This window comes from Euleptes europaea, chromosome 1 (genome assembly GCF_029931775.1).
Source record: "Euleptes europaea isolate rEulEur1 chromosome 1, rEulEur1.hap1, whole genome shotgun sequence".
Taxonomy (NCBI): Eukaryota; Metazoa; Chordata; class Lepidosauria; order Squamata; family Sphaerodactylidae; genus Euleptes; species Euleptes europaea.
In genome coordinates this window covers 163,565,029-163,708,809 of record NC_079312.1, presented here as the reverse complement: position 1 = coordinate 163,708,809, position 143,781 = coordinate 163,565,029, and the positions used below count along the sequence as shown (strand labels likewise).

The following is a 143,781-nucleotide window of genomic DNA, read 5'->3' as shown; positions in this document are numbered from 1 at the left end:
GGAGAAAGAGGACAGTCGCTTCCTGAAGCCCCCACCTAATTGAGGGAGAAAGTTTTGGGCCCTCCAGCCCCTTCTTCCCAATCAATTTTTCTGTTCTCCAGGGAAAGATGATGAATTGTTCATTTCAGCAACAAGTACAAAGGGGAGGCTTTAGTTTCTCCAGCTGCCGAATCCAGTGACCTCCGAGGAGACCCCCGCCTCCGTTTCTGATTGGTGGGACCATTTCAAGAGTTGCTCAATGGTTGGGAAACTTGGCTTGTTGTAAAGCAGAAGTAGGAGATAAGAAAGGAGGGAGGGAAAAAAGTGCATGTCTGTGATTTGGGAGCAAAACCACCAACCACATAGAATCATAGAGTTGGAAGGGGCCATACAGGCCATCTAGTCCAACCCCCTGCTTAATGCAGGATCAGTCTAGAGCATCCCTAGCAAATGCCTCTCCAGCCTCTGTTTAAAGACTGCCAGTGAGGGGGAGCTCACCACCTCCCTAGATAGCTGGTTCCACTGTCGAACAACTCTTACTGTAAAAAAAATTTTCCCCTAATATTCAGCCGGTACCTTTACCATTCGTGCCACTTACGCCATCCAGGGTGGCACAGATGCCAGCAGGGGGACCTGGACGCCATTCTCCTGGTGCTGCCACTTGCCGGCATGCTGGGGGGGCAGAGCTGCCGGTAGGCAGCTTCCTGACTCCTTGTGCCCCGGGTACGCCGACGAAGAGAACAATGTTGCTGGCGCAGACTCACTGTTTTCAGTGGGGCATAATGACCCATTTAAAAGTTTAAAAAACTTTCAAAAGGCTTTTTAAAGCCTTTTGGCAGTTGGGGAACGATTTTGGAGGCACCGCGGCAGCACCTTGGCCATGCTGTCCAGACTGCCAAAGAGCTCAGGAATGGGCTGTCAATGGATTATCACTTACAGCAGGTACTCTTCTTTGGGCCTTGTGTGTCACAGGTTTGTGGAAATCCATTCTAGAATTGCTTCTGTCCCAATAAAACAGGTTCTGAGTCCTCCAGTATACCTCCAACAAGTTTAGTAGCATTGCTAGATAGTCCAGGAATAGCTATACTGTATTCAGCACTAAGCTACCACTGAAGAAAGTGTTCCCCAGAAAATGGTACAACCTGAAGGTCAAAATAGATGAGAAAGTGGGACATTCGTAGCTGGGTCTGCCGGAGGTGTCTTAATGATAGACAGGAGCCACGTGGACATCTGGTTCAGCTTTGGCCTGTAGGGGGAAGGGGGGTGTAATATTTTCCCCATCTGCCATTTTCCTGACCTCAATTGGCCCCTGAGAGTTCTTATGTAGAAGCCCCAAAACATTACCTGTTTTCCTTCCTCCCATGGGGAGCAGACTGAGGTCAGGAAGATGACACAAAAGGATCAACCCCCTTATCCTGCCCCTTCCCCAGCAATATCCTAATCCAAATTAGAGAGGCCCATGGCTGCTATTTACTTATTAAAAGGGAAAAAACCTGCAGGGAATCTGTTTCACATCTTGTTAAGCCCTGTTATTGACCATATTTGTGTGGACAAGACTCTGAATGGTTTCAAGAGAAGTTACTTCCAAGTAAGGCTGCAGTCATAAGAATACAGAAAGAAGCCCTGCTGAAATACCTAGGACTTGTGCACAGTTAGAATGGTGTAATAATTGGGTTTTAGGGTTGCCAACTCCAGTTTGGGAAATTCCTGGAGAGTTTGAGGGTTGATCCTGAGGAGGGTAGAGTTTGGGGAGGGGAGGGACTTCAGCAGGATATAATGCCACAGAGTCCACCCTCCACAGTAGTCATTTTCTGATTTCTGAGCTTTGTAGTCCGGGATCAGTTGTAACTCTGGAAGATCTCCAGGGCCAGCAACCCTAGATTAGGATTGTTATCACAGCAATGTTTCAAGTTAAGAAAAGGTAGTCACTTTTATTAAAATTTACCCAAATAAACACAAAACAGCATGCCCTTTTTTCAGGACTCAGCTGTACTAACTGTTTCTAGCCCATCTCCTTGCAGTGATAAGCCTGTGTTAGGGACGCTTGTCAGATGTTCTCTAATAAGAAATTTTGTTTGTTTTATTTTTCTGTAGTCTATATCTCCTCCCCTTCCATCTCTGTTCTGTGCTATAAATAAACTTTTTAAAATTGGACTGTCATGTGATGTTGTTGCTGACCCCCCCCCAAGGAGAATCAAACCGGTTTGCAATCACCTTCCCTTCCTCTCCCCACCACAGATACCCTGTGAGGTAGGTGAGGCTGAGAGAGTTTGGAAAGAACTGTGACTGGCTCAAGGTCACCCAGCAGGCTTCCTGTGGAGGAGTGGGGAATCGAACCCAGTTCTCCAGATTAGAGTCCACCACTCTTCCATGCCATTCTTCCTGTTTCTGCCTATGTAATTTCTGTTAAAAGGACAGGGTGTTGGTTGTTTTGTTGGCAACCTTAACAGCACAGCATGGAACTGCAACATTTGCTTCGTAGGCACATCCTGATGCATTGGGAGAGGGGGTGACGAACTGCAGGAACTTCCAGGAAAAAGAAATGGGAACTTCCTGAACTCAAATATGTCAGAGGTTGCTTCGCTTCAGACGAACACTATGGCTGGCCCCTTCTTTGAGCCGATTCTGTTCAATTTGTTGTGATCCTGCGCTCAGTTACGTTGAGCGGACTAAGGATGATGCTTTTAGGGTTTAATTTCTGTGGTCACTGCTTGAGGCGAGTGGTTTGAAGCGAGCGATAATTGCCAAAGAGGAATTATGATAGTCTGCTCTGCTGATGTGTCCTTCAAGCGTGGGGGGGGGGAGTCACAACAGCCCTTTCCGGGGGGGGGTTGTACCTGCTGTGCCTGTTAAAAGGTGTTTGTGAATTTTTTTGGGGGGGGGATGAGATCAACAGAGAGAGAGAGAGAGAGAGAGACTGACACATATCACAGGAAATCAGAACAGAGTGATGCTGCTCTAAGGAAGGATAGCGGCCTCACGTATCTCATGCTTTTACAGGTGTCTTAGGACCACTTCACACATTGTATATTTAGGTGCCCAGCTGTGGAAGGATGTAGCAAATGTGTTTGCAAACACATGGATCGAAGGTTGCTGGCTGACCCGGGCAGGGCTGCTTCCACAGAGAGATTATTCTCATTGTAGCTCTCATTGCCCCTGTGAAGGCATTCGGCGTGGCAACAGAAACACTACATGATGGAAGTTCTTCCTGCACTTTCCTTGCCTCAGCCATTCCCTCTCCTGTCTGGCCACTGGAGGGCCTTTCAAGAAAACGGTAGTAGCTAGATTGCTACAGCATTACAACATTATAACCATCTATTGCAACAATATATTATTGCCAAACTTTGTTTTTTTTCTTTAAAAAAAAACATGGCGGCCCTTTTCATTATGTAGTTATAAGGAGAAATGTTGACCTTGTACCTTTCCCTTATAACACTACGATGAAAAGGGATAACGGGTTACTTTTTTAAAGAAACAAAAGCTGGGCAGCTAGTACATTATTGCAATAGAGTCTGCAGTCTTAGTTATTACTGATTTTTTTTAAAGCCTGAAAAAATCCCTGTGGTGCGAGTGGAGAGAAATAGCAGTTATGGGGACTGAGGTGAGGAAAATGATGCTGATGTGGGTAGAACTTGCAAAAATGTACTTCTTCCCAGCTACACGACATCTAAAGGCAGTTTGATTGAGATCTTTTTGAAAAAGATCACGCCAACCAGGTTTAGGAAAGATCTCAGCAAAATGAGGAGGGGAGGACAGAAGTGAGACAAACAGAAGATGACATCGTACGGATGCTCCCCAAAACAGCTCAGCTGTAAGGGATCCATGAACAGATGAAGCTTTAAACAGATGGAGATAAACATTCTCACCTGCTAAGGGTGGGAGATCAAGCTGCTGTTGAAAGTGCAGTGTGTGTGTGAGGGGGGGGGGGATCCAGTAAAAAAAAAAAAGGTTGACAACCCCAAACAACAGAAAACACAACTACTGAATAGAGGAAATGCAACAAAGCAAACAGCAATAAATTATCTTAGTTTATCCCTGTTCACGTATAGCTGTATGCTATCCTTCCTCCAGAGAGATCAGAAGTGCTTTAGCCTTACAACAACCCTTTGAGTTAGGCCAAACAAAAACATAGTGATTATGCTGGCTACCTCTTGCAAATTCCGATCCAGAACCCCATAGGATGACAATCACTTGAATTGGCTTCGGTAATTTTGGTCACATTATGAGAAGACAAGAGTCACTGGAAAAGACAATCATGCTAGGAAAAATTGAAGGCAGCAGGAAAAGAGGAAGACCCAATGTGAGATGGATTGACTCTATAAAGGAAGCCAGGGCCCTCAATTTGCAAGATCTGAGCAAGGCTGTTAAGGATAGGATGTTTTGGAGGAGATTGATTCATAGGGTTGCCATGAGTCGGAAGCGATTTGATGGCACTTAACACACACACACAATTGGATACCAGGGCTAATTTCCATGGTAATGATCGAGCCTTAAAATTTTGTCTGCCTTGCAAATACTATATAAGGCACATGCGGTTTTCAGAGCCAACACCTGCTGACACCTCCTGCCCCTTTGCTTCTCGAGATTGAGTTAAATTCCACAAACTCTCATGTCACCTGCTTCCTCTCGACTTGTTTCCCTGGCTCCGTAATATCCCAAGCCCTTCCCTCTTGCTTCTCCCCCCCTCCCCTGTTAATATTTTATAAAGTGGAACTTATGAAAAATTCAAATTGACTCTGGGAATCGTCTTGCTCCATTTAGCAAGGTGACGGCATGTCTGGCTCCCCTCCCAGGCCCAGGCGAACGAGGGGCTTTTTGGCATCCTGGCTTGGCCCTCGCTCACGTGCGTTCCTTGGCCGTGGCGATTGGTGGGCACCCTGAGTTGTTGGGAAGACTTTTGCCAGGCTGTTGCGAGGCAAAAGCGGTGGGGGGAGTGGGGGCCCAGATGGCCAGGGTGGTCTCTCGAGCTGTGCATTTCTTGCTGGACAAGACGCAAGGAGAACGCCACTATTCTCGGAGGCTCCTGTTTTCATCTGCTAAGTGCTTCACGGTTCTTAGCTCATATATCCTCTCAGAGATTCAACCGAGGGAGATCTGCCCAGCGCCCTTAGTAGGAGCAGACTAAAATACAGGACAGGGCTAGATGGAACTGAAGCTCTGCTGAGGTATATACTTCAGTAGCGACCACTGGGTGGCTTCTACAATTGCAGGTGCCTCTAAGAAAAAATGGAGTAGTGTAATATTGTTATGTGGAATTATCAGCCTTTGGGATATAGTAGCTAGAGCAGTGGTTCCCAAATTTTGGGGGCCACCGCCCCCTTGGTTCCACAAACTTAACCCCAGCATCCCCTGCCCTATCCAACAACACAGTTGAAGGGCCCCACCTCTAGTGCCCCCCTGCTGCCCCCTTGCCTCTTAGTGCCCCCCTAGGTAATCCCACCGCCCCCCCAGGGGGTGGTACTGCCCACTTTGGGAACCACTGAGTGTCAAACTAGGATCAGGCAGCCCTGGATTCAGTTCCCCGCTTTTCCATGAACAGAGGTGTGCAGGCTCAGGAAAAAAAACCTGGAAAATTCAGCAAAATAATGTGGTGTTTTAATCCCAAAGGACGTTCTCCCCCAATTTCAATTTCCCCCAAAAACAGGGACATTTTGGGAAGTATGGGGTAAAAAAATACCTTATGAAATACTCCTAATGATAGTCAATACTCTGATTATTTATAAATGTACAGAGCGATCAGGTATCTTGACACTCCCAAGAAGATTCCAGTTCCTCAGGGTTGCCAACTGTGGCTTCCTGGGGGATTTGGTCAAAGGTGAGCTCCTCCAACGCTTCCCATTTCAGTGAGATCACTTCCACCCACCAAAACTCAAATTTCAAATTTAAATTTTCTGCCTCATATCACTCAAACCTCCGCCCCAAAAACCCTCTCAAAATTGTCTTCAGGTTTTTCTGAGTGTTAAGGAGAAAAATGCAGTCCAAAGACCCATAGGAAGACACCAGCCAAGAACAGTCCTGTTGACCTCTCTGTCCCCAACCAGTCTCTAGGCAATAGGGCCTTTACAGGCGATTAATAGGCTAGCGCAGGGATGGGGAACGTCCGGCCCGGGGGCTGGAAATGGCCCGCGAGGACATTTTCAGTGGCCCTCGGGAGCTCCAGGGCCCTGCCATAGAAACACGGCACAGCAGGGCGGCTTCAGGAGCAGTTTCGGGGAGGGCCCTGGAGCTCCCGAGGGCCACTGAAAATGTTAATCAGCGAGTGGAGGGAGAAAGACGCTTCCCCCAAGGCTGCCCCTACAGCCGCGGAGTGCAGGAACCCCGCAGCACACTTAAAAAACCCCTCTCACCGCCTCAGCTGTTGAACGGCAAGAGGGGTTTTTTAAGAGTTTGAAAATGTTATAAAAAATACTGTTCGCACTTTATATATATTCCCATCGATGTGTTAAGAGTTTGAAAACGTTATAAAAAATACTGTTCGCACTTTGTTTGGCCCCTTTAGCTGTGAAGACTTCTTCCAACCATTTATAAGCCGTGGTATCCAAAAACCCTTTTAAAGCGATGTTTTTTACAACATTTTCAAACTCTTAATACATCGCTGGGAATACAAAGTGCGGTAACCCCTTGTGTTACGTGGTGTGGTGGTTAGGAGTGGTGGACTCTACTCTGGAGAACCGAGTTTGATTCCCCACTCCCCCACATAAGTGGCGGACTCTAATCTGGTGAGCCGGGTTGGTTTCCCCACTCCTCCACATGAAGCCTGCTGGGTGACCTTGGGCTAATCACAGTTCTCTTTGAGCTATCTCAGCCTCACCTACCTCACAAGGTGTCTGTTGTAGGGAGAGGAAGGGAAGGAAACTGTAAGACAGGTTGATTCTTCTTAAAAGGTGGAGAAACTCAGCATATAAAAACCAACTCTTCTTCTTCTATCTTGTTTTTTTTATTGATATCTAGAAGATGGTTTTTATCTCTCTCTTTTTGCAGGCTGTTTTAAAATCCTGGGGGGTTGGTGGGTTTGTAAATAAACAAACAAAGAAGGCATCTTTTGAACTGCCCATGGATTTTTGTACAGAAATCAATTGCATAGGTCTAACAAAGACGGTACAGTCAATAACATCACTTACAGATTTTGCCCATTCCTTGCCTAGCTTGCTGGAAAGAGGGGAGAGAGCTTTATTTGAGCGCATAGTGAATCCTTACATGCCTCTTCCATCTGCCCATAATCCCTTTAGCTGCTAATCGCCTTTGAAATGGTGGAGGAGTAGAGCAAGTCTGGGACCCCAAATGCACCAATGACTCAAAGCAGTCTACTCACAATTCATCCCTGGTGCACTACTGTGCATGAAATAAAAACACTCTATTCATGTCACCCACTCTTGGCCCTACAAACAGCAACTCCACAAATTTATGAACATTACAGTGGTTAGGCAGATAAGCCTCTTCCTAGAAAAAGAATCCACAGGATCATTGCAATCTTGGGCGGCATCAACAGAAGTATAGTGTCCAGATCACTCGAAGTGATGCTTTACTCTGCTCTGGTTAGACCTCACCTAGAGTATTGTGTTCAGTTCTGGGGCCCGCAATTTAAGAAAGATGTAGACAAGCTGGAATGTGTCCAGAGGGCAACAAAGATAGTGAGGGGTCTGGAGACCAAGTCCTATGAGGAAAGGTTGAAGGAGCTGGGTATGTTTAGCCTGAAGAGGAGAAGACTGAGAGGCGATATGATAACCATCTTCAAGTACTTGAAGGGGGCTGTCATATAGAGGAGGATGCAGAGTTGTTTTCTGTTGCCCCAGAAGGTCGGACCAGAACCAACGGGTTGAAGTTAAATCAAAAGAGTTTCCATCTAGACATTAGGAAGAATTTTCTAACAGTTAGAGCAGTTCCTCAGTGGAACAGGCTTCCTGGGGAGGTGATAAGCTCTTCTTCCCTGGAGGTTTTTAAGAAGAGGTTAGATGGCCGTCTGTCAGCAATGCTGATTCTATGACCTTAAGCAGATGATGAGAGGGAGGGCATCTTGGCCATCTTCTGGGCATGGAGCAGGGGTCACTGGGGGTGTGAGGGGGAGGTAGTTGTTTATTTCCTGCATTGTGCAGAGGGTTGGACTAGATGACCCTTGTGGTCCCTTCCAACTCTATGATTCTATGATTTGCATTCCAAAAACAAATGGGAAACAGTGGCTGGGATATACCTGTCACTGATACAGTCTGAGGGCTGGAAGACATGGCTTAACAGGTAATTTCCAAATGGTTAAGTAGGCTTTTTTGACTTTCCAATCTAATTGAAACATGTGAGGGTATCCCCAAAATTCAAGCCAAAAACTACACATGTGAGACTTGTACAAAATGAGTTAGACTCCGGTGTTAGGTGTTCAGGTGCCGGAAATGTATTGATCCCCATGGTGCAGTGGTTAAGCCAGCATGGTGTAGTGGTTAACAGTGGCGGACTCTAACCTGGAGAATCAGGTTTGATTTTCCCGCTCCTCCACATGAAGCCAGCTGGGTGACCTTGGGCTATTCACAGTTCTCTCCGAACTCTCTCAGTCCCACCTACCTCACAAGGTGCCTGTTGTGGGGTGGGGAGGTGATTGTAAGCCACTTTGAGACTCCCTATGGTAGAGAATAGCAGGGTATAAAAACCAACTCTTCTTCTTTCTCCTCTAAACAGCTCTGTGAGGTAGGTTCAGCTGAGAGGGAGAGTGACTGTAGGGTTGCCAACCTCCAGGTACTCGCTGGAGATCTCCTGCTATTACACCTGATCTCCAGCCGATAGAGATCAGTTCACCTGGAGAAAATGGCAGCTTTGGCAATTGGAGTCTATGGCACTGAAGTCCCTCCTCTCCCCAAACCTCACCCTCCTCAGTCTCTGTCCCAATAATCTCCAGGTATTTCCCAACCAGGAGCTGGCAACCCTAAGTGAGGGGCCTGAGACTTTGAGAAAGGAGAAGAATGAAGTTTTACAGGAGCTACTGTGAAAGTCCAGTGCTGCATATTCCAAAGGAAATTGATTATGGAGAAGTTCTGTCCTAATGAATCATTTCAGCTCATTGGTTTATATAGTTGTAGGGTTGCTCTTCTCCCTTTCTAGCATCACCCCTGGGGATTAAAAAGCCTGACAACAGAGAAGTATTGGTTTCCCCACTCCTACTCAAGACGCCAGCTGGGTGACCTTGGGCTAGTCACAGTTCTCTTTGAACTCTCTCAGCCCCACCTACATCACAAGGTGTCTGTTGTGGGGAGAGGAAAAGAAGGAGATTGTAAGCCGGTTTGATTCTCCATAAAAGGTAAAGAAAGTCAGCATAAAAAAACCAGCTCTTCTTCCATGACATTCAAGAAGGGTTGCCAGGTCCCTCTTCGCCACTGGCGGGAGGTTTTTGGGGCGGAGCCTGAGGAGGGCGGGGTTTGGGGAGGGGAGGGACTTCAGTGCCATAGAGTCCAATGGCCAAGGGGGCCGTTTTCTCCAGGGGAACTGATCTCTATCGGCTGGAGATCAGTGGTAATAGCAGGCGATCTCCAGTTACTACCTGTGTGGAGAAAATTTCCCTTCCCCTTCCCTTGGTTCTTTTACATTGGAATCTCTCTGCCTTCTGCTCACCAAAGCAAAGCCCAGAGAATGTGATAGAAACACAGACCATAGACTTGGGACCAATCCACACACAAGCATATAACAGTAAAGCACAGTGGGTAGCCGTGTTAGTCTGTTTGCAGTAGTCAAAAAGAGCAAGAGTCCAGTAGCACCTTAAAGACTAACAAAAATATTTTCTGGTAGGGTATGAGCTTTCGTGAGCCACAGCTCACGAAGACATGGCTTAACAGGTAATTTCTTCATGAAGAAGTGAGCTGTGGCTCACGAAAGCTCATACCCTACCAGAAAATATTTTTGTTAGTCTTTAAGGTGCTACTGGACTCTTGCCCTTTTTGACAACAGTAAAGCAGATAGATTTATTTGAACTTACCAAGAGTTGCAAGGCAAAGAGAAGAATAATACTTGACAGATGTAACAAAACCCCACACTCAATTTGACAGACAAACAAACAACCGAGCCGCTCTGGGTCATTCCAGAGAAAGACGAAGATGGCAACCACAAGTGGAAAGCCTGATCTCTTCCCCCAGAATGACAAAGAGCTGGTCAAGTTTGACTTCTTTTGTAGGCTAAATGGTGAGAAAAGGGTCTCAGCCTGACCCCTCCCTTTCACATTGTTCAGGAGATGGGCTTTTTTCACAAATCATGGCTAAGTAATGTTTTGTTCCAAATTGGTTACTCCGTTTCAGAGTCTCTGATACTGTTTGTTCTGTCTGTCTGTGTAGATCAGTGGTTCCCAACCTTTTTTTGACCAGGGACCACTAGGACTTTTTTGTTCGGTGCAGGGACCCCAGGGTTCAAAATAAAAATTCTGAGAATTTGAAAATAAACTTTAATCATAACTGTTAGTTAAACATTAAGCTTAGAATAATATTTGAATATATATTTTTATAATAGAGAACTTTTAATTGAAAATATTAATTTATTATGGGTTTATAACTTTGTTTCGCGGACCTTAATTTAGTTCTCGCGGACCCCTGGGGGTCCACGGACCCCTGGTTGGGAACCAGTGGTGTAGATAAACAATTTCCTTCATTCGCAAGCAGAAAATCTTGCTGCCTGTTCAAATGGCCTTCCTATCCTTGACCATGCTTTCAGACACTTAATGTCACCCTCGAAGGTCAGAGGCCCAGTTGAGAGCTGGGGTCAGTTGTCTTTAGAAAAGCCATAGTCAGGCTTTCTAAGCTATAGGTTATAAGGTATATATGTGTGTGTGTGTGGTTCTTCTTAAACCAAATATTTTAAATTCTTACCGCAACCTGGAGGTTGGCAACCCGACATTCAAGGCTGCGACTATCTGGGGTTGACATGCCGCGTTGGCCAAATGCAAAGGAAGACACGGCTCTTGAAGCTTTAACAGCAGGATAAAATAGTGGGATTTCGGAACAAAACCCGTACCTGCCCTGTCCTCCTTTTGCATGTGGTCATCCCCTGCTCCTCCCTGGCCACCAGACTCTTCACCTTAGAGAATCGCAGGGTCACCTCCTCCTCCTCCCTTACCCTTAAGCCCAGCTGCCCTCCTTTCTTTCTCTCCCTGCGTACCCCCTACTGTGGAGTCAGCGATTAATATTAGTGTTGACTTCATGCTCAGGGCTGCTCTCTCGCATCTGTTGCTATGGCAGCCCGGCGGCCCTCCCCGCCTCCCTGTTTCTCGCACCTCCCCTCTTGTATTTGTTACCCACGTGATTGTCAGGAAGAGCCGGGCTTGGAAACCAGCCTCCTGTTTGGGATTTAGGAGGAGACGCTGGCTCCACCTTCAGCCTTCTCCAGCTCGGTGGGCCGAGGCCTCCTGCTGCAGACCCTTTTGTACAGTGCAAAAAAAAAACCCCAAAACAACCCATCTCATTTTTATCACCCTTGTTTTTCCTGGCCAGGTTTCAGTTCACGAGCCCTTGCATAGGCGGAGGAGGACATTTCTGGGATTCCCTCCTCAAAATAACGTATCAAACATGCCTGCTGGTATATTCAGGTTACTTATTGCCTCTCCCGCCCCCAAAATAATTTTTTAAAAAAGATTTACCACAGGGTAGCGGTCCCGACTTCCAAGATTGTTGGGGGTGTTGTGCCTAGGGTTGCCAACCTCCTGGTGACACCTGGAAATCTTCTGTTTTTACAATTGGTCTCCAGATGACCAAAATTGGTTCCCCTGGAGAAAATGACTGCTTTGGAGGCTTGCCAGGTCCCTCTTTGCCACTGGCGGGATGTTTTTTTGGGGCGGAGCCTGAAGAGAGCAGGGTTTGGGGAGGGGGGGACTTCAATGCCATAGAGTCCAATTGCCAAAGCGGCCATTTTCTCCAGGTGAACTGATCTCTATTGGCTGGAGATCAGTAGTATTAGCTGGAGATCTCCAGCTAGTTCCTGGAGGTTTGCAACACTGCTGGGAGGCGAAGATCCGTGTGTGGCGCTGCAGTGATGTGCCATGGACGTGACGTCACTTCCGGGTTTACCCCAGAAGCACCGGCATCGCACAGGATACTCTAGAGCACTGGTTCCCAACCAGGGGTCCGTGGACCCCCAGGGGTCCGCGAGAACTAAATTAAGGTCTGCGAAACAAAGTTATAAACCCATAATAAATTAATATTTTCAATTAAAAGTTCTCTATTATAAAAATATATATTCAAATATTATTCTAAGTTTAATGTTTAACTGACAGTTATTATTAAAGTTTATTTTCAAATTCTCAGAATTTTTATTTTGAACCTTGGGGTCCCTGCACCGAACAAAAAAGTCCTAGTGGTCCCTGGTCAAAAAAAGGTTGGGAACCACTGCTCTAGAGCATTCCTCCAAAAAGACGGGAGTGCTAGAGCATCACCAGACCCTTCTCAACTGGCCTACTTCCACCCGCCAGCCAGCTGAGGGGCGGCAGGCAGCCTGGTGAGTTGGTGGGCAATTGGGAACCGTATTGGGAAGTGCCACATTTTGTGCAGAAGAAAAGCTGCTGTAGCTGATGAAATGTCTGTCTTCTAGAAACAGGTATAAGAGCTTGGGCCCCCTGACTGTAGTTACCAGCTGCTCAGAAGGGAAAATGCCTTGCCCCTTTAATAGAGGAACAGGACTTTTTTTTTTTTAAGTTAGCAAGGGATGCATGCAAGTTGCAAACGCCTCATTACCGTCCCCCACCACACACACCCTATCATATTCTAGGGTAGGGGGTGGTGCAGTGGAAGTCCGTAAAAAATGACTTCACCAGGAAACCAGGAAAAACCGTGCAGCTGAGACCTTAATGGGAGCAGCTCAGGTTCCCCACCCCGAGGGTCTACAGGGAAAGCCCTTCTGGGGGTGTTGGGAAGGTGACACAAGCTTGCATACATAGACAAAGGCTCCCTGCCTCCCGCCCTGCCCCCACCATGATGATTCATAGCCAAAGGTTTAAGTAGCACAATCATCCCGGCTCCTGACCCCCCTGGGGAAAGTGCCGCTTTTTGGGCAAAAGGATGAAGTCACCTCCTAGATGTGATCACACAACTGACCTTCAGGCCCAAGCTTCCTTTTAAAGGGGAAGCATCATGCATGGGCTGCTCAGGCCTAGAGGAAAATGTCCTGCCAGGGTGGTATAGTGGTCAAGAGCCGTGGTTTGGAGTGGTGGAGTCTGATCTGGAGACCACATGAGCGGCAGCAGCTAATCTGGTGAACTGGATTTGTTTCCCCACTCCGCCACACGAAGTCAAATGGGTGACCTTGGGCAAGTCACAGCTCTATTAGAGCTCTCTTAGCCCCACCTACCTCACAGGGTGTCTGTTGTGGGGAGGGGGAGGGAAAGTGATTGTAAGCCAGTTTGAGTCTCCCTTATGTGGTAGAGAAAGTCGGCATATAAAAACCAACTCTTCTTCTTCTGCTGCTGCTGCTCAATGTGTGGAAATGGGCAGTTGAAGACCTGTTGAATAATGTCCCATGAAGCCTGTATTAAAGGGCATGAGAGTTTTTAGGGTTGCCAGGTTCCCCTGGCTCCTTGACAGGGGATTAGATGGGGTGAGGGTTGCCAGCACCAGGCTGAGAAACTCCTGGAGATTTGGGGATGGAGCCTGGTGAGGTCAGGGACCTCAGTGGGGTACAATGCCATAGAGTCTACCCTTCAAAGCATCCATGTTCTCCAGGAGAATTGATCTCTGTAGTCTGGAGATGAGCTGTAATTTGGAGAGATCCCCAGGCCCCACCTGGAGGCCGGCATCGCTAACAGCTTCCCCCAGGTCTGTTGGCAACTCTAGATATACCCAACCTGACCAGCTGTTAACCTGAGCTAACCAGGGTTATCTCCCTTTTTGTATTAGAATGTTCATTGATTTTTGAAGATGTCTATGTACTTTTAAACTATTTCTTCATCTTGTGAAGGCTAACTGATGGTCAACAAAAATGAACCCTCCATATCCTTATTACAGCTAAAAGACTCCTATTACAACACATGGAAAAGCCCAATGTGATTAACCTCCAAGCCATGAAAGGCTTTACCTGCCCATTTCCACACATTTAAGCTTTTAGTCTCAGTAAGCTTTAGTTAAAGGGACAGGACATTATTCTCCAGGCCTGTTGCCAGCTCTGCCCCTTTGACATCTCCTATCGTGAGTGAGGAAGAACCTAAAGCAAGAAACTTCATTATGTTTCTTCATTTCCTCCTGTATTTCTCTGACAAGCTGACAAAATACTTTCCCATCCCTGGTATCCCATACTGTACTTTTGTTCTACTGGGTAGATGAGTACAAATGGACTTGGTTAGATATAGGAGAGAGGCTACAGAAAGAGCAGTTTGTATCCTGTAACTTAGTGGTGGAGGACATGATTTCATTGCAGAAGGTCCTGGGTTCAATCCCCAGTATCTCCATTTCAGAGTTCTCAATAGGGATAAGCTGATAATGGCCACTTCTAGACTTCGTTTGGACTTCGTATGTTTTTACAGTCGTTGGTTTCTAGTTATCTCATTTGCATGCCTGCCACCATGAGCCCATTCCTGAAGGGGGGCAAGCTCCTTTGGAGCTGGCATGACCTCATTTGGAATAAGGTGGCACCTACGCCGGCGCGGGAGCAAACACACCGGCATCTGGGCATCACCAGCCCTCACAGCTATGCTGGCAGGGCTCTCCTGGAAGGGAAAGCCTGTGCCGGTGTGGGGGAAAGGGCATTCCCCGGGGGTGGATCTGCCTTTAGGCAGCTTCCACAGCCCTTTCACCCCAGGAACTCCCCCTTGAGCAACAGCGGGGCTGCGCCACCTTTTTCGGTGGCATATCCCCGTTGTAGGCAGTGGGTTTCCCCCCTTTTTTTGATTCCTGAACATCTCTTTTTGCCTCCGCGGTGGCCGGGAAGCCTCTGAGGAGGCGGTGCGGCTGGGCTGCTCCCGGCCGCCACAAATCTGTCCCCCCTTCAGGATTGGGCTGCCCGGCTTCTTTTACCCCATTTATATGCAAATGATGTAAAATGTATGAAAAAAAATTAACTGCAAGGAAACAAAAGGGCAGAAAAACAAATACTTGTGGATTTAATTTCTCACGTGGGAGAAGCACAGTCAACATGGAGAGCCCTAAACTATGTGTACTGTGATATCAAAGGTGGATTCAAACAGTGTCACATGGAGGGCACTTTAAAAATGCAGCCGTTTTGATGCGTTTGCCATATGTGCGTGCCGTAGTGCCACAGAAGCGCAGAATATGACGTAAGGTGAAAAAAAATGGCTTCCTGAGAACCTCTGCTTTTACTTTTAAAAAGCAAGTTTCTAGTCCCTAGGGCTGCAAGGGTAAGCTTGAAAGTAATACTTCGTGAAATCTCAGAAGCAAAAGGGATGGCTAAATGTAATTTCCAGTGGTGCCTTTCACCTCTCCCAGCTCAAATAAAAAGCGCCCAGCAGAAAGGAAGGCAGTGCAAAGTAACAGGAATTATGGATGGATGCCAATTTTGCATAATTAATACAAACTGCAGAATTGAGCTTTTCTTGATATATGGATTGGATTGCCTTAATGCAAAATATTAACCTTTATCATAGAATGGTTTGCCTGAAGAGGTCAGGAGGGCCTCTTCCTGGTTTTCTGCAAGCTATGCAAAACTGAATTATTCAAGAGGGCTTTTCTGCACAGGTGATAGGTCTATACTGTAACAAAATGGTTCATAAAAATACTTGGGTAAAGGGTTAGGAATTGTGGTGTGCAGCTCATGCTGCCTGTTGCTGTAAATAGGATCCTACTACTTACTTACTTATGTAATTTTTGCATTGTTGAATGCATCATGTTAATACTTATGCTTTGCTTCAGTTCTGTTTTCAGATTTCTGGTTGGTTCCTGATTTCTACGATCCAAATCCTATTGCATTGTTCATTGAATGTCCCATCCTGTGGATTGAACTCACTTACTCTGTGTAATCTGCTTTGAGTCCCAGGGAGAAAGGCAGACCATAAATAATGTTAAGGAAATAAATAAATGTATGCACAGCCCTGCCTAGAAACCATAGCATGAAATAATAGAAGACAGCCAATATTACCAAAAGCAATAACCCGATTATTCTCAGGAAAAAGGGGGGGAAACTTTGCACGCAGTCCAAATTTCCATCTAATAAAGTACAACCTTCATAGGTGTCATGCTGCCACCTCCTTCACTTTGCTTAGAGAGCCAGCATGGTGTAGTGGTTAGGAGTGGTTGGACTCTAATCTGGAGAACCAGGTTTGATTCCCCACTCCTCCACATGAGTGGCAGACTCTAATCTTTTGCATCACCACAGATTGAAACACCTAAAAAAATCCTTTGGAGTCTACAAAATGGAACATTGTATGTGTGTGTTAAGTGCCGTCAAATCGCTTCCGACTCATGGCGACCCTATGAATGAAAGTCCTCCAAAATGTCCTATCTTTGACAGCTTTGCTCAGGTCTTGCAAATTGAGGGCCGTAGCTTCCTTTATTGAGTCAGTCCATCTCTTGTTGGGTCTTCCTCTTTTCCTGCTGCCCTCAACATTTCCTAGCATGACTGTCTTTTCCAGTGACTCTTGTCGTCTCATGATGTGACCAAAGTATGATAGCCTCAGTTCAGTCATTTTCGCTTCAAGGGTCAGTTCAGGCTTGCATTTGCATTGGATGAAGTCGGCGGTGACACACAGAACTTATGCTTCGATAAACTTATTCGTCTTTAAGGTGCCACAACGCTGCACTTTGGTTTTGTTGCAGCAGACCCACGTGGCTGTCCTGCTGGGAATTTGTAACTTTGATTCATCATTCATTGTTATGGCAGAAGTGTTGACTTTTGAAATGGTGCAGATTTCCATTGCTGTGCTTCAAATATTGAGAAACTTTGCCGTGGTGATCCTGCTGACACTGAGTCCTGCAGTGTCCCAATGGCACACAGAAATATCAGACCCAACCTGACTGCCCTTTCTTAATAGCAGCCCCTTGGACAGCTACTGAAACACATGCTGCTAATGACGTTGGATGCAGAGGGAACATTTTGGGAACAATTTCCCCCTTCCCCCCACTGGCTGCTCTAGCCCCAGTCCAGCCTTGCATACCTGCCCAGTATACAATATACAGACAACAGTGTACAGACAAATGAAATTAAGCAGAAATGGTGTTTAAAATCTTTGCTGTGTGTGTTTGAAAGCAAAGGCTGGTCCAAGAGCAGGCAAAGTACCTTGGAAGCCAGCTGACTTGCAGAGAGAAAGTGGTCCCAGCCAGCAACACATTGCCCAGAGTGAAGCAAGGCAGCGGGTCTGAGAGTCTGGTCATTTATGCATGGGTACTTTCACTCACGTTCGCCCCCCCGTCTGTCTCGGTTGTCCCTTGGAGTTATGCATGAGTTTTCCCTCCATTAGATATGACCTCGCTGCCAGCCCTCACAAATCCCAGGACTTCTCGTTCCTCTGTTAACCTGATTGTTCCCTCTCCCCTGAGCTCAGTCTGGGTGAAATTCCCATGCATAAGGCAAAGTGCGGGACACACAAGCTTAGTTTTACTCACAGCCAATTACAAAGCAGCGTGTAAAGAGGAGGGGATTTAAATGCTTCCTGCTTCCTGGGAGCTCTTTCTGAGCAGAAGAAAGGCTTTTTAAAACTGAGGCTTGGATTTCTCCCCCCCTCTTCTTTTCAGATTGCTCCGTTTTTGTTTTATGTTCTTAAAATGCTTTTGTATGCGGCAATTGGGTTTTGAGGGGGGACTTTTCTCTCACTACAGCCAATTACAAAGCAGCATTTCAAGGGGCAGGGATTCAAATACTTCCTGGTTTGAGCTTGGAGACTGTTGGTGCGTAGATCCACAACAGGAAAGTGTGGGTCCAGTGAGCAACTCACCTCAGGTAAAACTCCCATGCATAAACAACCTCTGTCTGCCTGCCCCTAACCCCAGATTGGCCTTCTACTGTCAACTGGTTTCCAAGATTAGATGATAGTGTAAAATATCTTAGTGTGAATTGCTGGTAGTTCTTTTCTTTGACCCGCAGCCCTGGTGGCAGCAGAGAGCCGGGGCCAGTGCCTGACCAACAGAGCTCTTGAGCTTCACAGTACCTGATGAATACTAGGAGGTTTTCATTACAATGCTAGGGATGGGTGGGAATGCATTGCGGTCACCACAAATGAGTCTATAAAACAATCGATTGCAGGGCAATGATATAGGGGCAAGCAAGCTAGCTTACATCATTTTGAAATGCTTTTTTAAAAAAAACGTGTGTGCATTTGTGTACATCCTTCAAAGAACAACATTTAAGGACAGTTTCAAAATTACTCCAAAGATAAAATCAGCTGTTCAGATTAATGACTAATCAGTATATTGACAATACGATTAAAAAATATAAAAGCACTAGAAATGAATTAATGAAAATGCATTGGGGGGGGGCAGCAGGTGTCCATATTCACCTAAGACAACATCAGCCAATTGCCACAAGGTGGCAACGCTGTGGGGGGGGGGGTTTGGCACAGACACTCCCCCTTTCCTGTATTTTCATGGGTAGGTATTATTCATGGGTGAAGAGTAAACCATATCTTCTCCGACCCCTCTCTGACCAAACAAGAGATTACTGGTGGGTTTACAATGCCACAAATAACGCTTGACCCAACTCGAATCAGAGAAGTGTGAGGCGAAAGAGGGTCAGACCACGGAGATCCTGTGTGTGGGTTAAGTGCCATCAAGTTGCTTCCGACTCATGGCGACCCTATGAATCAAAGTCCTCCAAAATGTCGTATCTTTGACAGTCTTGCTCAGGTCTTGCAAACTGAGGGCTGTGGCTTCCTTTACAGAGTCAATCCATCTCTTGTTGGATCTTCCTCTTTTCCTGCTGCCTTCAACTTTTCCTAGCGTGATTGTCTTTTCCAGTGATTCTTGTCTTCTCATAATGTGACCAAAGTTTGACAGCCTCTGTTTAGTCATTTTAGCTTCTAGGGTCAGTTCAGGCTTGATCCTGCCCATGCATAAATGACCAAAGTCACTCCAACCATCCGGAGAATCAACCACCACATTAGAATACTGAGTGCTGCAGCTAATGTGCTAAAATGTGGGCAAATGTGCTAAAAACTCTCCCCCTCTGCCTGTCCGGTGGCCCTTGATAGATGAATTTGCGCATGCCCGGCAGCCCTGTCTTGTGAGGCTGTTTCTTAGAGGATTGTCCTTTTACATCAGGCCGTAGTGTTTCCTTTTAAATCTCAAGGCACTCTCGTGATGAATAGCCAGACCTGGAGTCTGCCAAGAAAGTAGAGCCACCCCTGATTAATTACCCTTGGCCAGCTTGAGCCAATTTAATTTCATTTCCGTTTGGTGGGACTTTATTGGCCCGACGGAGTAGATGGCTGTTGCTAAAGCTCAAGAGGAAGCCAGATGCCCCAATCATATCTCTGCAAAGGGGCGTGTGAGTGAATGTATGCAACGCACGTGCATGCTATAGAGACAGATCTGGAATAGGACCGCATGCATAGGGCTTATGTTATGCAGAGGCCAGCCCAGGTTTTCCCTCTAAGAGGAACACTCACCAGGGAGATGCAGTCAATCACAGCTACCAGCCAAGTGTCCCCTGTATGATACCCAGGGACTAGTGTGCTTGCTGCCTTTATGCTTTCCATTTGACTCATATGCTTTTTTTAAAAAATCCTACAAACAGTCCATTAATTCTGTTTGTGCATTTCAGATTAGTTTTGCAATGTGTCTGGGGTGGGGGAAGCCCACCACCAATAGGACAAGGTGAAATAGTAAATGCAACCAAGTGTAAGGTTTTTCAAATATGGGGGGGACTAGAGCTTTGAAGTTCATGTTATTGATTGGGGGGCTTGAAATTCAAAGGGTGGCCAGGGCTTCAGGGGTTTGATTGCTGGCTTGCTTGATTCATTTTATTTATTTTATTTATAGCCTGCTTGAAACTCTAGGCAGATTATATGGTTTAAAACACTGCAGTCAAACGGCACAGTAACATGAAATCTCTAATAAACAGTGCAATAGGACTAGGATTCCAAAAATTAGAAACAATACAAACAAGTCTCTAACATGATATGTCAAAAAATGCAAAGAATGGAATTACAGAATTAGAACACAATGCAATAAGAGCAGCAAAATACATGCAATAAACAGGTGAGACATACTAGAAAGAGTGGTATAGATTTCCTTAAATCCAGGCTTTAAAATCTTGAGAGGTGCTTAGTTTAAAGAAGAAGAGGAGTTGATTTTTATATGCTGACTTTCTCTACCACTTAAGAAAGAATCAAACCAGTTTACAATCACCTTCCCTTCCCCACAGCAGACACCCTGTGAGGTAGGTGGGGCTGAGAGAGCTCTTAATAGATCTGTGAGTAGCCCAAGGTCACCCAGCTGGCTTCATGTGGAAGAGTGGGGAAACCAACCCGGTTCACCAGATTAGAGCCCGCCACTCACGTGGAGGAGCGGGGAATCAAACCCGGTTCTACAGATCAGAGTCCACTGCTCCAAACCACTGCTCTTAACCACTACATCACGCTGGCTCTCCATTTGGAATCATGCCTGCCTTTTGACAGAACGGAGTATGGATTATTGTATCATTATTTATGTAAATATTTATACCTCACTTTTCTTCTTATTGGGGACCTAAAGTGGCTTACAAAGTCATTCTCCCCTCCATTTTATCCTCACAAAAATAACAATCACAGCCCTGTGAGGTAGGCTAGGCTGAGAGGGAGTGACTGGCCCAAGGTCACGCAGTGAGCTTCCATGACAGAGTGGGGATTTGAACCCTGGTCTCCCAAATCTGACACTCCAACCAGTATACCGTGTTGTACACAGATTTGAATAATAATATAAATGAGTGTTTGTATAGCTCATTTCAAGTTTTCCCATACATTATTTCACTAATCCTTACACTAAGAAAAAAAAAGTACTCTCAAGGGGCCAGATTCGGCCCGTGAGCCGTATGTTTGACACCTCTGTGTTAGATCATGGCCCACACTTTGGAAATGCCTGAGCCTCAAGAACTTATAGGCTACCCTGATCTCTTTGGAGGAAGGGTGGAATAAAAATGTTCTAAATAACTGCTAAGACATACTAGAGATATTCTTGTATTCAGTTGTGCATACTCCCACCTGCAAACTGAAGGTTTGCCAGCTCAGCGAGAAATAGACCCAATATGACAGACAAAACTACTCCACCTTGTAGGAGGGGGCCGTGGCTCAGTGGTAGAGCATCTGCATGGCAAGCAGAAAGCCCCAGGTTCAATCCCCAGCATTTCCAGTTAAAAGGTGATGTGAAAGACCTCTACCTGAGACCCAGGAGAGCCACTGCCAGTCTGCGTAGACAAGACTGACTTTGATGGACCGAAAGTCTGATTCAGTATAAGGCCCCAGAGGTCCCATGGCCCCAGGAATATACTTTCCCGAGGTAAAAATGACTGCTGGCTGGAGACAGACATGAGGAAGATTCGTAATTCTTGACTGGCCCAGTTTAACCTTGGGCTAGTCACACTCTTTCCGACCCTCCTACCTCACAGGGTGTCTGTGTGAGGAGGGGAAGGTGATTGTAAGCTGGTTTGATTCTTCCTTAAGTGGTAGAGAAAGTTGGCATATAAAAACCAACTCTTCTTCTTCTTAAGCGGGCAGCAGCTCTGGTCAAACTCAACCACCTCCGATACAGTATGTGGGCACAGCTCAAAATTATCCTGGGTGTAGGTCTGAGCCCTAAACACAGGGTGGGGGTGAGGAATGGCTTAGAGCTGGGGAAGCGAGCAGCCTGCATGGCAAGGGAAAGTGGGAGGGGAAACTGAGGCACAGAGCAAGGAAAATCCGGGGCCTCTGCTGGTGGGGGGGCTGTATGGGGATAGAAGTGCCATCTGCGGATGGACGCATAGGTGAGAGAGGATGTTATGGTGGGACTAAGGTAGGGAGTGAGTCATCGCTCACAGCACTGCCTAGGAAAAAGCTGTTCTATTTTGAGTGTGTCCCTTAGCCCCTGGGATCCCTTCCCAGGCAGCTTTGCAGAGGAGGAGAAAGAAAAGAGCAAAGCCCTAGTTACAATACAAAAGTAACACTGCGACCTTGAGCACGCAGCTGCCGTTGAACGAGAGGGACCGACTGTGTGGTGTAGTGGAGCCAGGGTGGTGTAGTGGTTAAGAGCGGCGGTTTAGAGCGCCGGAGTCTGATCTGGAGAACCGGGTTTGATTCCCCACTCCTCCACATCAGCGGCGGAGGCTAATCTGGTGAACTGGACTTGTTTCCCCACTCCTCCACATGAAGCCAGCTGGGTGACTTTGGGCAAGTCACATTCGCTCAGTCCCACCTACCTCACCCCTTGTGGGGAGGGGAGGGGAAGGTGATTGTAAGTCGGTTTGATTCTCCCTTAAGCAGCAGAGAAAGTCGGCATATAAAAACCAACTATTCTTCTTCTTCTTCTTCATCACGCTTAGAATCCTGTTGGGCTCTTTGGACGAGCAGCTCCTCACTGGAGCCAGATCTGGCCTCAAGGAAATGGCCTGCTGACCCCTAGCCCATCTGAACCCCCCCCCATCTGCCATTAAGCCAGCAGGAGCACTGCAGCAGCCTTTGCTCTTTTGAGTAATGGGGAAGGGGAGCATGCGGAATAAAACAGAGCATCCCCTAGGGGGGGGGGAGCAGGGACTTTAATGTTCTGATCTAAACTGGCTGTACTTAGAGGTACCATATGGGCAGAGCAAAGCATGCACAAGGTCTTGGCGTCTTGCTCTGGATAGCGTACTGGCAGTCATCGCTTGAGGCGCTGCAGCGTTTGCAAATGGCAACTGAAATGAAAGCCAAAGGTGCGCCAGTGATTTTTTGCAAAGAATCGGATACCTGGCACAGATTTTGGAGAAATCTTGGTTGTAGTGGAAAGGGCCGTCAAGTCACAGCTGACTTATGGCGACCCCCGTAGGGTTTTCAAGGCAAGAGAGGTTCGGAGGTGGTTTGCCATTGCCTGCCTCCGTGAGGGCTGAGAGAACTGTGACTGGCCCAAGGTCACCCAGCAGGCTTCATGTGAAGGAATGGGGAACCGAACCTGGTTCTCCAGATTAGAGTTTGCCGCTCTTACACCACACTGGCTCTCTTACCTGGCACAGATTTTGGAGAAATCTTAGCATCGTTTAATGAAAAGAGACTAAGGTTTCTAGTCCTCACCATTTTACACAATATATCTCCACCTCAGAAGTCAATACGTAATAGGGTTTGTTCTTCCGTTTTCTTTGTTGATGCCGGTGACTGATGTCTACCAGACTGATTTCTGCCCGTCTCTTTATTGAAGCACTTGTACCTATTTGACTGGTAGTATAATCAGTTTTCTTACTATATTTTTGGTTGTTTAGACAATGAAGATTTTCCGTTCTAAGGATTTTCATGTTAAGAAATAGAAGTCATGGTGTCATCTTGCTTTCACCGCCTTGTCTTCTACCTTTGTAATTCCACACTTTCGTTGTTCGCATTGTTTTCTAACTTTATAATCCTAGATCTGTGGTTCATTGCTTATCTTATGGTGTCTGATTGCAGCATTTCATTTTCTTGAATCTCACTGAGAACGGCAGACTATAAAACAAGTAAATAAATAAATGTTTTAAAACGGGTTTTCCTCTACCATTACCTTTTGTTGATAGGGCTTGCTAGTTGTTTGATCAGAGGGAATCCCAGCTTCCTTTTGCCAGTTTCTGCTCCATTGTGAGGAATTATGTCTCTGCTGTAACCACTCTCATCTACCTGTAATACAGTTTTTCCCCTTTCCTGCTGTCCATTTTAACTAATTGGCCCCGGGGAGGATTTAGTTGCAACTGTTTTTTGCTTTTCCTGTGCTGATCCCCTGGGGAAATTAGTTATCCTCCTTCCTGCTTCTCTATTGCCTCATTGTGTTAAAAAAACCTTCAGGGTTTGTTTTTACATTGGGAAAAAAGCAAGGTTCTAGTCCTCATTAGTATAGCAGTAGCTTGAGATTGTACCAATTTATTTGGTGTGCAGGTCTTTCAGCCTTCATGTATTTAGAGGAGGGGGCTGTGACTCAGTGGTAGAGCCTCTGCTTGGCATGCAGAAGGTCCCAGGTTCAGTCCCCGGCATCTCCAGATAAAGGGTGATGTGAAAGACCTCTACCTGAAACCCTGGAGAGCCGCTGCTGGTCTGAGTAGACAATACTGACTTTGATGGACCAAGGGTATTCAGTATAGGGCAGCTTCATGTGTTCATGTGTTCATTTGCATGCCTGTGTAGAAAGAGTAAGCAATGGATGGGACCATGCTGATCTGCCTTTGGTCATCAGATGTTCAGCATATATCACTGGATGTCTGATACAGGACAGAAGGAAAAGACTGTCAAGCTAGTATGAATACCAATCTCTAGGCACCTGTCATGTTTCAGCGACAGAAAGGAGACAGTGAGGACCAGGGGCAAAGGCTTCATCTGTACAAACATTTGGAAGCATCCAGACCATCTACTGTTCAACTCTTCGTAGGCGCTTCATTCAGCCATTTATGCCTGGGAGGTTTTGCCTTGGATTTGCCACTCTATGGATGCACATTTTCCCCATCCGAATTCTCAAGATTCAAAAATAAGCCCCCTTGCAGAGTTTTGAGAATTCGGATGGGGAAAATGTGCATCGAGAGTGGCAAATCCAAGGCAATCCAAACCTCCCATGGATAAACGGCTGAATGAAGCGCTTGCAAAGAGTCGAAAGGTAGATGGTCTGGATGCTTCCAATTTTTTGCACAGATGAAATCTTTGCCCCTGGTCCTTACTGTCTCCTTTCTGTCGCTGAAACTGATTTTCCAAGTGAAATATGAATCTGGCAGGTTTTATGCATTTTCTTTTGCAAAGGGGAATTCCAACTGCGTTGGGAAGAGCTGCCTCTAGAACAGTGATGGCGAACCTTTTAGAGACCGAGTGCCCAAACTGCAACCGAAAACCCACATATTTATCGCCGAGTGCCAATGCGGCAATTTAACCTGAATACCACCCCCAGAGGGGGCCCAGAGGGAAAGGCTAGGGTTGCCAAGTTCCTCTTCGCCATGAGTGGGAGGTTTTTGGGGTGGTGCCTGAGGAGGGCGGAGTTTGGGAAAGGACTTCAGTGCCATAGAGTCCAATTGCCAAAGTGGCAATTTTTTCCAGGGGAACTGATCTCTATTGGTTGGAGATCACCCGGGGCGGGGCAGAGCCGGAAAGGCCAGCGACTTGGAGGAACTGCGCGTGCCGGCAGAGAGGGCTACAAGTGCCGGAAGTGGCACTCGTGCCATAGGTTCGCCAACACGGCTCTAGAAGAAGTTTTGCCGGGGATTATTTCTCCCCCTGCTTCATTTTTGCCGTCTTAATTGGTACATTGCCAGATTTCATTTCAGCACTGAAGCTAGAATTTCAGCCCTAGAATGCTTCCATGCCAACATGAACTGACAAATGCGCGTGTGTATTTATTTCCATAGGTAGCTCAAGGCAGCGAGCAACATGCTTTTAAAAAGGTGAAACAATAATTAAAACACACACATTAAGAGACAACAGTGACAACCAGGCATGTGACGACACCAACTTTCTACAGGGGTTGGAGAGCTTGAAAAAAAATATCTGGGAAGAAATCCACTGTTTACCATTTGTTAAGCCACGTCTTGGACTTAGACATGTCATGGACTTGAATTCAAATACTAAGGCATTTATTTTTCTAGCATCTTTCAAGCACATCCATTGAGTGGGATCCAGACAGTTTTTTTCTTAGTCTCACCCAATTCCCTTCCCTAATACAACTCCCATCATGCATGCAGATCCTCCTATGATCCCCAGTGTAGCCATTTTGGTGGGGAAAGGGGACTCCATCCTCACTATTTCACCAGTGGAAAATCTAGTTGATCCAGCCCAATACCACACAGCCTAATGACCCAATACAATTTTAAAATTTAATTCTTAATTTTACTTCATTTGTACCTCACCTTTTCTCCCACACCGGGGACCCAAAATGAGCTACATTGTTCTCCTCACAACAACACTGCGAGGTGGGTTAGGTTAAGAGTATGTCACTGGCCTATGGTCACCCAGCACACTTCCATGAATAGAGTTGCCAGGTCCCTCTTCGCACCAGCAGGAGGTTTTTGGGGCAGAGCCTGAGGAGGGCAGGGTTTGGGGAAGGGGCATAGCGTTCAGTGCCATAGCATTCAATGGCCAAAGCAGCCCTTTTCTCCAGGTGAACTGATCTCTATTGGCTGGAGATCAGCTGTAATAACAGGAGATATCGAGCTAGTACCTGGAGGTTGGCAACCCTATCCATGAAAGGTCTTTTGGATCCTCATCCGACAGTCTAATTGCTACACTGAGCTGGTGCAAACAATGTAAACACTGCTTGCAGGTTTGCCTTGGAGCTTGTCAACCAAATTTGCGCTGGAAGCCCCATGTTCAGGACTTAATTCCCAGGCACACAGGGGCCTGATCCTGATCAGGACTGCAGCAACTAGGGAGAGGGGGTTTAAACCTCCCCCATGCCATTTTCTTGAACCAAAAGAGCCCCAGGAAGCTGCTTCTTGCCCAGATGGAGAATCTTACTTGTACAGATGGGCTGCACCCAAGGCTTAAGACCCAGTTTGATTTGTACAATTAAGTCGTAGGCTTCAGATATTATCAAATATGGACCTACAGGAGAGCAATGGGAGAGCCACGTCCAAGTGTAGCATCTCTGTCATGAGAATAAGAATGACAGCTATCAATCTATCCCTTTTTAAAACCCTGCTGTTCCTGCAGGAAGCTCAGGGCAGCCCCATTATGGTGGTCAGCCTCCTGCCCGCCTAGCCATGCTCCCACTGCTGTTTCATGGAGCAGTGGGAGCAAAATGGGGGGGGGGGGCAAATTCGGCATCACTGATGGTGTGACATCACTTCTGGTTTAGGGACCAGAAGTGACATCATGGCATCGTGTGGCACTCTGGGAGTTTCCCAGATCTGTATGGTAAAATCCCTGGTAACCCTAGCAACGTGTTTGTTTCTCCCCACCTCCATCTTATCCTCAGAACAGACCCACGAGGTAGAAAAGAGTGAGAGTCCAGTAGCACCTTAAAGACTAACACAATTTCTGGCAGGGTATGAGCTTTCATGAGTCAGCTCACGTCTTCGGATACCTGAAATATCTGAAGCTGTGACTCATGAAAGCTCACACCCTGCCAGAAATTGTGTTAGTCTTTAAGGTGCTACTGGACTCTTGCTCTTTTCTACTGCTACGGACAGACTAACATGGCTACCCATCGTGATCTATCCCCATGAGGTTGGTCAGTCTGAGAAAAAGTGACTGGCCCAAGATCACCCAGCAAGCTTCATGGCGGAGTGAGGATTCGAACCTGGATCTCCCAAGTTCTCCTCTGGTACATAAACACTACATTTATCTTAAGAGGATTGCTTTTTCCTTAAAAGGAATTTGGTTGCTTCTTTAAGTGGAAAAAAATTCTTAAGAGCTCATTCCTCCAGCTCCCGGCATCACATTTGTTTGGGCTCTTAAAAGAGTTATTATGAGGATGACTAAGATAAAGGTTATAAAATACTTTGCACATTAAAAAAGGGTACCATAAATAAGAAGGGTTAGTCATGTCTGTTAGCTTCATCTGCAGTCTCAATGCTAGTGAATGAGTTGCTGTGAAAGAAAAAGGAGCACAGCTGTTTATGGTTGCCAACTCCAGGCTTGGAAATTCCTGGAGATTTGGAGTAGAGCCTGGGGAGGGATCTCAGTAGAGTATAATGCCACAGAAGCAGCCATTTTCTCCAGCAGCAGAGGTAGGTCCCTCTTTGCAACTGGCGGAAGGTTTTTGGGCCAGGGCCTGAGGAGGGTGGGGTTTGGGGAGGGGAGGGACTTCAATGCAATAGAGTCCAATTGCCAAAGTGGCCATTTTCTCCAGGGGAACTGATAGGGTTGCCAACCTCCAGGTAATAGCAGAAGATCTCCTGCTATTACAACTGATCTCCAGCTGATAGAGATCAGTTCACCTGGAGAAAATGGCAATTGGCAATTGGACTCTATGGCATTGAAGTCCCTCCCCTCCCCAAACCCCGCCCTCTTCAGGCCATGCCCGCAAAACCTCCCACCAATGGCGAACAGGGACCTGGCCACCCTATGAATTGATCTCTATTGGCTAGAGATCAGTTGTAATAGCAGGAGATCTCCAGCTAGTACCTGGAGGTTGGCGACCCTATCCTGCAGTGATCCTCCAATTCTCTGCTCCTCCTGCTTATGGGAGTCCTCCAGGAGCAGCATTTTAGGCTGCCCAGGGAGGGGGGCAAAGCACACTTCCATGCACAGAAGAACACCCCACAAACTTCACTTCACCAGCCCCCCTCCATAGCCTTGCCCTGTGAGCTGTGAAAACACAAGACCTCTTCCCTGTCCTCTGCCTCCCTCCCAGCAATTTTGGAGTCCTCTCCAATGAAAAAATGAGCAGGTTTTCCTCAGGCTTTGTGCTTTGCTGCTACCCCCCCCCCCCACACACACACCTCTACAGAAAACGACAGATTCCCCAAACAAGCGAGGGGATGGGGGGCTGTTCTCCCAAGCCTTCTGCTGCCTGGGCCCCGATCCCGGGCACGTGGCCCCACTGCTCGGCTTCACCTTGCCTCCCGCATTCCACTGCGATGACATCAGCAGCTACCTGCAGCAGAGGCTGAGCCGCCAACGCCGCCCATTGGCTGGAGCCCAGTTGTGCGGGGAGGGGAAGGAGCGGAAAGATTAACTGGAGAGAAGGTTGTGGGGGGGGGGAGAAGAGGAGGAGGAGGAGGAAGGAGGGAAAGGGAGAGAGGAGTTGGAAGAGGCAGGCGGAGAGAGGAGCTGAGACTGCAGCAGGCGAGACTGGCACATGGCTAGGAGCAGCCGCCAGGCAGGAGGGGTATGTGTAGGGGGGTGGGCGTGTGGAAAGGCAAATAGCTTGGTGGGTTGATCCTGGTGAGGGTGCAGAGCTAGAGGGGGAGAGGGGGGGGAGATGGCATGCTTGTCAGGGAGATGGATGCTCCATCTTACGTAGTTCAACTGCTCGATGCCAGGCACGCTGCCTTGAAAGTTCAGTCCCACGGCGCTTCAGTGGGTAAAATGGGCATAGGAGGGCAAGCTGTCATTGGTGCGCTAGCTAGCCAAAGATGGGCAAAGAGATGGTGTTAGAGGCAGGTTGCTGAGGAAAGTGGAGTGGGTAGCTGGGTCTTCCTAGAGAGATCGGTTGGTCATGAGGTCACTGAAGTTCTCTCCCTGGCTTTCTCCCAGCCTATGATCATGTCGGAGGGGAAATAAACAAAAGCACATGGCTCTGTCATGTTAGCTTGGGAGGGGTTGTTTTCTGAGGGAGAGCAGTCAAAAAGTAAACAGAAATCGAGGCTGGCAAGGATTGCAAGTGAGGTTACCGGCGCCTGAGGACCATATCCGAGGATAACCCAAGGGCTGGACTGACTGGAAAAAGCCACAGGTGAGCAGAGCACTCCTATTTTTGCAGAAGAGACAACCCAGGGGCTTAGGGGCAGCATTCCCTGGGTTTGCTTTTCCTGCCAAGTGTCACGGAGAGGTCCCTAGGTTCTTTGAGCAATTAAAACCCACCTGGGGGGCCTGGGCTCCAGTTGCTTTGGGGGAGTGGGGAAGAATCTGGCCTCCAATTTGGAGAAAGTGTCTCTGGGCATAGGGAGATTAGTAACAGGCTCAGTGGGATCTGAGAGGAGGCAAAGTATCCTGGTTCAGGGGGATGGAACACAGGCAGGACGGTGCTGCTGCAGCCGTCTTGTTTGGGGGCTTCCCAGAAGCACCTGGTTGGCCCCTGTGTGAACAGACTGCTGGACTTGATGGACCTTGGTCTGATCCAGCTTGGCCTTTTTTATGTTTTTATGATGGGTGGGCAGGGGAAGGCTCTTGGCTCAGTTCAGATCAGGAAAGAAAACAGCGCAGGACCGGGTGGGGGGGAGTTCTGATTGTCCCACTTGGAAGTGGCTCTGGAGCTAAATATAAGCTTTGGGCCACCTTGGAAGCATCAGAAGTGGCTGGAACTTGTTTAAATTGGTCATGAGAGGGATTAAACTTGAGATTTTCTGACTGTAAAACAGGTGCTCTACCTATGTATGTAGGGTCTGGAGGACACTATCAAAAACAGGGATTGGCAACTGCCAGACCCCTGGCCAAATCTATCCACAGAAATTTGTAGTGGCCTCCCACAAATGAAAAGGAAGAAGCGGGTGCAGAAGAGCAGCATCCATGACATGGCAGCACATGAATACATGAAGCTGCCTTCTACTGAATCAGACCCTTGGTCCATCAAATTCAGTATAGTCTACTCAGACTGGCAGCGGCTCTCCAAGGTCTCAGGCAGAGGTCTTTCACATCACCTACTTGTCTAGTCCCTTTAACTGGAGATGCCGGGGATTGAACCTGGGACCTTCTGAATGCCAAGCAGAGGCTCTACCCGAGCTACGTCCCTTCCCTGCAGACCATGCAGAGGATTTGGCATGAGAATTTGGGGCACCATCACATCTCCCTTGTCAAAAATGGGCAAAACTAGAGTGAAAGTAGACTTCTGTTATATCTTGAGTAACAAGCCCTCTGTGTATCCACACTCACAGATGTACGAGCTTACAAAATGAATCAGGCCTTAGAGAAACCGGCGCTTCCTTTTGGCGGGAGAAGCTGGCTGTGCTCATTGGCTGGCCCTTGTGGCAATCATCTCCTACCTATCAACCCAAAGTAAAGATTTCAAACAATGGCATGCAATGGTGGGGGGAGAGAGAACTAAACATTCCAATGGATACATTTGAAGAATACCTAGAAAATAGAGGGTTTTTTTAAAAAAAACTACTACAGGGAACAGAAATCCACCCTGCAGTCAGAACCAGGTCCATGTGTCAGTAAACAATAGAGAGAAAAACAGAGGTAGCCTCACAGCAGAAAGCCTGTGCTTACTCCAGAGTAGGGGGGTGCATCACAGCACATTGCTGGACTGGGGGGAAAGAGAATACTTAGCCAGAGCATCTAGCCTAGTATGTTCTACCATGGCTGGCTGAAGCTCTCCAGGGTCTCAAGCAGAAATCTGCCCTTGCCCTGATACTGGACTTGCATGGGTTCCTGAGTTTAGACTCCATGCATCACACATGGTAGAAAGGTGTTTTCGGTGGCTGATCGGCCAACGTAGAATTCCCTGTTTGCGTTATCTGAAGAAGTGAGCTGTGGCTCACAAAAGCTCATCTGCTGCCCGAAATGTTGTTAGTCTTTATGGTGCTACTGGACTCTTGCTCTTTTCTACTGTTTGTAAAGGGATTCACCAGAGCACGAGTGCCTTCTGGAAATGTTTGGATATGTCTTACATGGGCAGGGTTTTGATTGGCGTTTTATGCCTTTGGTTTTGTTTTAAAACGTTTTGTTATTCATATTTGGGATGGAGTGAGTTTTGGATCCAAGTGAATGAGCGTAGGCATTCATTGATGGGGATAGAGATAGACACCCCTGAGCATGACATGGAAGAGGTGGGCATGACGGTGATGAACAAAGGGTTTCTTACATCCTTTCCCCAGCCCATCCAGCCTAGTTCCTCCATTGACTGGGGATCTGTTGAGCCATGACAGGGTGTAGAGCAGGGATGTCGAACTCATTTGTTACAAGGGCCAGATATGACATAAATATCCCTTGGTTGGGCAGGGCCATGTGTACCATAACACTGAATGCTAGGTACTGCAGATGACAACTTTATAGAAGACACAAGCAAAGCCAACTAATGATATTATGCTCTACTTAAAATCCAAACATGCTTAAAACAATAAAATTCTTACAGTATTTTATTTTATTTAACGGTCTTTGATAATTGGCACCTTGGGGGGGGTGGGAGGTGGCTGCATTTGCTGGTGAACTCTCCAGTCCAGATCGGGAGCATGGGGGGCGGCTGCCCTGGCTGTCAAGCCTGCCGTGGGCTTGGCATCCCAGATCGGGACCAGGGGGATAGGGCGGGTGGCTACCTTGACTGGCCCACAGGCCGGAAAACAGCTCTCAAGGGGCCAAATCCGGCCCCCGGGTCTTATGTGTGACACCCCTGGTGTAGACCCTCAGCTGTGCTCTTTACAGGCAGCACTGACTGTGCTAATACATGAACACATGAAGCTGCCTTCTACTGAATCAGACCCTGGGTCCATCAAAGTCAGTATTGTCTACTCAGACCGGCAGCAGCTCTCCAGGGTCTCAGGTTAGAGGTCTTTCACATCACCTACTTGCTTGGTCCCTTTAACTGGAGATGCCAGGCATTGAACCTAGGACCTTCTGCCCGCCAAGCAGATGCTCTAGCACTGAGCCGTGTCATGTCATTTGGGGGAAGTGAATTTGGTCCGATGTGGCACTGTCTTTCTAGGGGTGGTGGAAGCACTGTAGAAGAGTCTTGGGGCAGACGGGCTATCTGGCTACAAGGACAGGCTCCTATGACTACAAGTATTGATCATTTCAGAGGGTAGCCTTGTTGGTGTGCAGTAGGTTTTATACCCTAAAACTCCTGTTGGTCTCTAAGGTGCTACTGGACTTAAATCCAACCGTTCTGCAAGTACTGATGATGAATCAGAGAGAATCAAAGAAGCGGGGGACTTTGAAGAGTGATGAAAACAAAAGACCACACTGGTCTCCTGGATTATGGCCCTCTGTCTTGGTCTGTTTGATAATCTCTCCATCCATCTATCCATCTATCTCTTTTCTGTCTCCATCCATCTACCCAGGCCCTTCTCTCTGCTCCATTGACCTATCATGCTGTCCCTTTATCCTGCACTGTGTTCTAGCCATCGGTTCTTAATACAGCTCTTATTATTCTGCTTCTCACCAGGTACATAGGCAGGAGAGGCCCCCAGAGTTCCAGGAAACTCTCAGGGTTTTGAGTGTGTGTGTGTGTGTGTGTGTGTATGTGTGAAGTGCCAGCAAGTCGCTTCTGACTCACGGCGACCCTATCAATCAATGTCCTCCAAAACGTCCTATCTTTAACAGCCTTGCTCAGGTCTTGCAGACTGAGGACCGTGGCTTCCTTTATAGAGTCAATCCATCTCTTGTTGGGTCTTCCTCTTTTCCTGCTGCCTTCAACTTTTCTTAGCATGATTGTCTTTTCCAGCGACTCTTGTCTTCTCATAATGTGACCAAAGTACGATAGCCTCAGTTTAGTCATTTTAGCTTCTAGGGTCAGTTCAGGCTTGATTTGATCTATAACCCTCTGATTTGTGTGTGTGTGTGTGTTTTGGCAGTCCACAGTATCCATAACACTCTCCTCCAACACCACATTTCAAATGAATCTACTTTCTTCCTATCAGGTTTCTTCATGATCCAGCTTTCACACCCATACGTAGTAATAGGGAATACAATGGCATGAATTAACTTGATCTTGGTTGCTGGTTTTGAGTGTACTGCCAGATATTTTCTCTCCCTAGCCAAATACTGTACTGGGCACAGAAAAACCTCTTGGCAGTCCTGTATTTCACCATCCATTCTCTAGACCTGCTGTCTTTCTCTCTGTGTATTGGAATATCCTCTAATTCTTTGAGAATTATATGCATCCATCTGTCTAGAGTCTCTTTCCTACAGTCTTCTGTTCTTTCTCTGTAAAATCTCTTTCTGTCCACAATGCCTGGCTGTCTCTCCTTCAATCTCCTCTCTTTCACTTTTCTGTGGAACTCACAGCATTTGATGTCCCGCTAACCCCAACTGCCCTCATCTTTCCACCCCAAGCTGAATTTCTCTGTACCTGTCTCCCCCCTCGCCCCAATTCTGGAGTCCCTCATAAAGAGTGGGATGGAATGAGAAGAGAGAAAGACCGAACATGGCATTAATAAGTGGCTGATTAAAAGCAAGAGGCCACGACTACGCTCGGGCAAATGAGGTTCCCTAAAAAGGAAAATGGCTTCTCTTCTCTTAGGCAGTGCACTGATCACCTTGCTGAGAATTAGAACAAAAACTGGAGTTGTGTAAGGCCATTTCTGCATGGGAGGTTTTGCCTTGGATTTGCCACTCTCTAGAAGCATATTTGCCCCATCCAAATTCTCAAAAATCAAAAATAAGCCCCCATGCAGAGTTTTGAGAATTCGGATCAGCAAAATGTGCATCTAGAGAGGGGCAAATCCAAGGCAAAACCTCCCATGCATAAATGGCCTAAAGCCCTGGTCCACCTGCCCTTTTTGGCTTCCTGGAAGCAAACAATGGAATGTGGACAGACTGAAGCCAGTCAAAGCAGCAACACCATTTGATTTGCTCCAGCAGCTAAGGGGGACCCTGGGCTTCATTTGCATATACTCCGCTTACCAGCCAACACTAGCCTCTCTGGCAGTGTGTAGCACAGGCATGCTGTAGATGCTTTCAGGTGGGTGTGTCTATGCCTGTGGTAAAAGTGTGAGAGAGGTCATGTGCCGAGGAGCCGTTCCACAAAGACCAGGGACAGATTGGTTTACAAGGGGCTGCTATTTTGATATGTGGGCATAGCCAGGAGCTTGGGATCGGTGCCAACTTTTTGTTATTACTGATACAAATCCAAGCGTTTGTGCCACCTGCTCTCCACACCACCCAGGGATAGATGCAAAGTACTTCTCCCTCTGATTCATGCACTGCCAGCAGAATTGTGGCAGTGCACTCTCATGCACACACCATTGCTTGTGGTTCTGCCAGAGATCTACGGAGAGAATATGTAAGGCTTCTCACCTGAATCGATTTACCTGGCTTTGTCATAGACTTCTCATCTGACCTTGGACAAGCCATGGAGGCTGACTGGTCTTCCGTTCCCCCCGTGATGGGATAATAACCCTGGCTCTGTGGCTCAAGAGAGTAGGACACTGAGGATAAATCAATTAAAAGCCATGACTCACTCCGACCCTAAGGGGATGAAGTGCTGTATAAGAAAATTAAAGATAGAGTGAGAGAATCTTGCCTTGTACTTACAAGCAATGGAAGGGTCATAAGAGGGTTCTGCACATTGCAATAGAACTGAAAGTCTAAGCCCCATGCTTGCAGTCACATGAACACATGAAACTGCTTTATACTGAATCAAACCCTTGGTCCATCTAAGTCAGTATTGTCTACTCAGGCTGGCACCTGCTCTCCAAGATCTCAGGTAGAGGCCTTTCACATCACCTACTTGCCTTAGTCCCTTTAACTGGAGATGCCGGGGATTGAACCTGGGACCTTCTCCATGCCAAGCAGTACCACTGAGCCACAGCCCCTCCCCAAGCTCCCTCCCTCAGTATATCATCTGCATCTTTGAACAACTGATGGTGCCAAAGTTAAAAGCTCTTAAATCTCATTTATTTCAGTAAGAGAGGTAAATTTAAAGCCCGGGTCCCCTCAGTTGCGATGCCACACATGCTATGTGGGGGTAATAATACTGAGCAACCTTACAGGGCTGTTGTAAGACTACTGAAATAAAGTATGAGAAACACTCTGAACTTTCAAAAGTGCTAAATAAGGTCGCACCCCCCACGGCAATTATTTTCCATCTAGCTCTCCTCGCTCCTGTGAATGCAGAGACTCTCATAGCGGCAATGGAGTGTTCACACCATGGTTTCCCCTGTACTTTCCCTGATTAAGCCCCCTCGCTATCTCCCATTCCCCCCACAACACCAGAGGGCTTTTATTTTTTTTTAAAAAACACAGTAATTGCTATAGCATTGTAACACTATAGCAATATAGCAATTCTGTATCGCTATATTGATACATATAAGGTTATAACACTATAGCAATGTAGCAGGGTGTTTTTTTCCCCAAGCCTGACAGCCCTTTGGTAGCTCGTGTGGATGGGGAATGGTGGCCACATGGGTCTGAAGCAATTAAAAGGGCACAGATGTGGGCAGGACCTGCAAAAATGTGCACCTTCCCATCCACACAGCATGCAAAAGTGCATTGATTGTGAGCCAGCATGGTGTAGTGGTTAAGAGTGGTGGTTTGGAGTGGTGGAGTCTGATCTGGAGAACCGGGTTTGATTCCCCACTCCTCCACATGAGTGGCGGAGGCTAATCTGGTGAACTAGACTTGTTTCCCTGCTCCTACACATGAAGCCAGCTGGGTGACTTTGGGCCAGTCACACTCTCTCAGCCCCACCTTCCTCACAGGGTGTCTGTTGCGGGGAGGGGAAAGGAAGGTGATTGTAAGCCGGTTAATTCTCCCTTAAGTGGCAGAGAAAGTTGGCATATAAAAACCAACTCTTCTTCATCTTGCACAAGAGATCATATCACACCAGGTTTGGGAAAGATCAGAGCACAGCAAGAGAAAACCTTCAAAGTGGAAGATTGGGGATAATATGGTGTATATGCTCCAAAGACACCTGCTCCACTTTGGGTGCTAAATGGTAGCAAAACCTCCATGTGGAAGCAACCTAAATGCTAATTTTGTTGTTTTATCTGTTTTATCTGGCATATTAGCTGCAAATAAAATTTATTTATTTATCTAATGTTGTTGTTATTCTCTCCTCACTCCATATCTAAATCAGTTAAAAGTACTCTGGCTGAATTAAGTTCATTGTGGTTAGGCAACTGTTCCAGTAAACTGAACAGAAATGATAGCATTTTAACTAGTGGCATTCTCTCTAGTCTAGACCTTAGAATTGTGTAATTATCAATTTTTATGGGATGAAAAGTTCTGTTTAATTCAATAAGTTTCCTAATTTTGTGTCAACGGGTGTTGATCCAAGAAAACCATTGCCTTGCATATATCTCCCCACACCCCAAAAAAAAGCTGTTTAGAAGCCCTGATCTTTCCTGTACTACAATTGAAAATAATATAAATGCTAGATCCCTTCTATCTGAAGAGTTCTATCTGACCTAAAAACTTCCATTCTGCACCAACTGCAATTGAGCTTAATTAAAAACAAAGAAAAGAATAGTTGGTGCAGCGTGGGCATTTTCTTTCCAAAACAAATTAATAATCCATTCTGGTTTCTCTCTGTGTTGAGCTGACAATGAGCTGTTTTTTTTCTTTCTAATAAGAATTCCTTTCAACTCTTAAACATGCCTTCCTTTACATGTTTGTTCCAATAAATCATATCACCTATAGAGTACCCATTCATATAGTATGGCTAAAGAGCTGAGAATTAATTCTTCATTTTTATACATATGCTATAGCTAGTAAAAAGGTAAAGGTAGTCCCCTGTGCAAGCACTGGGTCATTCCTGACCCGTGGGGTGACATCGCATCCCGATGTTTACTAGGCAGACTGTGTTTATGGGGTGGTTTGCCAGTGCCTTCCGCCGTCGTCTACACTTGACCCCCAGCAAGCAACATCTACGTTAATGTATTTTGTTGGGACAAAAATATGAAGGAATACAACTGTTCTGAGCATTGAAAAAAGAAAAGGATTTTTTTAATATGGAAGGTATACTCTTTTTCTTAAAATATCAGATTTCCCCCCACTGTACATTATTTTCTTGTTGCAAATGTGCGTGGGAATCTAATAAAGAATAACGTGCAACCCCAAAGCTGTTGGGACATTGCACCAGCAGAAGTGGATCCAATAAAAGACATATGATGTCACCTTACATTCCCCCTCCCCTTACTGAAAGCGGATAGTCTGTGTCTAGGATCCTGCATTAAAAGAAGGAGAAGGCAGAGCCAGGATTAGAAGGATAAAAAATTACTGTTTGTCTTCTTCCTTGGCGACCTAGTCTATGCCCTCATGGTCTTTGTTTCTTGTCTAAGCTTGTCTGTTTTTAGCTGTCTTAAGCCGCGGGTAGCAATACAACCTGTCTGAATGCCCCTTTGAAGCTCCGGCTTCAATGGTGCCAAACACAAAGGTTAGGAAATCTTCTCCAGCCTTGAGAAGGCTAAAGACCAGGCGTGAGCACACACACAAAAACACACCTCCCTTCTCTAGGTTAACCCTTCCAGGGACACGAAAAAACACACCTCCCTTCTCTAGGTTAACCCTTCCAGGGACACACAAAAACACACCTCCTCAAGGTTAACCCTTCCAGGGACCCAACCGCCTGCATCTTGTTTGTGCCAGGATTTCTTATTACAAGCGTTATATATCAGTATTCCCTATTACTATGTATGGGTGTGAAAGCTGGACATTGAAGAAAGCTGATAGCAAGAAAGTAGATTCCTTTGAAATGTGGTGTTGGAGAAGAGTGTTACGGATACCGTGGACTGCCAAAAAAACAACAACAAATCAGTGGGTTATAGATCAAATCAAGGCTGAACTGACCCTAGAAGCTAACATGACTAAACTGAGGTTATTGTATTTTGGTCACATTATGAGAAGGCAAGAGTCACTAGAAAAGGCAGTCATGCTAGGAAAATTTGAGGGCAGCAGGAAAAGAGGAAGACCCAACAAGAGATGGATTGAATCAATAAAGGAAGCTACAGCCCTCAATTTGAAAAATCTGAGCAAGGCTGACAAAGATGGGACATTTTGGAGGACATTGATTCATAGGGTGGCCAAGAGTCGGAAGCGACTTGACGGCACTTAACACACACACAGGTGAAAGAAACTTTCCAAACATAGTTCAGAATGAAAGACAAGAAGAATCTCTAGGCAGGTCCGGTTCTGCTGAATGCCCTTGCATCACCTTGTGACTCCACACTGTCCTGTAGCTTTAAGAATGTCTTTGAATGCATTGCCATCTGGCAGTTGAGGGCAAAGAGTGGCCCAGGCAAAAGGAGGGAGAAGGCAGAAGAAAGCAACCCAGCATGGAGGGTCAGTTAAACAAGGGGGGGTTGTTCCTGGTATAGACTTCCTCTTTCCTAGTTTCCTAAAAATGCAAACAAGAAGGTAACTTTCTATTAGGCAAACATCTGTCAGTATAAAAATATGCATGCTTGATGGTTGTACAGAACTCTTCATTGTCGAGAGAAAAAAGGTAGCTGTGAGCTCATTCCTGAGCCCTGCAGTGGCCAGAGACGGCATGGCCACAGCACTGCCATGGTGCCTTCAAGGAGGTTTTGCAGACATTGCAGGATAAAAACGGGCATTTTAAAAATAAAAAATGTAAAAGGGGGGGAAGCCCATAAAGAAAAGCGATGCTGTGCTAGCAAAACCTGGCGCAGCACCACTAAGGCATAAGGGGGTAGTTCCCGGCCTGAAAGGGGTTAGGAGGCTGCCTACCGGCAGCTCCACCCCCGGAACACCCTGAAGGCCTCCCAGGAGGCCGAGCTGGTATCCAAGGGCCACTCTGTGTCAGCAGTCCTGTGGGCCATTGCAAGTGGCACTATGCCAGCATCCATGCCAGTTTGCATGGCACAAGTGGCATGGGTGTCAGCATACGGGGCCGGTCACCTCCTAAGCCAGGGGTGGGGAACGTCAGGCCCGGGGGCCGTTTAAGGCCCGCGGAGTCATTTGGTCTGGCCCTTCGTGGGTCCTGGCAGATCTCTAGCTCAGAAGGATCTAAGGTGCGATCCACCCCCTCCCACGGACAGGAATAGCCTGTATTCAAGGCAGATGTGAGTTTGTTTTGCCAAGAAAAGGAACCCTTTTCCCCCCTTGCAGAAGAGTCATTAGCTGTGGAGCTGCTAGGACCACCCAAGAAACTGTGTTAACCCTTTCCCACCTGGGCCGTGGAGAAACGTATTGGTTGGCTAATTTTTAAGTTGATAATTTTGAATGGCCCACAAATGATGTTATAAGTATCCAAATGGCCCTTGGCAGAAAAAAGGTTCCCCACCCCTGTCCTAAGCCCATTCGTCCCTCTGGTTCAGGAATGGGCTGTAATTCTCCTCCTTCACTTAGGGGGTCTTCATAGTGTTTGCCCTCTTTCCCTGTCATCACAACCATGGAGAACACAAGGCAGTGGTTGAAACCTAAGAAGGGAGTAAGGGTTACTTCTAGTATTAGTTTTCCCTGTTCATATCTTAAAAGACAAGCATAGAGGAGTACAGGCAAAAATGCCTGACACACGCATAATGTCTGAAATGTCTGTTCAGGTACATGGGTACGTCCCTGACCTTCTGCGTATGTTTAAGAGGATGCGAGCTTTTAAACCTGTGCATTCTCTTTGGCCATTTCCAGCTTGCCCCTTTAAGATGTGCATAGGAAGAAAAAGTGTGTTGGAAGCAGTGCCACAGCAAACCCATGGGGAATACTTAGCTAACAAAGAAGGCAGATGGTTTGTCAGTTCAGCACCACGGAGAGAGCCTAAGCCATAGCAAGGCAGAGAATTAACTGCTCTAGACATTTAATAAACTAGCTTTTCAGTCCTGTTGAGTCTGGCGACAGAACCGTTGTAGTGTTAATGTAAGGGAAGGACTAGAGAAGAAAAGACACCCACCCAGCCCCGTGTTTCAGATCACATGATTCCTCAGGAGTTTCTGTATTTTTGATATTTTTTCAGAACACCGAATGTCTATCAGAATAAACAATCAAATGGGCTTGTGTAATGAGTATGCCCGTGTGGTGTAGTGGTTAGGAACAGTGGATTCTAATCTGGAGAGCCGGGTTTGATTCCCCGTTCCTAACATGAGCAGCGGACGCTAATCTGGTGAATCGGGTTGGTTTCCCCACTCCTGCACATGAAGCCAGCTTGGTGACCTTGGGCTGGTCACAGTTTTCTCCGAACTCTTGCAGCCCCACCTACCTCACAAAGTGTCTGTTGTGGGGAAAGGAAGGAATTGTGATTGTAAGCCAGTTTGTTTCTCCTTAAAAGGGAGAGAAAGCCGGCATATACAAACCAACTCCTTCTTCGTCTTCATGAATTGATAATGCTGGTAAAGGAAAAGTTTGAAAACGCCACAGTTTTTTTTACTAAAATCCTTTAAATTTGGGGTGCAATTTATTCTCAACTATAGATAATATCAGACCTTTAAATCTTGCTTTGAGTCTCCCTCCCCCCATGACACTAATGAAATCTGAACTGACCTGGTGATTTTCTGCTAAAGGTGTAAAAAAGGCCATATCCAGTGTTGCCAACAGCTATCCTGAGCGGACTTTTTTGGTTTTGCCATCACGTCACAGCTGACTTATGGCAACCCTGCAAGGATTTCTAGGCAAGAGATGCTCAGAGGTGGTTTGCCGTTGCCTGCCTCCACGTCATGCCCTTGGTATTCCTTGGAGGTCTTCCATGCAAATACTTGCCAGGGTCAAGGCTGAGAGTGTGTGACTGGCCCAAGGTCACCCTGCAAGTTTCCATAGCAGAGTGGGGATTCGAACCTGGGTTTCCCAGGTCCAATCTGGCACCTTAACTACACCACACTAGCTCTCTCCTGAGCAATATTATCTGATCCATTGTGGGGGTCAGGGAGAATCTGGCACCTGGCTGTGCAAACTGCTGCAGTTAAGCCAACTCAGATAATAATGCGGAAGCTTTGAGTAACAGTTATTTAAGCCTGAGTGTTACTTCTAGTAGAGATGCCTGTGTTTTCAAATGGGGGAACGTGATGCACAGTTAAACCAATAGGTGCCCGACAGGTGTTTCAGATCTGCACTGTGCCGTAAGTGTCTTGAACATGCAAATGTCAATATGTCGGAAGGCAAAGGTACCTACAGATGTTAATGGAGTGACTGTGCACATTGCTAAAACAAACCCTTGGCCTTTTAGTTGTGAGGAAATGAAAGGTGAATCCATGTGAATAGTAGGGTTGCCAGGTCCCTCTTCGCTGCCACCGGGAGGTTTTTTGGGGTGCAGCCTGAGGAGGGGCGGGTTTGGGGAGGGGTGGGCCTTCAATACCATAGAGTCCAATTGCTAAAGCGGCCATTTTCTCTGGGTGAACTGATCTCTATCATCTGGAAATCAGTTGTAATAGCAGGAGATCTGCATCTAGTACCTGGAGGTTGGCAACCATAGTGAATAGTCTCTGGTGATAGCTGCTATAAGCCTGTGTGACATATGACCTCAGGTGGCAAGCTGCTTAATAGGAATAATCCATTGTGTGGAGGAACCAAACGTTTACCACACCTCCCTTGAGCAAGTGTGTAGAATATTAACTTTCCCCCCAGTGTCAGAGCAGAGGTCTCATTCTGTACATGCAGCAGAATGAACTGGAAGACTGGACCACACCACTTCAGACTGCAGGTGGGGGCACTAGTTCTGATACTTCTCTGGGGGGGGGGACCTTATTGGAAACTGAAAACTAGCACGTCAAAGAGGGAGGGTTTTAATCCATCCCCTCTGCTTTCTCTGCCAATTTTCTATTTGCAAGGAATTTCCAAATGAGGGATCTGATTCCCCCCACAGCTGCAGTCACAAGTGGTACGGCACATCCTGCTCCCTGAACATGCTATGACATTTTGCTGTATCTGTAGTCCAGGCCTTAGACTTGTCCCTCATGTCATAAAATAAAGGCTCCTCACAGCAGCTTAAATTTGGCCATCAGAAGTTAGACCAAAACAAAGCAAAACTACTGAAGCATGGGTTTTACACAGAGAGATAGTCTTTGGCCCTCAGGTTTTGGGATTCATTCTCAGGGTGGCAAATTGAAATCTCTGGAGAAGCCATCGAGTGGCTCACCATCCTAAGACATCTGCGCATGCCTGCTTATATTAACAGGTGAATTGGAGACTGAAGGCAATAAACTGGCACCAACTAACAACATTTTACATTAGGTACATCATTTCTATGTAACTTTTAAAAATTGCATATCATCCTTCTTCAAAGATTATCACTACATACAGTCACAAATGTCACATGAAGATAGTTTAAGGTGGGCAGTCTATAATAGCAGGACAAAATTCGAGTCGAGTAGCACTTTAGAAACCAACAAAATTTTCCAAGCTATACAATTTTGTGAGTCAAAGCAGACTTTGTCAGATACCCATATTTGACAACATTAGCTTCGACTCACAAAAGCTAATACCCTGGAAAATTTTGTTGGTGTCTAAAGTGTGACTGGAGTCATCAGATATGGATATCCGACAAAGGGAGTTATGACTCATGAAAGCTTATACCCCGGGAAATTGTGTTGGCCTCTAAGGTGCTGCTGAACTCAAACTTTGTAGATGCCACATGGTACAATTCCCAGAGGTATGTGGCAATACCACCAGTGGTACTGCTATTCCATGTGACATCACCAGGCCCCACCCAGTGAATGTCAGGGTTTGAGATGCCGGGGACCTGGCAACCCAAGTTAGATACTCATGTCAACCCTGAACTAAGCCAAGCCATTCTCTTACCTTTGCCCCAACTCTGTAATTCATGGATAGTAATATTGGCCTAATTCCCGTGTGTATGTGTTAAGTGCTGTCAAGTTGCTTCCAACTCATGGCGACCCGATGAATCAACGTCCTCCAAAATGTCCTATCTTTGACAGCCTTGCTCAGGTCTTGCAAACGGAGGGCCGTGGCTTCTTTTATAGAGTCAATCCATCTCTCGTTGGGTCTTCCTCTTTTCCTGTTGCCTTCAAATTTTCCTAGCATGATTTTCTTTTCCAGTGACTTTTGTCTTCTCATAATGTGACAAAGTACGACAGCCTCAGTTCAGTGATTTTATCTTCAAGGGTCAGTTTAGGCTTGATTTGATCTATAACCCACTGGGTTTGTTTGTTTTTGGCAGTGCAGGGTATCCGTAACACACTCCTCCAACACCACATTTCAAAGGCATCTACTTTCTTCGTATCAGCTATCTTCACTGTCCAGCTTTCACACCCATACAGAGGAATAGGGAATACGATGGCATGAATTAACCTGATCTTGGTTGCCAGTGACACATGTTGCTAATTCCCATAGGGTGTATTTATGTATGTATTTTAAAAATGCATCTAGCCTTTCCTTAATGCCTACCAAGGTGATTTCTGTCAGGATTACTGAGATAATCTTCATGTACCATTTGAACAATTGGGGTGGGGGAGTGCTGTATAAATGATAAGGGTAATTATTAAAATCATTTAGCACTTTTGACAAATGTTCAGACCTGTTGTTTAGCGAAAGTCTTGCCGGGCTAGTCTTCCAGCTCTGCATCTGTGTATGACACGTGTAGGAAGTGGAAAATGACATACCTGCAGAGCTTTTGTGATAAGTATTTATTTTCTAATTCTTTATATAGCATGGCTGGTGCCAGAAAGATGGTATACATCCTTTCCCCTGATTGGTCTTTTAGCTCTGCAACAGGCTGGCGGATGTGTCTTTTTTCAAAAGACTAAAGTGGATCTTATCTAGATTTTCTGCTGCAAGAGATAATGGCGATGGCAGTCTTGAGGCATAATACAAATACGGCGCTTTTGAATACGGCGAAGGCCGGGCCTGTATATGGAGCATTCTCTACACACTATAGAAGACTGCCCTTGATCTCCCACAAAAGGTTTTCCCACTGCCAACAAAAACACCTCTCCACAGGCCCTCATCAGGCAGTCTCGACGCACAGATGTTTCAGTCAAAAGATTGCTCTCTTCTGACCTTAAAACAAATACCCTTCTCCCTCTGCTGACTCCTCCCTTCCTCCCTTTCTTCCCTTCCAATTCATTTGAAATTCTCTTCTTCCTGGCTTATGCCTGTCATCCTCTCTTTCACTTTTTGGAAAACTTCCCAAACCTTTTTTTTTTTATTCTTCTTCTTTCGTTGCTGTTTTCATCTTATCGCAACTATACTCAACTATACTGCATCTGCAGTCAGGGTGCAGCATCCAGGATATTTCTGCTGTCCTCATTTCGTGTTAAGAAGAAGAAGAGTTGGTTTTTATTTGCCGACTTCCTCTACCACTTAAGGGAGAATCAAACCGGCTTACAATCACCTTCCCTTCCCCTCCCCACAACGGACACCCTGGGAAGTAGGTGGGGCTGAGAGAGCTCTAAGAGAACTGTGACTATCCCAAGGTCACCCCGCTGGCTTCGTGTGTAGGAGTGGGGAAACAAATCCAGTCCACCAGATTAGCCTCCTCCGCCGCTCATGTGGAGGAGTAGGGAATCAAACCTGGTTCTCCAGAGCAGAGTCCACCACTCCAAACCACCGCTCTTAACCACTACACCACGCTGGCTCTAGCATGTCAGGATGCAAAAAATAGAAAGCCAATGCCAGGTGAACCTTCCACCAAGCGAGACTGAGCAGAGTTCCACTGCGCAGACAGCAGAGGGACCTTTCCCCCCATAGCTAGCGGCTGTGGAAGAAATCATGGAGAATAAGTGAATATTTGCAAGGTAGCATAATTTATACAGGCTGCCAAATTGCAAAAATTTTAACACAGGAAATATTTATTTAGAAAATGTATATGCCACCTCTCCAGAGACCTGCTCGAGCAGCTTGTAAACAACAACACAAACCATTAAAACACAGCTATCAAAAACACAACTATTTAAAAACTGGCTATCGCCATTAAAACAAGCCAGGACAAGTACAGCATAAAATACACACTAAGCAGCCTAAAACGATGTGGACAAAAATGATCCTTGGGCCAGATGCAGATCATAACATGTTTGAAAGATAAAACTCTTTAGTTAAAGCTTGGGTAAAAAGCAATGTTATAGCCAGGCACCTAAAAGGAAGAGCAGGAAGAAGAAGAGTTGGTTTTTTAAGTGCCAACTTTCTCTACCACTTAAGGAAGAATCAAACCGACTAACAATCACCTTCCCTTCCCCTCCCCACAACAGAACACCCTGTGAGATAGGTGGGACTGAGAGAGCTCTTAATAGAACTGTGACTAGCCCAAGGTCACCCAGCTGGCTTCATGTGGCGAAGTGGGGAAACCAACCCTGTTCACCAGATTAGAGTCCACCACTCCCCAAACCACTCCTCCACATGAGCGGCAGAGGCTAATCTGGTGAACTAAATTTGTTTCCCCACTCCTACACATGAAGCCTGCTGGGTGACCTTGGGCTAGTCACAGTTCTCTTCAAACTTGCTCAGTCCCACCTACCTCACTGGGTGTCTGTTGTGGGGAGGGGAAGGGAAGGTGATTGTAAGCTGGCTTGATTCTTCCTTAGGTGGTAGAGAAAGTCAGCATACAAAAACCAACTCTTCTTCTTCTTCTTCTTCTTCTTCTTCCAATTCAGATTTAAAAAAATTAAAAGCAATTCACATAATGAGATTCATGCTTTGGAGAAGGGGCGGGGCTTACAGATGGACCAGCATTCAGTGGGTTTTTATGTCTGCATCTCAATCAATTGAATTCTTAAAATAGGGCTCGCCCTGAGGCTGAGAGAAATGCCGTGAGTTCTCTTTTCTTTGTGATGTCTCTCTTCACCCTAAGACGCTCGACTTCTTTTTCTTGCTTGCCGCTCTGATCACATAATCCCCGTTGCTACTTTAAGACCCTCTTTGTTGGCTTCCCGTGCGAGATATTACATTAAAGCTTCTTAGCACCCTTTCTAAAAAAAGTCTTCCATTTTCTTCTTGGCCCTCCACTAAGCTTCACATTTGTTCCAGGCCAAGAGCTCCATTTTCTTAATCAATCCATTTGTCCAGCCCTCAGATAATTCATTTGCGTGTGTGTGTGGGGGGGGGGGTTGTATCCCCTCAAGCTTGCTTTTATTTCCCCCTGATCTCTTTCTTGGGGGCAAGATTTTCTTTTTCATTTGCTCATATTTTTAGAGGCCCATTCTTGCTGCCCTGCCTTTGGAGGAACGAACCTCTTGCTGTTTCCGTAGCGGCTGGGCCATGTTTAAGATGTATGAGATTGTCATTGCTTTGTCACACCGTTTCTGTTTGGTGCTGAACCCAATACTGAGCTTGCTAGCCCATTCACGGGTACAGTTAGGTAATCATGGATTCAATAGCCTCCTGTCTAGGCCTCCTATTTGCCTATCTGGAATTATTTATCCACCCCCAGCCCCAATTTCCCACTCCTGAGGAACTAAGGAAGGGGAGATAAAATGGTATCCACAGAGTGACATTCTAGGACTTTCCCCCAGTTTCAATGGTAAAGACCATCAAGACTAGGGGAGGCAGACTAAAGCATCACCTGGAAGTGACATCACATCCTCCACAAACTGCCCTCCTGAGGAACTGGGCCCAAATCCCCTGACATTCGTTGAGGCAGTTATTAGGAAACCTATTTATGGGCGACCCTCATTCACCATGAGATCTGAATAGGATTACAGAAGCAGATCTTCATATTCCTTTGACTCGTAGTTTGAGATGAGCTTCCCAGCTGCCCAATTCCTTTGTGGCGCAGGTGGTGAATCTGTGTTAGAGAAGAATTTCCACTTCCCCCCTCTTCTGCCTACCCCAGTTTATGTGCCCCGGTGATAGGGGAATGATGCAATGACAGCGGGAGGCAACTAAGAAGAGAGAAAATTCTTGCCATGGTGTCCCTCCATCTTTCATTATTCTTCCATTCCCCCTGTGCATTAGGGGGGTTTTAATTCCCAGAATGCCAGACATTAGCTGTCAGGAAACTTACTGAATGCACCAGGTATACTTCCTTTTCCCAAAACAAATTCTGGCAAATATAGGTCCCGGAAAGCCTACCGTAATGTGTTCTCAGAATCAGTATGTACTGGCGAGAAGGAAAGGGATGAATAAAGAAAGATGGAGGTGAGGTGGGGGGAACCTGCCCATATCATTGTGTGTGGGGGGGGCCTGCCGAGCCAGGATAGCCAGAACCCCGAGACCTTCGCTTCCCTGATGGCGCCACTGAACCCATTATCACGCCATAGTCAATTTATATAATTTCAGAAATAGGCAAGATTTTTTTCATGTCTCAAGGGATGGGATCCAGGGAAGGAGGAGACATTATAAATTTGACTGGCTCTTGGTGAGCAGGGGTAGACTGGCACCTAAGGGGCATCTGAGGAGATGAAGGGCACAGCAGGCATGTGCCTTTTTTGTTCTTGTAGCTTTCTCCATGCCACAAAAAACTCCCCTTTCCCTGAACTTGTTATTCTGAGACTGGATGTATTTGTGTGCCATTAGATGGACAGATGTGCGCCTTGAAAAATGAAGCTACCACAACGGAGCTTATCAGTCCTCTTCCAGCACTGAACCCTCTGCCCATATAAAGGTGACTGACATCATCCTTACAGTGCAATCCTAAAGGGGGGTAGTTGCAGCAGGCCAGGGGACGGTACAGCCGTGCCGCCTCCTGAGTGAGTTGCTGACCTGGCGCAGCTAGCCAAAAATGTTGTTTTCCTCAAACCCTGTGAAATTGCATAAAACTGACTCCTGGGAACGCCCCCTTTGGCCGCAGAGCAAGCCCTAGTGCTGGAGAAATGCTGCTGTGGCTCCGCCGGTGCACATGTGTGGCACTGCTACGCAGCTCCCCAACACCAGCATAAGTGGCCGTATTATGTAGTTACTAACAAATCAAAATCTTGGCCTGAAAACCCCATGAACTGGCTCGTACTGATAGTAATCCTATTCATGACGTTCTCTTTATCTTCTGATTGCCTTCCCCATAGGGCCTAGCGGCACATTACCCAAAGGTCATCATGGCGTGCCTGCATGAGACCCGCACACCTTCCCCATCCTTTGGCAGCTTCAACACTATCCTCACAGAGAGCTCCCTCCGCAAGCTGGACCCGGATGCCTCCGACTGCACCCCTGAAAAGGACCTGACGCCCACGCAATGCGTACTGCGGGATGTGTTGCCCATTGACGGTGGCGGAGGGGGTGGCGGGGGGCACAGCCCCACACCCAGCGAGGAGACGCACGACCAGTTTGCCAACAGCGTGCTGCAGCTACACGAGAATGAAGCTGGTGGGGGAGGTGGAGCTGGCGCAGGAGCTGGCGCGGGGAGTCCGGAGGTGCGGGCTACCCGTTACCATGCTGATCAAGTCAGGATCCACTGCCAAACGGGGAGTGGCTTTCTGGAAGGGCTATTTGGCTGCCTCAAGCCTGTTTGGACCATGATCGGCAAAGCATATTCTACTGAACACAAGCAACAGCAAGAAGGTGAGATCTGTGTATCAATCCATCCATCCATTTCAATCTCTCCCTCCAAGAAGTTCAGAGTGGCATACAGAGTTCTCCCCTCCCATTTTGTCCTCTAAATAACCCGGCAAGGTAACCAAGTGAGCTTCATGGCTGAGTGGGGATTTGAACCTGGCTCTCTCAGATCCTAGTCTATCACATTAACCACTACACCACAACTGGATCCATATAATTAAAGCAGAGAGCTGGCGTCCCCAAGTGGCAATGGCAGGCATGTCCACTCCCCTCTTCAAGCCTTCCAAGTTGGCAGCCATCACCACATCCTGGGGCAGGGAGTTCCACAATTTGGCAGGGGTCTTATGCTTTTATTTACTTGCACGGTGACCTTGGTAGCTCATCGGTAGCTCCAAGGACATAATAACAAAGAAGGAACTTGCCTTGGGTTAAGAATGCAGCATCTAAATCTCCAAAAAAAAAAAAAAAGTAAATGACAGATTATCAGGAGGCAACTGAAACCAGGAGTGTCCTTCGCTTTCTCTCCTGGTATATTCCTGTGTGATGGCAAACAACTGTTGCCCATTCTCAAGCCTCCTCTGTGGTGGCCCCTGCATGGTGGTATGGGCTCCCTGCACATGTTAGGAACACACACTCTCCTCCTTATTGAGCTTCCAGAAATTAGATAAGGCTGAATGGTTTCACAGGGCCTTTTAGCTGAAGGATACCTCCTTCTGAGAGTCTGGCAATTGGACTTTTAATGTGGCTGTCATTTTTTTAACGTATTTTGATGCGTAGATTTGTAAAGCTTTTTTAGGAGGTGGTTTTAATTATATTGTTGGAAGCTGTTTTGGATCTACTGATGAGAAAGGCAGAGTATAAATGATGTAAATAAATGAATTACCAGTGTCATCTAGTATACTAGGTACACTCTTAAGGAGCAGGAATCTTGCCCGCCGTGGTACTCTGATAAGCTCTGCTCTTCTGTTGTTGTTGTTGTTAGTATTTTTGTAACGTCTTTACTTGTTTATTAGTTTCCTTCACAAGTTGTTCAGTGGGAAAGGGACCCATGAAGTTCGACCTCATGGGGCATTCAAGGCCAAATACACCCCCACAAAGAGCATTATGCTCGTCTGAAAACAATGTCCTGGTAGTCCCTGGACCCAGAACAATCCGGCTGTCCTCGACCAGGGCCAGGGCTTTCTCGGCTCTGGCCCCAGCCTAGTGAAACTCTCTGTCTAATGAGACCCATGCCCTGCAGGACTTAGCTCAGTTCTGATGGGCATATTGCTGAGGATGGCAAGGGTTACGGTATGTGGATCAACTGGTCTCCCTCCCCTTCCTCCCCTCCCCTCCCCTTCCTCTCCTTTCCCTTTCCTTTTAGTTCCTTTTTCTGTCCCCTCCTGCCCTCCTTCCTTGGGCCTCTTGGTTAGGGTTGCCAACCTCCAGGTACTCGCTGGAGATCTCCTGCTATTACAACTGATCTCCAGCCGATAGAGATCAGTTCTATGGCCGCTTTGGCAATTGGAATCTATGGCATTGAAGTCCCTCCCCTCCACGAACCCCGTCCTCTGGCCCCACCCCAAAAACTTCCCGCTGGTGGCAAAGAGGGACCTGGCAACCCTACTCTCGGTTCGGCTTGCCAGGCCCCGCAGCTCCACCGGCGGGAGCTTTGTGGGGCTACGGCGGAAGTGTGCGCACGCGCCCAGTGCAGCACGCGCAAGCAACCCCGCGCGATGCACCTACGTCACTGCTGGGTTTACCCGGACGTGACGCGGACGCTCTAGCGATCCCGGCCGAAACTCTATGGTTTCTATAGCGTTTCAGCCGAGGTTGCCAGTGTCCGCGTCGCTTCTGAGTAAACCTGGAAGTGATGCGGGCGGAGCGTGCGCGCCAGCCCTCAGCTGGCTGGCGGGCAACCCAGTGGATTGGCGGGATTTTACCCGCCACCACCGGGCACCTGGCAACCCTACTCTCGGTGGCTATTGGCCTTCCTGTTATGATATTGTCATCCTTAGGCTAACCTCCTGGTCTATATGAATTTATTTAGTTATACATGTCCTTAATCTCTCTGACATTTAGGCCGACCTCCTGTTTTGAGGACAGCTTATCTATATGAGCCAGTTACGTAGTTTAGGGCGCCTTCTGTGTTTTTAGAATAGGTTCACAGTTTTAAAGTTATCGGTTATGTGTTTTAATGTTAATATTACATTGTATTTATTGTTGCTGGAAGCTGCCCTGAGTCTGGCTATGCTGGGGATGGCAGGGAATAAATAAATAAAAAGAGTAGCATAGGCTACTCCATTGCCTTCCTTTGCACAGCAACCCTGGTCTTTCTTGGAGGTTTTCTGTCCAAGGACTGACCATGGCTGATCTTGCTTAGCTTCCAAGCTCTAACAAGCTCAGGCTAGTCTGGGATACACACACATACACACTAGGGTTGCCAGCTCCAGGTTGGGAAATACCTGGAGATTTTGGAGGTGGAGCCTAGGAGGGCAGGGTTTGTGGAGGGAAGGAACTTCAATGCCATAGAGTCCAATTGCCAAAGCAGCCATTTTCTGCAGGTGAATAGATCTCTATCGGCTGGACATCAGTTGTAATAGGCAGAGATCTCCAGCCACCACCTGGAGGTTGGCAAACCTAATACAGGCACATTATGCTAGCTTTTGAATTTTACAGAACTCTTCATCAGTCTGGAAGTTAAAAAAACATTGAAGTTAGTTAAGCATCCTGCACACACAGTGCAGACAAAGAAGCCCTCACATCATGGCTTGAAAGATGTGTTCTCTTCTCCCACCTTTTTTAAAAAACATCCAACCTGATGAATAGTCCTGGATAACTCAAAAGCTTGCACAATGTGCTGTGTTGTTTGGGTTGGTCTTAAATGGTGTGACATGGATTTTGTTTTCAGAGTTTGCTGCTGATCCACAATACAGCCATTAGGTCCTAACTAGATGAGTCCAGACCTTCCCAAGATTTATATAAAAAAATGAAAATAGAAGCCATGCAAAGCCCTGATTTGGACTGGGGCCATACGAGGAGGGGGAAAGGAATTTTATCCTTTTCCCTCCCCTTCCCAGTTCTGCCAATTATAAGCAGGATTGCCAGCCTCGAGGTGAGACCTGGGGATCCCCCAGAATTACAACTCATCTCCAGACTACAGAGATCAGTTCCGCTGGAGAAAATGGATGCTTTGTAGGGTGGACTCTGTGGCATTGTTCCCTACTTTGGCCCGTGTCCTCCCCAGGCTCCATCGCCGAATCTCTAGGAGTTTCCCAACCTGGATCTGGCAACCCTCCCCTCCCCATCTCCTGCCAGTAGCCAGGGGGACCCAACAACCCTCAGTGTAAGTAACTCCCCTCCCTTCTTCTTTTTTCTTTCCAGGGCCAACAACAGCCTGAATCGTGTGTTTGTGTATTAGTTTCGACTTGCAAAACCATGGAGGGAAAAGAATCAGGCCTCCCCACCCCTCCCTGCTCAGCTGCTATTTCCATTTTTAAAAACTCTGGCAAAATCTTTCCCAGTATCTCATGGGGCCAGGCTTTTAGTGTCTCAACAGGTGCTAGCCAAAGGCTATCACACCTGTCCTTAAAGATCTGCCCAGGTTGCCAGCTTGTTTCTGAGCCCAATTCACAGTGCTGTTTTTGACCTTTAAAGCCTCCGTCAGTTTTAAATAGCTACTGATTCAATCTAAGTTGCTCCACTTAACCTGTGATCTCGCACCTTGAGCTGAAGAAAGAGGGAATGCTTCAACAGTGTTGCCCCCCCCCCATATCCCCGCTTGTCATTACAGTACCAGTTTATTGTGTGCAAATTGCCCAGGTCAAAAATGTCCAGCCTTCTCGTAGGAAATCCTATGAGGAAATGTTTCCAGACAGTGCCGTAGCTCCACTGGTTCTTGCTCACCTCTCTGTGCCTATTCTTGGGCCTTTTCTTTCAGTTTTGTAGAGCTTGGCCACCTTTGTCTCTTTGTGTTGGTTGCTAAGTATGCAAATAGGAATGAGATGAGGTTGGGAATTGGATGAATCCTGCTGATGTCACAAGATGTTAAGGTTTTATTTATTTATTTACAAAATTTGTGGGCCTCCTTTCTGCCTAATCAGGACCCTCAAAGCAGCTAACAGTTAAAACAAAGCATTCTCTGGAGCTGTAGTAAACAGTTTGAGAGCCAACGTGGTGTAGTGGTTAGGAGCGGTGGTTTCGAGCAGTGGACTCTGATCTGGAGAACCGGGTTTGATTCCCCACTCCTCCACATGAGCAGCGGAGGCTAATCTGGTGAACTAGATTTGTTTCCCCATTCCTTCACAGGAAGTCAGTTGGGTGACCTTGGGCTAGTCACAGCTCTCTTAGAGCTCTCTCAGCCCCACCTACCTCACAGGGTGTCTGTTGTGGGGCGGGGAAGGTAAGGTGATTGTAAGCCAGTTTGATTCTTCCTTAAGTGGTAGAGAAAGTCGGCATATAAAAACCAACTCTTCTTCTTCTAAACTTCACTAAAGAGAAAGGCCATTTTCCTGAGTGATACTAAGGACATCTATTTGTACAACCTTGCAAAGTACTGGTAGAAGACCTGTTTTCAAATCGGCCCGCTCTGCTCACTGGATGGCCTTGTGCCAGTCGGTCTCAGCCTCACCTCCCTCACAGTGTTGTTGTGAGGATAAAATGCAGGAGGGGCCCATGGGACCCTTGGAGAATAGGTGTGATAAAAATCAAACAAATATATTTCTTTGAACTGTCCAGACAATTCTTGGTTAAATACAATAATAACCCTGTGCCAAATGCAAAGACAGTAATCAGATCAACAGCACGATGGCCAAACTATATCCCAAAACAACACAAATTAGTATTGCACATTAATACACATTCAAGAGTTTACATATCAATTTTCACAATATTACAAAATTTCTATAATGAATTTCCCACAAGTAAGAACGCAGGTAAGTATGTACAATTGTCCAAACAATAGTCTTGATATAGCTAATGCCAGTTCCTCCTCCTCCGTGTATGAGTGAAACTGATAAGAATAAAGCAATGCTGGTCACCGTTGTGGAGAGAATTTCCCTTTCCCTTCCCTTGGTCCTTTTACATTGGAATCTCTCTGCCTGCTACTCACCAAAGCAAAGCCCAGAGAATGTGATAGGAAAGACAGACCTTGTACTCTTAGACTACTGACACGTATAACAGTAAAGCATATAGGTTTATTTGAACTTACAAAGAGATATAAGGCAAAGAGAAAAATAATACTTGACTAAATATATAAGACATAAATTAACAAACCCACACATGCAAGTTGACGTACAAACAGTTACAGAGGCCTCTGGGTCACTTCCAGAGAGAGAGACGGCAACCATTCAATGGGTCTGTGGTCTCTCCGTGGAAGGACGACAGGCTGGCATCTTGGAGGCTCTTTTATAGGCTAAACCAAGAGAGACAGTCTCAAAACGGCCCCTCCTTACAAATTTTCCCGGAGATGAGCTTTCTACAAATTATGACTACTCTTCTTTGGAAATATCTTGTTCTCAAAACTAGTTACTCAGTTCCAGAGTCTCTGATACTGTTTGTTCTATCCGTCGACCAGTGTACAAAAAACAATGCCATAAGCAGACAACTTGCTGCCTGTTTTAAATGACCTTGTTACTCTAAAGATATTTCTTTTGGGCACCTAATGTTCTTTTGTTAATCAACTCCTAAATGCAATCTCCGTTTCCCTCTAGGGTCAAGAGCCTAGTTGAGAGCTGGGATCAGTTGTCTTTAGAAAAGCCATAGTCAGGCTTTCTAAGCTGTAGGTTATGGCATATATATATATGGGGTTCTTCTTAAACCAAATATTTAAAATTCTTACCACAACCCTCTGGTTTCATTACTTTATTCTGGTGAACTGGATTTGTTTCCCCACTCCAGCACATGAAGCCAGCTGGGTGACCTTGGGCTAGTTACAGCTCTGATAGAGCTCTCTCAGCCCCACCTACCTCACAGGGTGTCTGTTGTGGGGAGGGGAAGGGAAGGTGATTGTAAGCTGGTTTGATTCTTCCTTAAGTGGTAGAGAACGTCAACATCTAAAAACCAACTCTTCTTCTTCTTTGTGGTCTCCCGTCCAATTACTAACCAGGGCTGACCCTGCTTAGCTTCCAAGATCTGATGAGATCAGGCTATCCTGGGCCACCTAGGTCACGGCTGCAGTGCAACTACACAGTTCTAAATCCACTGAAGTCAATTGGCTGGGAAGGGTGTAACTTTGCTTAGGATGGCACTGTTGAACTTTTATCCACACCAGATGGACAAGCAGCTCCAAGCAGCTAGGGCAGTTCTTACACAGTGTGAATACACCTGGTTCTTTACAGTTCTTTTAAGCAAAGGGGAAAATTATGTCCTTATCTAAGACGTTTACATTCTAAAATTTGTCATTAGGGTAAGCTTACAGGAAGAGCTAAGAATCAAGGGTAACCATAAGCAAATTCAGTTATATTTGTGCAAGTTTAGCTAGGAAAGAAGACAAGGGGGCCATTACATAGGGGCTGGGCACCCTCTCTTCTACCCCAACCTCTCTTCAACTTTCCTGTGGCCCCCCCCAGTCCCTTCTCTGCTGCCACCACCTTTAGCACCTCCTCTGAAATTTCTCTTCTTCTGACACCTGGGCACCATCCTGTCCCTTCAAGCCTTAGACCACTGGTTCCCAACCGGGGGTCCATGGACCCCCAGGGGTCCGTGAGAACTAAATTAAGGTCCGCGAAACAAAGTTATAAACCCATAATAAATTAATATTTTCAATTAAAAGTTCTCTATTATAAAATATATATTCAAATATTATTCTAAGTTTAATGTTTAACTAACAGTTATGATTAAAGTTTATTTTCAAATTCTCGAAATTTTTATTTTGAACCTTGGGGTCCCTGCACCAAACAAAAAAGTCCTAGTGGTCCCTGGTCAAAACAAGGTTGGGAACCACTGCCTTAGACAGATGGGCAACAGCAATCCCTGCCTTATTGTTTCCTCAGCTAGAGACAGGTTTTTCCAGGGAGATGCTTAATCCATTTCAAAAGCAGGGGCCGACAGCTGGGTTTGTACTTACAGGAAGGCAGGGTGGGGGCAGTGCACCCTTGCACCAGGCAAATTGTGCCTAAACTTTGGGATGGTTAACATGGGAAACATCTCTTTCAGTGTTAGTCCGCAGAAATGCTGCCCATTGCATTCTGACACTATATTTTATTCAAGAGCCAGCATGGTGTAGTAGTTAAGAGCAGCGGGTTCTAATGTGGTGAACCGGGTTGGTTTCCCCACTCACATGAAGCTGCCTTACACCGAATCAAACCCTTGGTCCATCAAAGTCAGTATTGTCTACTCAAACCAGCAGCAGCTCTCCAGGGTCTCAGGCAGAGGTCTTTCACATCATCTCCTTGCCTAGTCCCTTTAACTGGATATGCCGGGGATTGAACCTGGGACCTTCTGCATGCCAAGCAGATGCTCTGCCATGGAGCCACAGCCCCTCCACTCTTCCACATGAAGCCTGCTGGGTGACCTTGGGCCAGCTGCCAGTCACAGTTCTCTCTGAACTCTCTCAGCCCCACCTACTTCACAAGGTGACTGTTGTGGGGAGGGGAAGGGGAGGCAATTGTAAGCAGCTTTGAGACTCCTTAAAGGTAGAGAAAATCAGAGTATAAAAACCAACTCTTCTTCTTCTCCTCCTCCTCCTCTCCCCACTGGGTATCCAGTGCGTCATATACCACTGTGAGGGAGGTAAGGCTAAAAGAAAGAGCAACTGGTCTAAGGTTGCTCAGTGAGTTCTCGTGGCTATGTGGGGGCTTGAACCTGAGTTTGCCAGATTCTAGTTTGATGCTCTAACCACTAGCCACACTGGCACCAAGCTTCTAACACACTCATAGATGTGATTTTTCCAGTTCCTGTAAACAGAAGCCACTTTTAATGATGTAAATGATCACTTAGCCTGGGTGCCTTTGTGTCACAGCTGGCTGCTATGCTGCTCAGCCCAAATTTCTATCCCAAGAAAAAGCTGGATTCTAAGACCTATATGAGTCACACATAGGAAGCATTCATAGCAACACTGCATAATTGCTTAGTGGGTATTTTCTCTACTTTGATCATGGGAGAACAGAGAGCTGTGAAGAACACTGCAGCTCCAGCACCACCCCAAACACACCACTGAAAATCCTGTTCTCTCATTTTCGTTCTTGTTCTCACAAGTACATAAGAAAGGCCCTGCTGGATCAGACCAAGGCCCATCAAGTCCAGCAGTCTGTTCACACAGGGGCCAACCAGGTGCCTCTAGGAAGCCCATGAACAAGACAACTGCAGCAGCACCATCCTGCCTGTGTTTCACAGCACCTAATATAATAGGCATGCTCCTCTGATCCTGGAGAGAATAGGTATGCATCGTGACTAGTATCCATTTTTACTAGTAGCTATGAACAGCCCTCTTCTCCATGAATATGTCCACTCCCCTCTTAAAGCCTTCCACGTTGGCAGCCATCACCACATCCTGGGGCAGGGAGTCCCTCAATTTAACTATTCTTGTTCTGTCTCGCATACACACACACACACACTTTGGTATGTGTCAGGCCCTGGAGTATTGCAGGAAGGAGTGCCCTTCCTCTGCCTGATCAGACCTTCATTCTTTCCCTTCCTCCCAGTAGCGGCTGACCCCCCTTTCCTTTCCTTCCCAATGCAGACCCTTGGGAGGTGCCCTTCGAGGAGATCATGGACCTGCAGTGGGTAGGCAGTGGAGCCCAAGGGGCCGTCTTCCTGGGGCGCTTCCATGGAGAGGAGGTGGCCGTCAAGAAGGTACGAGACCTCAAGGAGACCGATATCAAACACCTGCGGAAGTTGAAGCATCCCAACATCATCACCTTCAAGTGAGTTTGGAGCAGAGTTGGCAGTACACTTTGTGGAGTGACCTGGGAGAAAGGTGTCTCTACCCCTTCTGTTAAGCTGTTTTCCCCACACCTTTGCCACAGTGGTATATAGGCAACTGAATGATCATTTGTGTAAGTAGGAAAAACATCTTGCTCAGGTATTTTTCATCTTGGTCTTGTAGCCCTGCCCTCCTTTCTTTTACCATGCATAACTTCTTCCCCATCTCCTTTTTTAAAAGAAACAGGTACCGAAGTAATATACAGGTTGAGTATCTCTTATCCAGACTGCTTGGGACCAGAAATGGTCTGTATTTCAGATCTTTCCATACATTGGAATATTTTGGAATTTTTTGCATATACGTAATGACATATCTTGGGAATGAGACCCAAATTCATTTATGTTTTATATACCCTAGCCTGAATGTAATTTTAAACAATATGTTTAACAATTTTGTGTACACTGACCCATCAGAAAGCAAAGGTGTAACTATCTCACTAGAATACCTGTATCAGCTGTTAAACAAGAGCAACAACAAACAAAGTAACAATGGCAGGCTTTCAGTCTCTACCTACGATGCAGGGTGCACTGTATTTTTTTTTTTTTAAGGTGAGAGGAAACATTGAAAGCAGGCAGCACGGATCTGCCTGCATGCTGGCTCGAAGGGTCCGGTTTTCGGATCAGTCCGGATATGGGATGTCTGGATAAGGGATATTCTACCTGTATAATAAATATGTATCGAAGCATGTACAAAGTGCCTTTCCCTCACCACTGAGCAAGAGCATTTTGTTTCACAGCAACAGTATCCTGTTTTTCAGGGCTTCGTTCCCTAGCACGTGGCCAGAGTCCCATGTAGTGGCATGAAGCTGCCTTATACTGATTCAGACCCTTGGTCTCTCAAGGTCAGTATTTTCTACTCTGACTGGCAGCAGCTCTCCAGGGTCTCAGGCAGAGGTATGTCAGATCACCCACTATATGATCCTTTTAACTGGGACTAAACTTGGGACCTTCTGCATGCCTAGCAGACGCTCGACCCCAGGGCCCATAATCCCTTCCTATAAATTCTCTCAGCTCCTCTCTTTTCAAAGACTAAACACTGCACACACCTCCTGTGATAATGTTTTAAGAACATGTTAGCTCAAGCCATGGTGTTTCTATGTCTACTGCTAATTTTTAATGCCAATACTCCAGATTTGAGCTTAGTGGTGGTAGAAAGTGCTGACAAGTCATAGCAGACTTATGGGGCCCCTTTAGGGTTTTCAAGGCAAGAGAGTAATACAGGTGGTTTGTCATTGCCTGCCTCTGCATAACAACCCTGGACTTTTTTGGTGGTCTCCCATCCAAGTATTAACTAGGGCCACCCCTGCTTAGTTTACCAGATCAGGCTAGCCTGGGCCATCCAAGTGAAGATGATCTGAGCATACCTGCTTTATTTGCATGGTGTTCCAGTGGGCATCTAATGTGTCTTATGCGTTTTTTCTCATCTCAGGGGTGTGTGCACACAGGCTCCTTGTTATTGCATCATCATGGAATTTTGCGCCCAGGGCCAGTTGTACGAGGTGCTGCGTGCCGGGCGGAAGGTCACTCCGTCACTCTTGGTCGACTGGTCCATGGGCATTGCTGGAGGAATGAATTATCTGCACCTGCATAAGATCATCCATCGTGATCTGAAGTCCCCCAAGTAAGGAATGAAACTGGACTTGTTGGGGGAAGAGATAGGGAGGAATGTGGGGTTATTAGGTAAGGATAACTGGGGGCAGAAACCCAACATAGGATTAGGATAGGTCCGGGTTACCCCCCTCCCCCAAGAAAAAAATCCCATCTCGGTTAAGTTCCCATAGGACATGGGCCCTCAAAATGTCACAATTCTGTCAATGGTCTTTTATGCATGGCTGTTTCACTTGCCGTCACCCCTCCAACGACTTCGGGTCTTTGTTTGAATTATGCTTGCCGTTTCTGACCATCACAGGTTACCTCGCTCTCCCCCTGCATTTCCCTGCGTTTCCCACATGTTTTCAAATTTAAGATAGAACAGGTCTCTCAAAAGGTGGGTAAAATGTGTGGAAACGCAGGGGGAGAGTGAGGCCACCTCTGATGGTCGGAAACGGCGTGCATAATCCAAACAAAGACCCGAAGTCGTCAGAGGGGTGACGGTGAGTGAAACAGCCATGCATAAAAGACCAATATGTACTCGTTTTTAGTAATGTGGGTTTTTCAAGAAAACTTTCATCAAAAAATCTGGAAAATTTTCCAATTACACTTTAAATGAATAATTTAAATAATGTTAGCAAAAACTGATTCATGTTAGTAAATAAGCCAAATGCACCATGTACAAGCCTGGACCACATACAGCCGCTGGGGTTTGTCTATGTTTCATATCCCACATTTAGTCCATCTAACATGATTGATTTTCAGCACAACAACCCTGACAACTATAATTAAGCAGACTACATTGCATATGTGGGGTGGAAAGTCTTCCATGGGAAAATATAGCATTGGAAAATTTCCCACCCAACATCACTGTTCTTTCCCCTCCCTAAATTTCAAATTCTCCAGCAAGATAATCCTTCTTCTGTGCTGAGAAATCTCACATTTTCCATCCATTTATTTACTTCTCAAAGACCAACAGGCCACAAGCAAAGAGGAAAATAAAATACATATAAAACAAACAAAATATCTAAGATCAGATATAACTTTGTTTTTCAGTTTTCTCATTTTAAATAAATAACGATACAGATCAAAATTTTAAAAGATCATAATGTTAAATGCAATAGACAAAATTTTTGCAACCACCAAGGACACATTTGGATCAATATCTGCTAGTAGCTTAACTACAAGCTCTTGCTTAGTAACAGGGCTCCATTTTTGAATATATCAATAGATCAATTTCTCACGGGCCATGTTATATTTCTTGCAGTCAATGAGAAAGTGCCAGATGGTGTCCAGGTCCCCTGAGTTACAATCGCAGAGTCGACTTGAAAAGGGGATTCCTTGAAGTCTACCTGTTAGTTCCCCTAATGGCAAAGCATTTAATCTTGCCCAGGAGAATAAAATTCTGTATTTGGGAACCGTTAAGAACTTAACAATATGCAGGTAATGACTTTGGGGCTGGGGTCTCACATTTTGTGACCTGCATTATGTAGTGCATTTAACAATCCGTATCATAGTTCTGATTCCCGCCCTCCTTGTTTCATAGGTGCAATTTTAGAGTACCCTCCAATGGCACAGATTGAATATTGTAAATTGTGATTTATACCATGCCATCAATGTACATGTCACTTTCCGGAATTTGTTAAACAAACAATTAGGCACCTACCCCCAGAGAATTTACACTGTAAAACAGGCAATGGGAAGTCAGCAGAAAATTGGGAGGCGAGGGATGAATGTAGGCAAATTCACTTACAAAGTTATGCTCAAACCACTTAAACTTAGAACCAAACTAGGCATGACATTTTAAAATGAGTCTGGTCTCCTTTCCCCAGGCCTGAATCACTTTCCCCACAGCCACGCAGCTGCTACAGGAAAGTCATTTTTAAAGCACTGAAGAAGTCCAATTCACCTTGAGATCAAGGCATGGGAGGAGGAGAGGTTTCCATACACTTGCCTGCCAGCAACTGATAACAGGCAGGGGTTTGGGGTGTGTAGGGACAAGAGGGATATCGTCAGTGCAACAGTGTTGCATCATTTCGGGGGGAAGCCCGGAACTGATGTCACACCACTCTAGGAATGGGCAGAAACTCTATGGTAAAACCATGACAATTGCTTGAGTGGAACCAGGTTTTCCCAGGGAGTGACATAACTCTGTCATGCCCATTTATTTTCTCATGCCGGCTATCAGAGCGGAGGCAGAGGCAGGCAGCAGGGGTTGCCAGCAGGAGATCTCCCACCATAGCAAAAGAACTGGCAATCCTAGACCTTGGCCTTTTCCCTTGTGCCATTTTCCAAAGGCAACCCCCACCCCAGGAAGTCATTATTTGAAAATAAATACAGGCATACCTTGGAGATATTACGGGTTCGATTCTCAATAAAGCGAATGTCACAATAAAGTGAGGCACACAAAATTTTGAGTTTCCCGCTGCATATAAAAGTTATGTTTACACTATACCGTAGTCTGTTAAGTGTGCAAAAAAAACCCTATGTACATACCTTAATTAAAGTATTTTATTGCTAAAAATGTGACGCAGAGACCCAAAGTCGGCACATGCTCTTGGAAAAATGGCGCCGATAGACTTGCTTAATGCAGGGTTGCCACAAACCTTCAATTTGTAAGAAGATACAATATCTGCAAAGCGCTATGAAGCAAGGTGCAATAAAATGAGGTATGCTTGTACCTAAAAATGCAGTAAACAAGTATGAAGTCGCTTCCGCCACGTTTTACGAGCTGCTCCCCCTGCTGACTCATGAAGGCATTACATCCCCTTCTGATTACTTCTCCTACCCTGGCGAGATAGGGTCATGTCCGTCATGCTTCTTCTCTGCTCACCTCTCGTCTAGCATGCTGATCACATACGACGATGTGGTGAAGATCTCCGACTTTGGCACCTCCAAAGAGCTAAGTGACAAGAGCACCAAGATGTCTTTTGCCGGCACCGTGGCCTGGATGGCACCAGAAGTCATCCGCAATGAACCCGTCTCTGAGAAAGTGGACATTTGGTAAGGACAGGTTGACTTGAAAGATGCAGAAAGAAAGAAGGGCCTGAAGTAAGGTTGCCAACCTCCAGGCAGGGCCTGGCGATCTCCTGGAGTTAAGACCAATCTTCAGATTACAGACATTCGTTTCCCTGGAGAAAATGGCGGCTTCAGAGGGTCGACTCGATGTCATTAGGACCCTGCTGAGTTCCCTCCCCAGGCTCTACTCCCAATCTCCAGGAATCTCTGAGCCTGGAGTTGGCAACTATACATGAGTTTCAGGGATCACTTAGACTGAGGCCTGCGGTGAATAGTTGCCCCACACATATTTGAGGACTCCACATGGTGGAATCAAAGATATTTGGTCCCCACCTCGTTGTGATGTTTTAAAAAAATAATAATTAAATTTTAAAAGTAGGACTGAGTAAAATCCAAATTGAACACTCAAAATGAAATTCAGTAAAATCAGGGTGTGGGGGGAATTAAACGAAGCACTTCCAGTAATGGAAGAAGATAAAAATTTCATCTCACAACCCGGGTGCTAACTTGAAGAAAAAATTTCCCATTCTCTCCTAAGACCAGAAAAGGATGGAATCAGGTGGGCCTCATTCAGAGCAGTTAGTCCATCTGGGCCTAAGACTGTTATACTGCTAGTTGATCACTGCGGTAGTTTGTTTTCCTGTTTTTCATCTTGCTCCATTTGATTCTCACTTGAACGCATCTGGTTTATTTTGTTGGATGTTGGCCATTTCTGCTGGGCTGTTTCCCTGTGGTCACCTTTGCCAGCTGCTTCGGGCTTCCTTTTGATTATGCACGCCTTTCCTGACCGTCAGAGGTAGCCTCCCGCTCCTTGCATGTTTCCGCACGTTTTGCCTGCATTTTCCGGATCCTGGCTAAAACAGCATCTGGAAAACACGGGCAAAATGCGCAGAAACGTGAGGCAACCTCTAGCTGTCAGGAAAGGCGTGCATAATCAAAAGGCAGCCCTGAAGCAGTCATCGGAGTGACCGCAAGGGAAACAGCCCGGCCGTTACGATCAATTCGCTTCTCCTTCTCTCCCTTCCTCTCTTTCTTCCTCATGGGCCCTCCTTATCTCTCCGCGTTAAGCTTACACTTTTTCCCTGCTTCTCATCTTCTCTGTAATCTTGTTCCATTTTATCTCCATTTATTGCTTTCTCTGTATTTTCATATTCTCCATTCCGCTAATGCTAATCTATCCTTTAAACCCCCTGCTTTCTCTCGCTCTCCCTTGAAGTTCCTATGAGCTTGGAATTCTTTCTTACCTGGGATTTGTTGCGCTACCACTTTTCAGAAGCTTCTTAAGACTCATCTCTCTCTTTCAGGTTGTTCAGGTTATGGCAGCTCAGATTCAATGTGCATATTCTGTATTTTTGAAAGTGCCTGCACAGATAGAGTCTCTGCTTGAGCCCTAGTGTTACCCACGGCCTGGAGGGGATATAATGCCCTGTCCCTTTAATAGAGGCTTGGACATGGGCAGTCAAAGCTTTTCATGGCATAAAGGGTAAATAAAATCACCTGGTAAATAACATTCACACACATATATTAAGCTGCTTTTTACTGAAGAGCCAGCGTGGTGTAGTGGTTAAGAGTGGTGGAGTCTGATCTAAAAAACCGGGTTTGATTCCCCACTCTTCCACATGAGCAGCAGATGCTAATCTGGTGAACTTAATTTGTTTCCCTACTCCTACCCATGAAGTCAGCTGGGTGACCTTAGGCAAGTCACAATCTCTTAGCCTCGCCTACCTCACATGGTGTCTGTTGTGGGGAGGGGAAGGAAAGGTGATTGTAAACCGGTTTGATTCTTCCTTAAGTGGTAGAGAAAGTCGGCATATAAAAACCAACTCTTCTTCTTCTGAATCAGACCATTGGCCATAAAGGTCAGTATATCCTAAGCAGCTCTCCAGGGCTACAGGCAGAGGTCTTTCACATCACCTACTACATAGTCCTTTTAACTGGAGATGCCCACCACTGAAACTGGGACCTTCTGCATATAGAGGTTCTTCCATTGAGCCACAGCTCCCACCCTTAATTCCATCGAGCCTCTATTAAAGGGGCAGGACATTTTTCTCCCTCCTGGCGGTTTGACATTGGGAACAGGATTCCCAGTGGTGAAGTCAAGAGTCTGCGCGTGTACATTTTGTATATATGCAGGCTATCTGGAATGCTATGCTGAACATGTGTAGAGGGAGACAGAAGGGTTAGCAAGTATGGGAATGTAATCTCATTCCCCCATCTGCGCACACTGACTGTGTATGAGGTTGCCAACTGCCTGGAGAAAAGAAATGTTCTGCCCTTTTAATAGAGGTTTAATGGGGTGTTATTTACCTCCATGTCATGAAAAGATTCAGCTGCCCATTTCCTCACATTAATCTTCTCTTCTTAAAGAGCCAGAACTTTTTTTCCCCTCCAGATGGCAAACCTAGTGCACCGCTGTAGCCCGTGTATTCTCTCTCTCTCTCTCTCTGTGTGTGTGCCATCATAATGTTCTTATTCTCTTACTCTTATTTTAAGTAGCTCAGCAGTTGACAACATGTTCTTCTCTCTTCCTCCTCCTCATGTCTGTTTTATTTAGATTGTATCCCTGTGGGCAGAGACTGTACTCTTGTTTTAATTTGGTCAAGTGCCTAGCAAATTATAGACAATTGATTAACAAGAGCAGCTGCTGCTGCTATCCTTAGAAAATGAAAATTCTCCCCGCTTTGGTAAAAAAATACCACGTCTTGTCACTTTTAGCAGGCCCTGGGGGAAAGATTTGCCACGTGAAAATAACAGGGACATGTCACCACTTGGTGACTTTACCTCTCCCGATCAAACTGAGAAAACTGCGGAGCAGAAAGGAATAGTCAACTCAAGAGTGTCATTGTTTAACCAATTTGGGTGAGACGAAACAAAATCATTGCTAAAATAAAAAATCTGATCAGTGTAAACCCGAGGTTTAAAAAAAAAAAAAAACAGAACAAACAGATCACCTTGGCTTAGATCCTGCAGTAGATCTCTGCTGAATGAAGGAATTTCCATCTGTGGAGTGCTTTCTCCTCCCTCCCACTGATGTCCAAAATTTCACCCAATACTGCTCCTGGGGGGCAGAGACCCCGGGGAACTGCATGAGGGGGAAATCAAAAAATTGTAGTGGGAGGGGGAAATTGCTGAAAACTGCCTCCCTTCATTCATTGAATATTTCCCTAGGATCCAACCCATTTCATCACAAAGCAATATTAATTCATATACACATTCTGACAATTTGCATTTGTTACAGTAAAGTTTGCTTTCAAGACTGGGGATCTGGGATCAATTTCCCAAATGTGTAGTTTAGTGCGTGAAGAAGCTGCAGGGGTGGGGTAAAGGGGGAGTGACCACAATACGGATTGAGGGCATGAAGCTTGGATAGGTGGGATTAACTCTACTCAGCCCTGGCACACTATTTCTCTGCTTCCCAAGAGAGAGAGAGAGAGAAGACAGGCATAATAAAAGAATGTATTTTCAAGGCTAGGAACAAAATTCTGGAGCCCAGGTTGCTCAGGGGACCCAGAGAGCTAAGCAAGGCAGCCTACCTGTTCTGATCAATTGTATTGAGTTTTTTCCTGAATCTAAGGCCATTTATGCTTGGTAATTAGCAGTGCGTTCCACGCTGAAGTGCCCCGCATATTTTTTTGAGTTTTTCACGGTGAACCATCATTCAGGAAGTGACTGCGAAGCCGGCGCGTACCTGCTTTGCATTACTTAAGACCCCCTTTAACGTGACCTTTAGTGTTTGCTCCGCCCCCACCGCAAAGAATCCCCTCAAGGAACCATGCAAAACGACAGCCGCACGTTAGGTATGCAAACGGCGGTTGGCTAATGGAAGGAACAAAGGAGCAGGCAAGTGTGTGGGGGGGTGGAATTTCTCCTTTTGCGTTGAGACCGTGAATAGTCATTTTAAAGGTCGCATTTTAAAAAAGAGCTTTGAGCAAGCTTCAGAACTGAGCCTGCATAAATGGCCTAAGAGAAGAACAGTTAGTTTTTACACCCCACTTTTCACTACTATGAGGAGTCTCGAAGTGGCTTATAATGGCCTTCCCCCCTCCCACCACAACAGACACCTTGTGAGGTAGATGGGGCTGAGAGAGTTCAGAGAGAACTGTGTCTGGCCCAAGGTCACCCAGCTGGTTTCACGTGTAGGAGTGGGGAAACAAACCTGGTTATCCAGATTAGAGTCCGCCGCTCTTAACCACTACACCATGCTGGGTCCTAATGGGATGTGAAGAAAGCCAGAGGGAATTGATACTAGGGCCAACGGTGTCTCTTGGCAGCTCTGTCTGCCCTTTTTGTTTTCCTAGCAGACTTAACAGCAGCTTGGGGGGAGATTTCCCATCCCAGTAACAGTGTGGGGAGAAAACCTCTGATCCCCAGCACTGCAGCCCCAACCTATCCCACTCAAATAACATTTTGGCCATTTGTGCATGGCTGTTTCCTCATTGTCACCCAACCGACTACTCTGGGGCTTTGCTTTGATTATGCTTGCGTTTCAGAGGTCGCCTCACTCTCTCTCATTTCCGTGTGTTTTCTGGATGCTGGCTAAACTCAAATCCAGAAAAAGCAGGCAAAATGCATGGAAATGCTTGAGGAGAACGAGGCAAACTCTGGCAGTCGGGAAATGCAAGCATGATCAAAGCAAAGCCCCAGAGTAGTCGGCGGGGTGATTGCAAGAAAACAGCCATGCATCAACAGCCTTTGTAGCTGAATCAATATATCCAAGTATCCAGTCACAGATCCCCAGAGTCCGTTTCTGTGTATCTAGTGCCAGTTTTGCAATCCTGGAAGTCACATTTTCCTTATGATTAGAGAGGTGATTTTTTTTTTTTTTTACTACCTCTGCAAAACCGGCTGAACCATCTAAACACGGCTCACTGAATTCCCTCCCATGGAAAGGATGGGAAAGGACTGGAGAGGAGTGTGGAAAGGAGCAGAGGCAGGACAGAGGTAGTTTTTCGTGCCAGTTGTGCCCCACCCCACTAACAACGTTGCGCTCCTCGCTTGTAGGTCCTTTGGAGTTGTTCTCTGGGAGCTGCTGACGGGAGAGATCCCTTACAAGGATGTGGATTCCTCAGCCATAATCTGGGGCGTAGGCAGTAACAGCCTTCACCTGCCGGTGCCAACCAGCTGCCCTGACGGTTTCAAGATCCTGCTAAGACAGTGCTGGTGAGTCTGTAGTCAGAAGACCCCTCTTGTGCCTGCAGTGGGACTCCCGAGCTGGTATGATCTTGGCGCGAGATTTAAACAGCGCAGTCCTGAGCAGAGTTACACCTTTCTAAGACCATGAGTTTAGAAGGGTGTAACTCTGCTTAGTATCACACTGTAAGTGCCGTGGGACTGATTAAAAGATAATCCCACTCCCTTGAAGACCACTGCAAGAGGCTTTCGTGTGGTGATGTTCGTGTGTCATGGGGTGCCATTTGCCAGTATTTACTCTGTGCGCCATTCAATGAGTTGCATCCAATTTTATGGGACACATGGGGGAATGAGGCTGCTAGCTTGCAGGGGCGACTGTACCCTGCCTTGTAGGGGCGAAAGCCACTCCTAGGGTTGCCAACATCCAGGTATTACAATTCAAAAATCGTCCCTCGTGCTATAATAACAGAGTTGAAGGAAAATAACAAGCACTGATGGCTACTGGAAACATCAATAAGACTTTTTATAATTCAGTCATAAAAATCAAACCTTATACAGTGAAACAGAAGCAAACAAAGTCCCGTGGTGAAAATAATTTTCGCCAGGTAAGGTCTCCCGGTTGCCAAGTTCCAGGTGAAGGCTGGAGATCCGTTCACTGGGGCGGCACTAGCGGCATGCCAAGCCGCAAATGAAACAGGTACCGCAGGCAAAGGTAGTTGTAGATCGATATTGGCTGTATGTAGCCGAAGAATTTTGAGCCAAAACTTGATTTTAAAGTAAATTGTAACAAAAATTGGGGCTAAATTGCCCTTTACTTTGAGGAGAATTTCCTTAGAATATTTTAAGCCCGAAATAGGATTCCGGTATTTTCCTATTTCGCTGATGCTTTGTCCATCGGGCTTAAGGTGGCTTGAGCTAGTATATTTGACTCAAATGCCAGTGAATAATATCACATCTGTCATGAAGAATGCTACAAGCCTTCCTCATGACAGATGTGATATTATTCACTGGCATTTGAGTCAAATATACTAGCTCAAGCCACCTTAAGCCCGATGGACAAAGCATCAGCGAAATAGGAAAATACCGGAATCCTATTTCGGGCTTAAAATATTCTAAGGAAATTCTCCTCAAAGTAAAGGGCAATTTAGCCCCAATTTTTGTTACAATTTACTTTAAAATCAAGTTTTGGCTCAAAATTCTTCGGCTACATACAGCCAATATCAATCTACAACTACCTTTGCCTGCGGTACCTGTTTCATTTGTGGCTTGGCATGCCGCTAGTGCCGCCCCAGTGAACGGATCTCCAGCCTTCACCTGGAACTTGGCAACCGGGAGACCTCACCTGGCGAAAATTATTTTCACCACGGGACTTTGTTTGCTTCTGTTTCACTGTATAAGGTTTGATTTTTATGACTGAATTATAAAAAGTCTTATTGATGTTTCCAGTAGCCATCAGTGCTTGTTATTTTCCTTCAACATCCAGGTATTAGCTGGAAGTCTCCTGCTATTACAACTGATCTCCAGCCGATAGAGATCAGTTCCCCTGGAGAAAATGGCCGCTTTGGCCATTGGACTCCATGGCATTGAAGTCCCTCCCCTCCCCAAACCCACCCTCCTCAGGCTCCTCCCAAAAAACCTCCTGCCGGTGGCGAAGAAGGACCTGGCAACCCTAGCCACTCCTCACTTGGGGCCGGGGTGTGCCCCCCCCAGGCCAACAGCCCACTAGATCTTTTCCCAGTAGCCTTAATTCCAGTCTGCCCCTGGTTATAACATCCCCATAATATTCTGTCTCTCACTCTCTCCCCCCAACACACACAACATACATTGTGTGTGTTTCTTGTATGACAAGAACCCTCTTTTGTATTAACTGCAGTGAATTGTAGCATTACATTGTCCAATGGAAGTGAAACAGACTGTCCTTAAAAGATAAAATGAGACAATTTCTGACAATGTTATTTGCATGTGTGTGTGTACTTACCCCGTGGGTCATTCAACACCACGCCTCCTTCCCTTGGCTGGAAGAAGTACGGCCGAAAGAGCCTTCTTCCAACTTGGTATGCTCGTTATTTTGTTCTGCATAATGTATTGAGCGCTTTAGTTCTCTACCTTGGCCTTTGGCTGACGCAGCTGTTAAAATAAACCTGGAATCCTGAACTGAGAGGGTGTGCAGGGTAAACATTGGCAAACATTCCTATCTCCACCCCACACAGACACACCCCCCCCAGTGGAGACCCTGCCACACAGACTCATTTATCAGCCCTGCATTGCAGTCCGAAGCAGAGATTTATATCCTTCTAAGCCCACTGACTTCAGTAGACTAAGAACAATGTGGCCTCTTTGCATAGGATTACACTGGTTTTTTTTTAATTTATTATATAAAATATAACTGGGGTACAGAAGGTAAAGGGGGAAAGGAAAAAATATACACATCTAACATGTAAAAAAATTGAAGAAAAAAGTTCTAAAGCAAATCAGGCAAATAACATTACTTTGTTGTTCGGTGTTGGGTAAGTTATATAAATAACATATACAGAAAATAATCACTATCTGTGTCTAGTTAGTATATTGACAAACCTAATGATTATCTAAAGGTAAAATCAAAGTTGCATTGTAGTACCACTAACTATAATCTCATTCTTCACTTTCTGTTTATTAACCATGAGTAAAATGGTTTCCATGTCTCATAGTGCTGCTCAAAACCAGTATCGGATTGCACTGTCAAGGTGTGAATATTAGGTTTTCAGGCCCCGACTTTCCCTAATAGGGAGAAGCACGGTTGCTGAACTATATTGCTGTGATAAACATGATGAGACATGTGATATCGTTCCATTAGCATTTTCCCAACTCCAGATCTGCGCCTTTCGCTGTCACAAGAGGGGGGGGGCGTAATGCTAATGCAATGACATCACATCATCTACATGTTCCTGAGAGGCCTCTTTGCAAAATCATAGAATCATAGACTCATAGAGTTGGAAGGGACCACCAGGGTCATCTAGTCCAACCCCCTGCACAATGCAGGAAATTTACAACTACCTCCCCCCACATCCCCAGTGACCCCCACTACATGCCCAGAAGATGACCAAGATGTGTTCCCTCTCATCATCTGCTTAAGGTTATAGAATCAGCATTGCTGACTGATGGCCATCTAACCTTTTCTTTAAAACCTCCAGGGAAGGAGAGCTTACCACCTCCTGAGGAAGTCTGTTCCACTGAGGAACCGCTCTAACAGTTAGAAATTTTTTCCTAATGTCAAGACGGAAACTCTTTTGATTTAATTTCAACCCATTGTTTCTGGTCCGACCTTCTGGGGCAACAGAAAACAACTCGGCACCCTCCTCTATGTGACAGCCCTTCAAGTACTTGAAGATGGTTATAATATCCCCTCTCAGTCTTCTCCTCTTCAGGCTAAACATACCCAGCTCCTTCAACCTTTCCTCATAGGACTTGGTCTCCAGACCCCTCACCATCTTCGTTGCCCTCCTCTGGACACGTTCCAGCTTGTCTACATCTTTCTTAAATTGTGGTGCCCAAAACTGAACACAGTACTCTAGATGAGGTCTAACCAGAGCAGAGTAAAGCGATACCAGCACTTTGCATGATCTGGACACTATAGTTCGGACTTCATTTGTGAACAATTAGGATCAAGAAGAGTTTTCTTTACTTGGTGTAAGATCATAGTTTTATTCCTCTGTCTCTCTCCCACTTCCACTTCCTTGGGGGCATCAGGAAATGCCAAAATTAGAGGGAAACTGAGTAGGCTGTAGTTGTGCCCTATAATGTTTCCTAGGGATTTGACCATCCCACATTGGAGGGATTTAGCTGATGTTCAGGTTCTGATTGATCATTGAATTCGGAGATGGGAAAGAATTCTTAGGACCAAAGCCAACCAGATGCCAAGAATTCCATATTCAGAGCTCCCAGCATTTAAAGAAAAATACATTTATTGTGCGCCCTTGGTCCTAATATAGATTGGCATGAGAAGGGGGGAAAGTTGTCTTCTCCCAAGCACCCTTTTTTCCATATCCACTATTACTTCCAGGAAGCTGCTATTTGCCCTGCTGAGGAACCATATGGGTCCATCCCATTGGCTCAAATACCAGGCCTCCAGGACAAATATAGTTCAGGAAAATAGCATGGGGGAAAGGCTTAATCCCCCCCTTCCCACACATTACAACCCTATTGGAATTGTGCATCCTCACATCCTTGCATTTTAATTGTCCTGACACTCCATATGAAAAAAATGGGAGGGGGGAATCATAAAGATCTCCTGAGTACATCTTGTTATGAAGAATATTTTTAGATGCACATTTTAAAAAAAGAAACTAGTCTCCCACACTTTCTGGATGCCATCACATAAAACTGAGCACTCCGTGGGAACTTATGTGGAAGCCTAATTTACCCTCTTCTTAATCCATAACACCGTTTTTCTTCCTTCATCAGGAATAGCAAACCCCGGAACCGTCCATCCTTCCGACAGATCCTACTGCACCTTGACATTGCATCTGCAGATGTGCTGTCCACACCGCAAGAGACCTACTTCAAATCCCAGGTGGGCTTACTTGGGGTAACAGCTTCCCCCAGCTCCACAATATCCGTCTGTTTGTATCTATAACTATCTGTCTATGAAGCACTTTTATCCTAGCCAGCAAGGTGTAGTGGTTAAGAGTGGTGGTTAGGAGTGGTGGACTCTGATCTGGAGGACCGGGTTTGATTCCCAACTCCTCCAAATGAGCGGTGGAGGCTAATCTGGTGAACTGGATTTTTTCCCCCACTTCACACACGAAGCCAGCTGGGTGACCTTGGGCTAGTCACAGCTCTCTTAGAGCTCTCTCAGCCTCACCTACCTCACAAGGTGTCTGTTGTGGGGAGGGGAAGGGAAGGTGATTGTAAGCTGATTTGATTCTTCCTTAAGTAGTAGAGAAAGTCAGCACATAAAAACCAACTCTTCTTCTTCTTCTTTTCTCTAGGGAGCTCATGGTAGTGTACTCCATTCTCCCTTCCTTACAACAACAACCTTGTGAGGCATGTTAGGCTGAGAGAGAGTGACCAGCCCAAGTTCACCCAGTGAGATGCATGGCAAGTAGAGATTAGAACTTGGGTCTCTCAGATCCTGGCCAAACACGCAAACAGTTGCATTGTGAAACCTCTGTAAGGTTACAATATCCTCTTCTACCCTTCATGATTAATAAAATTAGTGTTCTCATAACAGCCTAAAACAGGGCTTCTGTCTCCCTCTCTCTTCCATTTTTAAATCCTGGTTCAGACTTACAGGAGAATACCAGTGCAGTACTAATGTGATCAAACACACTGTACCACTAGAAATGCAAGTGGAAGACCATATTGTTGGGATGCGCCACTGTTTTACAAACTCCCTGCAAGTAGAAAACCAGCACATGCAAGCAGAAACAGAGGCTAGACCCTGGATGTTAGTTTTCTGCTGGCATGGTGCTTGTTTTTTTACATGAAGGAACTTTCAAAGTTCAAATCCACTCCTTGCAATCTGAAGAGATATATTCTAACCATTTCGTTTTCCCAATTGTGTGAACTAGGCCTTAATCTATTTAGTAAGTTATGCACCCTACCAAAAAGAAATGCTCAGGAACTCTTATGTTTACAATTAAGGCTTCAGCAAGTCAAGGCACAAGACCATCTAACTGAACTCTAGGGCTATTCAGTGATGAAATGCTGTAGCTGATTAATCCTCTGCCTTCTACTTGATGGATTGACGAGCTGATTAAACAAATTTGAATATCACAAGAATGTCAAAATAGTTGCCTTTTGGGGAATAGTGAAGGAAGTAGAAGAGAACTTTCAACTTGATAAAGAAAAGCTACCGTTCTTTGCTACAGTAGCAAATGAGAATCAAAATAGCTTCAAAAAATAAGGAAATATACTCTCAGCCCCACCAATTAAAATGTATTTATATATTAGAGGTTTATCCAGTCTCATGAAATTCATGTGTTCACCAAACGCTGCATCTTGGACCTTCCCAAAAATACCCTAATCAGTTCACCCACTCAATTACACCCAACTACAGCTGGCACCTCAGTTATTTAACATCTTCCAAAACAGAGTTCAGTTCTCGTACTGGAGCATGCAGGATTCAGATGGCATTAGCTTTAACTGTCAGGAGCTGGCCTGGATTGGAGGCAGAATTTGGGCTTTACAATCTTAGGACTGTGCATAGATGCTAGAAGCAATAAGGCATCTCCTCATAGGGATCTTGCTTCCATCAAATTTGCAATGGGAATGTGAAACCAACCTTGGCCCGAATGGTCATTGGCATAACAAATGCCTCTCTTCTGCATGGACTGTGACTAATCACTCACATGAATAGCAATTTAAGCCTTGTGTGTGAAAAACACCCAGAGAGTGGTATTGTAGAACTGTCATGGCCCATAGTATGAATTTGTGTGTGTGTGTGTGTGTTCTGCCATAATCTCCAGTCAAACTGAGTTTGCATGTTTTCATCACACTTGGAGCTATACTCAGAAACAACAAAATTAGTCACTGAAGCACAACCAGCAATGCTGATATAGACTGTGGCATGTTTTGGTGTGATTTCCACAGGCACCTATTGTATAATACTGATGGCTACTTACTTCTATTGTATAATACTGATGGCTACTTATTTTCTTCAAGCCTGAACTGACCCTAGAAGCTAAAATGACTAAACTGAGGCTGTTGTACTTTGGTCACATTATGAGAAGGCAAGAGTCACTAGGAAAGACGGTCATGCTAGGAAATGTTGAGGGCAGCAGGAAAAGAGGAAGACCCAACAAGAGATGGATGAACTCTGTAAAGGAAGCCACGGCCCTCGATTTGCAAGACCTGAGCAAGGCTGTCAAAGATAGGACATTTTGGAGGACATTGATTCATAGGGTCGCCATGAGTCGGAAGTGACTTGATGGCATTTCACACACACACACACACACTTACTTCTCATATCTACAGCAGTTTTTATTTTAGAGCTCTTGATTTTTAAATTAATTGTTTTTTAAGTGCATAAACAGGCAGGCACTTATTAACATATCTATATAGAAACTCAGAGCTGGAAGGGACCTCAAGGGCCATCTAGTCCAATCCCTTTCACAAGTCAGAAAATTCACAACTACGTCCCCACCCCCATTTCCCCAGTGACCCCTGCTCTAGGCTCAGAAGAAGGCAAAAAACCTCTAGGATCCCTGGCTAACCTGGCCTGGAAGAAAATTCATTCCTGGTCCAAAAAGTGGGCATGTGAGTCCATGCAAAGCCTTTAAAAAGAAAACAAAAACCATTAATGTGCCCTCTAAGTAATGCCCTGTCAGTCAGTTACCATTTCTCTGCAGAGTGAAATTGACTAGACCAGAGAGGGCTTGACCTTTGCCATCTGCTTTAGTCCATTTCATCAATCTCTTGATTTTTTGTGCAGACAAGACAAGCCAGTTGCCAATGATTGCCATAGCCCAACAAGAATACAAGTTTTGGTGGTGTGTGGTTGCCGCCGAGAAATCCTTAACTGTGCTCTGAGATACTCCATGTTCTTGCTCAAATCTCAGGTTAATTGGAATTTGCTGTGATGTCTCAATGCAGCCAAAATGCTCTGCATGCTTGTAGCCTATGATTTCTGCAATTCCCATTTTGTCTCTCTGGTTCTGTTGGCTACAGGATTCTCCTGGTATTTGCTGGAAAGAGATCCTGTGCTATATGGAAGGGACAAATGTTGAATGCTAGATTGTTCCTGATTTGGAGGGTTGTCTGTCTGTCTGTCTGCCTGCCTGCCTGCCTGCCTGCCTGCCTGCCTGCCTGTCTGTCTGTCTGTCTGTCTGTCTATCTATCTATCTATCTATCTATCTATCTATCTATCTATCTATCTATCTATCAATCTATCCAATCTATCCAATCTATCTAAATTATTTATAATCCAACTTTCTCCCGGTCTCGAGACAAATAACACAGAGTGAGTCAAGACAATCAACAGGACAGGACATTCAATAAACAACACAATAGGATTAGGATTGTAGAAATCTGGAACCAACCAGAAATCTAAAAATGGAACTGAAGCAAAAATGTCAGGCCGTTGCAGTTTCAGGCCTGATCCCTTGACATGACTCTGTCAAGCCTTTGCTGATTCAGGCCTGGCTCTGGCTCCATGTCAAAAGACCTTGGTTCACATGCCTGTAAATACTGTGTATACTTCCCTCTGTCCGGCTTCCCGCAGCTGCCTAGTTGTTTGGTCTACTCTTCATGGGAAGCGTCTACTCTTATCTCGGTTTTACCTCATTGTTTTACTCTTGTGGCTAAAGTGCTTTTAAGCTTATGCTCTCCCTATTGGGGTCATTAGCAGCCTTCCTCTGTTTCTATACAGTCAGTTCTTATATTTACCTTTTTGCTCCTAATAAAGTATACTGCTTCAGGATCACCTGCCTGAGTGTGTTTGCATTTGGGATGCTACAGGTAAACGTCTGATTCTGACAAAAACATAAGAATTAACATGATACATTAAATGATGCAAAATTACATAGCAGGATCCTACTTACAGCAAACTATACACAGTAGCATAGACCACAGTCCCTAATAATTTATCCAAGTAACTTGGTGAATCCTTTTGTACCATGCAACCCTGTTACCTGCATAGAAAAGCCCTATCTATCTATGAACACATGAAGACATGGAGTTGCCATATACTGAATCAGATCCCTGGGTCCATCAAAGTCAGTATTATCTACTCAGACCGACAGCAGCTCTCCAGGGTCTTAGGCAGAGGTTTTTTCCACATCATCTACTTGTCTAGAGCCCTGTGGTGCAGAGTGGTAAGCTGCAGTACTGCAGTCCAAGCTCTGCTTGCCTAGTCCCTTTAACTGGAGATGCCAAGGATTGAATCTGAGACCTTCTGCATGCCAAGCAGGTGCTCTACCACTGAGCCACAATCTATCTATCTATCTATCTATCTATCTATCTATCTATCTATCTATCTATCTATCTATCATATTTTTATCTAACCCTTTCTTCAAGGAGCACTGAGTATCATGCATGGTTCTTTCCCATTTTGGTGCTGAAGACAGACCCTGTGAGGTACATTAGACGTAGAGAAAGAGTGGTTGGCCCAATCATGCAAGTGTGGATCTGTATCCAGATCAGACCTGTTATTACTTTGGCTCTCACATTAAAAAGATAAAGGTCCCCTGTGCAAGCACCGGGTCATTCCTGACCCATGAGGTGATGTCACATCCTGACATTTGCTAGGCAGACTATGTTTACGGGGTGGTTTGCCAGTTCCTTCCCCAGTCATCTTCCCTTTCCCCCCAGCAAGCTGGGTACTCATTTTACCAACCTCGGAAGGATGGAAGGCTGAGTCAACCTTGCAACCCTGTTACCTGCATAGAAAAGCCCTATCTATCTATGAACACATGGAGCTGCCTTATACTGAATCAGACCCTTGGTCCATCAAAGTCAGTATTATCTACTCAGACCGGCAGCAGCTCTCCAGGGTCTCAGGCAGAGGTCTTTCACATCACCTACTCGCCTAGTCCCTTTAACTGGAGATGCCGGGGATTGAACCTGGGACCTTCTGCATGCCAAGCAGGTGCTCTACCACTGAGCCACAGCCTATCTATCTATCTATCTATCTGTCTGTCTGTCTGTCTGTCTGTCTGTCTGTCTATCATATTTTTATCTAACCCTTCCTCCAAGGAGCTCTGGGTATCATGCATGGTTCTCCCCCATTTTGGTGCTGAAGACAGACCCTGTGAGGTACATTAGACTTAGAGAAAGAGTGATTGGCCCAATCATGGCACAGTGGGGATCTGTATCCAGATCAGACCTGTTATCACCTTGGCTCTCGCATTACACTCATGACATCGTCCAATTCTGTGTACACCTTTGCTGACGAAGCACTGTCAGGTGGGGTACTATTGTGAAGGTTCAGGAAAGAGTATATGACACTCTGTTATCGTCCGTAGGCTGAGTGGCGGGAAGAGGTGAAGCTGCATTTTGAAAAGATCAAGTCGGAGGGGACGTGTCTGCACCGCTTGGAGGAGGAGCTGATCCACCGGCGGCGAGAAGAGCTCAGGTAAGGAGGACATGAAAACTTCAAGTGGAGCAGTTCAGAAGATTCCCTCTGTATTGTTAGGGATGACTGCTTATACACAGAGTTGCATGTATTCTGTGTGTCAACTGTGACAGCATCCTGATGATACCAGCATTTTTTAAAAAATTAAGGTTCTGGATCTTACGGTTGCAGAGAAAATGTGGGAAAACGTCTGCACTTCTGGGAATAAATCATTCCTATGCAGCCTACACATATCGGATTTCTCCAAATTCACACATTATACCTCTGCACAGATGGCCGGTGGTGTCAGAGAAGCCGCTGGAATGCCATGTGGGCAGGGTGGTTAGAGATGCCCTCCCTCCCCCTGCCTCTCACCACCACACGTTGGGGCCGTGTTTCATCCAAACTGGGCCAGCATCTTCTCTAAAGTGACCAACAGTGCAATCCTAAACAGAGTTATACCCATCTAAGCCCATTGAGGTCAATGGGCATAGAAGGGTTTAATTCTGTTTAGGATTACATTGCAGTCCATAGTTGAACTGAGATTTAACCAGCACATGTCAGGAAGACCCCTACACTTTTATCTTTCCAAAGAATGTGTAAACAGAAGTGTTCTGGAGGGGACTTTTTTTTTAAAAAAAAATAACTATCACAGTTAATGTGAAATTAAAGATTGTTTTCATTACTTTGCTCGTTGAATACATTATACTGTTTTTCTGTTTCTCTATTGTGTCATCCGTTTTTGTTTGATGGTTTGTTGTACATATTATACAGTTGTGTCATAGAATCATAGAGTTGGAAGGGACCACCAGGGTCATCTAGTCCAACCCCCTGCCCAATGCAGGAAACTCACAACTCTCCCCCACACACGCCCAGTGCCCAGAAAATGGCCAAGATGCCCTCCCTCTCATGAACTGCCTAGGTTCACAGAATCAGCATTGCTGGTATACCATTTTTAGTTCACTGTTTTCCCGCTTTTCAATCCAGTTTTATTGCATCGTTGATTATATTGTATTACGCTGTTCTGCCTCCGGTGTTTTTAGTTGCGTAATCCGCTTTGAGACGCCATGAGAAATGCGGACCACAAAGGAAATCAGTTAACTGCTGTGCTGCAGTAAGGGTAAAGAAGATGGTCTTGCGTGGAAAGTGAAATGGTGGGCCGTGCATTGTTTTAGATTAATTCAGAGGTGGTGCATAGTTCTTTCCTGGCCTCCTTTCATTGGATGACTGACAGTGTCTTCATTCCCTTCAGGCATGCTTTGGACATTCGGGAGCATTATGAGCGCAAGCTGGAGCGGGCGAACAACCTCTACATGGAGCTCAACTCCCTCATGCTACAACTGGAGCTTAAAGAGAAGGAGCTTCTCCGGTGAGATCCTGTGCAAGGGCTGCTTCTATTTGCCAATCCTTTAAAAAAAAAAAAAAAGGAAGGGCTAAAGGGATAGCAACATTGGGCTTTTATGCGTGGCTGTTTCACTTGTTGTCACCCCTCTGATGACTTCGGGTCTTTGTTTTCGACTGTCAGAAGTCGCCTCGCTCTCCCCCTGTGCTTCCCCACATTTCACCTGCGTTTTGAGGGACCTCTCTTTGTCACCTGACATACATACATGTATATATTGCCACCAAGTCACAGCTGACTTATGGCAATCCTTTGGGGTTTTCCTTTCCTTCCTTTCCTTTATCCCTTAGAAGCTCCTTGATCCATTGATCTTGAGCAGCGTAAATCTAATGTTTGAGGGATATAAGGACTGAGATAAATCTTGCCACTGACAATGTAGCCTTGGGATCCCTGTCACTTAATAAAAAAAGGCATTATGTCAGACACAGAGGCATTAGATTTATATGTTAAAAGGGGAGAGATATAATGTGATTGAAGTTCCTCATAAAAGTGGCTTTCCAAAAGGACATGAGCTAATGAATCAATAGAGCCAGAAAAGCAAGGACAGGTCTTGTCTGGGTATGGTATATTCAAAATTCTGCCCTGCATAACCCATGGGGTTTTCAAGGCAAGCAACGAACAGAGGTGGTTTGCCATTGACTTCCTCCCCATAACAAACCCTGGTATTCCTTGGTGGTCTCCCATCCAAATACTAACCACCACTGCTTAGCTTCCAAGATCTGATGAGAGCATGGTAACCCAGACTATCCCGGTCAGGGCATATATGTGTGTGTCAAGTTCCATCACATTGCAGCTGACTTATGGCGACCCCTTATGGGGTTTTCAAGGCAAGAGACTAACAGAGGTGGTTTGCCAGTGTCTTTCTCTGCATAGCAACCCTGGTATTCCTTGGTGGTCTCCCATCCAAATACTAACTCAGAGACCTTTCCATACACTACCTGAAACGGGCTAAAACCAGTGGACTGATGGGAGGCATTATTATAAGCATACTCAGCAAAAGGCAAGAGATCCACCCAGTCATCTTGATGGTAGTTTACATAGCAACGCAAATAACATTCTAGTACAGAGTTGACACGTTCAGTCTGACCATCAGTCTGGGGATGATAGGCACTAGACAAACCTTGTTCCACCCCCACCAACTCAAGAAAAGCTTTCCAAAACTTTGCTATTAATTGTGGGCCCCGATCCGAAATTACCTTGCGCGGAAAACTGTGATATTTTAAGACATGTGATACAAACATTCGAGTGAGTTTTTGAGCCGTGGAAAGTCCCGTGCAAGGAACCAAATGAACCTGCTTAGAAAAAAGGTCTGTGACCACCCATAGTACCGTCTTCCCCCGGCTGGGAGGAAGATCCGTGACAAAGTCCATGGCAATAACTTCCCAAGAAACCGATGGTGTTTCCAAAGGTTTCAAAAGCCCAGGTGGCTTCCCCACTACCCATCTGGCTGAAGCGCAAGTGGGGCAGCTGCGAATAAAAGAATCCAAGTCTGTTCTCATCCCTGGCCACCAGAACTGTCTGCATAAAAGATGCAGGGTTTTAACAAAACCAAAGTGCCCAGCCACCTTGGAACCATGGCCCTGATCCATCATCTCCCACCGAAGAGAAACAGGAACGTACCGTATATTGTCTTTAAACCAGAACTCCCCCCACAGGGTCGTTTTGTCAGGCAGGCTATTTGTGGCTCCCTCTGCCTGGTAGGCTTGAGTCAAGGCAGTTTTGAATGAGTCCGGCAGCCTTTCCAAGGGAGGGGACTCTTGTGCTTGGGAGCGAGTAAGAACGGCCAGGCTAGGCAAAGTCCCCCGCTGCTCAGGAGTAAATAGCAAGTCTGTGGGACGATCCACCTTGCTCTGATACTGGGGGAGTCGAGACAGCGCATCTGCCAACTGATTCTGCTTGCTGGGCACATGCTTTAACACAAAACGGAACTTAGAGAAGAACTCGGCCCACCGCACCTGCTTTGCCGTGAGTTTGCGCGTTCCTTTTAAAGGGGGTTACCGCACTTTGTATTCCCAGCGATGTATTAAGAGTTTGAAAATGTTATAAAAAACATCGCTTTAAAAGGGTTTTTGGATACCACGGCTTATAAATGGTTGGAAGACGTCTTCACAGCTAAAGGGGCCAAACAAAGTGCGAACAGTATTTTTTATAACGTTTTCAAACTCTTAATACATCGGTGGGAATACATAGAAAGTGCGAACAGTATGTTTTATAACATTTTCAAACTCTTAATACGTCACTGGGAATACAAGTGCGGTAGCCCCCTACGCCTCTAAATTTTTATGATCCGTCCATACTTCAAACGGGACATCAACCCCCTCTAGGAAATGTCTCCACACTGTGAGAGCACATTTGACTGCGGCCGCCTCTTTTTCCCAAATGGGCCAGTTCAATTCAGACTGGGAAAACTTTTTAGAAAAGTACGCACAGGGTTGAAGCTGCCCTGCTTCCCCCACTTGCAGTAATGCTCCCCCCATCGCTACATCGGAAGTATCCACTTGAACAATGAAAGGTTTCTCACAGTCAGGGTGTTTAAGTATAGGCTCTGAAGTGAACAGTTTTTTCAGAATATCAAAAGCTCGGTGACATTCTGGCATCCAATTCAACCGGGAGGAAGGCAGAGTCGCCGAACTCCCCTTCCCTTTCATTGTTAACAAGTCCGTTATGAATAACGCCACTTGCGCAAAATTGTTGAGAAACCCCTCTGTGAAAATTGGCGAAAAATTGGTGGTCTCTCTCTTTAGAGAGACCACCCCAGGCAACGCTGGAAATATTCTGCCTCTCCTTCCTCAAACGTTCTCAATCTCCCCATCCCTCCTTCCTCTAGGCGGGAGCAGGCTCTGGAGAAGAAGTACCCAGGACTCTTTAAGCATCATCCATCTCGCAGCCTCCTTCATGGCAACACAGTGGAGAAGCTGATCAAGAAGAGAAATGTGCCCCAGAAATTGTCTCCACACAGCAAGAGGTGAGAAGTGGGTGGGAAAGGAGTTGGGGGGGGGTGCTGAGGAGAAGGATTCAGAGAAGCCATCAAATGGAACAGCAAAGACTGGTTCTGTGGCTTCCTAAGGATCTCTGCTTTCATTTTTCTTTCACTGAATCAAGTTTCCAGCCCTTATGGTTGTCAAGACATGCTTGAAAGTTTGCGAGCAATGTCCAGTGAAAAATCCGGGCCAGTTTACGCAAGACATTGGAGAGTCCATAAATAAGCCCCCAAGTGATTTTAGTTTTTCTTTTAAAAAAAAAAAACAGAATATGGATCAGTTGTCTGAGCACGAAAATTAGAAAGGTTTTGGAGCAGCAGACGCACAGTACCATGCATAGCTCCCTGACATACATTTCACCCTTCTGGACTCTGTAATATGAAATTTCCAAATTAAGACCCAGTTTGGGGAATAAGCCTGCAGCCTGAAGAAGCCTGTAGGTGTTTTGTGCATCTGGCAATGTAAGCATCTCCAAAGGCAGCTCCCAGGATAATGTTCAGCCCTTCCACCCTTCTCTTCCCTGGTGGTTCGGTGTCAGGATCAGGAAGGAAGCCGATGGCTCAGTGTTTCACAGTTGTCTGTGTCTGATTACAGTTCTTATTATTGCCTCTCTTAGAGCCCCCTACCTGGCAGACATCACAACATGCAGCCTCAAAGAAGCCCTTACATGTTTCCAAACCATGCCCATGGAGCTACTTGCAGGCCGTTTTTAAAAAATATCTCTGGCACAATGCATTCGTATATGTGGTGGTTCAGTAGAAGATCGCCCCCATTATGTTCTGGCCTGTCCTTTATATACTGAGCCCCGGAACAAGTTTCTGGCAAACATTCTCTCAGCGTCACAGTGATCATCTGCTGCTGACAGATTAATCTATTTGTTATCAGATATGGATCCTTTTATTTCCCGAAAAATGGCACTGTTTGGCCTGGCGGCCTAGAAAATCAGGGCGAAGCAAATAACGAAAGGTGGTGAAGCTGGATAGAGCTGAACAGGCGTATTTTAATTTCTTAATTAAAGAGCCAGCGTGGTGTAGTGGCTAGGAGTGGTGGTTTGGAGCGGTGGACTCTGATCTGGAGAACCGGGTTTGATTCCCCACTCCTTCACATAAGTGGTGGAGGCTAATCTGGTGAACTGGATTTGTTTTCCCACTCCTACACACGAAGCCAGCTGGGTGACCTTGGGCTAGTCACAGCTCTTTTAGCCCCACCTACCTCACAGGGTGTCTGTTGTAGGGAGGGGAAGGGAAGGTGATTGTAAGCCGGTTTGAGTCTCCCTTAAGTGGTAGAGAAAGTCGGCGTATACAAACCAACTCTTCTTCTTCTTCTTCTTAATTTCCGTATTCTTTTAATGATTCCGGTTTTGTATATTTTAACTTGTTAAACTGTTTTAGGTTGTAATGGCCTATGGCCTTATACAATAAACTTTATGTGGTCTGATCCTATCTATTATCACCTCTCCTTCAGGCCTGACATTCTGAAGACCGAGGTGATCATGGACCCAACGCTGCCCCAACTTGCCATCCCCGTATGCCAGAAAGGCCCCCCGTCTCCCGGGCGCAGTCGCCGTGCCAAGTCACGCTACCGCAAAGTTAGCACCCGGGGAAGCTGTGGGGAACTGGCCGAACCCCCAGGAGCCAAGCGCCTGGAGCCGTGCGCCGCCCTGCGGGGGCTTCAGCACGACCTCCTGCTACGCAAGATGTCGTCTTCCAGCCCCGACCTCATCTCCACCACTTTGGGAGCTGAGGGGCGCAAAGGGGCAGCCGGGCCTGAATCACCGCCAGCCGAGCAGCCCCGCAGCGAGACCCCCAGCGAGGACACTGCCTCTGTGCCCTGCTCCAGCAGCCCCGAGTCGCCGTCTTCCCGCCAGGGTGCTGTGGGTCCACCAGGAAAGGCGAGGCTGCAGCCGGGAGAGGAGGCTGAGCGGGAGCAGGGCAGGAATAGCCGGGCAGGGACCACACAGCAATCTCAGCATCTCACACCGGCAGCCATGTTGTATCGGGCAGCCGTCACCCGGAGCCAGGTAGGCCGGGAAGGAGGGGTACTCCTTGTGGTGGATCCCTGTTGATGTATACAATAAATCTGATATACAAATAACAGCACTTAGGCCAGTAATCAAACAGCTAATAGTAGCTATATTTTACATTGTATATTTTTTATATCATATATACAAAATATCTCTAATATTGAAGCTCCATGAAGACTAAATCATCAGAATGTGCTTCTCTGTCACAAAAACAGTTTGAACAATCTGAACATCAGGCAATGTCCAAAATACTTAATGTATACTTATATATTGGCATCAAAAGTAAGGTGGCCAGATGATGCAAATATATCAAACAGGATCACTGGACAGAATTCCCCCACTCCCTGTTGAGAGTCAGTGGTAAAATACACAACCCAAAAGCTACCATGGCAGAGACTGTATTGGTATAGCAATTTACAATTTACAACATAACATCTGGAGATGAGCTGTAATTAGGGCTGTCAATTCGGTTCCATCCGACAAGAAAAACAGCCGAATTTTCCCTGATTCGGCGGTTTCTACTTCAGATAGAACCGAAGTAAAAAAAAGGCGGGAAAACAACGAACCGAACTCGGTGAGTTCGGGCAGACACCGGATAAATTCGTACAAGTTCAGCACTCCCAAAGCAGCATTCTCCTGCAGCCAATCGGTGGCCAAGCTGGGTCTTCTTCTGGCCAATCAGTCGTGGATGAGTGCATGAGTCCAGCTGCTGCGTGGCCCGGAGAGAGAGAGAGTGTGTGTCTGTTTGTGTGTGAGAGAGATCCCCATGGGTGGGGTGTGTGTGCGTGTGCACATTCACGGCTTTCCACGGCTCCGGGGGAACATTTTTGGAGATAGATGTCCCAAACTTTCAGTGTGGCTTGAGGGGACCCTTCTTGCAAGAACCCCCAGGTTTTGTAAAGATTGGGTCAGGGGGTCCCGAAATATGGGGCCTGGAAGGAATCCCCCCTCAAAATCGCCAATTGGAATAAAGGCATTAAAAACACATTCGCGGTTTTCCACGGCTCCGGGGGGAGGGGCATTTTTGGAGGTAGCCCCAAACGTTCCGCGTAGCTTGAGGGGACCCTTCTTGCAAGAACCCCCAAGTTCTGTAAAGATTGGGTCTGGGGGTCCCGAGCAGAGGTGGATCTACTGTGAAACTAATGAAGCTGAAGCTTCAGGGCCCCAAACCCTGAAGCAATTTTTTTAATGAGTGAATTTCTCAATAAAACCGATGGAGTTTTTTAATGAAAGAATCATAAGCCAATGGGTGGAAGTACTTAATATTGACTTTAGAATATGCTCTAATACCCATTTCATATGGCCTGATAATGTCCTTGTAATTGGTCAAATTTCAAAATTTTCTTGGGGGCTTGCAGCACTCGAACCCCCAGCTGTAAGGGCTCACTGAGCTCATCAGAATATATTCACAGCCTAAATTTTGGCAGCGGGATCCTCAAATCCTTTGTTGGTGCATGGCTTAATAGTTCTGTGGTTTTATTTCATCGCTGTATGGCCCACTTTCAAGGACTCCACCCCACCACCCTGTTCTCCGCCATTTGGGCCTCGGGGTCCTCGCAAGGGCAGCCGGGCCCTATGGACCTTGTTGGATGTTGCCCTATTGTTGATGGTTGCAAAGGGGCCCCCATAACAGTTCAAGCTTCAGGACCCCAAAAATGTAGGTCCGCCACTGGTCCCGAGATATGGGGCTCGGAAGGCGTCCCACCCCAAAATTGCCAATTGGAATAAAAGCATTAAAAACACATTCGCGGCTTTCCACGGCTCCCGGGGGGGGGCATTTTTGGAGGTAGAGGTCCCAAACCTTTGAGGTAGCTTGGAGGGACCCTACTTGCAAGAACCTCCAAGTTTTGTAAAGATTGGGTCAGCCCCCCCCCCGAGTTATGCGGTCCCCTCCAATTGGAATAAAGCCATTAAAACAGATTCACGGCTTTCCACGGCTCCGGGGGGGGCATTTTTGGAGGTAGAGGTCCCAAACCTTCAGGGTAGCTTGGAGGGACCCTACTTGCAAGAACCCCCAGGTTTTGTGAAGGTTGGGTCAGGGCCTCCCGAGTTATGCGGTCCTCCCCATCCACCCATTGAAATGATTGGGAGCAGGCGATCCTTAATGTGCATCTAGAGAGCGGCAAATCCAAGGCAAAACCTCCCATGCATAAATGGCCAGAGAGAGTCTGTGTGTGTGAGTCTGTTAGAATCGTATTGGATTGGACTTCCTGTGAAGATGCCGATCCAGCGCCATGTCCTCTGAGTTCGCTCGGAGGAACCCTGAGGCGTTTTGAATCGGGGCTCCTTTCAAAAGCCCCGTCTCCGATCCTAAACAGGGGATCGGAATGCAGGTAACTTCCTGCTGCCGAAGAAGAGCAGTTTGACTCCCAACCCCCCCCCCCTCCTGCTGAGGGGGAGAGATGGTCTGAGTCCTGCCGGCTGAGGAGGATTCATCGCCGTGAAACGCCTCAAGGACTAGAAGCTGTGGTCCCCTTCACATTATACTAAAAATTCTACAAGCAAATGAAAGAGAAACCCCGTCTTTCAAGCTCCATGTAAGTCACTTGAATTCCTTTTGCTTACTACCAAGGATTTGAACAACTGGAACTGTTTAAAATACAATTAAGACTTTACACCCCACCACCCAGACTTGAACATTCGGCTAAAAAGATTGGGTCAGGGGGCTTGAACATTCGGCTAAAAAGTCTGTTTAAAATAATACAAATTGAATTAGCAGGCAAACAAAAACAACCTGGAAGATTTGAGTGGCATCGATAGCTTCCAATCGACAGCTGTGGGCTGAGGGGGAGGAGAAATATTTTAGCTTTTGTTTTCCCCGTCTGGAAGAGTCCTCTAGGCACGTACTCAGGAAGAGACTTCTCTAGGACTTGGAGACCAAAGAGGAGGGTCGTGCTGGTGTGCCTCACTCTGTGCAACATCAAAATAGATCCTATTTCCTGAATCAGAGTGAGAGTCACGGAAGGCTCATATCCTTGCATCTTCCAGTTCTGCCTAGTAACAGCACTAAGGCTAATAGATTCTTTTCACAACTTTACTGAACCGGTCTGCCTGCTTGTATTTATCTCTGGTTGAGTAAAAGGAGAAAAGCCACAGACAATCATGGAAATAAACTATCAGAGGATACAGGAAATGCTGGCTGAGCAAAATGAATTAATAAATGGACTAGTAAAGAAAAAGTTTGAACAGGTCTCCAAGCAACAAGAGCAATCAGTTACACAAATACTTCAATTATTACTCAACAGTTTGCTGATGTTATAAATGAGATTAAGGAAATAAAAACCCAAGTTACACAAATGAAAGAGAGTATGAACAAGATGCAATTTTCAATTAATAACAACACGGAAGATGTCAAAAGGCTCGAGAAAGATATGAAATCCCAGGCACTATTAATTGATGCTATACAACTTCAGGAACAGCAAATGAAAGACCAACTTGCTATTTTGGATCTACAGCAAAGAGAACATAATTTACGCATACGCAATCTGCCGGAAAGACTGGGGGCTACCAAAGATGCCATCATCAAATCACTGGCTGAAATATTCCATCTAAATGTACAAGAATTGAATGCAGCAATAAATAAGATATATAGAATTCCTTTATCAACACGGGTACAAACAAAAGCCAGAGAAATTTTGATCTCTTTCTTTGACATCAGGATGAAAAATATTATCATAAAATTTCAACTGGAGAATCAACGGAGATTTGATAATATACCATTGATAATTCTCAAAGATATTCCACGTCACTTGATGGAGAAGAGGGCTGTATACAAAGATTTTACTGAATTACTCAGAAATAAAGGAATAAAATACAGCTGGTTGCTACCACAAGGTCTTACTTTCACCTACAAACAAACTAAACATGCTATTAACTCATTGGCGGACGTGGAATTTTTTTTGACAAGAAACAGTGAGCTATCAACTCAAATTGTTGGAAAACAAGAAGAAGATTCCATAACTCATGAAACACAGGGTACTGACTGTTCCAGACAGGAGACCACTTCAAGCAAAAAAGTGGTTAGTGACAGAAACTCCCGACAGAAGAAGAAGAAAGGCTGAGAAAGCAGGAAGAACACTAATTTGATTTTTAACATGGGAAAGGTGGAGGGTAGAGGGAAAATACTATAATCATTGACTTTATATGATGATTTTTTTTCTTTAATCCCCATTTCTCTTTTCTTCCTTTTTACATTTACACATGTATTTTGAGATGAATATAGGGAGGGAAATGGGATTTCTCTTCTTTTTTCTTTTATTCTTTTTCTTTCTTTTCTTTCTTTTTCTCTCCTTGGTATTATTAATATTGAACATATTGGATAAGGGGAAATTACAAATATAATAGGGTGACTTAGAGATGAATTAGAATGCATGGATGCAAAGGAGATCTTGGATATTTTAGAGAGGGAGAAAGACGGTGGGGAAGTCAAATGTTTTTGATTGTATTTTGAAGACATACATCTAATAATTTTATGAATTTTTAATGATTATTTTTATGGATATAGAGGGTGTATGTCTAAATCTAATGTTGGTTATTATTGAAAAATAATAAAAATATATTAAAAAAAAAAAAGAATCGTATTGGATTACTCCTGAGTCCTGACTCCCAGTCCCTGCTCCTGATGGAAGAGAAGAAGACATCCACAGTAAGACCCATTTTGGGGCTTCTCTCTATAACTTTTTTCCTGTGTGTGTGTATGTAGGGGTGGGGAGATTCTGTGTGTGTGTGTGAAAGAGAGAGGGGGGGGGAGCCAAAGGGGGGCGGGTTTACCTGTTCTGCTGGGGTGGGGTGCAATTGTCTCTGTGTGGGACTGTGCTTTCTGCTGTTTTCACCAGTTGCCAACTTCGTCTGGAGTTAACTGTGGGTTAACAGAGTCTCTCTCTGGCTGGCTCCTATTGTTTCCAATGGCTGTGCAGCCGCTCCTGTTGTTTATACCTGTTGTTGGTTACCTGTCTTGGAGGGGGCTTGATCTCTTTGCGAGTGGAAAGCCGCGAATGTGTTTTTAATGGCTTTATTTCAATGGGCAGATTGGGGGGGACCCCTTCCAGGCCCCATATCTCTGGACCCCCTGACCCGACCTTTACAAAACTTGGGGGTTCTTGCAAGAAGGGTCCCCTCAAGCTACACTGAAAGTTTGGGACCTCTACCTCCAAAAATGCCCCCCCAGAGCCGTGGAAAGCCGCGAATGTGTTTTTAATGCCTTTATTCCAATTGGTGATTTTGGGGGGGACTCCTTCCGAGCCCCAAATCTCGGGACCCCCGACCCAATCTTTACAAAAACTTGGGGGTCTTGCAAGAAGGGTCCCCTCAAGCTACACTGAAAGTTTGGGACCTCTATCTCCAAAAATGCCCCCCCCCCCAGAGCCACGGAAAGCCGCAAATGTGTTTTTAATGGCTTTAAATGGCCGGATTTATTCGCAAACTCCAAACAGTGCTGAATTCCACAGATCCGAATCGGGGGAGTTCGGACTTCGGCATTTCCCAAATAAAAACGGGCCGAATTTTGCCAAATCTGAATTTTGCCGAATTTGTTTCTCAACAGCCCTAGCTGTAATTCTGGGGGATCCCCAGGTTCCACCTCGAGGCTGGCATTCCTACTTACATTTGGCAAAACTGGGAAGGGGAGGAGAAAGGGTACAAACCCTTCTCCCCTCCTCATATGGCTCTGCATGGCTTCTATTTGCATTTTTTAATAAATCCTGGAAAGGTCCAGTCTCATCTAGTTAGGACTTAATGGCTGTATTTTGGATCAGCGGCAAAATCTAAAAACAAAATCCACGTCACACCTTTTAAGACCAACCCAAACAACACAACACATTGTGCAAGCTTTTGAGTTATCTGGGGCTATTCATCAGGCTGTGTGTGTTAAGTGCCGTCAAGTCACTTACGACTTATGGCGACCCTATGAATCAGTGTCCTCCAAACCGTCCTATCTTTAACAGCCTTGCTCAGGCCTTGCAAATTGAGGGCTGAGGCTTCCTTTATAGAGTCAATCCATCCCTTGCTGGGTCTTCCTCTTTTCCTGCTACCTTCAACTTTTCCTAGCATGATTGTCTTTCCCAGTGACTCTTGTCTTCTCATAACATGACCAAAGTACGATAGCTCAGTTTAGTCATTTTAGCTTCTAGGGTCAGTTGAGGCTTGATTTGATCTATAACCCACTGATTTGTTGTTTTGACAGTCCGCGGTATCCGTAACATCAGCGGCCTCTTTGTCTGCACTGTATGTATAGGATACTTAACTGACTTCAATGTGTGTTTTTTAACATCCAGACTGATGAAGAGTTCTGCAAAACTCAAAAGCTTGCATAATGTGTATGTATCCCAGATGAGCCTGAGCTTCTCAGAGCTTGGAAGCTAAGCAGGATCAGCCATGGTCAGTCCTTGGATGGGAGACCTCCAAGCAAGATCAGGGTTGCTGTGCAAAGGAGGCAATAGTAAACTACCTCTGCTACTCTTTTATTTTATTTATTTATTTATACCCTGCCGTCCCCGGCACAGCCAGCCTCAGTGCAGCTTCCAGCAACAATAAATACAACGTAATATTAACATTAAAACCCATAACTGATAACTTTAAAACTTTAAAACTGTGAACATATTCTAAAACCACAGAAGGCGCCCAAAACTACGTAACTGGCTCATATAGATAAGCTGTCCCCAACACAGGAGGTTGGCCTAGATGTGAGAGAGATTAAGGAAATGTTTAACAAAATGAATTCACATAGACCAGGAGGTTAGCCTAAGGATGACAATCTCACAACAGGAAGGCCAACAGCCACCGAGAGTAGGGTTGCCAGGTCCCTCTTCGCCACCGGTGGGAGGTTTTTGGGGCGGGGCCTGAGGAGGGCGGGGTTTGTGGAGGGGAGGGACTTCAATGCCATAGAGTCCAATTGCCAAAGCGGCCATTTTCTCCAGGGGAACTGATCTCTATCGGCTGGAGATCAGTGGTAATAGCAGGAGATCTCCAGCTAGTACCTGGAGGTTAACTCTAAACAAAGATCAGCACATAGGCTCAATATACTATAACTAATGCAAAGTTCAACCAATACAAATTCTCAACAAATTATTAGTACCACATAACTTACGTGCTGATCGTTATTTAGAGTTAACCCCATTTGCAGCATAGGTTATTGTTTTGTATTAGTACCACCTGGAGGTTGGCAACCCTAGAGCGAGGTGATCTCTGACAGTCGGAAACGGCATGCATAATCCAAACAAAGACCCGAATTCGTCAGCGGGGTGGCCGTGAGGGAAACAGCCAAGCATAAAAGGCCTAACACAATTACCCCCTAGAATTAATGTCTTAAAGCTTGCTGATGAATAAGCAGCAGCAGTGCCTACATACGCAAGTACCGACAAGTCGCAACCAAGTTAATGGCAACCCCAGTAAGGGGCTTTGAATGCAAGTAAGAAGCAGAGGTTACGTGCCATTGCCTTCCTCTGCAGTGCCTCCCTTGGTGGTCTCCCACCCTGCCTAGCTTCCAAGATCTGACAAGATCGGGCTATATGACGTCGCCTTCTCTCCCGAATGTGTCCTTCCTAAATCTGACGCTTTTACACCTTTCCTCAATCTAGCAAGAGGTCATGCTTAGATTAGAACAGGCGTCTATGCCTGTGTGCCTAGTTGATTGGGGAACTGAGCGTAAACAACTGCAGTCCCTACAGCCTGGGGCTGTGCATGTGTAGCCCTGACTGTGTGTGTGTTAAGTGCCGTCAAGTGGCTTCCGACTCGTGGCGACCCTATGAATCAGTGCCCTCCAAAGCGTCCTATCATTAACAGCCTTGCTCAGGTCTTGCAAACGGAGGGCCGTGGCTTCATTTATAGTCAAGCAACTCTAATTGGCAGTGAACTGCTATTCGGAATCCTAAAACTGGGGCTGTGTACTTTCAGCCCCGACTGCTGCATGTGTATAGGTTTGAATCAGGACAAATAAATCCAGTTGCACTAATTACTAGGACTATCGAGGCAGGAAAATCAAGCTTAAGAGAACTTGTTTTAAACACTTCCTTGGGCGGGGGAAGTCTGTGTTTGTTACCATTCTAATCCTGCCAAGGTTTTACTAATGTGACTTCCCTTTCTTTTTTGGATCAGAAGCGTGGGGTCTCCTCTGAGGAGGAGGAAGGAGAAGTGGACAGTGAGGTAGAAATGCCACTCCGGCAAAGGTAAGCTGTTAGGGGCAGGTGGTTGAATCAACTTGTTGCAAGCATACTGGAGGGAGGGGCTTGGGTTGCTAGGTCCCCCCTGGCCACCAGCAGGGGATGGGGGGTAGGGTTGCTAGATCCAGGCTGAGAAATGCCTGGAGATTTGGGGATGGAGCCTGGGGAGGACAGGGACCTCAGTGGGGTACAATGCCAAAGAACCCATTCTCCAAAGCATCCATTTTCTCCAGGGGAACAGATCTCTGTAGTCAGGAGATGAGGTATAATTCCAGGAGTTCCCCAGGTCTCATCTGGAGGCTAACATCCCTAGTTGGGGGGGGGGGGTTGGTGTTGGCTTTCTTTTTAAGCATCTCCAAATGATCTGATTTTGTGGAATAAATTCATAATTGTTCAGGTTATTTATTTAATGCCCATGAATGCGCATATCACTTTGCACAGTAGTAAGCAGGCTCCGTTTAAAAATTTATTTATTTGTTTACGTTATTTATAGTCTGCCTTTCTCATTTGGGCTCAAAGTGGATTCAATAAAATCAACAGGATGGGACATTCAATAAGTAATGCAATAAGATTAGGCTTTTAGAACCAACCATAAATCTAAAAACAGAACTGAAGCATTGTAAAATTACATAGTAGGATCCTATTTACAGCAAGCTATACACAGTAGTATAGACTGCAGCCCCTAACAATTTATCCAAGTAACTTTAAGAATCAGGACACAGTACAAAAATAAAATCTAGTGAAGTGATTGAGCTATCAAGTTTCTAGGTATAAAAAATGAATGAGGCTTGTGGAGTTTACAGAACACAGCCACAAACTACCTGACCAAACTTATTTAAATGACAGCTGCTGCTGAAAAATACACTGAACCAAGTAAAACAGGATTTGTCCACGTTTTCCCATTTCAGAGGCATTCAGAATCACATTTACTAAGCTTCAATAAAACACTAGAGAATAAATGCTTATCCCAAGTTCATTCTCATGAATAATAGTTACATTAGGATTGCCATATTTACAGTGCAATGCTCTGCCGATTCAATTGACTCTAAAAAGACCTGCTTCTGAATTCACATGCGCTGTTAATCAGCTGGAGATCAGTTGTAATAGCAGGAGATATCCAGCTAGTACCTGGAGGTACTAGCCCCGTGGTTCAGAGTGGTAAGCTGCAGTACTGCACTCCAAGCTCTGCTCATGACCTGAATTCAATCCCGATGGAAGTCGGTTTCAGGTAGCCGGCTCAAGGTTGACTCAGCTTTCCATCCCTCTGAGGTCGGTCAAATGAGTACTCAGTTTGCTGGGGGGAAAGGGAAGATGACTGGGGAAGGCACTGGCAAACTACCCCGCAAACAAAGTCTGCCTAGGAAACGTCGGGATGTGACATCACCCCATGGGTCAGGAATGACCTGGTGCTTGCACAGGGGACCTTTACCTTTTTACCTAGAGGTTATATCCAAAATGACACTTCTGTGTGTATCAGAACGTAGTACAAAATTGTACACAGAAACCAATATGTACATTGAGTATAACAAAATGCACAATGAGTATAACAAAATGCAAAAGTGTATTACATAACGAAGGGCAAAAATATTGCCAACGATATACAAAGACTAAGATACAATATATATATGAAAGTCCCCTGTCTGTCACTCTCTCTCCAATATTCTTGTTTTGTAGATGCAGTTTAGAGACTTTTTCAACTAGATGTATTCTGGTGTGATTCCATAATCAGGGAGGAAGATTCAACATCTAGTTGAAAGAGTCTCTAAACTGCATTTTTAAGATGTTTTCCATACGTCAAAAGATCGCTTTTAAGATGTTTTCCATACGTTTCCCAGCCTGGGTGCGATAAGCCCCTTAGTGAAAGTAAACAGGCAGGAAGCCGGAGGCGGGTGGACTGGCAAAACCGCCGCCCCGCCGTCCCCCAGGCAGAGCAGGGGGGGAAGCCAGTGGTGGGGACTGGGGAAGCAGCCCTCTCAGCCCTCCTCCTCACCTCACCTCTCCTCTCATTGTGGCTGCTCCGGTGGCAGCAAACTGGCCTCTCTCTTTCTCTCTCTCTCCACCTCTGCCTCCTCCTCCCACACAGGTAGCACATCAGCAGTGAGGAGGTGGGCGGAAGCAGCGGGAAGGCAACCCGGAAGCTGCACTCTCGGGCAAGCTCTCCCATTTGTAGCGGGGCTTTGGATTTAAGTCGCAATATCAGAGCAACGTACAAATCCGGAGAAGCTCTGGGACGGGCAGGATCGAACGCACAAGCCAGAGACTGCCTTTGTTAGGCTTAGGCTGAGCATTGGAACCTGTTTTCAATTCCTGGAACGGATTCACATTTAAATAATAATAATAATAATAATAGTCTTCCTGGGATTATACCATTTAGGAAAGCAGGTGGGAATTCACATGTTCAAATCCTGTATGTAGTCATCAGAGATGACTACACTTCTCCCTGGCTTTCCAGCTCTCCACATGCCTTGAAGTAACATTACTTCTAGTATATTTGAAGCTCTTGTCTGGAATCTATTGCTATTGAAGAGCTGGAGGTGCCATGCTTCACTCTGCTTGCCTTCATTCTGAGCCTGGGGGAGGAACCACAATGTCTCCACCCACCATTTCCCCAACGAGACTTTAGCTGGAGATAGGGTTGCGAACCTCCAGGTGGTGGCTGGAGATCTCCTGCTATTACAACTGATCTCTAGGCGATAGAAATCAGTTCCCCTGGAGAAAATGGCTGCTTTGGCAATTGGACACTATGGCATTGAAGTCCCTCCCCTCTCCAAACCCTGTCCTCCTCAGGCTCCACCCCCAAATCTCCAGGTATTTCCCAACCCAGAGCTGGCAACCCTAGCTGGAAAGGGTTACCCTCACCTGGCTTCCTCCTCCTCCTCCTCAGGCTCTTCTCTTTAGCCTTCCTTTCCTTGCTCTTTCACTGGCAACGGTCCAGCTGTGCTTGCTCTAAGCCTCCTTTCCCCACCCCTCCTTTCCCCACCCCTCCTTTCCCCACCACTCCACCCCTACAACCCTGCCACAGGTGCAGTGGAAGCGATCCCCCAGAGATACCATACACTACCTTCCCCGGCCCTGCGACCAGTGGGGTTAACCCCCGCCACTGTCCCAACCATTGTTCTGCCATGGAAACTTTCTGGGTGACCTTGGGCCAGTCACACATCCTCAGCTTAACCTACCTCACACGATTGTTGCGAGGATAAGGAGGAGGAGAGGAGAATGATGTAAGCCACTTGAGGTCCCATTGGGGGAGAACGGCGAGGTATACATGAAGTACATAAGTAAACAACCTTCTGTTCCCTGCAGTTCACCTCAAATCAGATCATGGTTCACTTTCCACCCATTTTATCCTTTATTCACTATATCGTGTGAATCCCAGTGCTGCCGAAAAGTCAACTGATAATTCATTTATTTATGTGTAATGGATTGAATCCAAAGTTGTTTTCTTTCTTTGGAAGGGAATCCAGATTCCTGGGTTCTCTTGTAAGTCCTGTTACCAACTTCTTGAATAGCGTGATGTGTCTCTGGGGACAGTCGTGCCCTTCGCCATACATGATAGGATGAGGGTCTCCATTAACCCCCTCCACCCACCATTACTAACGGGCTCCTTTTCCTTCCCCCTTTACCCAGGTGGCCTCAAGCCATGAGTAAGCGGCAGTCGCTCTCCACCTTCAGCTCCGAGAACTTCTCCGACGGGGATGGCGAGGAAGGTACCGCCAGCGAGGGCACCACCGCCTCCCACAGTGGAGGCACGCCGGATGTGGCCAGCACCAACACAGATGAGCGCCTGGACGCCGAACGCTCGGATGACGACCTCCTGGGGCATTCCGACGGGCTGTCCGAAAAGGAGGCAGCTATTCGGCTCGTCAAACACCAGCTCGGTGCTGACCAGAATGCTGGGGAGGTGAGTGGCCTTTAAGAATTGAGGGGCAGCGGTCTATCTCTTAGGGGGATGTGAATACCACGGCACTATAGCTCTGCTCTGTTTGCCTCAGGGGGGAACATGGGAAATAAAGGATAGGGGAGGGGGGATTCAGCTCAGATCAATATTACTGAGGAAAAAATGTGGGCTACCTCTGGACAGGCAGGTGGAATAAATTATGCAAAATTTGCAAAAAATGTGCAAAAAAATTATGTGCCGACTCTCGGGAGACCCGCCACATTGTTTTTCCATTTTTCACACAGCAAATTATTTTTACTTTTGATTTACCTCTGTGGGGTAAAAAGCAAATATAAGATTAAAATAGAAGCAATAGATAAGGTTTATAATGTTAGAAATCAGAGTTTTGGAATCTGGAATAATTAGAAGACTAGTAGTGTGGCTAGTAAAGAATAGAAAGCTTATACGTATGTATACTATTATTTAAAATTGTTAACTAGTTTCCCTGGAAAAATCCCAATCTGTATATGAGTGGATATGTGTATGTGTATGTCTATGTTATATTTAAAAATGTTAAATAAAAAGTATTAATTTGCCTCTACTTTTCCAATCACATTCTGTGTGAAGCACCATCTTGTATTTTGCACAGGGGCAGATTCTGTCCACCCTTCTATTCTGCCCTGACTTCTTTCTCTCCTGCTCTGTCCTCTCTTTATAGGATCCTGCTGCCTACGAAGATTCAGACTGCGACAGCGCCGAATTAGACCATTCCGGCAGCGGGGAGGTGCAGAGACTGCCGGACATGCCCAGTTTGTGATGCCACCTGCTTAGCCTTCCTTGCCCCCAAGCGCCAGGTTGTACAGATCCCAGCCCTCCCTCCCTCTGCCTCCCTGCACTGCCACCCCCTCCCCAGATATTTATATAAATAATCTATAAAGCTCTATATAAATCTATATATCTCATAATCTCTGGAGGGGAGAGCCAGCGCACCGCCTTCCCTTTGCATTCTCTAGGACTGGTTGGGGGTCGAGGGTCACGTCCTGCCGTCAGGGGCACGCTGTTTCCACTTTCAAGCAGCTGGAGACATAGAACAACCAACCCGCTGCTGTTGGATCCTGCCCCGCCGCTCTGCAGAAGGTCTTTTACCCAATTAGAGGCTATACGTGGGAAGGAACAGATCCCTTTCCTCGAGACATTGTAGGATCCAGGAGAAGACTGACCAGCTCTACCCGGCCTAATGAGCCACCGACGGGCCCCGGGGGGGGGGGGCGAAGGAGAGACCCAGAGAAGACTCGAGCTGGACAGTGGTGCTTTCATCTGCCAAGGGAAGCCACAGGGTCCTCTGGAGTCTACGGCTAGGCTCTTGCATCCCAGGCGCCAGACTGTCTCCGAGATGGACTCAATGCATGTTTGGGCCACAGTCAGCACGGAAACTACCCCCCACCTACCCACCCACAGCTTGAAAATAAGTTGTTCCCTCTTCCCTCCTTGCCCAATCTAGCCCTATTTCACAAGTAACAACCAAAGCCTGTGCAACACCCCCCTACCACCCCCCCACCATCTCACACACTCCTCCTTCCCATCACACGCACACACTCCACTTCTGGGAATCTTGATTTGGGATCCCAGAGGCAGCATCATTTCCTCACTTCCCTCAACAGCCTTGATGTGAACCCCTTTCGACTTCAGGATGGGGGGGAACCCGCTACATTGTGCTCTCTGCTGGCACCGACATGCACTGCACTTTTTCATTTATTTATTTTTTAATTTATAACGAGGAATGTTTACATTTGCACTTGACGTGTGTGTCCTTGTCGGGGGAAGGGGGGGTATGTGCAACAGGGAGGGAGGGGTGAACACGCCGGGCAGGAAGCAAGATTTGTGATGTCTGTCTCCCGCCCCTGCCCCAATTCTTGCAAACTTCTGTCATGCTTAAAAAAAGAGAAAGGGAACGTCTGGAGTTTACACTTAGGAGGAAAAGCCCCTTTCCTCTTGGTTTCTCAGGTGAAGGTCTTGGTTCGGAGAAAGACATTGTATTTTTGTTGTTTGTTCCTTCACTTCATTGCTTCTTTGTGTTCGATAAACGCCCCCCACCCCTGGGTGTGCAATGCGAGGGCTGCAATCCTATGCACACTTAACCTCAGAGAAAGCCACACAGCAGGACTTAATTCCAAGTAGTTCTGACTGGGATTGCATAGTACGGCAGATGAAGTGCAGCTAGGGGGGTCAGAAGGACTCAGAAAAGCCCCTGCCAGTGCAAAAGGCGATTTGACTCGGCGTGGAGGGTGGAAATCTGAGCCGTGAGTTTTGGGATCAGAGCAGCCCTCCTCCCTTGCTCTTGACAAATTCGTAGGCTTGCCAGGCCCCGTAACTCCACCGGCGGGAGCTTCCCGGGGCCTTGGCTGCTGTGCACGCACCCCATGCAACGCGCCTACGTCACTTCTGGGTTTACCCAGAAGCGACGTGGACGCTCTAGCGATCTCGGCCAAAACTCTATGGTTCCCATAGCGTTTTAGCCAAGATTGCCAGAGCATCCCGCCGATCCACTGGGCTGCCCGCTGGCCAGCTGATGGTCGGAAGGCACTGTGTGCATGCATCACTTTCGAATAAACCCGAAAGTGACGCATGCACACAGTGCCTTCCGACCATCAGCTGGCCGGCAGGCAGCCCAGTGGATCGGCGGGATTTTACCTGCCACCACCGGGCACTTGGCAACCCTACAAATTCGTATGAAGTCCCATGGGCCAGTGAAGTAATTTGTCCCTGGAAAATGGCTACTGTGAAAGCTAGCCACCTCCAACATGAATGGGAATTGGCTGTCCGAAATGTCGTCCTGTGCTCCGTGTCAGGATGAGCTGTGCCCCCCCCCCATGCGCCAGCTGTGTGCTCATTTCTTGTCAGTGGGTCAGAGGCTTGCCTTCCAGTGTGCGTGTCACCGGCCCTACTAGAACACCCTTGAAAAGGTGCTGCAAACGCCTCTTTTTCAGGCCTCGATTTGGGACAAGGGTACGCCTCAAGCCTGCCTGCCTGATCAAAAATCCTGCCTCTCCCCTCACCCTCCATTCCAGATGGGTAGAGCAGGCCGAAGTTACTAGTGGATGCAGGAAAGATGCTCCACATGTTCAGGGTTCCTCTCGTCTTTCTTAATCAGTCACGTGGCCCAGGGTTTGTGGCCCATTACTGACATGGTGGTGTCCCATCTTATAGCTGTGATATGCACCGCACAGACCAAGGCAGAAAGGCTGTGGTGCTGATTCTTTTAAGATAATTTGGGTGCAGGTGGGTGGCCAGGATCTCCTGAAGCACCCAAGCTTCTCAGAATACTGTGATATTTTCTTCACTGTTTTCACGCATGCTGAATAATCCACTTTCAATGTACTTTACAGAGCCGGTGTGGTACAGTGGTTAAGAGCGGTGGTTTGGAGCGGTGGAGTCTGATCTGGAGAACCGGGTTTGATTCCCCACTCCTCCACGTGAGCGGTGGAGGCTAATCTGGTGAACTGGATTTGTTTCCCCACTCCTACAGACGAAGCCAGCTGGGTGACCTTGGGCCAGTCACAGCTCTGTTAGAGCTCTCTCAGCCCCACCTACCTCATAGGGTGTCTGTTGTGAGGAGGGGAAGGAAAGGTGATTGTAAACCAGTTTGAGTCTCCCTTAAGTGGTAGAGGAAGTCGGCATATAAAAAACAACTCTTCTCCTTCTTCTGCCTCTGGCCTTTTATGCAGGGACGTTTCCCAGCAGTCACCCCCGCCGACTGCTTCAGGAATTCCTTTTGTTTATGCATGTCTTTTCCGCCCCTCAGAGGTCACCTTGCTCTCCCTGCGCATTTTGCCTGCATTTTCCAGATACTGGCTAAAGCAGCATCTGGAAAAACATGGGCAAAATGTGCGGGGAGAGCGAGGCGACCTCTGACGGGCAGAAAAGGCATGCGTAATCGAAAGGAATTCCCGAAGCAGTTGGCGGGAACGTCCCTGCATAAAAGGCCATTTTTCACCAGTAAAATCCAGATGCAGAGTGCATTGAAGTGGATTGAAAGTGCATTGCTTAGCATGAGTGAAAGCCAGTAAAATGCAGGCTTTGCAAAGAAGCAGGGCCTGTATTTCTGAATGTACTGAAAAATCATGATCAAAACACCAGAGCTCATGGATCTCTTCCAATTAGCGTTGCCAACCTCCAGGTGGTGTGGAATTCAAAATATAGCACTTAGACAAGAAATATCCAAGTCAGGAAAATTACAATGCAAAACTTGCAGTTAGAATAATGTATTAGAACATTGGAAACAAAGCCACTTCTAACGCAACAATTATACCATTAGAACAAAATTCCAAAACAAATACAAATTGTAAGACTATGCCGGCAGTGCTCAGCTAGATTCAGTTCGTAGTCTGTGGTGTGCTTCACAGTTACATCATAAAGCAACAGGAACCAAGAGTAGAATAGCAATGGAAATCCGGTAAAGTTCCATTTCGTATAGACTTTCTCAAGCCTTCTGATTGTTCCATGCAATATTCATTCAAAGTTTGAAGGAGTGTGCCTTTCCTTTTTCTTTGGACGACCGAGGTAAGACGAAATGGAACTTTACCGGATTTCCATTGCATACATCAGGCCTACACCCATGTAATTATTTTAACAATTGTCCCTTGGAGTATAAATCCAATGACTGAATAAATATGAAAGTGCTCTTACGAAATAATCAAAGGTAAAGGGAGTCCCTTGTGCAACCACCGAGTCTTTACTGACCCATGGGGTGATGACAGGGTTTACTAGGCAGACTATGTTTGTTGTTGCCTTCCCCAGTCATCTACATTTTACCCCAAGCAAGCTGGGTACTTATTTTACCAACCTTGGAAGGATGGAAAGCTGAATCAACCTTGAGTTGGCTACTTGAAACTGACTTCTGTCAGGATCGAACTCAGGCCGTGAGCAGAGCTTGGACTGTAGTACTGCAGCATACCACTTTGCTCCTTTAAGAAATAATCACATGGCCTGAAACAAAGGAGGGAGCAGAGCCTGCCCCCTAAATAGCACCACGGCTCCAAATAATGATGGAACTGTTAATACAGACGATGGTATCAGATTAATTGGGCCCAGGACTTGCAACCAAGGCAGGATACCAGGGATCAGGCAGAATTCTGGAACAGATGCAGCGGGTAGGACTGGTCATTTAACTTACAGGGAAAGTTCCCAGTGGCCACTGGGAGGAAGCAGAGCCTGGCCACTGAATACAGACTTGGACAGGGATACCAACCGTGGGTGAGTTGAAATACATTGTCAGCATTACTGGCCAAGTCTGAACTCAGTGGCCACTTTAGTGTATAGTGCAGTGGTTAAGAGTGTCAAGACTATAGTGCTGTCCTATGGAGAAAAGTGGCGACCCCTTTGGGGGCCCATAGAATTGGACCCCTTTCCTAAACTTTACCAAACTTTGAGGTTCATGCAAGGAGAGTCCCTTGCAAGTACCCTGACAATTTGGTAACTCTACCTCGAAAAATCCCCCCACCCCAGAGCTCCTAAAAAACCAATTCCCATAGAAAAACCCTTGGGAAAGCCGAAGCCTGAAAAGGCCTATTTGGCTTTTTCGGCAATTGGCTATCCGGCTTAGGCTTTATTCACTGTTTCAACATTTGGCCCCAAATAAATTCGAAAAAAGCCAAAATGCCTTTTTTCGGGTTTATTTTCAGGTCGGTAAACCTGAGGTGCACAGCCCTAGGACCAGGTCCACATCTCCAGTCTGCCATGGAAGCTTGCTAAGTGGTCTTGGGCCAGTCACATACTCTTGGCCTGATCTCCCTCACAGGTTTGTTGTGTGGATAAAATGGAGGCAGGGAGAATGTTTATACCCCGCCTTTCTCCCAATGGGGACCCAAAGTGGTGACAAAGTGAAATAAAAAATGGCACCCCAGGGTCAAGTTAGCCCTGATTGTTTGGGAGCCATTTTATTTCCCAGTCCAGCCACAGCAATTCTTAAATTCTAAGCAGAGAGACATTAACGTTTTTGACAAAACACCGCCATTTATCCCCAGAAACCTTGTCAAGACAAAATGTTTTACAGGATCTGAGGGCCACACAATTGCATTTATGACTGGCAATTTTTAATGCAGTGAAATCAGCCTTTTAAAAAAGAAACTTGGCATTTCCCCCTCCCCCGTGTGCTAGAGTTCATAGCCAAATATGGGGTAGCACCATGAAAAAAAAACCAAAAAAACTTCCACCACACTATGAGTCTTGTATGTTTGTGAGCCATGTTAGAAACTGGTGAAGCAATGGATTCTTGAATGCTTCCAGTAGAAAAAAGAGGAACCCCCCCCATGTAAGTAAGTTAATAAAAGCTAAGGCAATAGGATGGCACTTATGTAGCCCTGAAATGCAGTGGTGGTGTACGAGCTCTTTGTGCACATGCCCCTAGTTCGGGGAGGTCAAGTGACAGCCCAGAAAGTGTTTGGATCGCTGCTGCTGCTCAGGGAAGGCAATACCGGGCTACATGGACAAGAGGTACAATGCACCTTCCTAAGGCTCCAGGACAGAAACTAAGAGTTAAGAATATCTCATTGGCCCAACCAAACTGTCAGTCCAACAGTCAATATCTCTGTGCTTTGCATAGCGCTCAAACCACAAATTGGGACTGAGAGGACAATCCACCTCCCTCGCTGAGAACCAGGCTGCACGGGTCAGCATATGCCCGTCTGTTAACACTAACCTATGACCACTTGGGCCGATTTGGGCCTCTTTGCTGTACCTTTCTCAACGTCTCATTCCAGGCCTCTGGCTGGCTGTCGCCATTACCTTCTCCACATGGCCACGTTCTCACAGGACGTGCCTTCTTCGAAAGGGTTGCGCTGTGCAGCGAGCCTGACGCACCACCCGTCCCAGCTCCCCCCCCCAGCTCAGTTTGTCATTCTTCCTGTGGAAGGCAAGTTCTCTGTCCCTTAGGTGAAGCCATACTTCCTCCCACTTTGGATCTGTGCATCCTCTACACTTGTTTTAACATCCATCCTTGTAAGATAGATCATGTCTGTATGGTAATAACATTGCTAGGTAAAGTCATGGCACTGCAGATTTCAATTAAAGACCATTTTGTATTGAACATCGGTATGTGCTTCCTGTAATCCCATACTTTCCTCATAGCTACAATGGGCAGGGCTCCAATGCTCTAGTCTGATCCTGCATTACACAGGGGGTTGGACTAGATGGCCTGTATGCCACCTTCCAACATTATGATTCTACAATTCTATGACTGTGTGTGCTAGAGGAAACGGAAGAGTGATGGCAAAATCATTTGAACAGTTGGGATCAGAGCCAGAGTGGTGTGGTGGTGAAGAGCATTGGTTTGGAGTGGTGGACTCTGATCTGGAGAACTGGGTTTGATTCCCCACTCCTCCACATGAATGGCAAAGGCTAATCTGGTGAACTGGGTTGGTTTTCCCACTCCTACACATGAAGCCAGCTGGATGATCTCGGGCTAGTCACAGCTCTCTTAGAGCTCTCTTGGGCTAGTCACAGCTCTTAAGAGAGCTCTCTCAGCCCCACCTGCCTCCCAGGATGTCTGTTGTGGGGAGGGGAAGGGAAGGTGACTGTAAGCCAGTTCAATTCTTCCTTAAGTGGTAGAGAAAGTCAACATATAAAAACCAACTTGTCTTCGTCGTCTTCTAATACAGTGGTTCTCAGCATTTCATGTTACATCCCACCAATCACACCATCAAAGAAACTGGTTCCCACCCAGACCACTTTTTCAGAGGGCACTTATACGTTTACAGGCACAGTTATATTTATCGGTTATGTTAAGTTTTAAGGACGTAAAAATTGCAAGAGTACTGTCGGGGGTGACTTTTATCGCTGTAGATTTAGCTGATTACCCCTGGCACGCAGGAGCAGTAGGAAGCAGATCAGACACACTTGCTGGTGGGCGTGTGGAACGGGCAATTAGAAGACACACCAAACATATACCAAAAGATCAGATGGCTAATCTGTGGGTGGGAGGGAGGGTGGGCAGGAGATAACACTTCACACTTGGCAACTGTGGATTGAGGGAGAGTGAATTCTTAGCAATTGTTATGGACCCCACTGGCTGAGAACCACTGCCCTAATAACCAGCACAATTGTGCAGGTAAGCAGCCGTTTTTTCTTATAGAACCTCTAAATTTACAAGCAATCCACAAAAGGGTGGTTTCCATCCTTGCTAAACGGGCACCAAGGCTCCAGCTACTCAGTCTTTGCCTTGGACAAAAACGAAGAAAATTCTCATGCAACCCTTACTTTCCTTCCACTTCAGAGCTTTTGGCAAGGACAGCCACGGAAGGAGGAATGCTGCAAAAGAAAAACACGGAGATGTCTTTTAGCTGCTTTGGCACTGGGAACAGAAGCTCAGAAAGGGCTAGGACTCTGTAGTAAAAAGGCCCTGCCAGCTCTGGCTCAAGGCATTCGTCGATTTGGCCCTAGGATTTACAGACTTCAGTTTAGACTTCAGATCCAACTTCCACCTGGGGCAAAATATACACTGCTAAGGGTCAAGCACATCTTAAGTCAGAAAAGCCTTCCCAGCAGCCAGGGTAGCCAGGCCTTTGCATAAGAGCTACTGTTAAATTCAACTGTGGTGTGTACCTTTAAGGGGGCCCCAAACTCCTATTTTAAGACTAACGATACAGCATTAACTTTTACAACTGAGAACTCAAGAAAGCCGACTCATGAAATCTTACGCTGGAATCAACTGTTAGACTTTTAAGGTACCCCTGGCCTCCTGTTTAATTTTGCTGCTATAGACGAACATCGGTATCTATCTGGATTTATGGTCTACCTTCGGGGAGCTCAAGAGAGACTTGCCAAGGCAACCAAAGGCCAGTTCCTACATGGTTTGGCCAGTTCCTACATGGTTTGTCACTGCTAAACACAAGCCCTTATTTAAGTTCTGGTATCAATCTATCACGAGCCCCATGGCGCCAGAGTGGTAAGCTGCAGTACTGCAGTCCAAGCTCTGCTCACGACCCGAGTTCGATCCTGACAGATGCCGGTTTCAGGTAGCCAGCTCAAGGTTGACTCAGCCTTCCATCCTTCCAAGGTCAGTAAAATTTGCTGGGGGTAAAGGGAAGATGACTGGGGAAGGCACTGGCAAACCACCCCGTAAACAAAGTCTGTCTAGTAAAGGTCGGGATGTGACGTCCCCCCATGGGTCAGGAATGACCCGGTGCTTGCACAGGGGACTACCTTTACCTTATCAATCTATCAGAGAGCCAGCATTGTGTAATGGTTAAGAGCAGCAGACTCTAATCTGGAGAACCGGGTTCGATTCCCTACTCCTCCACATGAAGCCAGCTGGGTGACCTTGGGCCAGTCACAGTTTTCTCCGAACTCTCTCAGCCCACGCGAAGGCAGGCAATGGCAAACCACCTCCAAACGTCTCTTGCCTTGAAAACCCTATGGGGTCACCATAAGTCAGCTGTGACTTGATGGCACACACACACACACACATCAGTCTATCAAGGCTAAGAGTATATGCAAATAATATGCACAAATTAGGCAGATGCGTGAGAGGGATGTTCATTGGCTTGTTCTGATACCCTGCATGTCTTATTCAGCTTAGGTTTCATAGCCGAGTCCTAGTATTGGAAGTGGCTTTCATCTTACAAACAAGCAGCACAAAGATGGAACAAAAAAAGCAGGTTCCACAAACTCTTCCACAACTAGACAACACTGGTGAATTAAAAGTTGGCCTAGCAAATCCACACCCGTTTTTTTTAAAGCAGTGGGTAGCTGGCTAGGTGTGTATGCAGAGATCCTCCAGCACTGCAGAACTCCCATGTGATTTTGACACTGAATTCAGATTACTTTTGGTTATGAAAGCAGAGATGCCTAGCCATGTCAGAGCAGATGATAGGCTTAAGTGTGTGGGTGATTCACAGCAAGATCTTTGCAACTAGGGGAGATGCTAAATACACAACATGGTACAGCGCAGTGACAAACACTGGCCTCTGAAATCTGTTTCAGCCTCATCTCTGCCTTCAACCAGGTGGCTTCAGCAAGCCACTCTTAGCCCCATCTGCTAGACAAGGTAATATATGTGAAGAACTGCTAACTTAGAGAAGGAATACATATTTGCATGATATAAGCAGTTCTAGAAAGTCCTTATTTCCCAAAGTCAGGCTTGCCTTAACATGGAATCTCTCCAGCATTAGGTGCCTACAATTCTTCCGACAGCCATCTCTATGGGCACCTGCAAGCTTTAAAACGTTCCTCAAAGCAGCATAGGAGCAGAGCTGATATTTTGAAGAGTGCTGGTAATTCAGGCTTTACTCCCTTCCAACTAATAGAGGTTCTAGATTTCCTTCTAGGGAAAGGCAAATCAATAAGTTGGCATTTGTAACATAGGCTAGAGTGATTCAGTGCCACTCTTGGTATGTCAGGGTTGTAGTTGCAACTGTTGAGTGTTAAGTGCAGTCAAGTCGCTTCCCACTCATGGTGACCCTATGAATCAATGTCCTATCTTTGACAGCCTTACTCAGGGCCGTGGCTTCTTTTGAGGGCCTTGGCTTCCTTTGCTGAGTCAATCCATCTCTTGTTGGGTCTTCCTCTTTTCCTGTTGCCCTCAACTTTTCCTAGCATGACTGTCTTTTCTAGTGACTCTTGCTTCTCATGTGACCAAAATACGATCACCTCAGTCTAGTCATTTTAGCTTCTAGGGTCAGTTCAGGCTTGATCTATAACCCACTGATTTTTTTTGGCAGTCCAGGTGTCTCTAGGAAGCCCACAAACAGTTGCAACTGTAAAGCCCCCCAAAACACTTGCACATAAACTCAGTGCCAGGTTTCCTTTTGGTTTGGTTGTAAGTCCGCACTGCTATAGTGGACAGGCTTGGCAAGGAAGAACCAGGCTTGCCTGCAAGCACTTGAGACCAGAGAGAGCACGCCAGTGCTGTGTGTGTAACCCTCTTCCTGCAGCAGTCTCTTCCCTCACCTTCCTCATGGGATCTGCTGAAGTGTGATACCCTTCACTCAAAGCCTCAAGGAGCCAATCAAACCCTACTAGCTCCTCACCCTTTACCACCTGCCTCACTCCCGCAGAACTTCCTTTCTACACACCGGGCTTTCCAGAAAGAGCGGCTGTGCCAGGTCTTTCCCAACATTGGTGCCAGGCCCTCTTCATAACAAATGAGGGAGGCACAATGACCGCTTGAAAGAAGTTGAGGCTGGATTTTTTTAGCCCAGTGCAAGAAGTGACTGTGTGTGCAAGCGGAGCAGGGTATCGCTCCAGCTAATATTCCATTGCCTCATGATCCGTAGCCTCGTGCAAAAGGTACAAGATATCAGAAAGGCTTGAGGTGTAGATGTGAAAACCAATCAGGTCACAGGAAAAAAAAGCTGAGAGGTTTTCTAAACCTTCACCGAAGAGTTTCTTCCCCCAAAGAGCCCATCTGCTCTTGATGGAAGTAATTTGTTCAGAACCAAGAATTACAAGTACACTCCATGCATGGGGTGGAGAGAGTGGACAGAGAAGCTTTTCTCCCTCTAATACTAGAATGCAGGGTCATCTGCTGAAGCTGGAGGGTGAGAGATTCAAAACAGATAAAAGGAAGTATTTCTTCACACAATGCGTAGTTAAATTGTGGAACTCCCTGGCCCAGGATGTGGTGATGGCTGCCAACTTGGAAGGCTTCAAGAGGGGAGTGGACATGTTCATGGAGAGGGCTATTCATGGCTGCTTGTAAAAATGGATACTAGTCATGATGCATACCTATTCTCTCCAATATCAGAGGAGCATGCCTATTATATTAGGTGCTGTGGAACACAGGCAGGATAATGCTGCTACAGTCGTCTTGTTTGTGGGCTTCCTAGAGGCACCTGGTTGGCCACTGTGTGAACAGACTGCTGGACTTGATGGACCTTGGTCTGATCCAGCAGGGCTTTTTCTTACGTTTTTACTATAAGAGTTATGCATAACCTCACTCCCTGACATTTTGTAACTGGCTCCCACCTTAGCTGGCAGCCATTTTGTAGTTGCACCACCACCCTATGCCAGAATTCCAGAGCTGCCCACAAGCTCAGAAAGGTTGGGGACCCCTAGTATTCAGGTTTGCACAGCATCTCTCAATTGGGAAGGGGGCCAGCTTCTGTTTTGCCTTGAGTGTTACAGTCTTAAAACCTTTTGAAGATTTAAACAGACAAGTAAAAGTTAATGATACTCAAAAATACCACATTTCTATTCACAAGGAAAAAGCTCCAGTCCATCTTTTTATTTTTTTGAAAAATTCCTGACATTACAGAACTAAACTGAAATGTATTAATTCCACTCTTACATTTCATGACATAACAGAAAAACTTCATGAGCCAAGAAGGGGGAGGGAAAGGGAAGGGGGGTAGAAGCTTATAAACTAAAATATGAATCAGCATTTTAACAGCTGAACAGAGAAAAGGAATTAAAATGCTGCAATTAAAAAAAATCATGAGTGGATGGGTAAAGCATGTAGAACTGAAAATTTACAAACTAGTTAAAACCTGGAATCGCTGACTGCTCAGAAACTACACAGATGGATCATGGGGATGAACGGCAGAAACGGGAAATGAGTGAGGCGGTTGCATTGTCCTAGCTGCTTCCCATTCCACCAGTCTCCGAAGAAAGCCTACAATGAGAACAGAGGGTTAAAGGCCTTTTAACAACGCAGGCTGCTTGTCAGTCACAGATGTGCTCCAGTAAGATGCAATCCTCCCAGCTGTACGACCGAGCATCAACAAAAACACACACACGTCTACAATTTAGGCTGGCCGCATTCTCTTTGGCTGGGCACCGCATGAACAGATCTTCCTGAAGAGAAACACCTGCCAGCCCCTCCTCCGCTACCCATTTCAGGCCAGGAAATGTAGAAAAGCAGCTGCAAGTGTTGGATCTTGGATCCCCATTGTTGTTTCAGCGCCCAGAAGGAAAGATTCGCCTCCGCCAGGCTTGTGGCAATAGCTTCAGCCGTCCTGTGCGGACCACCGCCCCTCATTGAGTGAAGTGTGGCTGTCCTGGCTACAAGTGACCTAAATAATCAGCACGCTGCTTGAGTGCTGCGCTATGCAGTCACATACTGTTCTGCCATCCATTAAGTCTTCCTCGGCAGATGACAATTAAGCTCCACGCCTACCAGATCTGGTCCATGGAGGAAGCCATTCAGTGGAAGGAGACGGTTTTAAGTTACTACATTCGAGGTTCAGACAGCGACAGAGCTAGAGTAGGGTTCACTAGTTTGACTACTGAAAATAAGCCAAGATTGGTTTGCCTCACAGGCTAGAGGAGGAATGATCCCGCTTCTCCAGTACTTCCCAGACTTAAGACTTCTCTTGCTTTTCTGGGCTGATCATGTGAAGATCCCAAGATTAGAGCCGGCTGTATTTGGCTTCTAATTTGACTCCAATAGTTACTAGATCCTAAACTAAAACCACTGTGAACGTAAGAGTTCGCTTTTAAAGAAGACTTAAGTTTGATGGCCAAACTCAAGATCTATATTTTGTTCTACCACTCTGACGCTTCTCATGAAAAGCACAACTTATTGCATTATCGCTTTCATAGCAGGAGGTGGGGGGGGGAAGGGTTTGTTTTGAGGGACCCCATCAGCACTGCTTTCCAGATGCCGACACAGGCCTCATGTTCACAAGAGGACCCTGCAGGAATTACCACTCTGGTGTCCTTGCCCAGTAACCCAGAGAGGTGCAGCCAGTTGACTTCACTTACCTTTCCTGGCCCAAGACTGAACAAGGGGGAATCTTTAGGAGCCAGGTGTATTCATGGCATCTGCCACACACTAGGAAGGGCATTTAGATAACTCAGCCACATGGGCAGATCCATCGGAAGGTGGTGCCATTCTATCAGAAACATGAGCACAGCCAACCCTGTCATTTAAATGTTCTCCCTAGCCCGTTTGTGTTCTGCGGGACCAACAAGGGAACTAAAACAAATGTACCAGGGGAGGGGTGGTAAGATTTGATGCTATGCGCATTTCCTACAGATCACACTAACTGAACAACTAGTCAAGCTTACGAACTTTGCTGTGATGCAGCTTGGCGTGCTGTTCACTGCTTTGCCAGAGAAATGGCAATGGAACCTGTCACCATCCCACATCTCCCTCCAAAAGGGAATTTAGCAAAAGCTGTAGACAGTCACAGCCAAGGACCTCCACCCTACCCCCCTTTTTATAATGAAAGCCATATCACTCTCCACACCAGATACTGGGCTCCGCGTTAAACAATAGCTTGCTTTTGGCAGGATAACCAAAGCCATGCCAATCCTAACACCCTTTCCCTCTTAGAAGTACTGGGGCAAGGGGGCTTTGTAGAGCAGTGTTGGGAGAAACAGTTTCACTTGTAAATCTCATTAAGAGGGCTGCACAGCAAACCCCAGCATGTCCTCTGTGACGACAGGCAATCCAACAGGCAAGTGCTGGGTGCCAGGCCGTCACAGAAGAGTGCAACTTGCAGACAAAAAAAGTGTGAGAATGTGGCCTGTACGTTTTCCTGCCAGCACAAAAATCCTTAATTGATTTGTGCCTTCAAGGTTGCATCTAGTTGACTTGTGGTCTTGAAGCAAGAAGCTAAACCCTACTTGCCTATATCAAAAGAGGATTCCCACTATCATTAACCCCCCTCCCTTTGACCCAAACTACGGAGACTCCTTATCAGTGCTGCCAACTCCTATAGGAGATAAATGTTGAGAAAAAGCAAGCTGCAGAACCCAGTTAAGCTTCACAGGCGACTCTTTAACTTTCACTTGAGTCTCCTAAAGGATTGCTTCCATGAACGCACCCCCAACCTTGGAAGTAGATCTTCTCTGCATTACTTTCAGCTACCATTTTAAGCCACACCCTCAGATATTTAACTCTTTCATATGGGGTGTAAAATAGTAGCAAGCAGCATTCTAAGGGATGAAATGGCTGGACTCATGCCACTGATAAAGCTACTGGACCAGTCATTCAGTAATGCCACATATTTAAATGTTCCTCTCTTAATAAAATTGGATAGTAAAATACTCTTCTCTACTTCAAGATAAAGTTCAGGTTATTAAAGATTTAGATTCAGGCCCATATGAATGCCAGTGAGACCACAAAATAGGGACAGAAGGAAGAGCCGATCACCTCTTCCACCACTAAGCTTCAGACGGTCACTACCTTGTACTAGTCGTAGAGTACTAGTTGAACAGTTTTGAAAACACACAAAAACCACTTGCAAGTTGGAAGTTGTAACTCCTGAAAATTAGCCTCTACAGGACACTATGAAACAGACGGCCAGCCCAAAAACTTGGTTAAGAGTGGACAATTTTTACTTAATGTGATTACACTACAGAGCAGAACAGTTTTTTTAAAAAAAGTTACAATTCTGAGTCAAACTGCAGAGACAAGTACTAAAAAGGAAAGACCCCTGCTACTCAAGGAAAAAAGGGTTCGACACAACTGCATAAGTCAACCGTTTGATGGATTTCCCCCACCCCTACACATGACAGGATCAAGTCAGCCCCTCCATCTCCCTGAATGCAGCGTGACATCGTATAAACCCAATACCTATTGAGTCAGTCACCATGTCTTCAACTTTTTTTTAATACAAAAGGATAAACAGACAAATCTTAGCAGTTTTAGTTGAGTGTCGCTATTTGTTACTCAGTTGCTTCAAAAGTTTGCGAGTCTGTAAGCACCAGACAGTGACTGCTCAAAGTTAAAACTATCCAGCGTCCATGTTAACAACCCCAGGCTAAAGATGGGGGGGGGGGGCGCATTCAGGTACATTTACACTCCATGTGCCTGTTTTCTGCTTAGCTTTTTAACTTCACATGAGCCCTTAAATGGAGGAGAGGCAGGTGGCTGGCTTGAAAAGCCAAGCAGAATGACTGGGACAAGCCCCCACAGATCGCACTTGTCTTCTCAAAACAAATTCTACGCTTGAAGAAGCATCTGTAATGACCAGAGGCCCAATATTGCCTCCAGATAGGCAGAAGCTTCTACACTACAACTCTTGAGATACCAAACTTCCCGCTCTGCCTGAACTCCGGGGCAAGCCCCCCCCCCCCGGCATGGTTACAGCTCCTCACTACAGCGTGTGAGAGATGCGCCATGGTGCGCTCCCTTTAATGACTTGTGCAGACCCCGCGGGTGGAGAAAGCCTTTTCAAAGATCTGCCGGTCCCAAAGAGAAGGTTGCATGTATAGACAAATACATAAAACTCCTACCCAGTAAAGCAGGTGAATTATATTAAGATAAATGGGGGTAACGCTTGCAAGGAAAATCAGCAGTGTGTATGCAAGAAGGACTTTTGACTGTTATTCTAAAAGGGTGTCTTCTGGGAAATTTCAAAATGCAAGGCCTTAAAAAAAAATAGAAAAAGCAAGCGCTGCAAGAGTTCACATCTTCACAACTGTATTAGGGAGAGGGTCAAGCTTATGTACTTAAATCATCTGCCAGGACAGTTAAAAAAAAAAAAGGTAACGGGGCAACTTTAGCCTGGGGGTGCTGGGTGACAATTCAGTCAGCTTGTGGTCATCGTTCGGTCCCAATTCAGGCACATCTGTGCACATTCTCACCATGACAGCTTTATTACAAGGACAGACATTGAAACAAGGTTCGGCCAAAGTAGCCTCGTTTGCACAGCTCCAACCAAGAAAATTGCAAGTGAGTATTTCGTTAAACAGACCCTAGCGATTCCCCGCCCCTCCCGCCACCCGCCCACCCCTTTTATTCCATGTAACAATGCAAACAAAACTACTAAAAAGCAACAGCTATAAGCTACATAATCAAGATCACTACTGGACTCCAAAACTGGTTAATACAACTCGGCTCAATTGTCTTTGACCCAGCAGAGGTCACCAGTGGAAAGAAAAACTCCGTCCTAAAGGAATCACAAGGCTCGCTTTCGTTTTGAAGTTAAAAAAAAAAAACAATCTCTTCCAAGTCTCCTCTACGGGACCCCCCACCGCTGCCAACAATCTGCTGTTCCTCTAAGGCCACAAGCAGACGCTCAGTAGGGAGAGAATCTCTGTTTTTCCGTTTTCAGTTTGTTAGTAACACATGGCACAGCTGAGGTGGTGGAGGCCCCCTTAGCAGCAGACACAACATTTAGAGCCAGGAGAGGGACGGGTTTCATGCCAAGCAGACTGGAGACACAGGGAGCGGTCGGAAGAGGGTTGGGGAGGCTGGAGGGTGCGTCGGAGACCCCCGCTGTCGCGAGCGAGGGGGTGGTGGTGGAAGAGGAAGAAGAAGAAGGGGTGGAGGGTTGAGAGAGGTTGATGCTGAGGTGGTCGGGGATCGTGACGGAGGCTGCCTGGGAGGAGGGTTTAGCGCTTTCTAAACTGTAACAGAGGAAAAAAGGAACAAAAATACGGGTGGGTGGATGGGAACACCACACAAAAAAAAGAAAAAAGCAGCACAGGACACAAAACAGCTTATATCGCATGAACCTAGCCTGGGGGGTGGGGAGAGGCCTGGAAACAGCATAGCCAGAACAAGGATGGGATGGTGGGGGGGGGGGGAGAATGCTAGCTGCAAGGGGATCTCAACATTCTCGAGGTGTACCAAGGTCCACTAACCTAAACAATACCGCCCACCCCCAACCCCATTACCAACAAAATTCCAACTTTTGATTATACTAACTTTAGTAATGAAGCAACGAAGTCAATGCTTCGAACTACACACTCTCCGTTGTAGCCACAGCAAAGAAAGAAAAAAAAGATGGAACGATGTAGCTGGGCAGGTGGAATCCTATCAGTTCTATACAAGTAGATTCTCAGTGTTCCCACTCTTCGCCTCCTCTCCCTCTGCCCCCACTCCCATGCAGCTGTTCCTGCAGCTCCTGCCAGTGTTCGAAGCATGCACTGAAGTAGGAAACTAACTCTAACAAGTGTTCCACTCAGAGGCTGCCATAACCAATGGGAACGTCTTAACAGAACAAAGGAAGATCTTTTCCTCCACCCTGGCAATAGAGAAGTCCCTGCATAGCGGAGGAAGCCATTTTTAATCGAGCTTGGGGACATTAAAGGAAAAAAAACTAGCTGTGTGAAAGGGAACATTAGAACGCTGTGGCGTCACTGGTTAGATTAAGCCAACCTGACACCCAGGGGAAGACTTAAAGTTTGCTATTTTTAGAACAAGGGCCGGCTTGCAGGATCGCAAGTCCAGTTGTGTGTTTTGGATGTGTTAGGGCAGTTCTCAGGTTTTCAAGGATACGATATGACAGTGAACTTTGCAGAAGTAGCTCTAACTTTGCAGCTCTAACCCAGGACTGAACTGTAAGATCTCTAAAACACTGAGACGGCAGGGTGCTGGTTATGACTGCCATCTACTGAAATGCCAGTAAACAGATTACAAGGAAAGCACGAATGGCTGGCGCGAGCCTTAGGACTCGTTTCCCACCTAAAGCAGAGTATGACGGACAGACAGGTGCTGCTATTTGTAAGCAGCGAGGCATCTAAGAGACGCTGCCCTAAAAAGCTGAAGCAGCACTTGCTTTCACCAGCTCCTACGCACAAGTTCTGACTTGGTCCTCACACTGTCGTTGCAGAGATCACTCTGCTAATGTCCACCCCCACCCTCCATCGAGGCAGGAGGAAAACTGAGTAACGGACTATTCCAGCTGACAGGACAGGAAGGGGAACAGTAGTCCTGCCTCCTCCCTGAGCAGCCGGTAGGAATCACCCACAGATCACGATGCCCTCCCTCCTCAGAGAGGGGAGGGGCCATGGTTCAATGGTAGAGCATCTGCTCGGGATGCAGAAGGTCCCAGGTTCAATCCCCGGGACTAGGCAAGCAGGTTATGTGAAAGACCTCTGCCTGAGACCCTGGAGAGCTGCTGCCGGTCTGAGTAGACAATACTGACTTTGATGGACCAAAGGTCTTATTCAGTATCAGGCAGCTTCATGTGTTCATTTCAGTCTACAGAACTCCTTCTGGGCATCCTGAAACACCCAGCTGAGAGTGGAAGCTACCTTGACGCTTTAGGGAAAGTGATTGTGGACAATGCAGCAGTGATGCATTCAAAGCTTTAGCAGGCGCAAATTCAGGAGAGCACGTACTCCTGTGCGTCTGGTCAATATGTGGGTATGATCCTCTAAGTCTTTAGTGGGGCATCATAGCTCTGCAAAGGTGTTACTGCAGGCCTGACGCTGGGTCCTAAAGCTAACCCATGTAGTCTAAATCACTAGCAATGAATGCTGTTAGCTACAGAAGTTATGGCAGGGAAGGAAATCTAGGGCACACCATGCCAGCTACACAGGCCAGGCTTTTTAATTATTGAAGTCAGAGCTCTCCATTAAGCTGATGCTTTTAACTTTTGAGCAGATCAGATGATCTCATGAGGCAAAGAGCTGCAGAGGGCCACTTGCCAGGCAGGCTTTTTAAGGACAGGGCCCACAGAGCAGCCCACAGCTGAAAGCCCCGCCGTTAGCAAGGGCCCGTGGGAGAAGCTGCAGCAGGTTTCGCAGCAGACCAAGACGCCTTTCGGGAACTTCCAGGCTTTTCAGCTTTTTAGTTCCGTGCAGCCTTTGGTTAGCAATAAGTCCAGTTTAGTGCCCCTCGGCGTAGACTCATGCAGCACTAATCATACTAACTTTTTCACAAGCCAGAGATGGTTTAGCAGGGAAGTCTCATAAAACTACCAGTTGCAGAGGCATACACATATATCCATTCTGTGGATCCTATTTATGTCAGCCTCTGTTATGCTGACCCAAATACCTTCCTGGCCTCCATCCCCACAAGAGAAAGAGGGATGTTACATAGAGTATTAAAAGGTCCCACACACTAATTCTGTACCAGGGAGAAGTGTGAGGGTGGTGGGGTTGTCCTGAAAGGGGGGCTCTAGCTCAGCTCTAATACACTGCCTAGAACCAGAAAAATTACCCTGGTTTTAGAGATCCTTCATGTCTCCCAGTTCTGCAATTCCAAACATGCATTAGCAAGCAGCATGCCATTCCAAAGAGGCTTACCTGACATTAATTAGATACTGAGCCAGGCTAATGCTGGCTGCAGATCCAGTTATGGTAACCTGCCTGTCAGTAGAGCCTTCCACTGGATTGGCAATTTTGATCTGCGCCCCAGACATCTGGCGGATCTCATTGATCTTGGCGCCCTGACGCCCAATGATACAGCCAATCAGCTAGAAGAAAAGAAAAGAAAAAGGTCACTTGGGTCAGAATGAAACCAGAGGCTCCAATAGTCTGCCTATTGTTTCGTGTTGCCCTTTTCTCTAAAAACAGGAAAAGATCTCCTGTAATATTTTCACTACCAGGAGACTACGCTGCCTGCACCCATGTAATGACATCTTCCAGCTAGTCATGTGCCAGTGTGCAAACCAGACATTCACTTGCCCGGTTAGCCTACCCTGGCATCTCTTGTATCGCGATCCGTATCGTGGTTTCCTCTTCTGAGGACCAACAAAATTCCTCACAGCTCTTGTATGAAAGAGGGTTTATAACCAGAATTCTATTCTTCCTACAGCTCACTAAAGCAGATGTACTGAATGCACAGGACAAGTGGAAAGTAGCTCCAAGGTTTGGGTAAGCTTTAGCATAGTATATTCTATTTTGTAACTGTTATGAATATTTTAATGGCTTTGCCATATTAATAAATCTGTCTGAAAGGTTAACACTGGCACTGGCTAATGTTTATCCAGTAAATTATTGGTTTTAACTGTATTTAAATTGTGATATTTTATACGAGAGAGATCCTAATCTCTCACAGGTTGTATCTGGTCATTTTATTCTGGCTTTTGCCGTAAATAAATTTATTCATTCATTTATTCATTAATACTGTTCTCTGAAACAACTTCAAATCCGGATTCATAGTTAGCTCTGGAAATTGTGGCATGCTTACATTTTAGTTGAGGTATCAGAAAGCCAGTGTAGGTGTAGTAGTTATCAGACAAGGAGCTGCGAAACCCAGGTTCAAATCCCCACTCGCGCCATGAAAGCTTGCAGGGTGACCTTGGGCCAGTCACACACTTAGCCCTGACCCTAGCCAGTATTTGGATGGGAGACCTCCAAGGAATACCAGGGGGCAGGCAATGGCAAACCACCTCTGAATGTCTCTTGCCCTGAAAACCCTATGGGGTGACCGTAACTCAGCTGTGACTTGATGGCCCCCCCAAAAAAATCAGCTGTCACCTGAAAGTCTGACCACAGATCTGGTTAAGAATCATTAGCCTCCACACACCCACTATAGGTTTAAGAAAGTCTAAAGTTTTCCTTTAGGACTCCTGAGTTGCAAGAGCAACAGGTGAACTTCAAGATCCAACAGAGGAATCTGTCATGTTACTCAATTCATGGCTTTCTACTGCAGGGACAGATTAACTAAGATTTACCTAGTTTTTGTTCTTTGTTTTTAACCAAACCCGCTGTAGCTCACCAACATTAAATTGACAACATAAGAGAATACAGATCCAGGCATTTGTCACATTAGGCAGATGAGAAATAAATCAGAGTACACACTCTTGCTCGTGGATCAGAGGGAGGACGCCCGCCCTAGCATTCTTTGCAAGAGCCTCCCAACAGCAGCAGGCGCTAGATGACCTACAGGGAGTCGGCCAGTGATTCTGTGGTCTACCTCCTGTCCATCTCTCTTCTACCAGGCTGCCTTACCAAAATTACTCAAGGGAGGACAGAACCTGAAAAGCTTTCTTTCCAAAGCTAGTTTTTTTAAGAGTATGGACATTACGACGCTGATGGAAGTGAACTCTGCCAAGCAGAGCACATGTGTCACTAAATGGGTCAGCTCCTGAGCCTTAAAGTTGGATTATTTCTGCCAAAACCCTGCATCAGCCAGCCTGCCTGCCTAATTTCTTTTGGAAGCAGCAGCAGCAGCCTGAGGTCATCCCATACAAAAGCTGCAAAACTCTCAACAGTTGCCCAATTGTGTTGAGTCTCAATTGTTCTCGTCTACGGCGCTCTCTCCTCCTAGGGCCAGCCATTGTTCTCAGCTGCCTCAATTTGAGGGCTGCATGTAGTCCTGGTTACATTTATGCACTTGTGGTTTCAAAAACAGAAAGCTATAGAAAACCTATAAAAGGATTGAGCCTCCGGCAAGTCTTCACTTGCCCTTGCATATTTTAATCCTTGTAGGTGCAAACAGTTCTCTGTAGCATCGGATAGAACTCAAGGGTATATAGTTTGAGGGGGGAGGGGTTGTTCGCTTAAGGGGGAAAAGAAGATATGGCAACAGAATTGGGCTTTTGTACCCTGCCCTTCTTTAGGGGGAACTATTCTTCACATTCTGACCCTTCAGTGTCAAGTTTTCTTCTCCATTCCCTTCAATGGCCTGAAACAAAATGCTGCCGTACGTACTTCCTGTGGCGCATCTTTTATATTAAAATGAGAAGAATGAGGAAGCAAAGCTGTTTGTTGACCTCAGACCATCTGAACCCTTTTAAAGAGCTAGAAGTTTTAAGTGCGAGAGGTTCAGGTGATGCGGTTTTTATGCTACAGTTCTGTCCCCGGCATGTGCCAGAATATCCCAAATTGCCCGGCAGCTCTCTGCAATGGCCTTTGAAGAGGCATGGGAGAGCAGGAGGCTGAAGTCACAGCACTGGCCCAGTACCCCACTCCCCAGAATTTGGCACGCCTCAGAACACTTACATCATTTGGAATGGTGAGTTCGTGAGAAGTAGTCTGAGCTGATGCATCCAAACCTGCTGAGACACAGAAAAAGTCCAACAATTTCAACACACACGGACTTGCAAATAGGCACAGAGCAGAGGGCCAGGGCAGTCAGGCTAGCAGATGCTGCAGGAAATTACTGCTATCCTGAAGAGGGTTCCAACAGGGAAAGAGCAAGATGTTAAAGCCCAGGGCCCCTCTTCCTCAGCACCACAGAGTTAAAGGCTCTGGTTATAAAGCAGATACCGACACACCAGGTATTTATTGGGGGCGGGGGGAGAAGAGACCGCACTGGTGCACGAGTGCAAAGAATGAAAGAACCGGCAGCATCCTTTACATTCCCACAAAGCAAACGCAAACCTCCAAAAAAAAGCCACACACGCACACACACTTTTATCTTTCCATCCTGGCTTTCTAGTTGCGTTATTAGTGCCCTTGCTGCTGCTTCTGAGCACGAGTCGGAGGCAACCTCTCGGCCGACCCACAGAACTGTGAAACAAGGGGTGTTGGCTCCAAAAACCACATCATCCCAGATGTTTAGGAATCAAATACACGACATACACGCACTGTACATGGCTGACCTTCACAAGCAAGCAGCTTTCCTGAGAAAAGGAAAGATTAGGCACTTCCTCCTTTTCTATTACATTCTGCTCTCCAACAGGGAGAATTCCAGCTGGATTTTTTTTCTCTGACGGGCGGGAAGTTTGAACTGTCACACCTATAACTATTTTCACTATATTTTGCAGTTCTTTACACTGTTCTATGGTTAGCAGAACTTGCTGACTGGGAAAAGAGATCTCCCACCAGAATTAACACACAATACAGCAACTGCAGGTTTTTGTTTGTTTGTTTCAGTCATTACCCCAATAGCTTTTCCCATCTGGAGAGCTGGATTCAACGCCTGTTAAGATACAAGGGACAATAAGTGTGGGTGGTCCTAGCTGAAGCCCTATCAGACTTTATAAGCAAAAAAAAGAACCATAAAAAAAACTTTCATACAATTTGGCACAACTGTCCGGATCCTGGCAGCCAGAAGGCAAGAGGTAACTGGCCAACGCAGTTGAAAAGGTGACTTGGGAGAGGAGGGGAAACAGTACCCTACCTAGTCACCTGGTGCCTTGCTTCCAGGGGCAACGAAGTCCACCCACTCCAAGGTTATTACCTGTGGGTTTTTTCTTTTTTTCTAAGCAAGATAACAGAGCTTAAGCCCAGATCTGTATTAAAGGCTAAGTGGTACCTCTCGGGACTGCTAGCTTTTACAAGAAAGAAAGAATTTTCATACCACTGAATCCAGTGTTGCCATGAGACATTGGAAAGTGTGACTGTTGCATTGCCAACTGGTGCAGCTTGGTCAGCTAGAAAGGGGGAGAGAGAGGGGAAACAAAAGGTTGACGTTAGGAATTCTGCAGGCCTACTTGTTCAGCACACAATTTAAAAGGGAGAAAAACAGACACTGCAAGCTGAGCGTGAGGCGCTGCCCGTTGGGGGCAGGAGATTTAGGAGAAGAAAGACCGGGTTAAGGAGCAAGCGCTTCCCTGAGCATAGATGGGTGCGGATAGAAGGAAAGCACTGTGGGCGCCAGCAGGCCCCCAACACCCATCTCCAAGTCCCCTGGCTCAACAGAAGGCATCTGCAGTGAAACTGTGACAAAAACACTAGGAAACAAAGCACAAACAAGGCAAAGTAACACAGAGACTGATTTGCAGTGGTGCTAGGGACTACACCATGCAGGACTCTGTCAAGCATTTGGAAGGGGGGAGAGGTATATCATGAGGAGTGACCAGAATGAAGTCAGATGCTCTCCCCAGTATTTAAGTGCAATGTTCTAGCTCTTCCCCCCCACCCCCTGACCTAAGTTCACCCAGCCCCACCGTTCCCTGCTCTAAATATACTACGGAGCAGAGATCGAACGTCTAGGCGCCCTCCCGTTAAGAAGCTGGAAGTACCTGACTCTAGCTCAACACCAGGAGTGGTACTAGTAAAAGGAGGACAGGGAGGACGGACATCCTTTCACATCACGTGAAAAAAACAAAACAGCTAGCTAAGTGGCTTTTATTGTTAGCAGAGATTGCATTAAGGAAAGGCGTCTCGAGTGAAAGCCCCACCACCTTCTAGCCACACCCGCAGAGACTACGCGATGCATCCAGCTTCATGTTTGGAGCTAAAAAAGCAGAGGTCTGAGGCCAGCCTCCCCTCCACCACCAGGGTGAAGCACACACCAGGTTCCCTCCGCCCTGAACCAAGAACCACAATGACAGTATACCATGGCGTTTTGTTGTTTTGTTTTGTGGGGGGTGGGGCTTCACGTCAAATTGGCAGGAAGGGGGGGAGCGAAACTGGAACTTGCAAAAGTGTGCCAAGCTTCGCTGTGCGGGCGTGTCTCGGGGCTGGCAGAAAAAGGAGGACAGATCAAGATTGGCTACCATAAAAGAAATAACAAAATTTGAGGAATCTGTTTTAGGTCAGATTTTTTTTTATATCAGTTTCAAATCAAAACAAGACTTCTAAAACTGCTTGTCGAGAAAGCGTGGAGAAATTTTGAAGGGAGAAGTGGGGTGATTTCAAGACAAGAAGTGTAAACAAAACTTACATCTGGCTGTGGAATGGCATACTGTCCTTGAATGGTATAGGCCTACAAAAAGGAGGAAAACAGTCCTATTAAAAACCATTGGACAGCCACCCAGTGACAGACAGATTTTCAACTAGGCAGGAAGCCAGACAGCTGAGTGGGGAGAATTGTTGGTGGGAAAGCCTGAAGGCAGGTCTCTTAAGGGGCTGCTTGAATTGGCTAGGTGTACGGTGTGAGAAGGGAAACTGGTCCCCACCACAAAAAGGATTTAGCATTTAGCAGCTGGTGGTTGAAGATCTGTTGTGTAGTGGAGGATTGGACAGTGCTACAAGCCCTCCTGCCCTACATGCGCACTCAAAAGCCAGACCCAAATGGGAAGCTGAACCACCTCCTATGCCTCCAACTGCTTTTAAAAGCTAAGAGGAGCTGGCTGGGTGTTTATCCCCACCCCACCAAGTTCCCCCATCACTCCACACTCCTAGGAACCTGCCATGGACAAGCTACAGCCAGGAGCTGGATAACTATACTTAATGGCAGAAACGCGTTTGGAAGAATAGGGAGACGTGCAGCAGCCAAACGTGACGGTTCTGGGAATTACTCTACTCGAAACAACCCAGCAAGGCAGTCACTGTTACAGGGATTTGCTCAACACTAAGTGAGGATTTGGGGGGGGCGGGATACAAGTCTCTCACTTCCAGGGTCCTGGGAGAAGCGCAGCCCCAAGTCGGAATTGACCAAGCAGTTCCCGCCTGCAGGGCTGCTTACTGGCCTGCCCGGCAGTGTTTGGTGGCCTCAATCCAGTTCCCAACGAACAGGAGTTCACAGCACAAGCCGCCACCACCGGTCTTGCCACCCTTGTTGGCAGTCTCAAAGAGGCCAAGGATTGAATGGGCCATGGAGACTGAACTCCCCTCTCACCTCTTGAGGTGGTCCCTCCAGGTCAGAGTTGAGGCACATTGATGGGGCGGTGTGGGGGTAGCTTGCACTGCCGCTGCTGTACCTGTCCTGTGGATAAATAGAGGACTTCAGTCTCCAGGGCTGTCAATCCGAAACCTTTCCCTAATACCAAAGTCATAAATTAACTTACTCTGATCAAGGGCTAAGCCTGTACTAGACAGAATGCTGGCTTACTCCGACTCCTGTCACATCAGCAGCAACAGATGACAATACGAGATTTCCCTGGGGGTGGGGGACAAACCCCCAACTGTCTGCACCTGTGGGGGGGCAGAAGGGGGGCCTGCAGGGGCACAAGCCTTGCTCTCTAATGGCATAACAAGGGCTACGCCGCCACAAAATCTATCGCTAGATGTGAGCAAGCTACAGCAAAGCGGTAACCTCCTATGTGTCTTTCCACTGCCTAGCAAGCTGTCAGAGCCTCTGGAGGGTAGGTCATATGAACGTGGGGGGGGGGGGAAGAGGGAGGGAGAGAAGAGGGAAGGGACTGAGGAGGGAACAGGACCACGACAGCGCCTTTATCTCCCAGAAAGAGTCATCAGCCAGATCTCCCCCAATATAAGTGGCATACAAATTTATAAGCACCAACCAGACCTGACCAGTTGCTGCCTCTACTTTGCAGTTGCTGGAGGAAGCTATCCATTAACACCCAGCACCACCATTTCTCACTTGTATAAACCTCTAGCCTCCCCCCCCCTCCCAAACCTATTTCTGAAGCATCTCAACTGTTAATGTAGCCCTCTCCAAAAAAGAAGAAAAACGCTTATAGGGGGGATTGAGGCACTGTGCTCAACAGCAGTCAAATGACCAAGTCCTCAAGAGTGTTCCAACTCCACTCCACATACTCTTGGCGAGAGGTCTTCCCTGGGCATGTAGTTCTGAGACTCTTGCTTCTCAAATCAACACACACCCCAAACTCACACTATAAGCTTGAGAGGGAATGCAAATGTCATCAAAGGCCGGCTGGCTAGCTTGAGGCGTGCCTTGCAGGGTCATCCTACACTCATGCGGCCCTATCGATCTCACGGACATCAGATACTTATAATAGGATTCCAGCCCACTGAGACTGAAGATCCATCCTGTAATATCCACAACATTGCCTTGTAATGCTAGCAGTTTTACCCTTGGACCCCCACCCCCTCCCCTATGTACCTGAAGCAACTTACCTACGCAAACGAGAAAATGAATCAGATCCAATATCGTGCATTGCATTTAAGCTAGCCACGTGGCACTCCAGGTGCCCTTCAGGCACCAAGGAAGTTGCTCCATGTTGTTGTAGAGGTCGGCATTTGACACCAACCACAATCTCCTCCTCGCTTCATCAGCGCTCGGGGGTTCTAGGCCTCCCATTGCCCGTCCCTCTCGCAGTCAGCCCCTGCTGCTTCAGAGCTTACTGTTCTGCACAAGTCAAGGCCTCCTATGACAATCAATCACTCCAACTTGAAGCATTACCCTCAGGACTAAAAGGCCAGAGACACAAATTTAGACTGGCAGATGGGCCTGGTCTGGAACAGATCTGGCATTCCAGATGAACTCTCCCCTACAAACCCGGTTACTGTCTATACACCGATTCCCAGTGGACACCAGAGCCTGAACATTCAAGAGCAGCCTCCAAAGAACAAAACCAAAAGCAGCAGAGGTAGCACTGCGCTGAACAGGTTGGGCAGCACAGGTGATAAAAGCATGCACAGAGTGGTTTGATGTGTGCTGGCAAGTGTTGAAGCTTGGTCGGCTACTGCCCCGCCCCCCACCCATGCCCAGCAAGAAGAAGGGCCTTACCTGACCGCCTGCAAAGATGACAGGAGAACTGGATGGCTTGGGCCGGTAGGGGATGGTGACACCTTTAGGGGGAGACTGGGGGGGGGGGAGAAAAACAACTATGGTCAGTTGCCAAGGACTCTCTCTCCCCAGCATAAGCTCTCTGATGAGGACAGCCTCTTTCAACAAACCCTTAAGAAAAGCAATCAAGGCCTGCCAGGAGTATCTGATGCCCGCCTAAGAATAGACTTGTTGTGAAACAAGGGCAGCTGTACGAGGCACTGCCATGACAGGAGAATCACTCAGGAAAAGCCACAGCACCGAGTCTTCCGCAGCACGGATGTAGACTCTTAATTCCCTCAGGATCAATGGGTTTAAAAGCAAAAGGCGGTCCTGGATGCTGCAATGTCGCTCACAGGCGGAGCGGCCGAGGGCCAAGCTACCCACGCTCTATCAATACAACATCGGAGGGCTGTGCACCCAACCACCTTGCCTGCCCTTGTGTGGGCAGACAGCTGTCTTATTGGCATTTTCCCTGTGTTCATGGGATCTGTTACCCAGCACAGTGCCTTGACCTCACATTACAAGGCTCCTTTTCCCTTTTTAAAATCTGCTCACTTGAGAACAAGGACTATTGCCTCGAGTTAATCAGAACTGTGTGTGTAAAGTGCCGTCAAGTCGCAGCCGACTTATGGTGACCCCTTTTTGGGGTTTTCATGGCAAGAGACTAACAGAGGTGGTTTGCCAGTGCCTTCCTCTGCACAGCAACCCTGGTATTCCTTGGTGGTCTCCCATCCAAATACTAACCAGGGCTGACCCTGCTTAGCTGCTGAGATCTGGTATTACACCTAGTTATGGGTATTTAATTTGATTTCTATTCCGCCTTCCTGCCCAATGGGGATCCAAGGCAGCTTACGTTCGTTAGGCAGAGCATGTTTGACTGGCCCAAGGTCACCCAAAAAGCTTCCACAGCAACGTCGATTCCAACTCTGATCCTTCCAGATCCTAGTCTGACACAATAGCCACCGCACAACACTTCTATACTCAAGTAGCTGGAAACCCCTTTCCCTAGAAAATGCTGTGGATCACATTACTATGACCATACTGGCACTAACATGGAGGAGGCCTACCCCCACGATGTTTTTAATAATCACTTGTGATAGGGGAGATCCAAAAGTTTGCTCCAAGCGAAAACATGAACTTCTTAAGAACCCCTGACTTGGGCGGTGGCTGAAGCCAAGTCAGCAACGACTTCTCCGAGCACCGCTTCGACCAAGGCGTGCCGCTGCTAGGGAGACAGAAACTGAAGTGCCCCGCTGCGACTTTGTGAAGCAAAAACAAGCATGCCAAGGCAGCTGTCAGCACAGGAATTCTGTATCAGCTGTTCCAAATCTAGAGAGCAGTTGGCCACAGTCCAACGGCAATGCCTCCTTTGCCCTTCTGCTGTGGGCTCAAAAGCTTTTAGCGGTCGGCCCTCTATTTATAAGAATTTTAAGGGTGGGCTGGTTGTGGGGGGTGTGTTTTATTTTTGTGGCCTGGTGTCTTAAAAGAAAGCAGGCTGCCCCACCCTCGCTACTTACCTCCAGCATGACCACACAGATCTGTTTGACGCATTCAATGATGGACTGTGGAATCCCAGCAATGGTGATCGCTCTCTCGGTAGAGTTGGGCAACATGTCTCCTGCCACCTGGACCTGCGCCCCTGTGCTCTTAAGATTAAAAATACTGCGTCAGGCATTCTGCTTCGTTATTTTTTTCCCCCAGCCCTACAGCATGACTGCTGGGTTTGTTTTAGAGGGGAACAGTCTATCCTCTGTCCGTGTAGACCGGCAGAGGTTAATGCAAGCCATGAGCAGAGACACAAGTTTACTGCGTGACCATGGTCCCACCACAAGCCACAGGACCTGCCTTCTGAAGAGCAATCTGGCGCCTCCAGGTTGCTCAGAACTCTAGCTTTCATCCAGAAGGGAAAATGTCTCTCATAATTCCATAAAAAGCTTGACAGGTGAAAGCCTAGCATGGAAATATAGAAAGGTTTTCTTTTAAAGTTAATCAGACACTTTCTGCAAGGACCAATGCTGAATCCCTCACTTCCCTTTTACACCTCCTCTGACATTCTGTTCTGCAGTCAGGCCTCATCGCAAGTTTTCCACAACAGAAGCCGTGATTTCACAAACATCTGGATCAACAAAGTCTTATTTGGTTCTTGTAGGTTATCCGGGCTGTGTAACCATGGTCTTGGTATTTTCTTTCCTGACGTTTCGCCAGCAGCTGTGGCAGGCATCTTCAGAGGAGTAACACCGAAGGACAGTGTCTCTCAGTGTCAAGTGTGTAGGAAGAGTAAGATCTAGTCAGAAAGGGGTTGGGTTGAGCTGAATCACTGTCCTGCAAAAAGTATCAAAGGTAATGTGCTAATCATTGTCCTGTAAGTATCAAGATAATGTGCTAATGAGGGTGTGGTATGTTAATATCTTATTCCAAGACACGAAAGACTGGACAATTCTACCAACTATTTTGTCAGATTGCACAGAGAAGCCATTGAAATTCATAAATATCAGCACAACTTTAACAGAAAAGAAGAGAGTTTAAGAATGAATAAGGCTTGGCTTCCTGTCCTGAAAACCTCCAGACTAACAAAGACTACAGTCAACAATAGCCATGCAGATTAGCTTTGGATTTCACATTTACAGATCACTTCAGGATACAATGGTTCCATATTAACATACCACACCTTCATTAGCACATTATCTTGATACCTATAGGACAATGATTAGCACATTACCTTTGATACTTTTTGCAGGACAATGATTCAGCTCAACCCAACTCTTCCTACACACTTGACACTGAGAGACACTGTCCTTCAGTGTTACTCCTCTGAAGATGCCTGCCACAGCTGCTGGCGAAACGTCAGGAAAGAAAATACCAAGACCACGGTTACACAGCCCGGATAACCTACAAGAACCAATGAACTCTGACCGTGAAAGCCTTCAACAATAAACTCTTATTTATTCAACCCAGGAGTAGCTTATAATATTTTGGCCCTGGGCAAGAGATAAGCCCATCCAGGCTAAAGATCCAGATCCAAAACACAGGTCGAACATAAGAAGATTAAATTAACCTACGTCCATAAGTTCATTGTGGTAGTGGAGATGGCAGCCTCCCAGCAGTTCTAAGCCTGTAGCTGGTGCTAAAAAGTAGTTCTTGCCAGGGTGACCCACTCTCCAGTGTGGAGACACTGAGAAACCTACTGGAGCTTGTGTTTCCTAAACAGCAGGGCCGGCAAGATTTAAAAAAATTAACCCATCCATTAACTATAGAGAACTGTAATCTAAATGAAGGGTTAACAACCATCTCCTATGCTTTAACAAGGGTAAGTCAACTGAAAGGAACAGAAAACATTCATTTATTTTATTTCACGTTATAGACCGTGTCTGAAGATTAGGTGCTGTGCGAACTTTCTGGCAACGCTACTATACATATCCCCCTGACAAAGCACAGGCAAAACATGTAGGGGTCGTTAACTCAAAGGATTGTTCCCCCTCACAGCACTAATAGCTTGCTTGCCTTTTCTTGTTCCGCTTACTGGTGTGGCCCCCTCCTCAGGACTGATGCCAAAATGACACCGACGTGACCACCTACTGTTACTTTCTATTGATGCTGCAATTAAGATTAGGACATGTAAGCCATGTAACCCGTCAGAAGATTTCTGAGTTCAAGAAAAAGTGCGCAAGGAAAGCACCAGAGCTCTAAGAGTCCACAAACACTTCCAGGGGTCAATGCAGACTTGCACAGTACCCCTGCACTCTAAGCAGTTCTCTAAATACATCTCTAAAATCTGATTGGATTACAAAACTAGTAAGTGCTTCTTACAAGCAGAGCAGGTTAAGCTTTATTTCTCACTAAGCATCCTTCTCATTTAACATACAGAAAAGGGGAAGTCCTGGCACCCTCTGGTTAGAAGAAGAGTTGGTTTTTATATGCCGACTTTATCACTTGAGAGACTCAAACCGGCTTAGAATCACCTTCCCCTCCCCACAACAAACATCCTGTGAGGTAGGTGGGACTGAGAGAGCTCTAAAAGAGCTGTAACTTGCCCAGCTGGCTTTGTGTGTAGGAGTGGGGAAACAAATCCAGTTCACCAGATTAGCCTCCACCGCTCCAGTGGAGGAGTGGGGAATCAAACCCGGTTCTCCAGATCAGAGTCCACTGCTCCAAATCACTGCTCTTAACCACTACACCACACTGGCTCTCGTTAAGGTTAAGAGATAACCTGAACAGAGCCCAGGTTAGAAAAATTCCAAGGCTCTACCTGCCCTGACCTGAGGGAGGAGAGCTGTCCTAGCCCCCTATCACATGGCCATTTAGGCAGGAATCGACTCAGAAATGGCCATGGGGGGACGGGAAGTGCCCCTTTGGTGCTCAAAAGCTTCTAGAAGATTGGAAGGATCTCCGCGGCTAGCCTGCACAGTCCCAAGCAGGACCGCACAGAAGCCACAAAGATGAACAGACTGAACCTGAAGATCAGAAGGGAGGCAAAGGGAGGGCAAGTTTACAAAAAAACGCCTGACTGCCCTACGCCTGGCTCCAACTAGTCTCAGTTTCACGAGGCCTAAATATAAATGGCTGTATTAAGCAGAATGACACAGAGGTCTATGTATTGCATTTGAGTACCATGCATTTGGCATGGGGGTGGGATGAGGGGAGAAACAAGATGAAGGGGAGTGTTGAATCTGGAGACAGCAGCAAGCGATCCTCAGCAGGGCTGGGAGTTGAGCAGACGTACCTCTCTGATCTCCTTGATCTTGCAGCCTCCTTTCCCAATGAGAGAACCACACTGACTGGCAGGGACCACAAGTCTCAGGGTAACGGGTGGCCTGCTGGAGGCCGTGCTGTTGGTCATTGAGCTGCTGATATCCTGAGAAACAGAAGATTGAACTTTGAACAACTAAAAACCTCAGAGGGAGGCTTCAAATACGCATTTTTGTTTATTTCGCCAGCCATTGGGATTTCACATTCAGATACAAAAAGTCATTTCGGCGACGCATACACCTCACAAATACTGCCACAATCTAAACATTCTTCTTTTTAAAATTATTATGGACCTTTAATATTTGGCTCCCGGATGTGTTTAGCCAAAAGATCAGGTACAGCTGTATCCAAAAATAAAACGCGGAGCTGTTAATTCAGCTGACTTCTGCACCCCATCCTGAAGACTCGGTTCTCCTGAGCTGTGGGAGGGCAGCGGCTCAGTGGTAGAGCATCTGCTTGGCATGCAGAAAGTCCCAGGATCAATCCCTGGCATCTCCAGTTAAAGGCACTAGGCTGGTAGGTGATGTAAAAGACCTCTGCCTGAGACCCTGGCGAGGCACTGCCAGTCTGAGTAGACAATACTGACTTTGATGGACCAAGGGTCTGATTCGGTATAAGGCGGATTCATTGGTTCATGTGAGCTAAACTCAGACTGAACACCGTATGCATACATGGTTGTCAGTTTAAGTCACTTCACGAGCAACCACAATTAGGCACTTGAGCTTCCCCAAAAACTCCCATGACACCAACGAAGGGATTTTTGGTTTGTATGGAACACTTGTACCAATAAGGTCTGTCCTGCAGCTTCGAGGATTTTTTCCCTAGGGAATGTGTCCAGAACATGCAGTTCTACTGACATGTTAGGAAATTACTTTATATCTGCATTATTTACCATAACAAGTATGAGCCAACCACCATCACATCAATCACCACCTGCACTGTGGAACAGGAGACAGAACTGCAGCTAGATGTTATCATTTAACCTGGCCCAATAAAGTCAAGCCTTAAATTGCCTGGAAATTAGAAAGGGGACCTGTTATTTGGGCCAGAGCTTAAACACAGTATCTTCGAATTTTGGCCGTGATTTAAACTGTATCAATCACAGTCCCTAAGAACCTGAACTTAACCACCTGCAAGGCAAGGGCCAAAGCTCTATGTGGAAAGCAATGAAACGCCATCTTCCACTTATCAAGGACAGTAGCTCAAGCTCTTTAAAAGGAGGTGGGTGAAGCAGAAGGAGCTCCAATTACTGCCATTCAGCTAAGGCTCGGGGGCCGAACTTCAGCAATCAAAAGGCACAGCTAATACTCCACCCAAGCAGCATCCCTTGTTGCAGCAGTTCACACAGGCAGCCATTTGGTTTTTAAAGGGGACATAATAATCAATTATGTGGCTTTTTGAAACATTACAGCGCTAGAACAAGGTGACTCCCATCTGACCAAATGTGAAGCAAGGATCATGTCTATTCTGTGCTTGTTCAGATTGCTGCAATCCTAGTCCTAGCACATTGCTGATCAGATGTCTCACCGTATTGATTGCACTGACTTACACAGTGTAATCTACTCTGAATCTCACTGAGAAGGGCAGACAATAGATAAAAAGGTAAAAAGGTAAAGGTCCCCTGTGCAAGCACCAGGTCATTCCTGACCCATGGGGTGACGTCACATCCCGACGTTTACTAGGCAGACTTTATTTTACAGGGTGGTTTGCCATTGCCTTCCCCGGTCATCTTCCCTTTACCCCAGCAAGCTGGGTACTCATGTTACCGACCTCGGAAGGATGGAAGGCTGAGTCAACCTTGAGCCAGCTACCTGAAACCAACTTCCGTTGGGATCGAACTCAGGTCGTGAGCAGAGCTTTTGACTGCAGTATTGCATCTTACCACTCTGCACCACGGGGCTCAGTTAAACAATAGATACAGTTGGGGGGGGGGGAAATGGAGTTGGCAAAGATGAAAGCTAAACAGCAAACCAAATTTGGAGGTGCTCTCTTGAAACAACGCCAAGTCGATCAGCTAGAGGAAATCATGTCTTCACCAAGCTACTAATTTGGCAGGTGCCTCGCTGGGGGAAAATCGCACTGGCTCAAAATGGCAATGCAAAAAAAAAGAAAGAAAAAAAAGTCCATTCACACTTTCAAAACCAACTGTCTTAGAACCCATTGTCATCAAGTTTGCCTGCTGTCTTGTGGCCGAGGAAAGGCAAATAATAAGCAGTCTGGTTCTAGGCACTTCAACAGCAGAAAAAGAATATGGGAGCACAGTGCGATTCAAGTCCCAGGATATGCAAGACCGGCAAGAAGCAGAGAACTGTTCCGTTGCCCCCCCCCCCCATTGCCTAGTAACTGTTTCAGACATTTAACTAGGATGAGTAATAGTGCAGGTTCACAGCTTGGGCTAAGTGCAAGCGATGCTGGGGTGGGGAGCTTCAGTCTGATGGAAACAGTCCCCTCCTGGGCGATGCCAAGGCATTGCAAATGCCCCTGGCAGGCCTGGATGTCTTGCGGGAGAAGTCCTCTTCCCAAGAGGTATTCGGGACTCCTCCTGGAGCTGGCTGAGATGTCGCGGCTGCTATGACAACTGCAACAAGTCAGCTGAAAGGCAATCATTGCTCCTAGGAATCACAGCATCTTGGGCTGAAGTTAGAAAAGGGCAACTTTTAGGCCCTGGCAGGGAAGAGACAAATAAACCCACAGAGGCTCTGTGCTAGATGCTGGCGTCGCAGCTACAGGCTGGTGTATGCGCACGTACCTCTGTGTGGGGAATCTGCTTGGGAAGGTGGATTGCAAGAAGCCATCTATCCTTTGCGCAACCTGGAGTTCTCCCAAGGCTAACACCAGGTGCTCCTAGCTCCACATGTGGTCAGATAGGAGTCAGCTCTGGGCTTTCTTTGTGCGAAGGATGCAGCTGGTTCCTCCCCGAAGCAGGGCGACTGAGGGTGGGAATATGGCACATCCAGGGGGGAATGCTGGGGCATGGAGCCAATGGCTTGCACCCACTGACAGAAGGATTTCCACCCCGAGCGCAACTTTCTCGACTCCCCCTTCCTGCTGAAACTCAGAATGGGGGGCATTTTGCGCTGCGGCGGGAAGGGGGAGGCAGAGAAGCTGTGTTCCGTGGGTGAAAACTCTTCTGTTCATGGAAGCGCTCTGGTGGAGCCAAGCTCCAGGGAGAAGGCTGCCGGGCTCATCCGCAGGAGGGCTAGCAGTAGATTTGTCGGAACTGTTTCCACACTCCATGAAACATGGAGGTTGCTTAGGGGAGGGGCCGTGGCTCAGTGGTAGAGCATCTGCTTGGCATGCAGAAGGTCCCAGGTTCAGTCCCCGACATCTCCAGTTAAAGGGACTAGGCAAGTCGGTGATGTGAAAGACCTCCGCCTGAGACCCTGGAGAGCCGCTGCCGGTCTGAGTAGACAGTACTGACTTTGATGGAGGCTGGCAGCCTGCAACAAGAAAATCTGCCCAAGAGAACAGGGCCTCAGATGGTGAGCCGAGCCCTGCCCACTTTTGAAGCAAGCTTGGGTATGAACTGGGGTAAGGAAACCTAGCTGGAAGCCTTACCTGCAAGACAAGCACACATCCACAGGCTGAACTTTTCCTTGCCTCCTTTGAGCAAGTCCTCTTTGCGCCAGGGAACAGCTGCTTAAGTCACATTTGCAGAGAAATCCAACTCTTAATGTGGGATTTTAATTTGGTACCACGTAAGTAAAGAATAAAAGGGAGGCAGAGTTGTATTTTTTTATCACAACTATCTGGGGCAGGGCCTTGGAGAATGAGCCTGGCTCCTATGTCCAACAAAAATTCAGTAAGGCATGGACTAGGGTGGAAGCTTTATATAGCACAACCACAATGTACATATTAAAAACATCTACTTTTATCCCAGCCTTGTGGTGAATTATGATCTCTTCTGTCAATGTGATTCAGGTCTTTTGGGTTTCAAGAAGGGCTTAGTGCTTAACTAGCCTACAGATCAGACAGAGAAAAAGGTGCTTTGCATGCTAGCAATGGTTGAACAAGCTCTCCATATTCCCGGATAACATCACTTTGTTCAGTGTACACCTACACCTTTGAACAGGATAACACCACATATTTTTATAACGCTGAGACCAACTTACCTAAACCCCTCCAAAATCTATTCCCCCCCCCACATAAAATGTGAAAACCAGGTTTTCAGTGTCCCGCTGAACAAAGGTCAGCAAGCCTTCTCCTTGGGTTGAATCTCAGAGGATTTCTGCTGACAGAAGGGTTGGTGAAAATCCCCCCACGGCACATGTGCCTCATGCTGTCCCCCAAGAGCAGCACATCAGGGGACCTTTTGTTCCGTAGCAAGGAAGTTGCACCCTGCTGATGGAAATCCATTCATCAGCGAAAGTGTTTGATGGGATCCAAAAGGTTTATATGCAAAAAAAAAACTTTAACCAGATGGTCGCCTCTAATACGGAAGTGTTATAAGAACACATATTACTCTGGTGTCACTCCAGTAAAGGAGGAGAAAGCATTTCTTCTCCCCGTCTCCCGGGCCCCACAGGACTAGGTAACAGAAGATCAACACACACCTCTTCCAGTTTGTCAATGATCATAGCAAATGCTTTGAAGATGGCATTGGTGGGTCCAGCGAGAGTGATAATCCGTTCTGGGCAGTTCCCTTCTGAGATGTTAATGCGAGCACCACTCTAAAGGAGGAAGAACATTTGTTGCAGGTCAACTAAGTAACGCTTGTAATTCCATCCTTCCCCCACATTTGATTACCCAGGTGAGGCTGCAAATCCAATGTGCGCTCACTTAGGGATAAGCCCCAATGAACTCAGCCAGACTGACTTCCCGCACAGATTGCTCTTTTTTGCACCGTTAAGGCAACCAAAACGGCCAGGTCTGTGATCGTGGCTTTTGGAAATTGTAATATAAATTATTATAGTTCCACACCATAGCCCTCCCTCCTCTGCAGTTAGTTTTGTTTTTAATAATAACCACCCACACTACATCCAAGTTACAACTGGGTGAAAATATCCTCACTATACTTCATCTTATTCTCATTCCCACCAACTCAAACTGCTTTTACCACTTGTAAAAAAACCTCCTTGGTTTATCTTAAGACATCTTTAGCGCACACCTCGGGTCTTTCCTCCCAAAGGACCTACCTCTTCACGCATCTTCTTTACGGATTCTCCCTTCTATACACACAAGCAGAGAAGGAGGGGGGGAAAGGACAACCTGGTTATTAGTGCACTAATCTGAAGAGGAATAACAAAGTAATATTAAGTTGCATCACATACCTTCCCAATAATGCTTCCAACCTCCTGCAATAAGAAGCAACAGCAGATTTCAATCTTTCTCAGAACCACTCAAAACACCCCTCTTCACCATTAATAGTGAACACTTTTTAAAAATTTAGTACAGCGTCCCACCATGTGATGCATGCTAGTTATACAAAAACAAAGCTACGTAGGAGCCCAATTAAAAGTATTGTTAAGGAGGAGGCTTTATTTGTTCTCCAAAAACACACATCCAGTCTGTTTTTATTAGGGGCTGCAGTTATGGATACCCTCCACTGGGATTAATACAGCGCTGCTATAAAGAACACTGCACACAAGAGCAAACTGATGTTTTAATTTGATCAGACAACTGGGTTTTCCAAGACATTTACTGTGACCTAGTTTCAGTCTAAGGCATACAAGATGAGATAGAGCATGTACCTTCCCATGCATAAGTAGGCGAATGGTAAGTGTGACATTTAATCCTCCTTCGATAACACCGGTGTCCATCTTGAGCTGTGTTCAGTTAAGTCAGGCTTAGTCAGTGGTCAAATCTTTGGTCACTGGGGGGGGAAATCGAACTACAACAGAAAAATATGCTGATCAAACAAGGAAAGATGCGTTTTAACATTGTTTAGCCTCCCCTCTTGAGTAATAACTAAACACTTCATGCCCCTTGTCCCAGTGTAATGTATTCTGGCAATACATTTAGCAGACTCCAACAGGAAAGGAATAGCTGACTATCATTGACAAGCTGTCAAAAACACAGATTTGCTTGTGCTTACTGCAGTTAATTGGTTGATGCCCAGAGGTTCACGCCTTTCACGTGTTTAGTTACAAACTGGTCAGGTGGTACTTGGCAGTCAGAAGTGTTAATTCTTATTAAAGACTACTGGCTAAAGCTAATCCCTGAAGCAACACCAGGATGACACCAAGCAAGCCCATCCCCTTGGACCTTGACGCACCACCTCCTCTTCCCCCTCCCTTACCAGGACAGAGATCAATCGTCACTTTCACTTTCCAGCTCCACTGCTGAGGAAGCTACAAATAGCTTTGGAAGAGGAGCTTCCCCCAGTCACTTCCAGAGTCTGTCCAGACATTGTGGGGACTAATATACCCATACAATAAAAGTTTAAATTCCATGACCCAATGACAAGTTCCCAGAACCTCTTTTCAAAACCTGGACTCACACCAAATAAAGTACTTCTAACTATGTACGAAGGCTGTTCCCTTTACTACAAGGCAGCCATAATACTGTCAATACAGATGTAAACCAGAACATGGTTTACATAGAAAAACTGAGAAAACAGAATAAACTCTATACCTTAAAACTAACTATTCTGAATGCTCCCCATATAAATTCTCTGCAAGTAAAAATCTAGGAATTAAATTCTAGCCCACTACTTTTCCTGCAAGCTAGTTCTCTTCTTGAAGGAGCTCTCCAAGTTAGGGTGCAAATATCTGAGTTTGCCTGCAGCCTTGAGGGGTTCATTCCACTACTGCCTCACAACTTTACCCCACTATTCCGTTGCATGGGTAAACCAGAGACTTAAAATCGGCAGATTGTAATATGGTATTCAGCAGAAACATGATAGCGCTATGCTTTGTTTTTAAAGGCAAGGGATCTTTAAGTAAGCATTTGCACTTCTGAAAGATCAATGAAGTTGAAAACTGTATTTTAATATTTGTAATACTAGGCTAGGGTAGAAAAAACCTGAAAACCCAAGAGCATGACTCTGGCTTTCAGTAACATTTTAAGATTTGTCATTTTTGCCATATTACACAAGTTGGTCCACACATTTAAGAGCATATTATTTACAGTTTGACCGAATTCATCATCTCACCATGATTTACTTCCAATGTTGGAGGTGGGCAGAAATTCTAAACAATGCAGCTTTCCAAAACTAACAAGCTTACGCATGCCACAGATTTCAACTTGCTACTCACTAAGACTGTCTGGAATTTTTTCGGAAAGGAGAGCTGTTGCCTGCATCACATTTCACTGTTATAAGGAATTATACAGGCCAACCTTCCAATTAGCACGGGCCTAATACCTGAAAATCCTATTAGGAGCATTTCACCTTACCCCCAAAAAACTTGAATAAACCCCCATCTCAAATCTGCCCCACTCTGCCTTGTGCCTTTTCTGAGCAAAATGAAGCCAGGCCTCCCTACACGCTACCTCATCCCAAAGCCAGGTTTTACGTCCGAATGTGTTGCGGTTCTTGAATTTTGCTATTTTACAGAAACTTGTCAAGTTTGGGGGCGCATTAGGAAAAAAAAACACCCTGAAATCCTGTCGAAGGCTTTCACGGTCAGAGTTCATTGGTTCTTGCAGGTTATCCGGGCTGTGTGACCAAGACCACGGTCGCACAGCCCGGATAACCTACAAGAACCAACCCTGAAATCCACCCGACAATTGGTAGCTCTGCAGAAACAAAACCCGCCTAAAAAAATAATAATAATAATAAAAAAAATCCACCCGGACCCTCCAAAGGCTCGTGCTCTCAATTGCCACCCCACCCCTTCCCCACGGGCTACAAAAACTTCTCACGAGGACTTTCTGCCCGTGGAGAGCTAAGCGGTCTAAAAGGGGAGAAAGGAAAAAAGAAAAAAAGAGGGAAGCGTAGGGAGGATGAAGAGGGCGCTGTGCTGCTCTGGCCTAGAAAGGAGCACGCAAATCAACTACTTCGCTTCTCCTTTCCCCCTCCTCCGGCGGACAGACTTGCACCCGCGAGCGGGGCCTCCTCCATTCTCCCAGCCGGCCGCGCTCGCGCGTCAACGCCGCCGCCTCCTCCCTCCTCCCAGGGCAGAACCTCCGCCCCTCCCCCCCCACTCAGCGCGAGGCCCGGGCCTGGGCCCAGCTCCTCTCCCAATGTGACGCAGCAACAGCGCCCCCCCCACACACACACACACGCATACACACGCTCTCCGCCTCCTCGCTTCCCCCCCCCTCCGCTCCGCAGCACCCGCTGCTCCCCGACGCGCAGGCGAAGGCCGGTGCCCCCCCACCACCGCAACTCCGGCGCTTCACACACGCACTCGGGCGCAACTAGGCCGCAGTAGGCCGCAGGCCCGTCCCCGGGCTGTCGTAGCAACCAGGCCGGGCTCGGCGGCAGGGTCGACGGGGAAGAGCGCCACGCTAGGCCGGGGATTCGGATAAGGAGCGTGGAGGAGGGGGGGTGAATGCTAGTGGAAGGGTGGTGGGGCGGCCCTTACCTGGCGGGGGTGGTTGGGCCCGGCCGCGCGCGCGTTCGCTCACTCTCTCGGGGAGGGGGGTGGGACGGGGGGAGCGGGAGGAGGGAGGGCGGGTGGTGCGCGGGTCTCCGGGGCGGGCGGAGGGAGCGGGACGGGGGGAGGGGAGGAGGAGAGAGCCGGGGCGGGCGGGCGGGATGGCGGCGGCGGGAGGAGGGCAAGGGCAGCGGGAAGGGGCTGCGACAGCTGCTCTTGCGGCGGCGGCCTCGGCAGGTCTGGGAGGGGGAGCTGGAGAGCGGGGCGATTTCAACCCCGCCTTGACCCGGAAACTATCAGATCCCTCGCGTCTCCTCCCCGCCCCCCCCGTGCAGACTTCTTCTTACGCACTAGAACGAGAGAGGCCGCGGACAGCGCGGCTCTGCGCAGTGCCGTTGTAGCCAGACCATAGAGAGCAAGTCAATGGCAAGCGCATGGTCAAAACTCGGGGGTAGAGCGCCTCCGTTGCTAGAGCGGCAGGGCTCCCCCTGCAGGCTATCTGCCGTAAAGGTCCTCCCAAAAGCAGCGTGGCGCTAATCGAGAACTATGGAGAAGCCGGAGGAGGGAAGGGGCTTACAGGGAAGGGACAGAAAGAGGGACGCTCTCTGCTCCCCCCGCAAAAAAAAAAAAGGCTCGCAGCATCTCTTCACGCTTTAGTGTGCCCCAAAAGCCGGACTCAGAATGAAGCTTTGAATGGACTCTCAAAAGCTCCCGTTATAGTCTATGGAACAAAGTAAAAAGACACAAAACCTATCTGTGACAAAGCAGACTAACTAACTGTACTTCTTGCCCAGACACGGGTCACTAGAGCAGATTTAGCTTCCGCTCCAAACGCATCATTTTATTTCCTCAAGTAAAAGTAGATGCCTACCATTCACTTCTTGGTCGGTATTGTGTGAAGGTAAAATGTAAACTCCTTGGATCAGAAGGGGGGGTGTCATTTTTTTCAAGGATCCTTGCCAAATATGCTCCCTCTGCACGCGACTCATCAGAATGATGAGGGTTTTTGCTAGGAATGGAGAAGAGGCAATGCAGAAGGAAGTTAATTTTTTTTAATTTTTTTAAAAATATTTTTATTTTTAATTGATTGTAGTTAAATTATTGAGAGAAATCCAGAAACAGGTTGGCGTGGATATGCAACGGTTTCCCATTAACCTCCGCGCACAGCTGATATTTTATTTATTTATACAAATATATAGTCTGCCTCGCCCAAAGGCTTGGGGTGGGTTACATTTGATTAAAGTAACAAAACACGACACGGTGAAACTAACCCTCCTGCAGGTTAATTCCAGCCCTCAAAAGCTAACTTCTAATAGAAGGAACTTCCAACACTTGTAAAAACTGTTGTGGCTAATTTCCAGCAGCAGTGAGTTCCATGGGAGGAAGGGTGTAGTTGTAAGTGGTCAGTTTTTAGAAGGAGAGCCACGTTCTCAAACATGGAACTTGAAAATATCCCCATGCCCCAAGAGAGGCATGGGCTGACTGATTGCTAAGAGGCAATGGACAAACCCTCACATGATTTGAAACAATTTTATTATTATTTCAAGCTGAATTCTGACATTAAAAGTTCTGGAACCTTACCTTACTTTGTATTCTCCTTGCTTGGTGCATGGATGATTCTGTTTTCATGTAAATGATTCTGTTTTCTGCTTTATAATAAAAAGTGGGGGGCAGGCAAGCAGTTGAGAGTACAGGGGGAGGCTTTACTTCCAAGTACAGGGCGCTGAAGGAGGTTTACTCAGTGGGGCCCCTTTATTGGTGCTGTCGCTGAGAAGGCTCACCCAGGTACGAGGCTGCTGAGCATTAATTAAGGGAGCTGTTCAAACTTACCTGAGCCACTCGACAGTTTTTGAGACAATTTATTCCCGCTTTTTAAATATTTTAGGAACAGGGCAATGGTTGTTATTCTATTGAGATGTTTGTCTGATCCTGAATATACTTCGCCATAAACCATTGTAAATTTGGAAACATGGTTCAAAGGAATATTGTGAAGAAAGCATCGTAAAGTAACAGCCAAGTGTCGCCTCCTGTGCAGATAACAAAATCTGTACAACAGGGCCAACCACAGCTAGTATTAAAAAAAAAAAAAACACTTAAGTGCTGTTAAGTCTTCAGAGTGGTGTGGTTAGATACAGTCTGCACATGAACTGATGTGTGAAACATAGGCCGTAGTTTGGCTGTTATTGTGTGTTGTAGTAACCACAATGCTCACAGAGGCACCTGCCTGGATATTCAGTTCAGATCTAAGAAAATGGGAAAGAGGAGGAGAACATAGTGATGGTGGGTGGGGTAGCAGAGGGGGAAAGTGACAGCAAGTAGGGAGAGGGGGGAGATAATGGGGAGATAATTGAATTCCCCATCCCTCACCAGCACTTGCTGCTTCCCCTATTGTTTTATCTAGAACTAACGTTCAAATTACTAGTATTGCATGGAGAGAAAATAGATCATATGAACCAGTCTTCTAAGAAAAGTGTTCATGAACAAATAGAATAAGTGCCTACCCCTTCACCTGGTTCAGCGTTCAGGTGCTGGTGAAGATCAACCTGTGTTAGTTTCAGTGTACTCATTCCCTCCCTGGGACCAGTGATTCCTGAAAGACACCCGCACAATCCTTATTTGTTGATGGCTCACACATTCTACATATCTTTGTTTCATACAGAGAGATTATACGCATGTAGAAGGAAGTCATGTGTGAAACAGCCACGTATCATTTTTTTGCATATTTTGCAATCCCTGGGGTGAATACGTAGAGATCCATAGAGGGGGAAGTGGCATAAAACTGAGATCAGGAGAGGATGGGTGTGAACAGGCCTACCTTATTTTAACAGGATGTTAACTCTCTTGCACAGTTGTTGCAGTGTCGTGCTGTTCGATGCGCTAATTTATTCTCACAGGAACACATAGCTATTCAAAGAGCCAAGCCTATCTCCTGCTTTTTCCAGTATGCCTGATGCAAAAGGGAGACAGTACCTATTTTAAATGCTGCACAGGCATGAAAAGGTTAGGAGGAAAGGTTAGGAGGAAAGAGGTAATTATTTCAAGATAACTGTAAATGACCCACTACTAACTCTGCATTTGAAAATATTTGAGAAGCTTTCAAACCATAAAATGACAATAGATGTACTTGTACAAATGATTAAAGTCAGCAAAAAATACAGATTCCGGGGGGAGTCCTTTGTAAAATCTTCAGATACACATTTGAATCAGCAAGGGCCACCCATGGGTTTCCCATCTTTTAGAACTAGAAAAACCAAGTAGGAGTCAGTGGCACCTTTATTGCAATGTAAGTTTTTGTGACTCAGCTCACTTCATCAGATGCGTTGGAGTATATATCCATTCGCTTGATGCTTTAGTTTGATGAACCTAATAATGTAAGAAGAGCCCTGCTTGTTCAGACAAGTGATCCATCTGGCCCAGCATCCTGTCTCACACACTGGCCAACTAGTTCCTCTGGAGGCCCAACAACAGGGCACAGAGGCTGGGGCCTTCCCCTGAAGTTGCCTCCTGGCACTGGTATTTAGAGGTTTACTGCCTCTGAATGTGAAGATTCCCATTAGTCACCATGGCTAATAGCCACTGATAGACTGCTCCTCCATGTATCTGTCTAATCCCCTTTAAAAAGCCATCTATGCCTGTGGCCATTATCGTCTGGCAGCGAATCCCACAGTTTAATCACTGACTGAATAAAGAAGTATTTCCTTTTGTCTGTCCTGAATCTATTGCCATCAACTTAATTGGATGCCCTTGAGTTCTAGTGTTTGGGGAGAAGGAGAAAAAGTTATCTCTGTCAATTCTCTCTACCCTGTGCATAATTTTATAAATCTCTATTGTGTCCACCCTTAGTAATCTCTTTTTTGGGACTCTTCAGCCGTTCTTCATATGAAAGATGCTCCAACCCATTGTCATCTTGGTTGCCCTCTTCTGAACTTTTTCCAGCTTTGTAATGTCCTTTTTGAGATATGGTGACCAGAACTGCACACGGTATTCCGAATGATGCCCCATCATAGATCTAAACAGGAGCATTATAATAATGGCTGTTTTATTTTCAACCCCTTTCCTAATAATCCCAAGCACAGGGTTTGCCTTTTTCATAGGTGGAGCACACTGGGATGACACTTTCATTGAGCTATCCACGACGACCCCAAGGTGTCTTTCCCTCTAGGTCTCAGCATGTTCAGACCCTATTAGCATGAACTTAAAGATGGGGATTTTTGTTGTTGTTGTTCTAGTGTGCCCCACCTTACACTTACCTATATTGAACTTCATTTGCCAGATTGTTGCCAACTCACCCAATTTCTGGAGATCCTCACAGTTGGCATTGGTTTTCACCATCCTGAATAATTTTGCATCCTCTGGCCAGTACACTGCTCGTCCTCAGTTTCAGATCATTTATGAACAAATTAAATAGTATCAGCTCCAATACCAATCCATGTGGGACATCACTGCTTACTTCTTTCTCTCCATTGTTGGAACTGCCATTTTATTCCTAGATGAGCAATGGGTAATGTCGCCAACCTCCAGATACTGGTTGAGAAAACAGCAGCACAGGGCTCAATATCTCTATATCTTTTGTATTCAATCAATTCAAACCAACATGGAAATCATAAGAAACATAAATGGTCTTATATATTCAGACAATATATATATTCACCCTCTGGGTGCTTATTCTTTCTCCATGCTGGTCTTTCTCTGGGTGCTTATTCTTTCTCCACGCTGGTAGCATCCAGAGGGTCTGCTGGTCTATGGAGGAGGTCTATGTACCTGGTTAATTAAATATTATATGCTTCATAAAAGGACAGAGACAAACAACTGATGAAGCAAGTTTATTGCGAAACGTGCACTGACCCAGAAGTGTCATTTTGGTTCTAATTACTTTGGATTTCCAGTACAATTTTGGGACTTTCATGGACTTTGGATTTCCTGTACTACTGTAGGATTTTCATGGACTGTGCCTACTGGTAAATTTAACCTGGCTTTATTTTCCTGAAAAGGAAATAACTTTATTTATTTACTCATCTTGTGTTTATTATACACACCTGGATTATTGTTGTACTGTATTGTCTGAATATATATGACCATTTATGTTTCTTATGATTTCCATGTTGGTTTGAATTGATTGAATACAAAAGATATAGAGATATTGAGCCCTGTGCTGCTGTTTTCTCAACCAGTGTTTGTTCAGCATAAGTTTCATTTTCTTAGATAGAACCTCCAGGTACTAGCTGGAGATCTCCTGCTATTACAACTGATCTCCAGCCGATAGAGATCAGTTCACCCGGAGAAAATGGCCTCTATGGCATTGATGTCCCACCCCTCCCCAAACCCCGCCCTCCTCAGGCTCCATCCCAAAAATCTCCCACCGGTGGCAAAGAGGGACCTGGCAACCCTAAATGAATCTCCGTAACAGCACTGAACAGTGGAGAAGCTGGCAGAGGACAGCAGGATTCCCTCTCTCCATTCAATCTCTTTGCATCTCTGTTCAGGGTCATATAAGCCCCTCAACCCTTTACCTATCCAAGGAGAACTGCAGAGCTAGTGAGATGGGAAGGGGAAGAAAAAGACTATTTTCCTTTCCCTGCAATTCCAGTATATTTTGCCATCAAGTCACAGCTGACTTATGGGAACTCCGTAGGGTTTTCAAGGCAAGAGACGTTCAAAGGTGGTTTGCCATTGCTGGCCTCCACATCACAACGCTGCTTTTCCTTGAAGGTCTCTGATCCAAATACTGGCCAGGGCCGAGAGTGTGTGACTGGCACAAGGTCATCCTACAAGCTTCCATGGCGAGAGCAGGGATTTGAACCTCGGTTTCCCATGTCCTAGTTCGACACCTTAACCACTATATGTCTCTCTCTCTCACACACACACATATAAAATCAGATAAACTATTTTCTTAATTCCAACAAAAGTCAATCACATGTTACTAGATAAGAACAGGAGATACTGCTGGTGGTATTGTGATAAATTTAATCCATTTTGGATTAAGGTAATTGCACAAACTGAATTAATTACATATTCCAAAATTAAGCTGGAGCCTACGGCGATATGATGAGAAAGATCTAGTACACAGCAATTTCCAAAACGTAAGATTTCTATGCTAGTACAGCGTGGTGTAGTGGTTAAGAGCAGTGGTTTGGAGCGGTGGAATCTGATCTGGAGAACCAGGTTTGATTCCCCACTCCTTCACACGAGCGGCTGAGGCTAATCTGGTGAACTGGATTTGTTTCCCCGCTCCTACACACAAAGCCAGCTGGGTGACCTTGGGCTAGTCACAGCTCTGTTAAGAGCTCTCTCAGCCCCACACCTCACCTCACCAGGTGTCTGTTGTGGGGAGGGGAAGGGAAGGTGATTGTAAGCTGGTTTGAGTCTCCCTTAAGTGGTAGAGAAAGTCAGCATATAAAAACAACTTTTTCTTCTCTTCTATTTTTTTTAATGTACCTCGCATTGAAAGAAACTTGTTTTAGATTAAATTACTGCAGTGTACTCTATATGGGGCTGCCCTTGAAAAGTATTTGGAGACTTCTGTTGGTGCAGAACGCTGCAGCCAGGATGTTGGGTAGAGTGGGTCACAGTAGCATTGCCAACCTCCAGGTGGTGGCTGAAGATCTCCAGGTAGGGTTGCCATCCTCCAGGTAATTAGCACAGGAGCGACACAACAATATAATTACAAAGTGCAAAAAAGTTCTTTTTGGAAAAGCTACAAGTAATAAGCAACAACGTAACAAAAATAAATCACATTGTGTCTACAAAGTCCAATAGTAACTGATGTATTAGTATTGAAGATAATAAAGCAAAGGTGATGATGCTTTAAGAGATGACTCGGGGATACGGCCGTTTCAAATTTCTTCAATTCAAGAGCATACTGGAACTGGTAATACAGATGAAGAAGTGGTATGTGTGTCTGTTGAAAAATTCTCCTTTTAG

General features: G+C 46.4%; 2 protein-coding genes across 21 annotated transcripts; one reads left to right on the top strand and one right to left on the bottom strand.

Moving 5' to 3' along the window:
* Positions 1–29,297: 29,297 nt before the first annotated feature.
* MAP3K12 (mitogen-activated protein kinase kinase kinase 12) lies at positions 29,298–96,565 on the top strand. The gene is made up of 14 exons (XM_056860552.1): positions 29,298–29,351; positions 48,112–48,604; positions 57,258–57,441; positions 58,929–59,120; positions 61,934–62,092; positions 67,109–67,267; positions 71,678–71,786; positions 77,179–77,288; positions 78,520–78,636; positions 81,494–81,631; positions 83,112–83,667; positions 91,762–91,832; positions 95,454–95,727; positions 96,422–96,565. Exons 2-14 carry the CDS (start codon positions 48,142–48,144, stop codon positions 96,518–96,520), a joined length of 2,631 nt encoding a protein of 876 aa, XP_056716530.1. The 5' UTR covers positions 29,298–29,351; positions 48,112–48,141; the 3' UTR covers positions 96,521–96,565.
* An 11,321-nt stretch (positions 96,566–107,886) lies between these two features.
* On the bottom strand, positions 107,887–137,162 carry PCBP2 (poly(rC) binding protein 2). Of its 20 annotated transcripts, none has more exons than XM_056860702.1 (15): positions 136,849–137,153; positions 134,071–134,210; positions 133,651–133,674; positions 133,516–133,548; positions 132,934–133,050; positions 128,355–128,486; positions 125,152–125,280; positions 123,593–123,667; positions 121,778–121,864; positions 120,881–120,922; positions 119,573–119,645; positions 119,153–119,191; positions 118,270–118,325; positions 115,627–115,796; positions 107,887–108,310 (listed from the first exon to the last, which is right to left on the bottom strand). In XM_056860702.1, the coding sequence occupies exons 2-15, from the start codon at positions 134,137–134,139 to the stop codon at positions 108,274–108,276; spliced, it is 1,083 nt and encodes a 360-aa protein (XP_056716680.1). In that variant the 5' UTR covers positions 134,140–134,210; positions 136,849–137,153; the 3' UTR covers positions 107,887–108,273. The 20 variants fall into 20 exon arrangements, with proteins under 20 accessions (XP_056716680.1, XP_056716688.1, XP_056716706.1 ...); XM_056860710.1 differs by having other exon boundaries at positions 118,270–118,322; XM_056860577.1 differs by lacking the exon at positions 107,887–108,310 and adding an exon at positions 112,582–112,998 and having other exon boundaries at positions 136,849–137,161.
* Positions 137,163–143,781: the final 6,619 nt, after the last annotated feature.

Bases quoted from the DNA above. Each gene is read 5' to 3' on its own strand.
- MAP3K12 (XM_056860552.1), top strand. From the start codon at position 48,142: ATGGCGTGCCTGCATGAGACCCGCACACCTTCCCCATCCTTTGGCAGC. The intron at 62,093-67,108 runs GTAAGGACAGGT...CCTCGCTTGTAG, and splicing joins TCTGAGAAAGTGGACATTTG to GTCCTTTGGAGTTGTTCTCT. The intron at 81,632-83,111 runs GTGAGAAGTGGG...CCTCTCCTTCAG, and splicing joins TTGTCTCCACACAGCAAGAG to GCCTGACATTCTGAAGACCG.
- PCBP2 (XM_056860577.1), bottom strand. From the start codon at position 134,139: ATGGACACCGGTGTTATCGAAGGAGGATTAAATGTCACACTTACCATT. The intron at 133,675-134,070 runs GTACATGCTCTA...TTCTTATTGCAG, and splicing joins GCCTACTTATGCATGGGAAG to GAGGTTGGAAGCATTATTGG. The intron at 123,668-125,151 runs GTAAGTAGCGAG...CCCCCCCCCCAG, and splicing joins TCTGTGTGGTCATGCTGGAG to TCTCCCCCTAAAGGTGTCAC.